Source organism: Garra rufa, chromosome 12 (genome assembly GCF_049309525.1).
Source record: "Garra rufa chromosome 12, GarRuf1.0, whole genome shotgun sequence".
Classification (NCBI taxonomy): domain Eukaryota; kingdom Metazoa; phylum Chordata; class Actinopteri; order Cypriniformes; family Cyprinidae; genus Garra; species Garra rufa.
In genome coordinates this window covers 11,956,488-12,087,277 of record NC_133372.1, presented here as the reverse complement: position 1 = coordinate 12,087,277, position 130,790 = coordinate 11,956,488, and the positions used below count along the sequence as shown (strand labels likewise).

General features: G+C 35.7%; 3 protein-coding genes across 17 annotated transcripts in view; 1 reads left to right on the top strand and 2 right to left on the bottom strand.

The window, feature by feature from the left end:
• Positions 1-11,424: 11,424 nt before the first annotated feature.
• On the top strand, positions 11,425-103,178 carry tanc1a (tetratricopeptide repeat, ankyrin repeat and coiled-coil containing 1a). 3 transcript variants are annotated; one of them, XM_073851815.1, is made up of 26 exons: positions 11,425-11,488; positions 25,192-25,410; positions 31,109-31,201; positions 49,109-49,230; positions 54,490-54,700; positions 57,449-57,721; positions 63,609-63,734; positions 66,267-66,551; positions 66,852-66,982; positions 71,531-71,762; positions 73,499-73,665; positions 78,384-78,991; positions 85,931-86,039; positions 86,135-86,257; positions 89,366-89,602; positions 90,836-91,000; positions 91,318-91,399; positions 91,678-91,811; positions 91,924-92,047; positions 93,952-94,127; positions 94,209-94,341; positions 96,609-96,638; positions 96,723-96,814; positions 97,497-97,643; positions 98,346-98,446; positions 101,242-103,178. In XM_073851815.1, exons 1-26 carry the CDS (start codon positions 11,425-11,427, stop codon positions 102,425-102,427), a joined length of 5,370 nt encoding a protein of 1,789 aa, XP_073707916.1. In that variant the 3' UTR covers positions 102,428-103,178. The 3 variants fall into 3 exon arrangements, with proteins under 3 accessions (XP_073707916.1, XP_073707917.1, XP_073707918.1); XM_073851816.1 differs by lacking the exon at positions 96,609-96,638; XM_073851817.1 differs by lacking the exons at positions 11,425-11,488; positions 25,192-25,410; positions 31,109-31,201 and adding an exon at positions 48,812-48,915.
• An 8,571-nt stretch (positions 103,179-111,749) lies between these two features.
• On the bottom strand, positions 111,750-124,233 carry wdsub1 (WD repeat, sterile alpha motif and U-box domain containing 1). The gene is made up of 12 exons (XM_073852322.1): positions 123,682-124,233; positions 121,992-122,179; positions 120,459-120,548; positions 120,277-120,370; positions 119,637-119,670; positions 119,475-119,515; positions 119,284-119,390; positions 117,653-117,667; positions 117,308-117,337; positions 115,270-115,449; positions 112,746-112,880; positions 111,750-112,662 (listed from the first exon to the last, which is right to left on the bottom strand). The coding sequence occupies exons 1-12, from the start codon at positions 124,077-124,079 to the stop codon at positions 112,511-112,513; spliced, it is 1,464 nt and encodes a 487-aa protein (XP_073708423.1). The 5' UTR covers positions 124,080-124,233; the 3' UTR covers positions 111,750-112,510.
• Positions 124,234-127,186: 2,953 nt separating this feature from the next.
• baz2ba (bromodomain adjacent to zinc finger domain, 2Ba) overlaps positions 127,187-130,790 on the bottom strand; it is a 109,087-nt gene continuing 105,483 nt past the window's right edge. For all 13 annotated transcript variants that reach the window (XM_073852433.1, XM_073852439.1, XM_073852434.1 and 10 more), the window contains 3 exons: positions 130,238-130,527; positions 130,004-130,147; positions 127,187-128,702 (listed from right to left, as the gene is read on the bottom strand). In XM_073852433.1, coding sequence (XP_073708534.1) covers positions 128,546-128,702; positions 130,004-130,147; positions 130,238-130,527 — 591 coding nt within the window. In that variant the 3' untranslated portion in view covers positions 127,187-128,545. The remainder of the gene's footprint in view (positions 128,703-130,003; positions 130,148-130,237; positions 130,528-130,790) is intronic.

Genomic DNA, 130,790 nt, shown 5'->3' with positions numbered 1-130,790 from the left:
GCATCAATTGCTTCAGAAGGCCTTTATTAACCTCCGGAGCAATGTGGAGTACTTTTTATAATGGATGGATGCACTTTATTGGACCTCAAAATATCAACACCCATTCACTGCCATTATAAAGCTTGAAAGAGCCAGGACATTTTTTGAATATAACTCTGATTCTATTTGTCTGAAAGATGAAAGTCATATACACCTAGAATGGCTTGAGGGTGAGTAAATCATGGGTTAATTTTTTTGTTTTTATTATTATTATTTTTAATTAAAATTAGTTAAAATAATTATTCTGGAACCAACGCTATACTGGAAAAAGTGATCAGACACTAATGCACTGATGCACTAATGCATATAATGTTAAAAGATACAAAAAAGTCCTATAATCAAAAATAGCTTGATTTGCCCTTTGTATATTTTGTATAATCTTCATTATTCTTGTTTATTATGTTTAAAATTGTGAAATAAGAGCATTATTGCTGAACTGTGGTTAACATGCATCACTGGATGTCTCCTTAGAAGCCTATGACTTGCAAAGTCAAAGTAAAACAAAAAGGGATGCTGTTTTTGTAGAGCGAGAGAATTCTGGCAGCTGAAGAGAGAGTGCCACAGAAGTAGTTCTGACTGGAAAAATCCTAATTTAATCAGCGTAATTATTCCCTCTGTGAGTTCCAGAAGTAATGCAGTGAGTGATACACACTCTCTGTGATATAGTATTTGTTTGGACGTCGTGAACACTAGCTTTCCATCTCCCTGTCAACACCTCTAGAGCATTTCCCATGTTTACTCATTAATGAAAGTACAGGCTTGCACGGTCCTGCTGTTCCTTGAGTCACTCTAGTGTTTTTATGGCAGACTAATGGTTTAATTGGCTGTGTTTAGCTCAGTGGGAGAGAATGAGCTAATGTTTGACCTGAAAAGAGCTGGAGTGAAAGGGTGGGCTGGTTAATGTCCACAGGGTGTCTATAGGTTAGTGAAATGAAGTGTGGATTGTTACACTCACTGCCATCAAGAAAGATTCAAAGAGACACTTTTGCACGTTCTTCCCTTTTTCATCAGCACACAGTACGTTGGTGGGAAGATTTAACTTTGGTTTGTGGCTGTATAGATGTGGGATCTGAAAAAGGAAAAAATGCCTCACAGTGTTTAATGCACTTCAGATGTCGAAATTACCAGAGAATCAGCTACAGATCATCAGATCTACAGTATAAGTTTAGGGTAGTCATTGGTCTCAGCATTTCATCAGGGTGATGCACCATGATGTCATGTTTGCTAAAGTGGAAAAAACAGATGTCATGGTGGTTCAGGAATAGTTTCTCTCATCATATGTGTTATGTACACACCTCTCCAGTCACTTCAGCCTTGATATCATGGCCACTTCTTCTCATTCTTTTGAAAGTTTCCAGGGGAATTTGGCCCAAATTTGACCCCAAACCTAAATAAAAAAATAAGAAATCATATTTCTCATAAAGAGATTGTATAAAATTGTTTATTAAGACCATTTGAATGATTTACCTTTTTTTTTCTTTAGGACAATTAAACACATTTCCTTGCAATTACAGTAATACCTCTGGTATTGTCTTTGCGATTATTTAGTAATAAAATGGTTTCAGGTGAAAAATAACAAATTTTTCATCAATAGATTTAAAGGGGCTATATGTAACTTTCTGAAATTTGAACTCGCGACTGGCACCTGTGGCCAAAAACGGAACTGCTCTTCCTTTCTGCTCGCTTTGCATCGCACACTCCGCTGCTAAGAAGTCAACATTATGTGTACAAAGGTAAGAACAGTCAAATACATATAATGTAGGCTAATTGCGGACTAGCGGTGATGGCAAGAGCGATCTAAAACGATTAACATGAACGCGCTTGACGTCACATCCGCAGACAGCGCGCGAAAAATCTGACCCGACAGAAAATAGGAAAAATAGGATACAGGCTTATAGGTGCACCCATTGTGAGCTGACAAGGTGTCAGTATGCTCATCAGGAGATGTTTGAGTCATAAATGGTCAAATAAAAAGGCTATTGTTACGTTTATTTTTGGGAAAAAGTTACATATAGCCCCTTTAAGGCAGTACAAGAAAATCTACCATAAAATATACAAAATATAGATTTTTTTTTTTAAATATTTTTTTCATGTCCAATTTGGGATAAATGGCCTAAATTGTAATTCTATGAAAAAAATACAAATCACTAATGAAAACTAATGTATTTGATGTTGACTTTTAAAGGAAAAGCATTCTTAAAGTGTTAAATATTTGCCATAAGGTAGTGCTATATCTTTAAATTGGTGAAATATCTAATATTAGCTGATATTTATCCAATAATAGCTTATTTAATGTGATAATAAAATAATATTAAAACATGCAGGTATCATTTGATATGATTAAACTTCATTATATATATTTCAAACTACATTATGTATACAAGCAATATGCACTGAGAAGCATACTCTACTTAATACAGTGAGCTTTTAATACAGTAATACAATAACTTTTAAATTGAACAACTCAATGTAGTTTTTTCTTATGTATTTCACATAGTATTTTCATATGTATTTACACAGTCATGCTGCTGAACTGTTGAAATGCAATATCACATGTATAACAGTTTGACAACATTAATGTGTGTAAATTGCTGATAAACAACAATGAAGTGTCTTTAAAAACGCTCACTATATTATGTGAAGTATTATGAGAGAGAGATAGACTGAGCAAGTGTGGTTACCTGTATCTGATACAGCATTCATTCTTCAGATCAATCTCATATTCACAATAAAACATTACCCATTGAGGAAAGTGTTATTTTTGTCATAACACTACTATCCTTTCATTTTTTTTATGGTGATTTTTTTTATGACAGCGCTGCTCAGTGAATTTGTTAGCTGTGTCAAGCTGTTGTTGAAAGTAAAAATAACTTGGGTTTATAATAGCGTTTATTTTTCAAGGCTGTACTGCTGACACGTAAAAACAATCTTTTATCAGCATTTAATGGCGGAACAATGTAACGCACCATTTCTCTATGCTAAACATTTTTAAATAGTACTATTATTTGTATAAAATATTATTTACTTAATAATTTGTTTATTAAACGACAACAGCTGTCATCATAAAAGTTGCTAGGGAATTCAGTCAAACGTACAAAGACAGCGCTCTGATATACAGCATTGATCTTGCATAAACTGGATGAGAATTGCCAAAACTCTACATTCTCGCCTGAAAACGTGACACAAAAACAGTATTTTTAAAAATGACTGTGGATTTGGGGTTCCACCAGGGATTGAAATTAACTTTTTTGTCCACCGGCCAGTGTGGCTGGTGGATTTCAAAATCTACCAGCCACTTTATGTTTTTAACTGACAATGTGTAGCTGCATGTGAAAATTAATACTACAAGATCTACTATACTTGAGCAGTTTATTTAATCTCAAGTCTCAATAAAATACTGACATTTTCACCAAATTTTTCTATCATGATACAGAGCTATCTTCACAACTACACAACTTATAGCCCACATACTATAACAGCCTAGATATTTTATGTAGCCTAATTTGCGCGCATTGGGGAGTCGCTCTCTAAGCGCAGGGTATTTAAGTTGCTTTTTAAAGCGCGTGCGCGTTTTACTTTTGGTTTCGTTTTTACTATAGCGCGAAACTCTCGGCAGCGTAGAGCGTGCATTCTAAAATACAAAACTTAACAATACTTAACAAAAACCATTTGGGTGGACTCCAACGGGATTTTGAAAAGTGTGTCCCCAGTGGAAATTACGCCCCTGTGTGAGTGGAACTCTGCCGCCGAGTTATCATCTGATGTGAATGAATGGCACGTTGTACAGTATATTGAGAAAGACGCGCCTTGAATTGCATCTGACAGAATGTGCGCTGTAGCATGAAATACAATATATTTCTTCAAAAGCAGATTGTAAAGATATTTTAACAGACCTCTTAACGCCTGTGATGTATCGCCACATTTTTTTGAAGGTGTGCCTCCGCTAAGTGTCCGCCGTCGTCTTCTTCTTCTTCGTGTATTTTAACGGCAGTTTGCAACCAACTTTAAGGTGCATTACCGCCTCACGCCGTCCGGTTGAAGTATGTTATTTTTATTTACCCGCCACGGTGGCCGGTGGGTGAAGCGAGTTTACCCGCCACAACACAAAATCACCCGCATTTGGCTGGTGGCGGGTGCTAATTTCCATTCCTGGGTTCCACCATTTCACTTTCTGTGAGAAGTACTGCAAGTAAAGTTGATACAGTAGCAAACAATGAAACAGGTGTTGGAGTTCAGTTGGACTTTAATGGACTTTAATGTCGCACACTTGTAACCTGAAGGTTGTTGGTTCGAATCTCAGGTCCGGCAGGGATTGTCTTAGGGGGAGTGAATAACCAGATCTCTCTTCCACCTTCAGTGTCACGACTGATGTGATATTGAGCAAAGCACTGAAACCTCGCAACTGCGCCCCAGTAAAGTTGATACAATTGCAAACGATGAAACAGGTGTTGGAGTCCACTGTTCCGGGTGTGTGTTCATTGTGTGTGTTTTCACTACTGTGTGTGCTCTTGGATGGGTTAAATGTAGAGCACAAATTCAGAGAATGGGTCACCATATTTGCCCACATGTCACGTCCTTTCCTTCAGATTCGAGGACCAAAAAGATCTGTTATGTTTGAATTTGATTATGACCTGGACACCTCTTAGTGAATGAATAATTAATGAATCTGACAAGTGTGTGCTAGAACTCTTTTTGTGGAGGATAACGGAAACTAGTTCTTGCATAACTCCTTACAAAACCAGTAACCTTATGTCTAAAAATCTGCTCTTGTTAGGCCTAAAAAGCTTGTCAGCTTTTGATGTGAGGGCTGCACATTTGTATAAGACCCCCATGTGTCATATGTCTTATTCAAATGGTAAAGTGGGGATGAGATTTAGGCCAGATTGTCCATAAAAGGAAACAAGGCCATTTTCCCTTAGGTTTCAGCCATAAAACCTATTTAGAAAAAGATGTCCTCATTTCCCGCTCACTGAACGAGCACCGCCAATTCTGAACCCCCTAAGACGAGTCGTTCATTTGAGCTACGAATGTATTTCTGAATGTGTCGGTTGAATGGGAAAAAGTCCCATTCAGCTATTTTATATTATTTCATATACCGTAGCACTACAGCAGTATGAGACTGTGCCTTGCAGTGTTTTCTGTTTTCTATACTTTTTTTAGTCATGTTTTGCTTTCATCCCTCAGTATCCACCCTAGTCGCCACCTTATTTCTTGTCATTCTCTATTTTTCCCTCCACCCTCTGATAAATCTCAGCTTTCATCCAATTAAACTCACATTTAGGCTGCAGTCGTGGCCCACAGAAACCTGCTATTACTAGAAAGTACAACTTAAAACGTTATTCACGGTGGAGGGCCAGCGGTGGTCAAACCAGAGCTTTCCAGTTGCTTGGTTCCAACTCTGGCAAACACACCACGGTAAAGCTCTAATGCACTTTTCTGGAGTCTGTAATTTGATTTTCAGTCACGCGCACAGACGATTTGCTCTGGTCTTTTTTAGCTTCTCATGAAAATCAGTGACTTTAAAAGTAGAACGACAATTATTGATATCACTTGTGATGGTGAATGGGTAGCCAATATGTAAGATCTATGCAAAAGCTATCATTAGTACAAAATTAAAGGGCTTTTGTAATACATGTAATCATATTAAGTATTGAAAAAAATAGACTTTTTTGATGAGTTTACAGTGCCTTGCTAAAGTATTCATTTTTGTCACATTTTTTGTTGCAGCATTATGTTAAACTGCTTTAAATTAGTTTTTCCCCACATCAATTTACACTCCATACACCATAATAATGACAAAGCAAAAAACAGATTTGCAAATTTTACATATTTATTAAAAATAAAACACTGAAATAAGTACATTGCATAAGTATTCATACCCTTAACTCAGTACATAGTTGAAGCACCTTTACAGCCTCAAGTCTTTTTGGGTCTGATGTGACAAGCTTTGCACATCTGCATTTGGCAATTATCTGCCATTCTTTGCCTCAACTTTTCACCTCTTAAGCTCTGTCAGCTTGGATGGGGGCTGGCAGACATTTTCTAGAGTCCTAGTTGTTCCAATCGTCTTCCATTCTGGATAATAACCTTCAGTGCAGCAGATTGTTTTCTGAACTCTTCCCTAGATCATTGCCTTAACGCGAGTCTGTCACTGAGCTCTTCAGGCAGTTATCTTGACCTCACAACTTGTTTTTGCTCTGATATGCATTTTCAGCTGTTAGACCTTTCTGAGAGGTGTGTGCCTTTCTAAATCATACTCATTTAAATGAATTTGCCACAGTTTAACTCCACTCGAAGTGTAGTAACATCTAGAAGCAATATGAATGCTCCTGAGCTAAATTTCGAGTGTCCCAGAAAAGGGTATGAATACTTATGCAACGGGATCTTTTCAGTTTTTTATTTTTAATAAATTTGCACAAATGTTAAAAACCTATTTTTTGCTTTGCCATTATGGAGTAGGAAGTGTAGATTGATGTGGGGAAAAAAAGTATTTTAGTACTTTAATTTAAGTAGTTTAACATAAGGCAGCAACATAACAAAATGAAGGGGTATGATTAATTTCGCAAAGCACTGTAACTCTATTTTTTAGTGTTCTGCTTGTATGTGCTTTGTCTTGGTGAGGCATAAGGCACATTTTCCCTGTATCCAGCACTATCCAGATGGAGTTGGTTATGTGACATCACTTCTGTGACATCAGTGTGTCTGCAAATCTGTACAGTATGTGGCTTGACAAGCCAGGCGTTGTAAACTCCATTTTGCATGTGTGACCTTGCTTCTTGTGCATGTGTATAGTAGAAGGAAATGATGGCTGATGAGAAAATGAGATGGTCTTTGGATGGGCACAATGTCTGTGATGTGTTTTTCATGATGTCATTTAGGCTTGTGTTTCAAAACCCACGTCTCTGAGCGACAGGATGTGGCTCCTTTTAAATCCAGGCAATTAGTATCGAATCCATTGAACCAGTTCCTTAGAGTGCTGCTTTTTAGGCTTGGTGACAATTAATTTTAACATTTAACAGAACACAAACTAATCAATCCCAGAGTTTGTCTTTAAAACAGTAACAAATTATAGTAAGCACCCAACTGTGATGCATTATTTATAGGACGTAATGTGCTTCTTTAATAATTTCATGATTTACCCTTATATGGTTTAATTTCCTCTCATTTGTTGTTCTTTTTTATTTGATGGCTTCTGGTTGGTTGTGGCCAGGAGTCCTGTGGCTAAGGGGAAAGAATCAGCAAAGTTGGTTGCGCTGTATAAAAGAGCTGATGGTGACAGTTTTTAAGCCCAAACCAACAGTCAGACCCATTTCTTAATAAATCCCAAGTCATTTTTACCACAAAATATATTGCATGCTGCCTACAGCTACTTCCCTTTTCTTCCAGTCCTCTTCTTGGAACATCACAGAAAACAAAGCATTATTGAGTCCATCACTCATTTGGGCTCTTGAACATGGTTCAAAAGCTTTAAAATGACCCTAGGTTAATGTCTCATTCTGTTCATACTTTTCCCTGGGTTATTATATATATTATATATTATGAGGTAATAGTTATTTATTAATAACAGCTTCTAAATTTCACACTGTATATGTTTGAAAATAAGTGTATCATTTGCATATTTATGAGGTTACGACCCTGTACACACACCTTAGCAATAGAATCACCATTAACTTTTTTTTTTCCTCATCCAATATATTGGATGAATATAGGGCTGTGTAATTAATCGAAATTCAGTTTCGATTTCGATTTCGGCTTCAAATGATCAGGAAAATACAGTAATCGAGATGAAACAGTTATTGCGCCCCATTCCGCCCCCTTTCCAGTGGTGCGCTTTTGCTCCTCCATAAAAGCCTAATTTCACATGCAAATTAGCAAAATCATGTAACGTGACTTTCATAAAACGGGACGTGCTTGATTTATTAATTTCTTCTAGTTTCTTTGATGTTGTGTTTTTAAAAGAGAATTTGCGCTTTTCTGTGTATGCGCTCAGAGAAGGAGCAGAACACGGACATGTAAAGTTATGTTTATCTCAAGGTGCGTGCCTAAACGGTCAAATACACGCAAAAATATTTCAAAATGAGGCCCTTGGTGATTATTCATGTAAACCCTTGTCAGTTATGTCTTAAATGATCATAATAGTTGAATGAATACATGTGTAACAGCATATTGGATCTGTGTGGCTCTTAAAGCGCCAACAAATAATATTCCTTCTGCCGTCTCTGTGCTTAATATTAATAAAATGTAAAAATACAAAGAAAAAAATCACTCAATCGCTCTTGAATAAAGGACTTTTGTAGTTTTAATAAGATACAAATCATGTTAATTTTTTAAGTAAAGACACTGTTTTATGTTACATTCAAATCATTACATTTATGTAGTAGGTTGTTAGACTACTGTAGACTTGCATAAAAGTATTTAGTAAGAGTTTTTTTTTTTGACTTTTTTTCTCTATTGTATTAGTATCTTTAAATTAATCAATATAAAGTTTTGGACCCAGTTATAATCGTGTTAAATAATCGTGATTACAATATCATCCAAAATAATTGTGATTATGATTTTTGCCATAATCGAGCAGCCCTAGATGAATATATGCCAATATTACAAAATATAACATTAAAAATGCAGAAATCACTCTAAAAGAAATGTAAAAGAAACACGCTTTTAGATAGCCCATTAAGTTTTAACAGACCCCCTAAAGCATGCAATGATTTTGTGGGGGGTAATTGAAAATGAATCAGTCTGAATAAACAATATAAGGGCATTAAGACTAATTAAAAAAAAACACGGCATAAACAACTCACACACTTAGTTATAACCACTTTGTAACATCAAAATAAGACTTAAAATGGCATGTGAACATGATCTTTGGGAGTTTTTAGTGAGTAATTAGCTTGGTGAAACTTAAAGTAAATCTCTAGTAAATGTCTGGTGGTTTCACACTAAAGTTTACAGTATGTCACATACACTACGCATCCATTGATACCAGACTATCAAGTCCTTAGTCAGAGTCTTCAAGTTGAAAGTGAGTGTAAATATATCCGTGCTAAATTTATTTTCTAGCTTTTAACTCACACATCTTAAAATTAATTTGCCAATGGTTAATGATATACATTTAGTCACCTAGCATAAAAATATAGTCACATGTGAGTGATTGTACTGTCATTGTAGAGGGTTGGGTTAAAAGCACTGACTGGACAAATACAGTTAATAGATGCCAGTTATTGCGTTTAGAGTTTGACACTTTAATGATTTATTAAATTCATCTGTTTTGATCCGTTTTAATTTAGGAACGTTTCAAGGAAAGGATCGTCCATATATGGGCGGTTCTACAGAAAAATGCAAAATGTTGTCCCACAACCAAAAACACATTTAAAAAGCATTTAGGTATTCAAATCTTAGATACTTACTAAGGTTGTGTTTACACTAGTGTGTTTTTGTTTTAAAACGCATAACTTAATATAATATTTAAAATATCAGTAAGCCTAATATATAATATTATCATTTACTGGGTACTTTTAATTGGGAGGTGGCTGTCCTGAACCCTAACCCCTAATTTTTGTGTGTGTGTGTGTGTGTGTGTGTGTCATTGTTGTTTTTAAAAGTATCTACACTGTAAAAAGTTTTCAACAGATTCAACTTAAAAACTTAAGTTCAGCAGCTGCCTTAAGTTTTTAAGTTAAATCAGCTTAAAACTACAAGTCATTTTAACTTATTACAATAAAAATGAGTTCATATAACTTGTACATTTAAATGGCTTGAAAGTTGATTTAACTTAAAATCTTAAGGCAGCTGCTAAACTTAAGTTTTTAAGTTGAAACTGGTTACAACTTTTTACGGTGTATTTGATTCTTTTAAAAAGTCTAGTTAAAAATATATATTTCTTATTTTCTTTGTAAATGATGAAACTTTATGTAAAAAATGTGTCCCGCATTTTTCATGTCACTACCAAAACAGTGTATGTTTTAGTCCATGTTTTAATCCTTGCCTTTTACAAAGAAAAAATGGATTCAAGGAAAGAATTGATTCAAAATACAACAAATCTCATAAATTACACTTAAAATATTGTTAAAATGTAATTGATTTACCTCTGAAAGAATTTTGTTAAAAAAGCAAAAAATTATATTAACAATGTAGATGTGAGCAAAATCTCAAAAGGTCAATATAACCCTTCTAATAAAATTATTATTACTGTGTTTCGGTAGTGAAAAATTTGGGGAGAGGACATATTCCAAAACCTTCTGAAAATACACTATAAGAATTAAATGCACAATTGCTAGAAATGTGTACCTTGGATATTGTACCTTGGAAAATTAAAAAAAAAAATCCAAATAACTGGGCATTCTGGTAAAAATCACAGACTACATGGTAACGTATGCAGATCTTCTCCAAACATTTAGTCCACTTAAACCTCGCTCTGCAAGCTCACATTCATCCGCTTCTAATTTAAGTACAACGCCCATATCTGAAAATCCTATGAACAACCAATGCACAGAACCAAGTCTCCATCCTATATTTTTTCGATAGTCTATTTCACTTGGATGTGCATCACAATATGGTAAAGATCTGTCTTCCATTTCGATGCTACTTTTGGACGTTCAGTGTAATGTGAAATGCCTTGAATGCAGTTGTAGTAATGGGACAGTTAAACGTGTACAGCTGGATTCCAGGAGAACCCAGGAAAGGACGCTCTTCTTGTGTCTCCTAATTACCAGATTTCCACCTCTGACCTGCCTGTCACTGTGAGACCGGCCTGCAGGCCTGGATACTCAGATAAGCAGACAAATCCATTCTGCTATTTTAGAACGAAGTGGAGGTTTGGTAGACGGGCTGGTATTTCCTGCTATTGTCTGAAAGACGTGTCAGTGTGGACAGCTGCCGTGTGGACACATGGAATGAACTCATGAAGGACAGTGGCACACTAGTTTCCGTCTTATTTTGAGTGGTTTATAGCAACTGGCCTTTTCTTGCCTACTAAGGTTTTTCAGTTTTTCTTCAGTTTGAGCTGTAAAATTTATTTTTATTTCACTTTGGATTATGTGAGTGGCGTGCAACAGTTTACAGTGTGTGGGTACCGCTGGCACTCACTGTTTCTTTATTTATTTGTTTATATGCCTAAGACCAGGCAGCGGAGCGTTAATTAGATGTGGAATGTGGGAATTTCATCAACCAATTCCTCCTGTCACGAGGTGGCAACACACGCATACATAAAATGAATAGGGTGTTTTGTTTTCTATTGTGTTGTCAAGTTGTTGGAAGTTACTCGTCCAAAGCATTGAGGTATTATTGATCAGATCACTACTGCTCACAGTATTTATCTTACATTGTGTTTCTAAATGTGCTCTTCTTTGATTCATTTGTGTCTCTGCAGGAACAAAGGACTGTACCATGTTTAAGGGAGTGCTGAAGAAAGGGCGCGAGGGAGGAGGAAGAACTGGCAAAAGAGATGCAGGTAAGCTTCTTTATGCCCAGAAGGAAGGAAAATGATATTAATAAAGTGTTGCTAAAACCTACTGAACTGTACTTTGCTGTTGGCTGTTGTGTGTACGCTTAATTTAATTGCATAATTGGCTTATGGCCTCCAAAGAGATTTACAGTGCTGTGGCTGGGATTGGCCAAAAAAAAATATTATTGTAAAATATTATTACAGTTTAAAATAATAGTGTTCTATATTAATATATTTTAAAATATCATTTATACCTGTGATGCAAAGCTGAATTTTTATCAGCCATTACTTCAGTGTCAGCCAGTTTTCAGTGTCACATGATTCTTCAAAAATCATTCTAATATGCTGATTAATTACAGTTATTAGCAATATTAAAGACAGTTGTGCTGCCTTATTTTTGCTTTGGAACCTGTGATTCTGTGAAAAGGAACATCATTTATTAAAAATATAAATCTTTTTTAACAATATAAGTCTTTGCTATCACGTTTTATCAATTTAACACATCCTTGGTGAAAACAAAAGATTTCTTTTCAACTTTTTATTTGTTAAAGAATCCTGGAACAAAAATCACAGATTCCAACAAAAGATTAAGCAGCACCACTCTTTTCAGCATTGATAATAAATCAACATATGAAAATAATTTCTGAAGGATCATGTGACACTAAACACTGGAGTAATGATGCTGAAATGTATATTCACATAGAAAACAGTTATTTTAAATTGAAATAATATTTTACAATATTAGTTTTCCTGTATTTTTGATCAAATAAATGCTTGATGAGCATAAGGAACGTCTTTAAAAACCAATAAAAAACTTAGTAATCCTAAACTTTTGAGCGGCACTGTATGTGCTTATTGAAAAAAAAAAACTTATTTTATAAATACATTGTCTTTCAATAATTCAAGCACTTTTCAAGTACCTCTTTAGGAATATTGCTATTTTCAAGGGTTTTCCATGCCTTCAATTTAAAAAAGTCAAATGCAAATACTTCAGGCACTTTAAGCACCTTGTACGAACCCTGACAAAATAAAGAATTTTGAAAGATGAATGGAGATTGGATATTGGAGCTCACAAAAAGCATGCAAAATCATCATAAAAATACATGCATGTAGTCCATATGACTAGCATGCTATATTCCATGTCTTCAGAAGTCAGATGATATCTGTGTAACAAACAGACAAGAATCTTCACTGAAAATCTTGTTTTTCAGTGTGCCGTTGTGAAGAAGACTTGTCATAAATAAATCATTTATGATTGATTTTATGAACTGGATCAAGCCATTCACTGAATAGAATTCTCTCATGAAGGTTACTCTTTCCAAAATCAGATTTCAGGAATCACAAATTTAACTTTTTAATAATAATGCAGCCAGAAAAGAGAAGGGAAGAGCTCAAATTTGTATGAAATAATGACATACATTTTGGTTTGGTCATGACATAAAATCATCACATAACCTCAGAACACTCAAATTATAAGTCTTTTGGCACTTTTATAGTACTTTTTGCCATTTTGCAGCTTTATCAACTTAGTCCTGCAGTCAGTTTTATTATATTAAAATGAGGGGATGCAAATTAAATGTGTGTTCTACGAAACTCATATGAGTTATGAGATGACATGAGGGTGAGTAAATAACAGAATTTTTAATTTATGTGTGAATATTCCTTTGAGTGTCTCTGTGCTCTCAGACTTCACAGACGTCACTCTCTTGAAACGTCAACTACAGTGACAAGTAAGAGTCGTTACTTAATTAATGATGTCACGTTACCATGACACCCAGTACCACAAGATCGCCCTTGTATCCGCTCGGGCTTCTTGCTGAATTCAGCACCATAGCTGGCCCGATACCTCTCTCCCAGCGGAGCCTCTCAATGGAGCCGTGTTCCAATTAACCTCATTCATCTCTGCTCCACTCACTCACTTAAGTATGTCAAGACAAGTTTGAGAGCAGCCAAACAAACACTACCTGACCCACATACAAGAAACTTTTCATCTACTAATCTAACTCTGTGTTTTGTTTTGTTTCGTTTTTAAATCAGGAGACTGCAAATAAATAATTTCCCTTGTATATCCTCCTCTCTTGAATGTAGTTGATTGTCACTTTGTTCATTCTCTGATGTGCAAATCTGCTCTACTAACATCGGTGAACTCCCTCTGGTTTTCTTACTGACAGTCGATGAAGTCTCTGTCGGTTAGAGACAACACTTGTGTGTCCTCTAAAGAGACATATTGCTCATGAAGTATTTACGACACCTTATTGTAGCTGCAGGGGAATGGAGAGAGTTATCCAGCACACATGACAGATCAGACGCCACTCTTACGCTCTACAGTGCCACTTTCTGTGGCGGATCATCTGCCTGGAAGCTCTGTTCTCAGTTGCAAAAGTAATAAAGAACAGCAGATACACAAGTAGTGAGGTCATGAGAAACCTTTCTGGTGCCAAATATGACCATTTTTATTCAGTCAAAGTTTTTCTCAAAAGACAAATTTCCTACTAGCTACTGTTTAATATATTTTTCCCCCCAAAATATATTCATTTGTACAGACTTTTAAGACAAAATTAAACTAATTTATCTTTAATCTAAATTCATCTTTGCCTTCAAATGACTTGTTGCATATTATGGAAGCCTGTTTCTGCCACTGAATTAAAAAAAATAATTGTGACTTTTTGTCTCGCTTTTTTGACTCTTTTTTTTTTTTTTTTTCTCAGAACTGTAAAATATAAACTCACAATTTCAAGCTAAAAAGTTGCAATTCATATATATGTATAATTTTTTTTTTTCTTGGAATTGCATGATACAAACTTGCAACTCAGACTATTTCCCTCAGGATTGTGAGATATTTCGCAAATCTGAATTTTTAAAAGAACTTTATAACATGTGATTGCAAGTTATTAAATCAGAATTGTGAATATAATATAAACTCGCAATTGTAAGAAAATATCAGACATTTCACCTCCTCAGAAATGGACATTATAACTTGCATTTGCAAAAAAGGCAGAATTGCAAGATAAAAACATCAAAAACGTTTGTTTGTTGCAATTGTGAGTTATAATTGCAATTTTTCATGTTTCTATCTTTTTTTCTGATAATTTCTTATAATTATAACTTGCAATTGCGAGTATATATCATGCTATTTTTAAACTAACTTAATAACATGCGATTGCAATTTATTAAGTCAGAATTGTGAAAATAATATAAACTCGCAATTTTGAGAAAATATCAGACATTTTCCCTCAGGCAGAATTGCGAGAGGAAAAACATCAAAAAAGTTTGTTTCTTGAAACTGTGAGTTATAATTTCAAACTTTTTCATGTTAGTAACTTTTTTTTTTGTTAATTTCTTATAGTTATAACTTGCAATTGCGAGTTTATATCATGCTATTATTAGAAAAAAAAATCTGAATTCCAAGTTTATATTTCGCAATTCTGACTTTTATAACTCACAATTGCACAAAGAAAAGTCAGAATTGTGAGAGAAAGTGTCACAATTACCTTTTTTTTTATTCTTTATTCAGTGGGGGAAACAGGCTTCCATAGCATATTGCCATATGTACAGTATCAAAAACAATATAATCATGCCCTCTTCCAGCACATAATGATGTTTCAAAGCAACTGGTATATATTGCAACATACTACTGTGATCAATACTAGCATGCAAAAGTTTGTGGATGTAAATTTTTTTTTTTAGTTTTTTTTTTTTTAGTTTTTTAACATTTTTGAAAGTTAGTAAGAAAGTCACTTATTAAGACTGCATTTATTTGATCAAAAATACTTATTTGATAAAGCAGCTGAATTTTCAGCAGCCAATATAAATCTTTCTAATATGGTGATGTAGTGCTTATGAAGTATTAAAAAAGCCACATTACTGCCTGTAATGTTCTCAAAAACAATATACCATGGCAAGGGACATTTTTCTGGCCATATTGATGTCTGTCATATACCTTTAAGACATGGTCAACTACAGTAGGACAGATTCCTTCAGAAACAAACAATCTCATTTGTCCCTCTCCTTTTCCTCCGTGTTTTTGTCCTTGTACCCTTCCACTAATTTAAGCACTTTTTTTGCATTGTTTGGATTCCAAGCTGGTGAATTTGTCCTAAGATTCTGACTAACATGAGAACAATTTTGCACTTTGAGCGCATGTTGTAAAATATGTGGAGTTTTGAGGAAATAAAAGCAAATGAAAAACTTTTAAAAGGTTTGAAGCTTGTGCGAAACAGGAGAAAAGATTTAGACAAAAAAGGTTCTATGGCATCGTGCAGCACCTTTATTTTTAAGAGTGTAGGATATTTAAGTTATAGCTTTCAGAGCAATTAAAAAGAATTGTAAAATGTAGGGAGAGATAAGAGATATGCATGGCTAGAAAATAGCTGTAGGCTAACAGTATACTGAGCTTTTAACAAAATGTGTGGATAAATATATTATTGTCCTATTCAAAAACTTATTGAGCTGTCTTGCTGTCTATTCACTTCATAAACCGCTTCATTTTAATGCAGCAGCCTAAATGATTTGGAAGCTCATAAATGACTGATTTGGAATGCTGTACATGTGCAGCTACAGAAATGGCACACAGAAGAATCGACTCACAATTGATTACAATAGAGTTTGACATTTGCATGTTGCTAAGCAATTGACACAAAGCATGAAAATATGTAGCACACATGAATATTAAATAAAAGAGTCAATTTTTAATTAGACTGAAATTTGATCCTTTTTTGATACTCTGTTGTTGAATGACATTTAGAATTGACATTTCCCTTGACTCCATATGGAATCAGAATTTTTATTGAAAACGTACTCTTCTTTTTGCATTGCATTCTAGGATTGCCTTTTCCGTGAAGATATTTGACCCTGACCGCAAAACCAAGTAGCATGGGTATATTTGTAGTAGTAGCCAAAAATACATTGTCTGGGTCAAAATTATTGATTTTTCTTTTATGCCAAAAATCATTAGGATATTAAATAAAAATCATGTTCAATGAAGATTTTTTGTAAATTTCGTACCTTAAGTATATCAAAACTTAATTTTTGATTAGTAATATGCATGGCTAAGAACTTCATTTGGACAACTTTAAAGGCAATTTCTCTCTCTCTCTCTCTCTCTCTCTCTCTCTCTCTCTCTCTCTCTCTCTCTCTCTCTCTCTCTCTCTCTCTCTCTCTCTCTCTCTCTCTCTCTATATATATATATATATATATATATATATATATATATATATATATATATATATATATATAAACTTAGATGTATATCTCTCTCTCTCTCTAGAGAGATATATATATAGAGAGAGAGAGAGAGATATACATCTAAGTTTATATATATATATATATATATATATATATATATATAAACTTAGATGTATATATCTCTCTCTCTCTCTCTCTCTATATATATATATATATATATATATATAAATATAAATATATATATATATATATATATATATATATATATATATAGAGAGAGAGAGATATACATCTAAGTTTAAAAAAAATTGACCCTTATGACTGGTTTTGTGGTCCAGGGTCACATATAGTACCTGCAGTTCTACATTAGAATTTTTTATCTTGAAGATAGATCTTAAAACCCTAAACTTCTCTCTTGGAAGTGCAGAACTATTGTGTCACAGACTTTTGCTAAGTACTCATTTAACAAACATGTTTTTCAAAAACATATTACATAGACAGACCCCTTAGCAAACTTGTCTTGCTCAGTGGCACAATGAAGATGGCTAATGGATCTTTGTGGGATTCAAACCTACAAACAGCTCAGATGTAGTTTGTAGTTTGATTGTCTGCTACAAGTAAGCATGAAATCTGAGGCTGTATCACATCTTAATTTTTGACTTGAGATTTGAATGAAAGTTATATTTCTTAAGTAAAATTACCATAGTTAGTTGCTAAAAGATGGAATACACTACACAACTTTTGCCCAGATGTTTGCTAAATGTCAGAGCCAGGCTGCAGATCTGACTTGACATAGTCTAAGGTTTTTGTTTATTTATTTAGCTGATTTTAGAACACATTGTTTTCATTTGTCATGTGTCTTCTAGCAACGAGGCATGTGTTTCTGCTTGAGTTTGTTGTGTTCAAAAGATCTTCAAAGTCTGTTAGTGTGTAATCCTGAGTTATTGAGTGTGTAATTCCCAGTTTTTTCTGTGTAATTGTTAAAAAGTCTGCAAGTGTATGATGCCTTGTGTTTTAAAATCTGTTTATATTTTAAAAGTCATGTAGTTTATTTCATTCTTAAAGGGGTCATCAGATGCCCATTTTCCACAAGTTGATATGATTCTTTAGGGTCTTAATGAGTCCCCAGCCCTTTTTAGAGTGAGCTATTCTGTTGCATGTTCCCTTAAATACTAATGTTCTGCTTGCGCTGCCCCTCTCTGCCATGGGATGATGAGCCGTATTGTTTAGCCGCATTTTGCGAAACTTGCTAACCAACACATTATTAAGAAAGGCCATTTGCAAAGATGCATAAAAAAACCTTATACTCACTTCTGCTGTGGGTGAAGCTGCATCACGAATGATTTGCACGAACATAGACGCATATGTAGATCGGGATTGGCGCTTTCCTTTCAAAAACGAAAGTAACGTTAATCCTATGTGGCTCAGATGTTGGGAGTAAATGACGACTGCTCTGTTCATTATTACATCCAAAAACAGAACACCTCAATCACTTTGTCTTCCCTGCACCTGAGTCAACACAATGGCGATCGGAGGTGGACTGTTTCAGCTCAGTGAGGGCGGTAAAGCACTCATGTCAATCAACTATCGTGGGAACGGCCTTTGACGGTGTGTCATCAATGACCTGATTTAAAAAAGGGGATATTACTTTTAAAGATTAAACAAATACCACTGGGTGGATTTTTTTTTTTATGGCTCTAGGGTGGTTGTGTACACAAACTGCCAACACACACTAATGTTCAAACAACATGCAAAAGTGAGTTTTGCATCCGTTGACCCCTTTAAGCAGATAGAACAAGTTTCTAAGTGAGGATGTTACTGTAATACAGCCCCAGCAACTCTTTATCTCATCTAGTAGAACTGACGCCAATGATGGGCCAAAACATTCTAAAATAAGTTAACCAATAAGCACTTTCTACTGATTTTGTCTATTTCTGTTCGTCACTTTTTAATCTTTTCTCTCTCACTCCTTTTTTTGTAGATTTGAACTCTTTAATCCTTAAGAAACATACTTTGTTGGGATTTCTGCTTTCATGGATTGACCCTTTTTCGTATGGAATGTCAGATTGAAGTATTCTCCTGCCTTTGAACTGAGGCCTTGTAAAGGTCGGATCACAAAGGATTTAGCTTTAAAAACAGGGGCCGGTTTAATGCTGGGTTACAGTGCAGAGTGATACAGCATGACTATGGCATGAGATGTTGAGTTTACAACGTGTGTGTGTGAGTCTTTACTGTCCTCAGGTATAAATCTCTAGGAATAGAGTGACGTTCAGAAAGTTGATCCATCTGCATTGTGTGTGTCAGGGTAAGGTTTATGTTTTGAGGCCAGTTGTGTGTGTGTGTGTGTGCACATGCTCCTGAAGGGTTCTCTGTGTTATCTCAGCTGCTTTGGTGTCCAGTTTCTCCTTACTCAGCAGGGGCTCCTCTTGTAATTTAGCAGAGTCAGATTGTTTATGTAGACACTAGATTATTGTCTATCCACCTAATAAAACTCCCTTGCAACCAAAATTCTGAACTGTGAATTTAAATTAAGTAGTTTTGGCTCTCAAATGTAATGCAAGAGTTAATGTTTTTTTCAATTAATGCAAACCCAAAAATGAAAATTGTTATTTACTCTCCTTTATTCCAAACATGAATGACTTTAAAACCCTTTGGTCATCTTCCCAAATCTGTTGATTGTTGGGAAATGTTAGCTAATTAAAAACTGCTGTTTTCTAAACTGTTTGATTAGCTTGTACCAAAGATGCAGTGTATTGCTATGATGATGATCTTCTCTGAGATTGTAGGTTTGAATTCCAGTAACACAAAGGCTAATCTCATTACCAGAAACGCAGCTGGCCACATTTACAGATGAGTGAGCTAATCATGGAAAACATTCTTTGAAACGCTTAAGAAGTTCCAGTGGTGATCAGTCAACATGTGCGTTTTAGGCTAATCTGACAGATGCACCATGGCTTGCATGTCAGGTAAACACGACAGGCACAGGCTACACTGACTGATTTTTGGAGTCCTCCTGGAGAGCTGCTGGAATTTTGCCATCAGGAAGAGAATTAGGATATAGGAAATGTTGAAAATTTGGGAGCCAAGATAAAAGTGAGGCTAAATTACAAAAGGATGCTGATGCTGAGTCATGTAAGAGTTAAAGTTGCTGTAGGTTAGGGATGATTGATTTTATCTGGCTAATAATTCCAAGATGTTGTCGTCCATCTGTGCTTTTGCATGTTTTGATTTAGGGACAAATACAATTGTCAACCATTTCCTTCTTTTTAGGAGTCTGCATTATATTAGTCATCGCCCAATCTGTTCTTGGTTTGTATACTGTATACAGTACTGTTTAAAAGTTGTGTTTGTTAAATATAATTTTTATTATGTAATGTTTTGACTCCTGTAAATTATGCATGATCATTTAAGTGAAATGTTTATTATAGGAATGCACCGAAATGAAAATTCTTGGCTGAAGCCATACAAAATTAAACACTGGGCGAAGGCCAATTGCCGAACATGGTTTTTCGTGTTTTTTTCATGTATTTTCATGTATTTTGCCAATTTTTTCACCATTGCATAAATTAAATAGCCAAAATGTGCTTTTTACAGTTTTGTCTTGCTTTTCAAAAATGTTAAAAACGTTGTTAAAATGTTAAAAAACATTTTTAACATTCTAGTAGACATTATTGCCTACCAACAAAGCACAACACCGAACACTGACATAGCTTTTTTTTATTTTGCTATTTTCAGTTCATCCCTAGTTTATTATTTTAATTAGTGACTTAGAAATCTTACATATTTCTTTTTGTCATTTTTGCTTCATTTTTCCCTGCCAAAAAAGTAAAATTGTTTATCCTCAGATTCAAATTAAATTTTTAAATCCATCATTTTTGAAACTGAAGACTTTTTTTAGTGTCTTATGCTCAACAAGGCAATTATTTGATAAAAAATGAAGTAAAAACAGCATAAAACATCACTACAGTTTAAAATAAATTTCTATTTAACTATACTTAAATTCAACAGCCATTATTCTAGTCTTTAGTGTCTATCAAAGAAATTATCCTAATATGTGACTCGGACCACAAAACCAGTCTTAAGTAGCATGGGTTTATATGTGGCAATAGCCAAAAATACATTGTATGGGACAAAATAATAGATTTTTCTTTTTATGCCAAAAATTATTAGGATATAAGTTGTTCACTTCCAGTACAAAAATGTACAGATAATATACTCACCCCTTCATCCAAGATGTTCATGTCTTTCTTTGTTTTTTGAGGAAAACATTTTACGATTTTTCTCCATATAATGGACTTCTATGGTGCCCCGGGTTTGAACTTCCAAAATGCAGTTTAAATGCGGCTTCAAAGGGCTCTCAACGATCCCAGCAGAGAAATAGAATCTTATCTAAACGATAAGACATTATTTTAGCGAAACAATCAATTTTCAATCAAAATTTAGCTACAATTTATAACAATTTATAACTAAATTATACTTTTTAACCTCAAATGCTTGTTTTGCTCTACCTGAACACTGTTTTTTTCGGGAGAAAACAAAACAAAACTGATCGCTTCACTAGATAAGAACCTTATTCCTCGGCTGGGATTGTTTAGAGCCCTTTAAAGCTGCATTTAAACAGCATTTTGGAAGTTCAAACTCGGGGCACCATAGAAGTCCATTATATGGAGAAAAATCCTGAACTGTTTTCTTCAAAAAACATAATTTCTTTACGACTGAAGAAAAAGACATGAACATCTTGGATGACAAGGGGGTGAGTAAATTATCTGTACATTTTTGTTCTCAAAGTGAACTTCTCTAGATCATGTTCTATAAAGATAATTTTGATTGGTAATATGCATTGCTAAGAACTTTTCCCCACCCTTAGACCCTTAGATTTTCAAATAGTTGTGTCTTGGCCAAATATTGCCCTAACAAACCACAGATAAATGGAAAGCTTATTTATTCATCTTTCAGATTATTAAAAATCTCAATAAAAAAAAAAAATTACCCTTATTACTGGTTTTGTGGTCCATGGTCACATATGCTGATTTTGTGCTCAAAAAACATTTCTTATTATTATCAATGTTGAAAACAACTGCCTAATATGTTTGTGGAAACCATGATTAATGAATGAAAAGTTCATAGATCGGCATTTATGTGAAATGAGTTTGTTTCCCTTCCTTCCTCATTGCTGTCATCTGTCTGTCCTTGCCTGTGGCGTTTTTTTTACTTCCTGTTTGTGTGAAGAAGAGTTGGTACCATCTGGGGTTAAGGATTATTGTCTTTGTTTTCCTCTACTGTATGTTTCTATTTCTGTCTAGGTGTTCTTTTTACGGCTGGACGATATGGGCAAAATTTATATCACGATACATTTCTTAATTTCGATTGATACGAAATAATTCCGATATCGATATGAACATTTTTTTAAAAAGCCTACAAAGTCTACAAACTTCTGAAAAATGAATTTGCCAAGTCCATGAAACCTCCTTCTATAAAACTATATAATATAAATTGTTCACCTTTTATTTGTATTTTTCCCTCATACAAACAAGAAATGTAAAATTACTGTCAAATAAACTTAAGACTCTCAGACTCACCTTATTAATATTAATATCTTTAACTTTAAACTATAATGTAGGCAGATTATTCTTATAGGTTGAAACAAAAGTGCTTCAGACAGGACAAAAAACTATGAAAATTGCTGCAGAAAACAGAAAAGAAGTGAGCAACAAGCTGCTTATTGAAAATGCAAATGCATTCTCTCCCAGCAGGAGTCGCTTTTGGAACAGTAAAAAAGTGGTTTCCCCGGTATCAGCTGTACACAAAGCAGAGCTGCGCTCATGAATGCTACTTTATCAGATAAAATGAAAATGGCATCAAAACTTTTCTGAAAACAGTTGGTTTCCTTCAAAGATGCACACTGCATTTTAATTTTAAAATGTGTAGTGCTCTTGTTTTTTCAATCGCCACAAATTAAAAAGAATGTATGGGAAACAATGTATATCGAAATATCGGAAATGTGTTTACAAAACATACATTCTTTTATTTAATTTTCTCCAGAAGTTGAACATTTGTCAGCGTTTGCTGTTTCTTATAGTGATTCTGAACTCCAGCGTACCTGATTTACGCCACATTCCTGTGATGATGCCAAAACGCCAGCATACCTGATTTATGCCCACATGCTCATGAAGAGTCCATTTACAGCAGCTTGAATGTTTTTTTTTCTGTCTGGTTCGGTCTGTCCACATTTGACTAAATATAGGATTCAGCAAGGCCTCCGTCCAGCTCCAAACCCTCATTTCGACTGAATTTATATTCTGATAAATATTTGATGTCTGATGAATGGAGTCTCTGGTTGGTATTTTGGTCAGGCCTCCGTGTTATGAATGCAGGGCTGTAATTATTTCAGAGCTCTCTGGAGTAGACTGTCATTAGTCAGACTTGATTTGCTGGGCTGTGTTAAAAGGCGACCGACCACAAATCTGCAATAAAAGGGATGAAGAAAGCCATGCCGGCACATTTTCCACCCTATGGCCAATGTTACGTATAGTCTCCGTACTGGAGTGAAACCTTAAACTCAGTTCAAGTATCATTTCCTTTTAAAACAAAAATGCAAACAAAATTGATACAATTGAATAATCTTTTTCTATAGTAGAATTTATTAACAAAGCACTTTTGAAATATACTGTAAAAAATATTTTTAGTCTTTCTGCTTCAAAATTTATTTAATTCAATTTGTTACTTTTTTTAGCCACAACATGGAAATAGTTATCGATATTGCCTAGAATTTTACATTCTAAAAAAATGCATCATGAAAAACAAATGTTTTAGACATTCTTAGACAACCAACCCATATCCGCAGTCTTTAAGAACGGTGCAGTCCACGAGAAAATAACAGAAGAATTTATATAAATAACCCAGTTCGAATATTTTACATACACCTGATTCTTAATACTATGTTTTTACCAGAATGATCCACAGCTGTGTTTTTGTTTAGTGATAGTTGTTCATGAGTCCCTTGTTTGTCTTGATCAGGTAAACTGCCTGCTGTTCTTCAGAAAAATCATTCAGGTCCCACAAATCTTTTGGTTTTCTACTATTTTTGTGTATTTGAACCCTTTTCAACAATGTATGATTTTCAGATCCATCTTTTCACACTGAGGACAACTGAGGGACTCATATGCAACTATTACAGAAGTTTCAAACCCTCACTGATGCTCCAGAAGAAAAACAAAAGCATGCATTAAGAGCAGGGGGTGAAAACATTTTGAATTTGAAGATTAGGGCAAAACAAGAGAAAAAAGTTCAAAAGGCTCTTAATGCATGTTTTTTCCCCTTCTTGAGCATCAGTGAGGGTTTAAACCTTCTGTAATAGTTACATGAGATTCCCTCAGTTGTCCTCAGCATGAAAAGATCGATCTCAAAGTCATACAGTCATTGTTGGAAAGGGTTCAAATACACAAAAATGCTGAAAAACCAAAGAATTTGTGAGACCTGAAGGATTTTTCTGAAGAACAGCTTTAAAAAAAAAAAAAAAGGTGTGGATCATTCAGGTAACAACGCGGTGTTAAGAATCAAGGGGATGTAAACTTTTGAATGGGGTCATTTTTATAAATTCAACTATTTTCTCTTGTGGACTATATGTAAGCATCTTTTATGTGAAATATCTTTTTCAGATTAGCACTAAATAAACAATAACATGCATCTTATTTTGATAAAATTAACATTTTGCAGATTCCGAAAGGGGGATGTAAACTTTTGTCCTAAACTAAGCAATTTTATTATTGTGGAAACTGACAAGTTGAACAGGAGTAGCATATTGATTTTATTTTGTATTTCCTTTCATGTACACAGAGTAGTTTTACAGTTTTGTCCCTTTCATCAGTCTTCCTCCAAAATGACCGCAGGGATGTCCTCCTCATAATACGGCGGGTTGTCCTGTGAAATCTGCATTTCTGTTGGCTTTGTGTTTAAAACCAGCTTCGTTTTGGCAGTAAAGATCACCAGCAAACCCTGTTGTGGTGAGAGAAACTTTAGGCCTTGTATGTTTGCTTTGGAATGTTAAAAGAGCTTAAATTACTCTCAGCTTTCTTTGAAAGGGCTTATTATAGGAGGAGAAAGATGTATAATATTACTGTTGGTCATGAGACAGCCTTAGTAGTTTTTCCGTATGTTTTTATAGTGGTTTTGAAGTCTTGGATGCAAAAAGCCATTGGTAATGATACCTAGCTAATTGGATTTCTGTCATCTAACTGGAAAGCATACATAGATTTTTTTCTTTTCTTTTTCTTCTCACTTCTAATAGAATAAATTAATCTAATGCAAGAGTTTGAGACTCAAACTGTTCTAAATTATCAGTGTTTGTTATTGTGGTTGAATAAGTGACTCGTGCTTAATGGATCACTCATACAGGATTTCATTTTCGGCTTTGTTTAAAAAAAGTGATAAAACTATTTGCATGCAGATAACATTTATAATCAAGTGTTCAATAGAGAGGAGAAAACATCTATTAATTGTTTCCTTGTCTTTCTTATTTTGCTTAGGTGGTCAATCCCTCAGCCCCAGTTTCCATCACAGAGTTCAGGAGGAGGGGATTGTGGGTGTTCAGAATCATGGCAGTGGGCCACTGCCAGTACAGCCATACCCTTCAGAGGAGATGCTGAGGCCGAGTTTAACCAGAGGAGTGTCTGTCTCCCTCCCTTCCTCCCCCCTACTTCCTCCCCGCCAACCCTATCTTTCTCCAGTTCGGTCCAACAAGTCAGGTACGTAAAAGTCATTTTTTTGAAAGCACTAGGAGTCTGCGGTATTGACAGTTGAATTTCATGTATCATATTACATACATTACGCATCCATTCAGAGCTAATGAACAATGCATTTTTACAGTGTAAGATAACATGGATAGATAAAAGAGTACATTTCCACTACCAGTCAAAAGTTTTTGAACAGTAACATTTTTCATGTTTTTAAAAAAGTCTCTTCTGTTTACCAAGCCTGCATTTATTTGATCCCCAGTACAGCAGAAACAGTAAAATTTTGAAATATTTGTACTATTTAAAATAACTGTTGTCTATTTTAATATATTTTAAAATGTAATTTTTTCCTGTGCGTTCAAAGCTGATTTTTTTGCATCATTACTCAAGTCACATAATCCTTCAGAAATCATTCTAATATTCGAATTGCTGCTCCAAAACATTTATAATTTATATCTTAAAAACAGCTAAGTAGAATTTTTTTTTTCAGGTTTCTTTGATGAATCGAAAGTTCAGAAGAACAGCATTTTTCTGAAATAGAAATCTTTTGTAACATTGTACATATGTCTTTATCATCAATTTAAAGCATCCTTGCTAAATAAAAGTATTAATTTCAGAAATGTATAATCTCAGATGAATGTTAATCTTTGGATCTTGCTATTCATTAAAGAATTCCAGGGAAAAATGTTTATTGAACAGCAAATCAGCATATTAGAAAGATTTCTGAAGGATCGTGTAAAACACTAAGACTGGAGTAAGGATGCAGAAAAGGTAGCTTTGATCACAGGAATAAATTACATTTTAAAATATATTCCAATAGAAAACAGTTATTTTAAATAGTAAAGATGTTTCAAAATTGAAAAAATTTAAATTTAATCCTAGTGAATTGGAATGGTCAGTTAATATCTATCCTAATGGGTATGTCTGGATGTTTGATGTTCTAAATAGTACGTCTGCTTCAAGTAGTATGCTGTAAATTATATACAATAGACACATCAGTCAAGTTTACACTGCTAGGGCTTGTCATCTTTAAGAAGTTTTGCAGCTGTGATCTATGTAATGCACAAACTGTGCCATCTATTGGTGCTGACTTCTCAGTGTAGACCAATGGTTCTTAACCTACTTGACTCAAAAATCCTTCATTGTCTAACATTCAAAGGCTCCCATATAAGATACTTCCTCCTGTAATTCTGCCTCTCGTCTATTAACACAAACTGAGTGTCACTATATTAAATACATTTAATAATATTTGTTTTGTGATTTCATGTTGTTTTATGTTCTTCAATAAAGAAAACAAGTTTGAGGAAGAATAGAAAATGAACTTGTGAACTTCTATAACAATCTTGTTTTATATATATATATATATATATATATATATATATATATATATATATATATATATACACATACATACATATATTTGGGAGAAGAAAGCACCCCTACAACAACTTCTGAAAGTGTACAGTAGTGTTTTACCCTGGCTAGCATTACTTAATGTCATTTTAACATTAGTGTAATCATTTTAACATCCGTTTAGGAACTGAATAATACAACATAAACATAAAACACTGCTTAGTCTTCATTCTATGGATTTAATATGAACTCATTCTTATTTAATCTACAAAAGTTATTTATGCAGGAGCAGTTAGTGGTTTTCTTTATTGTCTTTTTGTTCATGGCTCTGAATATTGCAAGCTGCAGTGATATGCATATTGCGTTATGTACATTTGCAATATTTCGATAATTACGATATATTGCACAGCCCTAGTATTAAGATTAAACACAAAAGTTATCCTGTGGCCCACTTGCCCATTAAGTCTATTAAGAGCAACTTAAACAGACTACCTCACAGTCTATGCCAGTAATTCTCAACTGATAGCTTGCAGGCCTGTTCTTTTTTTAACTTTTGAAAGACAAGAAAAAATTAAAGGATGTGTAATCAGTCTACATTATTTTAGAGCAAATTAGTCAATTTAAATGTATTGTGCAGTGAATTATTGGCTGCCCAGATTCTTTTTTTTATTTACACATGAATATTAATAGATTTTATGTTTGATTTAAGGGCACATTTGGTATATCTGTGCACATTTTGGTATCTCTGTGATGCTCAGTATCAAATGGGAGTCCTGCAGCTACCATTTGAAAACCACTGGCCTGTGCAACCACCAGCATCACTAATGTTTGTACTCAAGGACAGCAAGGGCTGAGGGCAACATTTGGGACAGTCATGGTGTCATTTACCTGCTTTGTATAAACTGCTTAGAATAGTCTTCTAATTTTAATTTAAATAGTAAGTCATCAAATTTTTTCTTTAGAGCTGATCACTGGTAACTCTATTTGGCAACAGATTGGAAACTGGCCCATACGAAGGAATCCCTTTATTAAAAGACCCAGGACTGTTGTGAGGTCAAAAGTCAAGGCTCAAAGTGTAGTTTTTTTTTTGATTGTCAGACTTTGGAGTCAGTGTAGATCAGGGTGAACTTGAGTGGTTTCTTATAATGGATCTTTTAAAATTCAGTCTTTCCCAAATGTGTGATTGGATAAATTGTACACATTTAGCTCGTTGCTATAGATTACTTGAGAACTGATGAATGAAGCAGTATCATATATACTGTGTTACATGCATTACGTTATCGTTGTGGTATTGGTAGCTCTGTGCTGATTCACACTGAGCTGAGAGCTGCCAATCACATGGCAAGAGAAACACTTGGCAGGAACTCGCTCAGTATTCTGGCAACGTTTGGCGATTGTTCTTCCCACAGTCTTGCACCTCAGGTTGTGTGTTCATACCCACGTCAGCCCTATGTGCTGCTGAAATAATACCGCTCTTAATTAGAATGCTTTTCAGAACAAATTTTGTGTTTAAAAAAAGGGAAATGTAACACATTACAAATAATCTGCTTGATTTGTTACTAAGTGTTTAGATTATTATAACATTAAAGTAGCAATTCACATTCACAACAGCACTCACATTCTTGTTTCATAATAAATAATTAGTTTTCCTAAAAGTGTCCATTTCTCTCCTGCTGTAAGCTTTTCCTATATTAAAAAATGCTAAAGAAAGCATTCCTGCGCCTGCAATGCTATATCTGTTCCTGCAGGTGGCAATATACACCATTTTTCATCGTCAACGTTTGCTTTCCTATCACGTGATCCTGGTTTTGCTCTACACAATTCATTCGCATTATTCCAAAGGGAAAAAATAATGAATAGTTTTCAGTTATGTCAGTCAGATTTAAGTCAGAAACTACTATTCAAATGCTGTTTTAGGTTGATTTTAAAACTGAAAAGGCCTTTTATAGACCAAACCTTTTAGTAACTTGCCTTGTAGCAAACACTTTTCATCCAAAGGGTTGTGTTGAGGCTGCATATAATTACATGACAGTCCCCATCAGGAAACCTGTTGTTAACTGCCTGACTTCAGGATGTGGTAGTGATAGAGTTGTGATGGCGCTAATAGTTCAGTTCCTGAGTCAAACCTACACTGGTTTAATCCTACAGCCCTTCTCTATTGTTTCCCTTCAAACAATCATTAACTGTGTAATGTAATATTACCAGAGGTGCAAGAAGAGTCTGCAAAGTCGATGTGACATTGACCAAACAAACTCCAAACTATTTTTCAGAGGTGCATCTACTTTATTTCACAATGGCTGCCTGCACTCTTAAAAATAAAGTTGCTTTAAAAGGTACTTCACAGCAATGCCATAGAAGACCCATTTTAGTTCCACAGAGAACCATTCAGTCAAAGGTTCTTTAAGAACAATCTCTTTCTTAACTTTTTATAATCTGAAGAACCTTTTTTTCACCACAACGAACCCTTTTGTGAAACAGAAAGGTTCTTTAGGTGTTAAAGGTTCTTTATGGAACCATTTAAACAAAAAAGGTTCTAATTTCTGAAAGTGGGAAAGTTGCCACAGCCCTTGAATATTACTTTCAAATCTGTGTGCCAGTGGAGATGTCTGCCTTTATTCTCATTTCAGGCTTCTCTCTGATGTTTGAGGCTTTGTATGAGGAACCGCTGTGAAGTTAAATGGAACAAATGTTCTTGCAGACAATTCAGGGCTGAGAATGAGCTGATTCAGCTAGTGGTTTGTGTGCTGAAGTAACCCAGAGACCATGTTTTCAGTTTTATTATATTTTATGTGTTATTTGGTCTAGTATTATAGACCAAATAATAAACTATTATAGATTGGGCTTTTGAAAGAAACTAATACTTTTTTCAGTATGGATGCATTAAATTGATCAAAAGTACAATTTTAAATAAATGCTGTTGTTTAAAATTTTATATACATAGTAAGAATCTTGTATAAGGTACATCAAAGTTTCCACAAAAATTAATGAAGTTTTTTTTAACACAGAGTAAAAAATGTTTCTTAAACACCAAATCAGCATATTAGACTGATTTTTGAAGCATCATGTGAAACTGGAGTAATTACTGCTGAAAATTTTCATCACAGTAATAATAACACTTTAAGGTGAGACACTGCAGGTGAATAGTGTTAAAAAAAGTTTTGACATTACTTACCCATTTGATTACATAGATAATTGCAAACATTTTTTGTATTACAAGTTTTCTAAAATGTTAGGTCTACATATGCAAATGAGGCATTATTTAATGAAATATGCGCTAATTTGCATACATTTCTAGAACAAAAATCTAAATATTAGATAAAGTCAGTTTCAAAATTCTTTTTTAATTGTTTTGACATATTAGATCAAATGTTTTTACAGAGGGGATTTTGGGTATCTCATTTTGTCACGCCATAATTCAGAAAAAAAACTGACCATTTTGGGGGAAATAAAATGTTGTGTAAAATCGAGCAAATTATATATGAACAAATCCCTCTGTAAAAACCTTCAGAATATAGACAGCAATAAAAATGTAAAGTTTGGTGTGTGTAAGTGCTACTGAAGTGTATATTTATGGTTCAGTCTAGGAGAAAAAAATCATTTTAAGAAAACAGCCTTTAAAAATTTGTATTGTAATTGAAATTATTGACACAAATAGAAAAAATGCTATAAAAGAAACACTTAAGTGTTATTTGGGTGTTTTCTTTCCACTAGTCTGAAAAAACACTTTATAAAACACCAAAAAGCCTAAAATCTCAAACTTGACAGGTGCATGAAAAAACTGTGTTTTGCCTGCAGTGTCTCCCCTTAAAATATAAAACAAATTGCAATATTAATTTACAATATTACAAGTTTTACTGAATTTTTGATCAAATAAATGCAGACTTGGTGAGCATAAGAGACTTATTTCAAAAATGTCTTTTCAAAAAAAAAAAATCTTACCAACCTTAAAAATTTTGTTATTTATTGTCTATTTCTCTACTCTAAGTGTTTTATGCTTTGGAAAAATTGTATATGTCAAATCATGCCAATACAGTTTGACTCTGACTCAGCTGATACAGGAGGAACTGCTGAGGGAGATTAAAATCATTACAGACGACTCATTTATACTGGAATCTGTCTGAGAGTACAGGACAGCCGATCACAATGTCACACACTCTCACACACACAAGCAGATCCACACGCAGCTCTGCCCAGAGATTCAGATCGCCAGTTTCAAAATCCCATCTGGAAAGACTTAACTGTCTCTGTGTGTGTATGTGTGTGTCTCTCACTCTCTTTCTCCTCCCTCTCTCTCTCTCTCTCTTTCTCTCCCTCTCTCTCTGCTCCGGTCTTTCTCTCATTTTTGTTCTGTCTGCAGGTTCAATCAGGACACCCAAATATGTGGAGAATCCTCGTGTTTCTGGAGATCCTGTCACCTGTGCTCTGAAGAACAGGAAGAAGAACAATACTGGTGAGTACTTCTTTCTGTGTGTGTGTATAAGTGGGTTTGTTAAGAAATTTATGCACATTAGTACGAATGTTTGCATTTGTAGTTATATTGATTTTTGTGTGTGGGTCAGGTTTTGTTACATTGTGGGGACCAGATGTCCCCTCAAGGATAGTAAAGCAATAATCGGACCTAACCTAGATTTTCTGAATAAATAAATATGAAATGCTTTCTTAATGAAAATGCTTGTGTGAGGGTTAAGTTAAGTTGATATAAAATGTCATTACCTCAATATAAAAGCCATAGAAGTCAACGGAAAGTCCCCACAGTCTTTGACTGAGATTTGCCCTTGTCGTAAGCTGAGGGATGGTGTTTTTAAGATGTGGGGAGTTACATGAATTTACAGCTGAGAGTTCAGTAAATCCAGCAGTCCATTAAACCGCATTCTTCCCTCCCTCTTACTTGGTATACTTGTGTCTTCTAGCGCCAATCTTTTCTCCTGTTTGCAGTTCTTTTTCTCTGTAGAATGCTGACCTGTGCTTGTATGTGTTGGTGTGCTTAGTGAATGACTCAGTCTGTCATTTTTGACAGTGATGCTGTAAAAGCCAGTTTTTCAGCAGATTTCAGCTCTGCGTTGTAAAAGCTAATTGGAATGTGCATGGAATTTGGAGAGTTACAGGTGGGCACGTAAAGAAAGGTCACAGAATGGTTGCGTTAGATGTTTTCACACATAAAATTGAAGTTTAAATATTTATACCACTAGTGAACATGTTTTTATACATTTTGTATTTTTTTTTTCGTTTTTCATTTATTTTATCAAAAATGCAAAAACGCTAATACATTACATTTTAAAATAACTGTTTTATGTTTAAATCAGTGCTGGGTAACGATTAATCACGATTAATCACATCCGAAAGAAAAGTACCAGTAGGTCCGTTAAGAAATGTATTCTTTTATACGAATGTTTGCATTTATGGTTTCATTGATTTTTGTGTGTGGGTCAGGTTTTCATACTTGATGGTCCCACAAGGATTGTAAAGCAATAACGAGACCTAACCTACATGAAATATGAAATGCTTTCTTAATGAAATGTTTGTGTGAAGGTTAAGTTAAGGGGATATAAAATATCATTACCTCAATATAAAAACTATAGAAGTCAATGGAAAGTCCCCACAGTCTTTGACTGAGATTTGCATAAAAGTAAGAAATAAAAGTTTTTGTTTATAATATATGTGTATATTACTGTGTATATTTATTATGTGTGTATGTATATATATTATAAAGACACAAACATACAGTATATATAGAAAATTATTTACATGTACATATTTATATTTATATGAACATAATTTATAATAAATATATTAAATATATACACATTTTTCTTAAATACCCGTATATACATGCATAAGTGTATTTTATATATACATAATAAATATACACAGCGCACACACACATATTATGACACAAAAACTTTTATTTTGAATGCGATTAATCGCAATTAATCGTTGCCGAATACTAGTTATTATATTTTACAATTGAAAATTTATATTTTATTCCTGTGGTGGCAAAGCTGAATTTTCAGCATCATTTGTGCCACTTGATACTTCAGAAATCATTCTAATATCCTGATTTGGTGCTCAACAAAACATTTTTATTGTTAAAAAATTTGAAAACCGTTGTGCTGCTTTCCTGAGGATTATTTGATTAATAGCACTTCAGAAGAATTTGAAATAGACTTAAAAGAGTAGTTCACTTTCAGAACAAAAATATACAGATAATGTACTCGCCCCCTTGTCATCCAAGATGTTCATGTCTTTCTTTCTTCAGTCATAAAGAAATTATGTTTTTTGGGGTAAACATTTCAGGATTTCTCTCCATATAATGGACTTCTATGGTGCCCCCGAATTTGAACTTCCAAAATGCAATTAAAAAGTATATAATATAAATTGTAATTTTTTTTTTTTTTAGAAAATAACCGATTGTTTTGCTAGATAAGACCCTTCTTTCCTCGGCTGGGATCATTTAGAGCCCTTTGAAGCTGCATTTTGGAAGTTCAAACTCGGGGGCATCATAGAAGTCCATTATATGGAGAGAAATCCTGAAATGTTTTCCTTAAAAAACATAATTTCCTTATGACTGAAGAAAGAAAGACATGAACATCTTGGATGACAAGGGGCTAAATACATTATCTGTAATTTTTTGTTCTGAAAGTGAACTACTCCTTTAACTTTTTACTCACTTTTGATAAATTTAATGACTGCTTTCAGAGTAAAAGTATTCATTTGAATTGCATAACTGCATAACTTTTACAACCCCCCCCCCCCCCCCAAAAAAAAAATCCTAGATTCTGTGTAGTCTTAAATATTTGCTCCCCACTGTAAACGCAAACACTCATACAAATATTGCCATCTAGACAGCAGTTGTTTTCACATTTATGGACACATGCAGGATTACACATATGACACATTCACAAATGTCCCCTAATTAAAAGTCATTTGTTATTTTTGGACCCTCTCCCTAGACACCTCTGCTCTTTTTCAGTCAGTCATTATGGTTGCTTTGGCTTTTTACTAATTTTCTACATCTAGAATATTGATGCATCTACAAAATATTAATTATGAAGCAGTCACACCTCCACCGTTTGATGATCTCCAGTGTAGATCATGAGACTGCACCAGATGCGGTGGCCCACTCCAGATAAACCTGATGTAGATGCAAATAAATGATCTTCATGTCAATGTCAGCCTAGATGACTTTGACTTTCAGCTTGAGGTTCATTGTCCTCACAGCTGTTCTATAAATGCTTTCCTCCTCTCCCTCCATACCTGTGTGGACTACAGACTGAGCTCAAAATGGACTCGGGGTCACACTGATTTTCTTTGCAGATCAAAGAACCTAGAATCATGGGAGGCTGAGTAAAGCAGACTTTAGAAATACATGCCACACACCCACTGCTTGCCTCCAAAGCAGATGACTATGAAGTGCATTAGAGTCTGACTCTTCCTGTGTAAAAGGCAATTATCATCTCTGTGTGCTCACTTACTGTTTCCTGAAAGGGCGGAAAAAATCCTTTGTGATGTCATTACAGCTGCCAGCACATCCACCTGTGATTGGGCAAAGTGCTGTGTAGATTTAATGATTTCATCCTGTGATGTAATTACCTCTGGTGGATTGGAGTGTTTCACACAAATGCTGGGCGTTTTTTTCTCTTGATCTCTGTTTTCTATAAATAGAGGGTGAGTGTACGGTGACTTGGGTAGATTTGAAATCAGCTGGGTTGCTGGTATTAGTCAACTTTCTTTGTGAAGTCTTAGGCCAGAAACATGCTCTATGCAAGTATGCCGACGTAAATGCTGTAAATCAATTCCAAGTGTAGCATAGTTCACCCAAAAATGACAATTCTGTCATTAATTACTCGCTCTAATGTTGTTCCAAACCCCTAACATTCATCTTAGGAGCACAATTTAAGATATTTTTGATGAAAAACGAGAGCATTCTAAACCGATATAGACAGCAACGCAACTGAAACGTTCCTAGGCCCAGAAACATAGTAAGGACATTGTTAAATTAGTCCATGTGACATCAGTGGTTTACCGTAATTTGTGCACAAAGGAAACAAAAATAAAGACTTTATTCAACAATTGTTTCATACCACGGTCCACTGCCGTTCACAAGAGTACCACAACACTCTTGTGAATGGCAGTGGATGGACTATTTTAACAATGTCCTTACTGTCTCTCTGGACCAGGAAATGTTCAGTTGCATTGCTGTCTATGCAGGGTCAGAAAGCTCTTGGATTTCATCAAAAATATTTTAATTTGTGTTCTGAAGATGAACGAAGGTCTTATTGGTTTGGAATGATGTGAGGGTGAGTAATTAATGACCAAATTTAATTTTGGGGTGAACGATCCCTTTAACGTGCATTCTTGCATCACTGTGGCAGTAACGCAAGCTGGCAGTTGTGGCCTACAAAAATACATCACCCCTGCATCACTCTATATGTGTTTAATCTAGATTAAAATGGCTAATTTGAATTCTGCTGAAGGCATTCAGAATATGTGTGCTACCCAAATTTTGGTTTCTGTGTACACAGTATGATTTGATGCGAGTTTTCTCAAATGAAACGGTAAAAGTGACACTCACAGCAGTTTTGGAGATTGAGTTTATCTGTTCATGTGAGATGCAAATGCCAAAAATTACCGGGAGCTTCACGTGTGTTTCAGTATGCGTGTACTAAAAGCGCGTCTCCACCATTCCTACATACAGCTAGGCAAACGGAACATACCGGATTCATATAACGGTCTTGTTGCATTTCAGTTTTCACAGACACTAGTCCATATCGCGATTTGAATTAAGTGACAGACCAACATTTGATTTATGAATCCAAAAAACGACGAATTTATGTGGCATTTCGCGCTATAGTAGATTCGGTTTTTATGAATGGAGGACGACGCAATCCCGTCTGTGTTTTGGCGGAGGAGACGTAAACGCGCGACCATATTCTATAGTCTTTGGTATACATCCGCGTTAAACTATCAAGGTGAAAGTCATCATATCTTGCGTAGTTTAGACCCAGCTCCCAACCCAAATTTGAGAATAGATTAACGCCGATATTTTTTTTATCGCCCGATAAGAGTCTCACGTTAACGCAGCACGTTAACGCCGATAACGGCCCACCACTAGTATTAACTTATATAACATATATGTTAGATTATTGTTTAAGTATCATTTTCATATTAGCCAACATTGGGTATTTAAGTCTTTACATTTAAACCTTTAAAAACATAAATAATGTAATGACACTGATAAATGTAATGTATGGCAAATAAAACTTTTTCATGCTGTGAATTTTGTCATGATGCCTAAATGTACTTGTAACATTTACAACAATTCTAGTTTAGTTTTGATCAACTAGTAGTCGTTCATTTTAAAGGGTTGCTCCACCCCAAAATGAAAATTGTCATTAATCACTTACCCCCATGTTGTTCCAAACTCATAAAAGCTTTGTTCGTCTTCGGAACACAATTTAAGATATTTTGGATGAAAAGCGGAAGCTTTGTGGCTGTCTCGTTGACAGCCAAGTAAATAACACTGTCAAGGCCCACAAAAGTAGGAAAAGACATTGTCAAAATAGTCCATCTGCCATCAGTGGTTCAACCATAATTTTACAAAGCTACGAGAATACATTTGTACGCAAAGAAAACATAAATCTAAATTAACAAAATCTGAAAAACAAAAAACACAGTTTGAGTCGAACGAAAACAGCGTAGCCACGTGACGCAGCTGACAGTCAACAATTAGTCACATGTTTAGTAATAAACCAAATAAATCATAATGAGCTTTTAATTGTCTACATAGCATTATAAGCACTCAAGCGAACACAAAAAAAGCTTGCCACAGCACAAGGTGTAATAATTATGAATGTGTCAGGGAAAAACAGCAAGGAGACTGCATTAATGTTTTAATAATTTATTGATAAACTAGTGCTTTCTTTGTTTTCAGTTAAAGAGATGAAGTCGGCGACACTGACCTGTCATCCCTGCAGTAGTAATGCGCCTGTATGCATGTTTCATACTGATTACTTAATCTGAGGATATTTGTTTTCTATTTGAATTAGTTCATTTGAAAGTAGACATTTCACTCTCTAGAGATATATTTTTCATGTCTGTATGGCAAGTATACACAGAGTTTTAAAGTTTGGCGCTTAGAAAACGCATCATGTTTGCTTTCATTATTTTACAAAAGCGCAATGTTTCGTTATTATTGTAAGTGCACCCAAATAAACGTAGAGTCTTTACAGATTCGAAGGATGTATTACTTTTATTTGCATTACCAAAAATTTAGTATTTTAAAAGCAAGTGACCGCACCGATGCCTCCATCTGTCATGCAGTAACCCTGCTACTATTCAGCTTCCACACTACACACAGACACTTAAATAGCATACATTTTTCTAGGTTAACATTAGATAAGGATGCCATGTAAAGTTGCTACTACATGCATCTTTCAGATGAAAAGCCATATTTGAGGTCAATGAATGAGCGTTTGGATGTCCTGCCCAATGTACTGTATTGCCACACTTCACTTCCTGTGTAATATTTTATTTTTATTTTTTTTTTTTTTTGCGACTAATAACATTTTGGTCGACCATCCTTTTCTCGTCGACTAATGGTTAGTCGACTATTAGGGGGCAGCCCTAGAAAATACTTATTGGCAAATGGTCAGAATTGTATTGGTACATCAATAACCCTAATAATTACCCCTAATAACAGTTTTAATTTGGACATATAGTCCAAGTCAGTTAAAATAAACTGGTCAAATTTGATAGAAATTTTATTCAGCTGGTGTAAACCTTATATAGGAATATTTACAAAATTCTGTCAGTAAACTCTAGATGGTGCAGGCTGATGGGTCGTTAACGCAAACTGATGATATTCCCAGCATTAAACTACTTGGCACAAGCTGATTGGTTCACGTTGCATACACAGCCAATGAGCTTGCTGCTTTACATTTAAATGGCTGGTTCACATTTACTAGAGCATTTCACAGCATGCTTTTAGAGTTCCTCTGAAACCCTCCACATCCCCAGCTCCACCTGTATAAATCTGCTATAGGTTATTATATGCTGCTTGTGCAGCAGTAGTATGTCTTAAATACTCACAGCACCGTATCAGCATATGTATTGGCAGTAGCAAGTTCCTGTACTTGCTTTGCAGCAGTAACAGCAATAACCAACAGCCAAATACAATAACATTGTCTTATCCATTACCATGCTAAAATCTTCAGAGAGTTGTCATGATAGAACTTAGCTTATAGTTTCCTATTCCTAGTTGCCTAGGAAATTGCAGTTTTAAAAGAACAAAAGGTAGCACAGCTACAAGGTAGACAGGCAGAGACAAGTGAAAAGTGCAATGCCATGTACAGTCTGTTGTAATATAGTAGTTACAGTACAGTCAGCATCCACATTTTGAACAAGAAACCAAGCAATACTCAAATTTGCCTTGGTCTTAGACCCATAGTGTGGACTAAAGCTGTGCTCTCGAATATTAGAGTAGCAGCCTTTGGTTTTGATTGAGCTGACAAATCTCTATGGCAACATTGTGTCTGTTCTCTTCGAGCCATGACCAGCGTTTTCCACTGATCTCTTCAGAGCATAATTTCCATGATTAAATTCTAATGAGCACTAATGATTTACCCAGCACAGATCTCTCATCACCGGCCGATAATACCGCACCGCATCCCGCCGTTTGCGCCATACCGCTGCTCGTTGCCTTCCCGATCCGTGCTTTCTCCCCTGTTACATGTGTTTCAGCCATTAGCTGCAAAAATAAACCTTGGATCGACAGGGCTGTAATTTAGATGTCATTTTGCAGGAAAAACTTTAACTCGTTTGACCGAAAAAAAATCGCCGGGCTCGGCCAGTTTGACTCATGCCAGTTGCTATGGTTGTCTGAAATAGATGCTTGGATAAAGCGAATGTAATAAACTTTAATGGGCCCTTCTTTTAATGACAAGTGTGCATTGGCTCAAACAATTGCTAGCATGGAGGCGTGCATGCTGTATATAAATAAAACTAACAAATAAGATTAATGTCACCGATGATTTATTGAATGAATCACTTGTTTTAGCTACTTCATCTCAGGACATCACGCATTCTGTCAACGTAACAAATTTACAATTACAACAAAACCTTGTTGTAAGGATTCGTGGGTGCAGTTGCTGTCAGTTTTTGTAGGAAAATGTTTAATTTGAACTTTTCAATGGTGGCACTGGGATAACATCAAAGTTAGAGCAACAAGATATAGCCTGTTATTACCCATGTGTGGGATTGCTTTGAAAACCCCGTAATCAAAGTTTGATGACAGTTTTATTAATAAGTGCTATCGCCGGAGATAAAAAGGCTACTCTTTGTCTAAACTGATCTGAAAGGATCTTAAATTTGCGTGGCGTATAAACATTTATTTTTGACAAATAACGATTATGACTAAGCACTGGCTGCCAGAGACTGTGAGGACAGAGTGAACGTTCAGCACATGTTCAGTTAATTTTAGCATTGTAGTTAGTACATAGCTGCTGATGTACATAAGAGTACCAGTGTTAAATTTGAAGGTGTAAATGTTTTATGATCCTCTTATGTTGTGTTTTACCATTTTTTAACTAGGTGGTTTGTCTTATTCATTGTCATATAAGCACTAAAGATCACTCTGGAAGAGTTTGTACCTCTGGTCTTATGATAAAATTCAGCAGATCTCAGTTCTTTAAGCTCTTAAGATCATTAAAAAACCTACCGTTAATTGTATTTGCTGGCCAGTGAAACATGTCATGCAAATTAGAGACATTGAAGAGGCACAGGATTGTGTTTTAAAACATCTTATTTGAGCGCATCATAGTTTTCTTCTATCTATCTGTCTATCTATCTTCTTTGAATTAATTAATTTAATTAACTAAGCTGAACTAAGCTGACTATTACCCTTAGTTTACGCATCAGGCTCTATATCTTCAAGTGGAAGGAAGACATTTATAAATTTACTTAAGACAAGGATGTTATTTTGAAAGTTTGTTATGATCTGCATTGTAATAGCCTATAATTAAATAAATAAATAACTAAAAATAATATACATTGTAAAAACAAATAAATAAATCAAAACAATAAATAAATAACAATTATACAAAATTGTATACAAAATAAATAAAAAAATAAACAAATGCCAAAACAAACTATTATATTAAATCAAATAAATGCATACATAAAACAATGCATATAAAAACATAAATAAGCAAAAAGAATAAAAAAAACAAATGCAAATAAAACAAGCAATAATTAACTTAAGAAAAAAAGAAAAATAAATACAAATACCTTGAATAAAATAAATATAATAAATAAAATATTTTATTTATTTATTTATTTATGGTTTGTCTTATATGTGCTTCATTTATTTATTTATTTATTTTATCTCCACCAAACTCAGACCACTTATGTAAGAGCTCAATCTGAGGTCGCAGGAGAGATCGTGGAGTTTAGCCACTTGGTGGTGCTAAATGCAACCGTCTGTCCTATCTACACGGAAATCGCTGTGCACAGACTTGGACCAAAGCTCCACAAGTCTATAAGGAAATTCGCGTATTTAAAAAAAAAAAAGAAAAAAAGACTGCCATTAGCCGATGAAGTTTGAGCATCTATTAGACATTGTTAACAGAGGCTGGTTGGAATGAAACTCAGTGGGCTTGTTTGACCCACAATTTGAAAGAAATCAGCCACTGGGGGGCAATATCACGTTTTTCAAGGGTGTAAACGATTGTGCATTGCACGGTTTTCCGCACATATTATGATATTTGTATTATATGACAAAACCTATTCTGCTAATACTTTGCCTCTCTGCTGTCAATCAAATCGTTTGTTAAATGATTGAGAAGATGTAAAAAAACTACTTTTGCGAACTAATCCTAGGGTTTTCGCTCGATCTAGAAAAAAACCCACTGTAGTACAATTCTCTTGGCTCTCTAGGTCAATAATTATCAAAAAATTTAGAAATTTACCCTTTGGGAAGCTATAACGGGGTCGTCTAGAAAAGGGACCTGTCCAGATTTACTCAAAATCCTATAAAACCTAAAGGAAAGCTCAAAACTTCACAAAACCCGGCAGAGCAGATGCGACAGGTGATTCTAAACAAGCATACAAAGTATTAAGGAGATTTTACCACAGCTAGCACTACAACAGTCATAAACATTACAAAACATAATATTTCAATGGTAAATTACCTGTATTTGCAAAAAAAGCCTTGCTACATAATGTTCAATTTCATATGTGCTCAAAAGCCTTAAAGCGTTTGAACCCGGTAATCGCTGTTTATAATATATTTATTATATTATTATTACTTTTTTTTTTTAGTTTTTGAGGTAATGTGTGGTGTAATCTGAAAATAGATTTCGTACAATTGGTATAGAATAAAGCATTGTTCAGAAACCAGTTTTGAAGTCAAGGTATCGATATCAATATTTAATTTTTTTTTAACAATACCTAGCCCTGTATGACAGTATAAATGGATGTGACAATGCAGATTATAACAACAGACTTTCAAAAAAACCCATTCTTTTTTAAGTAGATTTTTGAATGCCATCCTTCCACTTGAAGATATAGAGCCTGATAAGGTTAATAGTCAGCTTACTTTGTTACTGGATTGTGTATTTGCAAATGCTGGACCCCTCTGAACCCCAGACCTCCACCCTGTCTGTCTGTCTCTCTCTGAGTGACGCGCGCTGTCCTCTCCGTGGCTACTGTTCACTCACATACTCTCTCTCTTCCTCTGTGTCTGTCGTCCTCCTCTCCACCTCCCCCTCTTTTTTCACACTCCTCCATACATAGATACATTCAGACCTCTCCCTCTCTCATATCTCTCACTATCTGTCTTTTGAGGATCTTGTGTCTGTCTCTCGCGCACATGTGTGCACATGCTACCAATGAAAAGAATTGTGGGGGAAACGTGAGTTTGTGTACTCTGCAGCTATTTCCTTTATTTCATAAACTATATGTGGAAGTACAAGGCCATCTGATGAAAAGGGACGGAGTGGAGATAGAAGTGTGGACAGGGGGAGGGGAATGGTGTTCCCGAGCTTTTTAGCATGCAAATAGATTTCAGCGTCTAGAAAATGAAAACGACAGGGGCCGAATGAGACAGCTGATTCATAGTCTGAGAGACAGGAGAGAAATGTAGAGGAATTGTCTGAATTATCCCAGTATCTGATTCTTCGCCTGGTTCTCAAACCATATACCCATGGCTACAATGCATTTGGAATGAATAAATGAATATAGTTTCATTAAATAGTGAATTCATTTTTAAGAGACATTTTATTTACTGTAGAAAGGACCTGTAGGATACTGGTTAGAACGACCTTGAAAATCTAGAGAAAAAAGCTGAGAGTTATACACTGTACATTTAATAAGGCTGTTGTGCTTTTTTCCAAGAAATGTCCTTGACTCTCTTTAATGAACAAATGCACAGCAACTCACTTGGACATATTTTTAAAGGGAAAGCACTTTTAAAGCTTTAAGACACTGGAACACAGGATCTGAAAAGATTTCCAGGAGCACCCGTGAGCAGTTTTAAGGGGAGTGTGCAAGACAGACTGGGTGTTTAAAGGAAATAAATATGTACAGAAGTTAAATGGGTTCTGTATATAGTAAAAAAAAACTAGAATTTATTGTAATGCTTTGAACTATTTGAAATAATTTTTTTTTTTTAATCTGCACACATTCACTCTTAATCACATGCCTATTATGTTGAGAATGGCTCATTGTTTGATTTACAAGAATCCTGCAAAAAAAAAATTAACCAGTGTTATATACACTCATATTCAATGCATGGCTGGAAGGGGAAAAAAAAAATACTGAAAATGGCCGATTGTTTTTTTTGCTAATTACAATTTACATGAATCACAGAAATTATATTTTACATAAAAAAAAAAATTTAAACATATTTTTACCAGTGTTATATACACTCTTATATCCAGTGCCAAAGCTCATTCTTTGCATTGCTGGAAGGGCAAAATAAAATAAAATAATCATTGTTTGTTTTCTCGCAAATTACAATTTACATCACACAAATTATATTTTACATCCAAAAAGGCAAAATTTGACAAAATATTTTAACCAGTGTTATATACACTCTTATATCCAATGACAAATCTCATTCTTTGCATGGCCGGAAGGGCATAAAATAAAACATAACAAAACAAAATAAAATACAAAATACAAAATAAAATATATGTGTATATATATATAAAATAATAAAATAAAAATAAAAATAAAATAAAATAATCATTGTCAATGTTATTACTGTTACAATATATACAATATATGTATGTTCTTTGTGTGTAAGGTCCTTCCACAGATCTGCAAAATGCAATCAACAGATGCGGATGATGGTCTTGCATGATTTGTCTACAGGAATACTGATATTAATCAACATATATGGTGCATGTTGCAAGCATAGACCTTAAACACCGTCCAAAGAGTTCAGTATTATGATCTCAGTTTAATCAGTGCTGAAAACATAATTCTTTATGCTACTTGGATGTTCTGATTTGATGGTAATTGGCACTGAATTGCCTTATAAACAGTGCTTTTTTTAATGAAGAACATCTTATGCTATAAATGGTGTTGCTGTTTGTCTTTCTATGACATCAAATTCATTACACAAGTTTATTCCAGTTCTTTGCCATGCATCACACATTTTGAGTTTAGATTTAAACTCGGGAGGGAATCTGGCAACAGTTCTTAAGTGATTCACACACACACACACGCGCACGCACGCACGCACGCACACGCACAAGTGTTACTAGACTTCTAGACTTCTGGCCTGCCAAAATGGGAAGGCACCACTAGACTACTGCTTGAGTGCTCTGCAAAAACAAGCCATGTGTAACTCTGTGTGTGCGCGTGTGTAGCGGAAATGGTTTGCTGTACATAGTCTTCATAAGCAAAAGCGGAGAGAAATGTGTGAACTCTTTGGGAGGTCTGTGTCCTTTTGCAAACATAGATCAAGTGGAGACCAGCTGAGAAAAGCTGCAGACTTGTGGACCACCGTAAACGTGCTTCATTTCACTCTCTTCTGTAAAAATATAGAAACAGAATATATTTTTTATGGATTGACATGCTTTTATATGCCTTTGAATATAGACCCAGAAGACGAGCATGCAAATTGCGCATTTCATTACATGTTAATAAATGTTTTATGAACGGTGGATTAAATATGGATTCTGCCTGAGGTTTGTCTGTGAAATCTGCTGTTAGTCGAAAGCAAACAACACAACCTGACCAGCAGCGTCAATCGATCGCGAAGTGATTTGTGTAAAGCTGGATTGATGGCAGGAGATGTTAACAAGGGAGGGAGGGAGGATGGGAGGGAGCAGGACAGAGTGTTGCTGACAGAGTGCAGTATGCTAATGAACTGTGGCCTGTTGCCCTGTCACCCCCTCAGGGATGCTACACACGACTGCCCTGCTCATTTACATATCGTAAATGGTGTAAATATGGCTGACCACATATTTGTTCAATTGTGCTTTTGTGTTTTGGTATTTATTTGGTAAATGTGAGATCATCATGAGTTTTGTGCCATTTAGTTTATGTGTGTTAGTTTGAGTATGTATGTATATATATATATATATATATATATATATACATATATATATACATATACATACATATACATACATATACATATACATATATATATATATATATATATATATATATATATATATATATATATATACTGTATGTTGAATTAAGAGTGTGATTAGGGGTGTGCAATATATATCATCATCTACAGTATCTTGTATTATATGCTTTAAGTACAATTCTCTCATACTGACCACTGGATGTTCAACATGGCATCTCATGGCAAAGAACTTTCTGAGGATTTGAGAATTAGAATTGTTGCTCTCCACAAAGATGGCCAAAGCTACTAGAGGTTCAGTAACACCCTGAAACTGAGTTACACTACAGTGGTCAGGGTCATACAGAGGTTTCCCAAGATGGGTTCCATTTGGAACAGGGCTTGCAAGGGTCAATCAACGAGGTTCAGCACTAATTCTGTGCATCAGGTACGAACCTGGCTTCAAAAAACAGATGCATGAGTGCTGCCAGCATTGCTTTAAAGGTTGCAGAAGTAGAAGGTCAGCTTGTCAGTGCTCAGACCATACGCTGCACACTGCAGCAAGTCAGTTTGCATGGACGTCATCCCAGAAGGAAGCCTCATCTGAAGCTGGCTCACAAGAAAGCCCGCAAACAGTTTGCTGAAGACAACCAGTCCATGAGCATGAATTACTGGAACCATGTCCTAAGGTCTGATAAGACTATAAGATAAACTTGTTTGGCTCAGATGGTGTCCAGCATGTGTGGCGATGCCCTGGTGAGGAGTACCAATAAAATTGTGTCTTGCCTACAGTCAAGCATGGTGTCAAACAAAACACACTAAGAGAGTGCACGTATACACTGAGATTGAGGTTGGCAGGAGCACATTTACAGTTCAAGCTTTGACTGCGTGATTTAGTCTATTAAAATACATTTAGAATTCCTCCAATATTTAAAATAAGGCGGCTTTTATATGTGATCCTGGACCAAAAAAAACAGTCTTAAGTAACATGGGTATATTTTTCTTTTATGCCAAAAATTATTAGGATGTTATGTAAAGATCATGTTCCATGAAGATTTTTTGTATATTTCCTACCATAAATATATCTAAACTTAATTTTTTAATTGGTAATATGATTGCTAAGAACTTTAATTTTGACAACTTTAAAGGCGAATTTCTTAGGATTTAGATTTTTTTGCACTCTCAGATTCCAGATTTTCAAATAGTTGTATCCCAGCCAAATATTGTCCTATGCTAACAAACCATACATCAATGGAAAACTAATTTATTCAAGTTCAGATGATGCATAAATGTCAATTCAAAAAATTGACCCTTATGACTGGTTTTGTGGTCCATGTGTCTTTTATATTTATATCATCTGATATAGTTATTATCACATAAAGAGTACAGTTTTTCTTCTTCGAATATCAGTGCAATTGCAAATGTGGTATATGTGAGTTACTGTTTTTGCTCTATTTTGTCAATGAAAATAGTTCCAAACAACGAGCAATGAGCAACTCTGAGCAAGACACAATGGTGTTTCATTACTGAATCAATCAGCAGTTTGACGAATCGTTTGAATGAATGACTCAATGACTCACTCATGCAGTGATTTGCCCGCCTACTGGCAATTTTAGGAGTATAATTAAAAGATATTCTTATTTTTTCCCCAAAATAAGTATTGAACAATCGGTAAATATCAGGATTTTTTTTAAACATCAAAACAATATCTATGCAATTGTAACTGCAGGTTAAATGCATTAAAACGTCTAAATGCCACTTTAGATGCAGATTCAGTGCCACTTCTGCATTGCAAACACAAATTTTGTTGATACTGATTTCATTTGAGTGGTAACAGCCCTATAGTGTCTTACTAATTAAATTAATTGATTAAATGTAAGAATTTGGCACAAAAGATGATGCATGCAAGTAGGTTATAAAAAATTGTCCTTCTAAATATAAAAATGGCCATAAAAGGTAAAAACCAATTTAACTTCTTAAACTTCTTTAACTTCTGTTACTCCTGTAAACAAATCACTGCACAGAATATGAAGAATATCAAAAGGTTTGGGAGTCAGCTGGCCACAGCAGTCCTAAACCTGCCAAAATACCAGCACAATAACACGCTCTGCAAAATATCATCAAATTTCCAGAAATATTTTTTTGTCGTTATTGCAAAATCAGTATCAGCAGAATCCATTTTTGCATTGCAGAGGTGGCTCAAAAACTAACCCTGCATTGAGATTTATTTACACTTGCATCAATAATCTTTTGAATATTTAAATACTAAATTATTTTTTAAAACTAAATGCATTTAGTGAGTCAGTGAATTATTTATTAATCTCATTATTTATTCAACCCCGATTCTTTCAGGAATATCTTTAAACCCTTTGAAATGTCCTACATTAACTTCTTGTTTCAGTAGAAAATATGTCAACAACAAAAAATGCAACCATCACTACTGTGGCTTGTATTGACTTGTCAAACCCTTACCTCTAAGTATTAAACTTGGGCAATTTATTGCACACAGATTATGCTACAGACATAAATAATACCTCAAATGGTGTTGCATGTGAAAGAGAGTGGTGCTATTACTCTAAGCGATCAGATTTTCACCTAGTGGACAACACAATGGTTGAAGAAAAGTTACAAAGACTGGCATTGAAATGAAGACCTAAAAACGGCATGTGAACGAGACCTACTGTAAAAGTGGGTTCTCTTTGCACTTGTATGTAACCCTCTAGAAACTGTAAAGTAATGTGCTACCAATAATAATACACATGAAACTTGACATGAAATTCTGTTCTTTGGAACTTTGTATTCATCAAAAAATGTGAAATGGTTTCCATACAAATATTAAGCAGAACAACTGTTTTCAATATTGATAATAATAAGAAATCTTTCTTGAGCACCAAATCAGCATATTAGAGTGATTTCTAGAATAATTATATATAGACTGCCATTTAAAAGTTTAGGATCAGTTAGATTTTTAATGTTTTTTTGTTTTTGTTTTATATATAAAGAAGTAAATGCTCATCAAGGCTGCATTTATTTGATCAAAAAAAAATAAAAAATAAAAAATAATGCAAAATATTAATTCATTGTACAATATATAATTTTCAGGATTCTATAATAAATAAAAAGTTAAATTTATTTAAATTTAAATTTATTTATTTAAAATGAAAATCCTTTGTAGCAATATAAAGTACCCTTTAAACGTTTGTGGTCAGTACATTTGTATTCTTTCTTCTTTTTAAAGAAATTAGTACTTTTATTTACCAAAGATGTGTTAAATTAAAAAAGTCATAGCAATGATTTATATTGTTAGAAAAGATTTCTATTTTGAATAAAAACTGTTCTTTTTAGCTTTTTATTCATCCTAAAAAAAAAAAAATCACAGGTTTCAAAAAAATATTAAGCAGCACAAGTGTTTCCAGCATTGATAATAAAAGTAATAAATCAGCATATTATAATGATTTCTAAAGGGACATGTCACACTGAAGACAAGAGTAATGGCTGATAAAAATTCTACTTTGCATCGCAGAAATAAATTATACTTTAAAATATATTAAAATAGAAAAACATTATTTTAAACTAATATTAAACAATATTAGGTTTATTTCTGTATTTTTGATCAAGTCAATGCAGCCTTGATGAGCATAAGAAAATTCTTTAACAAAAAAAATTTGAATGGCAGTGTGTGTATATAAATGTATGTATGATTATTTGGAGTTTGTTTTAAAGAAAAAATGCAAGTACATTGGCATTGTATTTAATGCCCATAATGTCAAGTATTTCTGAACGAAACGATATTCTGCTGGAAATCGGTTAATCTATAATATGATTGGTTAATATTTTCGTACATGGCCCTGGTTACATTTGTAAAACATCTTTTTTCTATTCATTAGAAAACCATGCAGTGATGAATTATGTGCTGCAAAACCAGGGAGTTTTATTAAACAAGTAATTCTGATTTCATCATGTCTTTAATGTTTAGCCAATTGGTCTTTTTTTCCAAACCGAACCAATATTCAATGAGCATCACTGAATTAAATCCGTAAAATGATGCATCTATCATTAAATCACTGTAAAATGATTTCTTTTTTAACTCTGGCAATGCAGAATTGCAGGATGCTGTCGGTGCACGTGAGAAGGGGAGAATGAGTGAGTGAGTGTGTGTGTGTGTGTGTGTGTGTGTGTGTGTGTGTGTGTGTGTCTAGTCAGTTGTACTAGCCCAGTGATTGCAGCGAGCACGATCTCTGCTCATTCACATTCACACCCTGTCCTCTCTGTCTCACACACACACAGCATCTGAATGGATGGAAACTTGGTTGTCATAATAACTGCATCTCAAACCTAGGCTTTCTGAAGCTGTGCAGAGCACTGTAAAGACCGTGTGTTGTACTACAGAGCGAGAGATACAGGGCAACAGAGAGGAGGGAGATAGAGGGAGAGAGAGAGAGAGAGAGGGAGGGATTGAGACCGAAAGAGAGAGAGAGATGTGAGAGGGAGGGACGGAGATTGCGAGAGAGCAGAGGAGACTGTGAAAGGCAGCGAGAGGAGAGGAGAGCACAGGAAGTGCCACACCAGACCTTTGGATCTTGGTGAGTTGGGACAGATTCGCCATACGTCCTGGAGGAATAGCATTGAATATGTGATTAGACTGAATGTAGGGTTTGAATGTTAATGTGGTGAGATGTATTGCTTTGTGTGTTTGGGTACCTGTAGACATGTTGCTTTTGGGTGTGGACTTTTTGTGTGCATCCTCCCCTAACCTTTACATATGTGTGTGTGCAGAGCTGCTCTCGCCGGCTGAGTCTGGCTCCTCCCCGGCTGTCCAGGAGCTCATGACACGGTTGGGCTTCCTGCTGGGAGACGCCATCCCCACCTCATCACAAACAAACATGGAGGAGAAACAGGTAAACACAAACCCTACAGGTCTAAACACCTAAACTCTGACAGACATGCAATCTGATACACAAACAACCTGCCTGCTGCATCATGTCACCCAAGATTGCAAGATTAGGACGATAACATCTTTAGAAAAAGGAAACGGCTTCTGAATGTTCTTTTCAGCTGAGTTACACCCAATCAGCCTTGGATACCAGAGGTCATTTATCAGAGAGATCGATTACACAGCTGGAGCTGTTATGCCCTCTGAATCACACTTTTACTCTAGAGACAGTACTGGAAGAGCTTTGTTTTAGAGTCCATTTAAAAAAAAAAAAAAGTTTTTTTTGTACTCTTCACTGTTGGCAAGATTGGCTTTTATTAAAAGTTAAATTGGTGCTACATGACTAGAGAAAGAGGGCTGTGGCATTCGCTTTAGCATTCGTACTTCAACACCCATAATGCATGAACTACACTAACTAAATATGTGAAAGTACAATCTGTAGTTTTCACATTTTCACAGAAGTTCACATTTATTTATTTGAATTTTATTAATTTATATATTTATTCACTTATGTGCTTAGATTTGTGCTTTATTTTGCCAGCTATAATATGTGGCCCTGGACCACAAAACCATAAGGGTCAGTTTTTTTTAGAAATTATAACAACTGGAAGCTGAATAAATAATTTTCATTGATGTATGGTTTGTTAGGATAGGACAATATTTGGTTGAGATACAACTATTTGAAAATCTGGAATCTGACGGTGCAAAAAAAATCTAAATATTGAGAAAATCGCTTTTAAAGTTGTCCAAATGAAGTTCTTTGCAATGCGGATTACTAATCAAAAGTTAAGTTTTGATATTTACGCTAGGAAATTTACAAAATATCTTCATGGAACATGATCATTACTTAATATCCTAATGATTTTTGGCATAAAAGAAAATAATTTTGACCCACACAATGTATTTTTGGGTATAACCGTGACTGGTTTTGTGGTCCGGGGTCGCATATACTAGTTCCTGATGACTAAACTCTGGCGTTTATCTTCATTTAGTGTCTTTTTCTATTTATTTCTAATGTTTAAAGATATTTGTGTTGGTGTGTCCACATCATCATAGATCATACAGCAGTTTTGAGGCGTTTATCTGGGATCTAAGTCGCTCTTAAGAGGCTTATGTGGAGTTTTATATGGATTGCTCCACACAAAGCAACTAGTTGCTGAATTCACCCGCAAACATGCTTCATCAGTCATGTATTATCACAAATGAGAAGCTGCTTTCTGATTGGCCGGTTTCTGATTTTCCCTTCTGGCTTTTCAAACGCAACGCATTAAGTATGAATGCTGTGGTTTCTGCCTATTTGCTGCCTCGTACGTGCGCTGCTGCTTTATAAGGGTAGAAATGGTCTTGATGTGGAGAAGCACCCTGGAGATGTTGCTGCCGGTGAGTAATGCAGTTTCTCCGCGGGAAAACGAATGGTGCGGGTGGAGCAACAGTGTCCCTCTTACGCACGCTATTGCAGCACTGAGGAAATTATTGAACAGGTGCATGAAGCTCTACCTGAAAGCTTGAGCTCAGCCTTGATGTGTGTTTGTGTGTGTGGAGAGATGAGGATCTTTCATTGGTGAGCGGCTGGCAGGCAACAGTTCTCTGGGGACCAGGGCTCCGGTACACTGATTCCCCTTATACACACACACACACACACACACACACACACACACACACACACACACACACACACACACACGCACACCATCACTCTCCCTGACCTATATAGAGTGCAGAGAGAGGTAAGAGGAGAGGACAGAGTAGTATCTAGGATTTGATGTACTCTGTATGGTATTAAAATAGAGTCAAGCAGAAATCTTCAGTCTGTTGGTTTATGCTCTGTAAGCACTTCTTTCAGATATGCAGCAGGTAGATTACCCATAATTTCTCACCACCAACATTTGTTGTTTTAGTTCTTTGGGCTAATCTGCATTCAGCTCTTCTGGTACTTTTTAAAGGAACACTCCACTTTTTTTGGAAATAGGCTCATTCTCCAACTCCCCCCGAGTTAATAAGTTGAGTTTTACCGTTTTGAAATCCATTCAGCCGTTCTCCTGTTCTGGCGATATCACTTTTAGCATAGCTTAGCATAGATCATTGAATCCTATTAGACCAATAGCATCACGTTAAAAAATGACCAACGAGTTTCGATATTTGTCCTATTTAAAACTTGACTCTTCTGTAGTTATATCGTGTACTAAGACCGGTGGAAATGCAAAGCTGCGAGTTTCTAGGCTGATAAGATTAGGAACTACACTCCCATTCCGGCGTAATAGTCAAGGAAGTTTGCTGCCGTAATAAGGCTGAAGCAGGAGCAGTAATATCACGCAGCATATGTGCAGTTGCTAAACTAGCTGGGAACTCATTTCTGATAATACTCCGCCTGCTTCGGCCATATTACGGCAGCAAACTTCCTTGACTATTACGCCGGAATGGAAGTGTAGTTCCTAATCTTATCAGCCTAGAAACTCGCAGCTTTGCATTTCCACCGGTCTTAGTACACGATATAACTACAGAAGAGTCAAGTTTTAAATACAACAAATATGGAAACTCGTTGGTCATTTTTGAACGCGATGCTATTGGTCTAATAGAATTCAATGATCTATGCTAAGCTATGCTAAAAGTGATATCGCCAGAACAGGAGAACGGCTGAATGGATTTCAAAACGGTAAAAATCAACTTATTAACTCGGGGGGGAGTTGGAGAATGAGCCTATTTCCAAAAAAGTGGAGTGTTCATTTAAAACATTGGTTCTCAACCCAGCAAACTTTCAAGAGTCACAAGATGACTCCAGTTTCAAGTTAATAGATTACTGCTGATATAAAAAATAATTAAACTCTGACCTGAATTAAAATACTAAAACAAAAACAAAACATAAATATGTAATGACTAATGTTTTATTAAAGAGAATACAGTACTTGAAACTTATGAACTCACAAGGTAAAGGGATAGATCACCCAAAAATAAAAATTCTGTCATTGATTACTCACCATCATGTCATTCCAAACCTGCAAGACCTTTGTTCATCTTTGGAACACAAATTAAGATATTTTTGATGAAGTCTGAGAGCTTTCTGACCCTGCATAGATGGCAACGCAATTATCACATTCAAGGCCCAGAAAGGAATTAAGGACATCAATCAGAGTTGTGAACGTGTCGTAGACTGAGACGGAAGAGAAGAAATTGTTGTATAAAGTCATTAGGGGTTGAAGCACGTAGCACTCAAAACGTATTGTAATTATTAGAATAGCAAAGGATCCATAACCATAAGTCATAGAGACTTGAAACTTGGAGGGATGGTAGTACTCTTACCATCTACAATTTGACCAAGGCTCGCCTCAATCGGCCTGATGGGGGTGCTACAGCGATCAAAAGTACGAAATCGCTCATAACTCCTAAACCGTTCGTCGCCGGCTCAAGTGTTATATGTCATTGGGAGTTTTTGAAAACACTACTTTTGCAAACTAGTCCTAGGTTTTTCACCCAATTGGACCCAAACCAGTGCAGTAAGATTCTCTGGACAGTGAATATCAATAATTATCCAAAAAAAAAACTTTTGAATCTCAGTTGCAAAGGGATGCCAAAACGTTTGAAAGGGGCAGGCCTGCCTATACTAAAAGGGCTGTAACTTTTGAACAGAATGGGATATCTTTGCCAAACTCACAACGTGTATGTAAGAGCTGAGTCTAAGGTCACATGAGAAAGCTGTGGAGCTTGGCCACTTTGTTAGTGCTGTTAGTCAAATTGTTCATTAAATCCTTGAAAAGATGTGAAAAACCTACTTTTGCAAACTAGCCCTAGGTTTTTTACTCAATCTGAAAAAGAAAAAAAAAACACTGCAGTACATTTCTCTGAACTCTCTAGGTAAATAATTATAAAAAAAAAAAGTTTAAATTTACCCTTTGGGAAGCTATAACGGGGTCTTTTGGAAAAGGGGCCTGTCCAAATATACCCAAAAGCCTATGAAGCCTAAACGAAAACTCAACTCAGCTGTTTCTAAACGAGCATGCAAAGTTTTAGGGAGATTGGATCACAGCTGCTGCTATAACAGTCATAAACGTTAAAAAAACACCTGTGTTTGCCAAAAATGCTTTTGGAAAACATTGCTTTAGTTGCTTACAGGCTTGCTAAATAATATTTAATGTCTTTTTTCATATGTTTTAAAATGCCTTAAATCGATTGAACCCTGGTAATCACTGCTTGCAGCTATATTTTGTTTTGTTTCTGCACAAACAGTGTTCTCATAGCTTCATAAAATTACAGCTGAACTACTGATGTCATGTGGACTATTTTAACAATGTTCTTACTTCATTTCTGAGCCTTGAGCATGTCAGGTGTATTGCTGTCTATGCAGGGTTAGAATGCTCTTGGATTCCATAAAAAATATCTTAATTTGTGTTCTGTAAATGAACAAAGGTATTACGGGTTTGGAACGACATGGGGGTGAGTAATGACAGATTTTTCATTTTTTCACTATCCCTTTAACCATGGTTAATTAATTTGATATATAAATAGCAGCTTTGTCATAATTACAGCAGAAATGCTAAAAATATCTTGGCTTGAATTAGCTTTAAATGTTAGAGAATGGGGGGCCTTTGAGTCAAAAAAGGTTGAGAACCACTGAACCACCAAGTCAACATAAAACTCTTCGCAACAATTTGATTTCCGTACTGTAATGGGAAGAACATCTAGAAATTGATTTAATTTTTTCCATCTTGACTTGATTCAATTGTGGAAAGTTGTCATCACAGATTAATTTTTTTACCGTAAGACCAGGATTAAGAAACATTTAGATCTCAAAACCTTTAATCCAACAGAGCTTGTTTTCTTTCTTTTTTTTTCTCTTTATCTTTGCTTGTTAGCTTGTTTTACCAGATTTGCTGATTCACTCTTTATCCGTAACTAAAGTATTGTCAGTGTAAACACTGGTAAAATGCGGATGTATGTTTGTCTGTGTGTTGGTTACTGTCGCCATTGCAGGGCTGAATCTGGTTCTAAAAGCATCTTATTGGTTGCTTATATTGGAACAAAAGCAGACTGGAGGGCTTGGAGTATTTTTGGCCTTGCCCTTGTATGGACATAAGAGCTGAGTTTAACAGTTTCCATCTATCACTTTATCTCCTCGCTCCCTTTTTGCTTTTCCTCCCGTCTCTTCTTTTTTTCCTTCATGGAATGTTTATTTATTTATTTCTTCTGTTTGCTTCTTTTGCTTCATTCTTCTCTCTCTCTCTCTCTGTAGTGTATAGTGTCCAGTCAAGGCGTGAGTCCCTGCTCCACTCTGACCAGCAGTACGGCGTCTCCCAGCGCTGAGAGCCCCTGTTCCACTTTACCCGAGACCACCTCCAGCAGCAGGGCTCCTGTCATCTGCTCCAGCACCTGCTCCACTGCCACCTCCACCATCATCACCACACCCAGCTCCACATTGGAGAGCAAGGACAGTGGAATTATAGGTAACATCTACCGCCTTACTTATCAAAGTCCACCTTTAGAGTCCACCTTTATTTTTCATGGTATTCAAACAGTTGCTTACAGCATATAGGCTCCATACAAACTTTGTTTTGTCGATAATTTCAGAGTTAAGGCTCTGTCAGATTGAACACAAAACAAAAAGAGAAACAACTCACTGATGAATGGTCTATTCAAGCCATGCGTGAAAGCATATCTGTCGGGCTGAATTAAAAGCTGATTCGCCATCCAGCTGTCAGAAGCACAAGAGAAAATGTTCAATACATTGTTTCATTTTTCGTTTTTTATTGTTGAAATTACAGAAATGACATTTAACAAATTTCAAGTCATTTGCGTTTTTTGTTTGGTAGAATTTAATCACAGAAGCTGTAGGAAAAATGCTGATATATAAAGGAAGTGTTGTTGTATTTTTCATCTTTAGACAGAACTTAGTTTCTTATATATAAAAAGTGTTTGATGCAAAAACGTGCTTGTTTGTGGAACATTATTTGCAAACAGCTCGTTAATCATGTCTTATGATTTATTTAAAAGGTTTGTGAGTTACAAACATCTATTTAGAGTAGTTTTCAGGCTTTTTGAGTGCAAAGACAGCAGTACACTTCAGTCTTCAATGGCTGTTTTAAACCTGGTGAATAAGTGGATACTTCACTCAAAAATGCAAATTCTTTCATCATTTACTCACCCTCATGCTATCCCAAATATTTATGACTTTCTACAAATAATCACAAAGATTTTTAGACAAATAATCAGCTTCACTTCATAATGGAAGTGTATAAGACCTCCAAAGTTGATACTTCAAAAACCACACAAAATGAACATGACAGTAATCCATACAACCCCGATTGATTATTTTTCTAAAACTCTTTGTATACATTTGTATACTTTCTACACATATACAGCTGGGATAGCCTGAGGGTTAGTAAATGGTAAGAGAATTTTCATTTGTGGGTGGAGTTTCCCTTTAATGCCAGCTGGTGAAACAACTTTGAATGCATTAGCATCACCAAATGCTCTTATACAGTGCTTTGGAAAAGTATTAATATTTTTGCACATTTTATGTTTCAGCTTTATGTTAAACTGCTTTAAATTACTTTTTCCCCACATCAATTTACACCCCATACACCATAATGACAAAGCAAAAACAAATTTGTGAAAAATAAAACGCTGAAATAAGTACATTGCATAAGTATTTATACCCTTAACTCAGTATTTAGTTGAATCATCTTTACAGCCTCATATCTTTTTGGGTATGATGCAACAAGCTTTGCTTTGTGGCATGGTAATCTGTAGGTGATGAGCAGTGCTTGGTTCCTGTCAAACATGCTTGGAATTGAGGTTCATCAGACCAGAGAATCTTGTTTCTCGCAGTCTGAGGTTCCTTTAGGTGCTTTTTTTTTTAAAATTCCTAATGGGTTTTCATGTGTCTTCACTAAGGAGAGGATTGAGTTTAGCCACACTGCTAAAAAAGACCGAATTGGTGGAGTGTTGCAGTGATGTTTGTTCTTCTGTAAGTTTCTTCCATTTGCATATATGATCAAAAACCAACTAGAGTGACCATCAGCTTCTTGGTCACCAGTCTAACCAAGAACCTTCTCCATCAATTGCTCAGTTTTGCCAGGAGTGCTCCTGAGCTAAATTTAAGTGTCCAAGAATACTTATGCAATGGAATTTTTTCAGTTTTTTATTTCTAATAAATGTGAAAAATTGTTACAAACCTGTGGTGCACTTTGCCTTTATAGTGCATGGAGTGTAGATTGATGTGGAAAAAAAGTAGTTTAAAGCAGAACAAAAAAAATTAATACTTTTGCAAGGCACTGTATGTATAGTTGCAGCAGCTCCAAAATCTCAAATGTTATTGTTTGGTATGTTTTCATTGCCAGATGTCATAATTGTCAACAAGTAAATGTTCGTCTGCAGTGTACAGTAAATGACTCCATAAAACTGCTGAATCTATATTCAGATTACAGTTTAATGTGTAGAGTACTTAAAGAGTTAATTCTATTTATTAATAGTCAATGTCAGAGTTCTTTACTTCCTTTATAAGAGGTCAGTTTCACTCCCCCAATCTTGTTTTTCTATGTCTCTCTGTGCTGTTTATGAGTATTCGGCATCTCTAACATAGTACAGCACATTTGACGATACTGACAGAGGTTTGTTTATGATGTTTATGCACGACTAACTTTTCCATACCACCGAAAAACAGCACCAGGACCGTGAGGAAGGGGGGAAGTGAGCGCTAGACTTCCTGAGATGACTTATCAAAGCTGTTTATTGTTTGTTAACTTTCTTGAAGTGTTTTTGTTGGCCTGTGCTGATAATGCTTATGAGTCTGAGATGCGCTCTATCAAAACTGGGACAGCGTTGTGTCTTTATTTCAGGTCTGCCGGAGGTTTCTTGAAGTAGGACATCAGTATTTTTTTTTTTAAAGCCCAAAATAGTGTTTTTCTATTTGGTTGCGGCAAAGAAAGGTCAAAGACAGCTGCATTAAAGTAAAACGTCTGACAGCAATTACTTGAAGGAGCTCTATTTGATGTTCTCACACTTCAAGATCATTGTTTGTTGACCATCTCTCCAAAGCCACCTTTGATGGTTAATTCCTGTTTTCTTTTCCGTGATGTTCTGCTTTGACCTTCTGTTTCGTTCTCTCCTCTTGTGTCCTTCCCATTAATATCTGGCCCCTCCCCCCATACCTCATTCACCTTCATCTCTCTCTCTTTCTCTCCATCCTGCAGCAACAGTCACCAGCTCCAGTGAGAATGAAGAGCGCTGTGGTTCTAGTCTGGAATGGGCGAAAGATGGCGGTGCGGGTCTAAGGGGCGAGAGCGGGCGTAGCGTTCATCCGCCCTGCAATCCCATCACCCCAGAAGAGCCGGCAGCGTCTGGTGAAGCCCAGCTGAGGACAGGCACCACGGGAGGGGTGGCACCCATCGTGACATCACCTGTGGATGGACCAATCACATACCACAGCACTTCTTTGGTTATGCCACGGCCAAATTCTGTGGCAGGTGAGTAATGAATCATCACATTCACATTATTTATCTTTGTGTTATAAAATTTGGATGAGGGGTTTGGTACCTCAGTGTTTTCTGCACTACTATTCATCATTCCACCTCTGCTGAGTCTGTAGCACAATGCTAAAAGAAGTTGTGTTTTAGCCAAGATGTGAGCTTGGGATCTGAGTTGAATGTGATTAGATAAAAATGCTGTGTATAGCAAAATAATGTGAAGACAGTATGTCTTTCTGTTGCTTTGTCTTTGCTGGCTAAATACTAATTTAGTCTGATTCACAAACAAATGACTTTTAGAATTATTCAAAAGCACTCTTAAAGGGATATTTCACCCTTAAAGGTAATTTAGTCATTAATTACTCACCCTCATGTTGTTCCAAACCTGTAAGACCTTTGTTTATCTTCAGAACACAAATTAAGATATTTTTGATGAAATCTGAGCTTTCTGACCCTCAATAGACAGCAAGGGTCCTACTAACTCATGTCACATAGACTATTTTAACTGTGTTCTTGGTACCTTTCTTGACCTTGACTGTGGTAGGTACCTTGCTGTCTATGGAGGTTCAGAGAGCTCTCAGATTTCATCCAAAATATATCAGTTTGTGTTCTGAAGATGAATGAAGGTCTTGCAGATTTGGAACAGCATGATGGTGAGTAATTAATAACAGAATTAAATTTTTTGGGTGACTAACCCTTTAAACTCAAATATTTCTGTTTGAATAAACTCACTGAATTAGTCACTAACTGAACCACTAAAATGTTACCACATTAAAATATAAAAACATTCTTTAATGACCAGAAACTGTTTAAAAGTGTGGGCATGGGTACTTTTTTAATGTTTTAAAGTCTTATGATTACCAAGGCTGCATTCATTTAGTCAAAAACACAGTGAAAACTGCAATATTGTGCAAACTATAATTTAAAGTAACCGTTTACTATTTAAATTTATATATATTTTAAATGTAATTTATTCTTCTACAAATCTGAATTTTTAGTCTTCAGTGTCACTTGTTTTTTTTATTCTAATATGTGACCCTAGACCACAAAACCAGTCATAAGTAGCACAGGTATATTTGTATTATTTATAGCAATAGCCAATAATACATTGTATAAGTCAAAACTATCGATTTTTCTTTTATGTCGAAAATCATTATATTTTGATTCAAGATATTTTGCAAATTTCCTACTCTAAATATATCAACTTAATTTTTTCTTGGTAATATGCATTGCTAAGAACTTCATGTGGACAACTTTAAAGGTGATTTTCTCAATATTTCAATTTTTTTGCAAACTCAGATTCCAGATTTTTTTAAATAGTTGTGTCTCGCCAAATATTGTCATATCCTAACAAACCATACATCAGTGGAAAGCTTATTTATTCAGCTTTTGTTGATAAATTATTTAAAAAAATGTACCTGTATGAATGGTTTTGTGGTCCAGGGTCACATATGCTGATTTGTTGCTCAAGAAACATTTCTCATTATCAGTGTTGAAAACAATTGCGCCGCTTAATATTTTTCTCTGAACTGTGATACAGTTTTGGTAACACTTTACAATAAGGTTGTATTGGTGTATTAACATGAATTAACAAGTAACTGTTCAGCATTAATTAATCTTTGTTACCATTAACTTGTACATATATTACATATACTAATTGTTGTTCACTGTTAGTTCATGATAACCAATGCATTAACTAACACTTTAGTATGTGAATAAGTTAACATTAACAAACATTTATTTCTGAACTTATGTGTTCATTGTTAGTTCATGTTAACTAATACATTATCTAAAATTAACTAATACAACCTTATTGTAAAGTGTTAGTCTTTTTTTTTCTTTGATTAAATGCAAAGATCAATCAAAGGGTTAGTTCACCCAAAAATGAAAATTGGCCCATTATTTACTCATCCTCAAGGCATCCCTAGGTGTATATGACTTCCTTCTTTCAGTCGAATGCATTCAGAGTTATATTAAAAATAGTTCTGGCTCCTCCAAGCTTTATAATGTCAATGGCGTGTACTTCTCTTCAGCCGTCCAAAACAAGTCCAATAAAGCGCATCCATCCACTCCATCCATCCAAGGCCTCCTGTAGCAAATCAATGCATTTTTGTAATAAAAATGTCCATATTTAAAACATAATAACCTCTTTAATCTAGCTTGCGCTAATAGTTATACATGGAAGCTGCTCCGGGCGGATGAAACATAGCTCATGGGCCTGTGAGTCTAGCGAAAACCTTTGTTTTGACTTTTGACTTTGTTTTGTTTTGAACTCTCCACTGCCCATCCACATTCGTCACTTTTAAGCTGCACATGCGCAACACTGACATCTTGCGTCATCCATCCAGAGTGGCTTCTGTGTACAGCTATTAGTGCAAGCTAGAGAAAAGTGATTAAGTTTTAAATATGGATATTTTTCTTACAAAAACGCACTACTTTATTCACCCCCCGGAGCCATGTGAGGCAGTTTTTATAATGGATGTATGCACTTTATTGGACTTGCTTTGGACTGATGATGAGAAACAATCCACACAGCCATTATAAAGCTTGGAGGAGCCAGAACAATTTTTATATAACTCGTCTGAAAGAAGGAAGTCATATACACCTAGGATGAGTGAACCTACCCTTTAACAGCATTTTTGGGGGATATTTTTTGTGTGACAATGTAAACATTTTTACTATTACTTCTGATCAGTTTAATGCATTCTTGCAGAGGAAAGTGTTCATTTTTGGCGGGGGAAAAACCTTACTGAACTCATATTTTTGAATGGTATGTTTGTGTCTTCAAGCTAGCAAGTATAAAGGTTTGCAGCTGGTTGTCTGTGTTTGTGTCTGTGTTTGAATTGAGTTTGTACTCTTTGACACAGTAGCATGTCCTAGAAGTAAAAGCTCAGTGCACTATATAGCCTGGCTGCCTTTCCTCCTGCGGCTTGTGGAAAGCTCTGCAAGCGGGTGGCTTTGATTTCCTCTTGCTGTAAAGCTAAATAGGGAAATTGCTGTCAGATATACAGAATGACTCCAACAAAGCAAAATGTCTCGCCAAGTGCCTGTCTGTGGTGATCTTTGTCCTACAGAGCGGTGAAACAGGAAGCTAATGTATTTATATCTGCGCAGCTTGTAAGGGCTGGATCATGATTTCACATTTGAGACCCTTCACCAACGAATGCAACGTGACAAATGACAATCATCATCCCTGTGTGTATGCTCATCTGCAGGGATTATGGGTTTCAAGCAGATTAGATTATAGGACAGGATGGGAGATTGTACTGGGATGAGCGAAAGGGGAGGGTTATAGTGTGGTAGGGAATGAAAAAGATGAATGAAATGAGTCATTGATGGATTGAATGAACAAATGGATGAATTAAGATTGAGTAATACACTCTCAGAATAAAAAAGGTACAACTGGGGTGGTAACCTTTAAAAAAGTACATATATTGGTACTTTAGAGGTCCATGTTAGTAGTCAAAGTAGGGCTGTGCAATATGGACAAAATAATCATATTGCGATTTTTTGAAAGAATATTGCGATTGCGATTTTATTTGCGATTTTGGCAACTGTTTTTGCTTTTTCAAACAAGCTACATACATATATTCTAAATGTATTCAGTGCACAAGAAGTGCATAACAAAACATTTCACAATGAAATAACATAGTATTAAGTTTAATAAACAAAACAAAATTGTCTTTAAAACAGACAATATAAAATAAATTAGCCATGTTACTTTTTTTCCCGGTACTTTAGCCTACTTTGTGTAATAACGAAAACATTAATTTCAGTGGAAAAATAAGTCCAAAACTCTCTATTTTAACATTTTGAGGGCTCTACAATCTTTTGCTTTTTTTTTTTTTTTTTTTAATAGAAATTCTTATGTGCTTGAATTTTTCTGATAATCAAAAATAATCAAATGAAAAATAAACCCTTTTAATTTTTGGCAAACAAACAGAAGTTTACTGTTAAAATCAATACATGGAAGAAAAATTATATTCAGTTTAAAACGTTTAAATAATAATTGTAGTGTTTTTTTTCTACAATTAAGTGGTTAATCTTGTTGTAATATTTATTTTTTTATCATATATATTGTTTTATGTATGTTTTGTACATTATACTGTACAAAAGTAATACAAGACTAATATTGATCTGTTTCATGTTAAACCGTACTTTTATTTTGACAGGTTGCCGTGAAGTTTCTGTGTACACTGTACAGTATGATATGATGCTAGTTTTCTCAAATGAAATGGTAGAAGTGACACTCACAGCAGCTTTGGAGATTGAGTTTATCTGTTCTTGTTAGATGCAAATGTCAAAAATTAGAGGGAGCTTCACGAGTGCTTCAGTATGCATGTAGTAGTAAAAAAAAAAAAAACGCGTCTCTGCCATTCATACATACAGAGGCAAACGGAACATGCAGGATTCATATTGAAACGGTCTTTTTGCATTTCAGTTTTCACAGACACTAGTCCATATCGCGATTTGAATTAAGTGACAGACCAACTTTTGATTTATTCATCCAAAAATCAACGAATTCCGTGGCATTCCGCGCTATAGTAAATTCCGTTTTTATGAATGGAGTCCGCGATCCCGTCCGTGTTTTCGCGGAGGACACATTGTAAACGCGCGACCATAGAGACAGAAATTACATGCCTAAGTGTAAATAAGATAAATAACATGAGGCAATTTAGTTTGTTTAATAAAAAACAATGTATAGACCTGTTCTATAGGAAAGATCACCTTAAATGACTTCTATTGTGATCTGGCGCTATATCGAAATTAAAATGAACTTGACGTTCAAGGGGGGCGGCGGGGTGGATAAAATCGCAGCCTTATGCGGTTTAGAAATCGCATGTGCTTAAAACGCGATTTTTTTGCGATTGCGATTAATTGCACAGCCCTAAGTCAAAGTGTACATACTGCCACAGTGGCAACTTTGTACCTATATTTTCTGACAGTGTACAAGCCAAAGAAAATTCTCAAAAAATTGTAGCTGTTGAGTAAATTGTTCAAGATGCTATAAAGTGAACTTTGCAAGTGGCTTGACAAATAGTGCTAGTACCATACTGCAGATGCAGTTACAAAAAGTTGAAAATTGATTTTCTGAATCTGAATATTCTAAATAATAAACCTTTTCCTGTCTGGTTGTCATTGGACTGCTATAAGTCTTGTTTTCATGTAATTGATGCTTTCTTATAAATGCAGTGTGTACCACACATCCTGAACCATATTTAAGACTATTAATTTTAATTTTTTTCTTGCCTAGAGGAAGTAATAAGTAGAACAGCTTCCCTCACTCTTCCCTTATACTTATTTTGTGCATTTTTCCATCTCTAAACACTGCGTGTGTGCGTGTGTGTGTGTGTGTGTGTGTGTGTGTGTGTGTGTGTGTGTACCTGGTATTCATCACGTTGTGGGGACCAAATGTCCCCACAAGGATAGGAATACCAGTAGATTTTGACCTTGTGGGGACATTTCTCAGGTCCCCATGAGGAAACAGGCTTATAAATCATGCACAATGAGTTTTTTTGAGGAAGTAAAAGTGTGCACAATCTCCTGTGAGGGCTAGGTTTAGGTGTAGGGTAGGGTTAGGGCGATAGAAAATACGGTTTGTACAGTATAAAAACCATTACGCCTATGGAATGTCCCCATAAAACATGTAAACCCAACGTGTGTGTGTGTGTGTGTGTGTGTGTGTGTGTGTGTGTGTGTGTTTGTGTGTGTGGATGAATTGGGGTGGGTGGGGGTGTTGGGTACACGTGTTCCTCCACACACAGCAGCAGATTGTGTTTGTTCTTCACAGAGATCACAGAGGTGGCATGTAATCTCTCTGCTGTCTGTGAGCCAAACACAACCCTAAATGACTCTCTTTCCCCTCATTCTGTCTCTCTCCCTGCAGCCACTAGCAGTACAAAACTGGAGGAGCTGCGGTATCTGGATGAACAGAGGAACGCTCCCCAGCGCTCCTCTATGCGTTTACAGTGGCATGGAGCTCATACAGGAGGCCGCAGTCAAGAAACTAAAGGTGCTGACTAAACCGTACGACCAAAATTTAAACCGTACCAAATTTAAAGCAAATGCTATAATAACTTTCATTAGTACATTTATTGAACTAATTTATATAATTCTATAATATAATTTTGGTTCATTTCATTTGATTAAGTAACAAACATCATTAAAGGGATAGTTCACCCAAAAATGAAAATTCTGTCATTAATTCTGCCACAACGTTGTGGTACTCTTGTGAACGTGCATCGAAGACTGGCACGGAAGAGAATAATTTATTGAATAAAGTAATTTTTTTTTTATTTGCGCACAAAAGGTATTGTCGTAGCCTCATATTAAGGTTGAACCACTAATGTCACATGGACTATTTTACCCATTATATGTCTTTACTACCTTTCTGGGCCTTAAAAAGTTTCATTGCTGTCTATGCAGGGTCAGAAAGCTCTTGGATTTCATCAAAAATATCTTAATTTGTCTTCCAAAGATGAAAGGTCTTACGGGTTTGAAACAACATGAGGGGGATTTTTTATTTGTATTTTTCTAGACTCTGTTTTAATTGTTAACTTAAAAAAAAAAAAATTAACAAAAAGCATTTCCAATTAATTGAAATCATGAAACTTTTAATTTACCACAATTTAACAGCATCTTATTAGAAGTTTAATAAAAATGACATTTTTAAGGCCCTATCAAATACTTTTGTTGTTTTTCTTACATTCAATTTAATTTTTACCAAGTTCTGTTTTCCATTCATTTTCTGGATTTCATTTGAATGGTTTATTTAATTTTTAATAATCAAAAGCCACTCTAATTTATTGATTTTATTTAAAAAAAAAAATATTTATTGTTATTTTATTTTTTTTCATAATGCGTAGTAATTAATGTAGGGCACTATAAAATCCATTTATTTTTTCCCAAATTCAGTTTTATTTTTTATTTAATTTATTTTTACACCAAATTCTGTTTTTCCTGTTTTAATTTTTCTGGATTCCGTTTTTTTCTGTTTTAATTTTTCTAGACTGTTTTAATCGTTAACTTAAAAAAAATGAACAAAAAAGCATGTCTAATTAACTGAAATCATGAAACTTTTAATTTACAACAAAAATGACATTTTTAAGGCCCTATGAAATACTTTTCAATTTTATTTTTACCAAATTCTGTTTTCCGTTAATTTTCTGGATTCCATTTTTATAATTTCATCAAATTTTAATAATCAAAAGCCACTCTAATTTATTGATTTTATTAAAAATATATATTGTTATTTTATTTATTTCATAAGGTGGAGTAATTAATGTAGGGCGCTATGAAATCCATTTTATTTTTTCCCAAATTCTGTTTTATTTTTATTATTATTATTATTATTATTTTATTATTATTATTATTATTATTATTATTATTATTATTATTATTTTACCAAATTCTGGTTTTTCTGTTTTAATTTTTCAGTTTTTTTTCTAGACTCTGTTTTAATGGTTAAAATTAAACATTAAACAAAAAGCATGTGCAATTAATTGAAATCATGACATTTTAAATTTAACACAATTTAACAGCAACTTATTAGAAGTTTAACAAAAATGTAATTTTTAAGGCCCTATGAAATACTTGTTTTTTGTTTAGTTTTTTTTTTTTATTATTATTATTATTTTTTTTACCAAATTCTGTGTTTTCCCGTTTAAATTTTTCTGCACTCTGTTTTTTCCTGTTTTAATTTTTCTAGACTCTGTTTTAATGGTTAACTTCAATAAAATAAATTTTTTAAATCATTTAATTTAATCTTTTAAATCTTTTAATTTAACACAATTTAACAGCAACTTATTAGAAGTTGAACAAAATAGTAAATATTCCTTAAAAAAATAATGTTTTAATAATAAGTTTATTATTAATAGTACTATCATTACATTAAGTAATGTTTTTTATCTGTCAACGGTTCTTAAAGTTAAACCAAACTTTTATTTTGATGGGTTTATTTTGTGAAGACCTTTAAGTTTCTGTTTGTATATGATATGACAATATTTTTCTCAAAAAAAAAGTAAAATGCTCATGAAGTAACTCAGCAGTTCTAGAGATTGTTTGTCAGTGAAAACACTGCGTCACACGCACTTCAGTGTGTGTGTGTAGTAAACTAAACCACACGTGACATTTATCTGAGATATGCAGTTACTGTTTTGTTTATAATTTATTAATATATTTATATTTTATAGATTTACAATTGTATTAATTTATTTTATTTTTAATATACACTAATTACATGTTTTTTTTTCTGCCTAATTCAATTCAAATGCAGAGGAAGTTTTTAGATTTTGAGAAGATTATAAAAAAATAACCATTTTTTCCTCTACAGAGTAATGAGTTTTGAGGAATCATGCATAATATAACAAGGGACATTTATTAAGAAAATAAATGAGGTGTTTGTGCTCCATTTTATGTTTAATGTGTGCATTTCAAGGCCTTATGATTCATTCTCATTTAATTAAAAAAATATGTCCTGCATTGATTTGCCTGTGTGTTTGTGTGTGTGGTTTATTTTAACACCTGTGTTGTTTGGATCCTGCAGCTCGTCTCACGCCCTACAAACCAGTGGACATCATGCTCAAACCCCTACTGTTTGAGGTGCCCAGCGTGTCTATGGATGCAGTGTTTGTGGGACGTGAATGGCTGTTTCAGAGGCTGGAGGAGGTGCTTACAGGGGGTGGAGATGCTGGTGAGGGTAAAGGGGCTGTCATCATTGGTAACGTCGGTTTCGGGAAGACAGCGGTGATCTCACGGCTGGTGGCTCTCAGCTGTCATGGTGGACGAATGAGACAGATTGCCTCCAACAGCCCTGAAGCTACACCTCAGAGTAAGATGACCCTTTACGAATAGTGAAACGTTTTGTATTTACTCAACATCATATCATTCCAATACAATATGAAGAAAATTAAACTCTCAAGTAGAAATTCTGAAGGTGTGCTGGGTTTTGATCTTCTGTACTTTTTAACTTCTAAATCACATGGACTCAAGGCTTTAGTTGAATATGTAAACTTTTTCAGTTTTTCAGATCAGCAATGACAACAAGTGACTGTTTATTGTATGCAACGTGTGCAATAACACCTTGAATTTTTGTGAAATAATAGGGGAATTATATGTGTTTGTGTTGTAGATCGAGGAGCCGATGCTCATCAAAATCAGTTGAACCCCCCCTCACAAAGTCCACTCCATAGCAACAGCTGCCCACCGACCCCAGACACACAGCGGCACAGAGAGGGCGCAGTCAAACGCTTGGCAAGCAAGGTAAACACTTTAGCCCTATTCAGACAGGACTAGTTTTTACTACGGAGGTCAGGTAAATCTGTGTTTTGCAGACATACTTCTCCGTATCAAAGCGTGTATGTCTCATACAACCTCTGTAAATATTATAGAGCGCACAATTGTTTTTTCTGACTAACTTAGGTTCTTTTAAGAAATCTGATCTTGTCTGCATAGGAGGAATATCTGTAATTTGCAGTATATACAGTCAAACCAAAATGTATTCAGACACCTTCAACATTTCTCACATTATCAGTTTATTTGCTATGGTTTAGAAGATGGTGATAAAATATGACAAGAATTCCGTTAATGTGTCAAAACAAATTCATCTTGATAATCACAAATTAATTACAGTCAAACCAAAATTTATTCAGGCACCTTTGAAATTTCTCTCATTATCACGGTTTGTTAGCAAGTTTAGAAAATGGTAATTAAATGACAAGAACTCAAGTTAAACTGTGTCAGAACAAATTCAAACTTTGATAGAAAGGTATGTAACAAAACATGGTCAGGTCAAAGTGTCAAATCAAAATTTTGGTCCCAAATTTTTATCGTAGTCCACTCTATGAAGAATTTTTGGGTATAAAATGTCACAGTTTACTTTATTTTGCTGTTCTCACTTACATAAATAAACTATAGTGTCCTCTACCTACTGGTAAAAAAATATCAAAAACTATATCTGGTGTTTTAAGTAATTTATTGGTTTGATTGTATATTGTTCAAATTTTTCTAATTTATTTTGACCTTCTCTGAATACAATTGCTAAAGATAAATTACTTCCTATGATGCCTGGAGCACATACAATACTGTTACAAAAATTGGGCTCAGTACAATGTTTTTTTTTTATTTAGTATGCATTAAATTTATTAAAAGTGACAGTATAAAGAGATTTAGAATGTTACAAAAGATTTCTAGTTTGAATAAATTTTCTATTATTCTATTCATCAAAGTGTTTTCAACATTTAAAAAAATAAAACCAGTCAAAAGTTTTTGAACAGTAAGATTTTTTAATGATTTTTAAAGAAGTCTCTTCTGCTTACCAAGCCTGCATTTATTTGATCCAGAGTACAGCAAAAACTTTACAATTTTGAAATATTTTTACTATTTAAACTAACTATTTTCTATTTGAATATATTTTAGAATTTAATTTATTCCTGTGATCAAAGCTGCAATTTTAGCCTCATTACTCCAGTCTTCCGTGTCACATGATCCTTCAGAATTGATTCTAATATTCCGATTTGCTGTTCAAGAATTTTTTATTATTATTATTATTATCAATTTTTAAAACAGTTAAACAGGATTCTTTGATCTAAAGATCAGCATTTATCTCAAATAAAAAGCATTTGTAAAGTTATACACTATAACATTCAAAAGCTTGGAGTCAGTATTATTTTTATAATTTTATTTTTATTTAGCAAGGATGCTTTAAATTGATCAAAAGTGACATTGATGAATGATTTCTATTTCAGATAAATGCTGATAAATGCTTTCTATTTATCAAAGTAACCTGATACATAATAATACTGCAGTGGCAATAATTATCACAATAATACTGTTTTACTGTATTTGTAATAAAAATGCAGCCTTGGTAAGAGCATAAGAGAATTATTTTAAAAACCTTCAGGCTTGAAGCTTTTGAATGCAAGTGAACTATTTATTATTTGTTTCATTCAGTGAAAAAAGAAAATGAAATCAAACAGATTTCAATCTCTGAAACAGCTTGGAATGGCCACTGTAGTCCACTGATCTGCACTTTAATTATTTTCTTCCCTTAATTATGTGAATAATGTTCTAATTATATTACATACATAATTCTTGTTTATTTCAATGGCTTTATGACAAACGCTTCCAAAATGCATGAACTTTCATAACGCCCACTTCCAGACAAAATGTTTTGATTGAGGGGTTTAAAAAATGGAAGCTCTTTAAAATTGTTTACAGCAAAATAAAGAGATTCCAGCGAGCAGCTCTCATGTTTATTTATAAACACACATGATGTTTTGTGCGATGTTTTAGATGTGTCATTCTGTGACAGAGGCAAACTGCATGCCACATGCATTTTCAACACTTTGCTCTGTGTGCCAGTGTGTGCGCGTGTTTTCCGTTTACATCTGGACCTGAACCTTCTCTGTTGAGTCTTCTAGTCACGTCTTTTTAATCAGCCATCTGTCTGCAGAAAGTCGTTTCAGGCCACGATTTCATTCTCACTTCTGTTCAGAAGCTTGGATTCTCCGGTATTTCAGAACGATTTGGGATCATGATATTCAAACAAACCTTAAAGGGGTTATATCACGAGGAATCAAATTTTGCTTGATCTTTGAGATAAAAGAGCTCCATGTGCTTTGAAAACCTACAGTACGGTAACTTTCAGAACTTAAAACCTCCTCCCCAGTGGAAGAGCATTTAAACTAAGCTCCAAAATAAACTCTTGTGCTTTCTGCAAAAATAATGGTTTTAACACATGACTGCCCACATTGACGCATTAATGACGTTTATTTGGTCATCAGAAACTTGGTGCGGAAATAAGGAGAGAGTGAGAGAAATTGATCCTCTAACAGTGGAACGCATGATTTACAAAGAGCAAAGAATAAAATGTGGAAAGAAACAAAAATGTATTGTCCTTTTAAAGCATGCACTTAAAGCAATTGTTCACCCAAAATTGAAAATGATAATTTACTCATGTATGACATGTTCTGTGGAACAAAAGAGGGATCATTTTTAAATCTAAAATTATTAGAAAAGTATTCCCATGGAAGCCTATTTCCACCACAAAATAAAAAAGAGATATTTTTTCAGATTTCTGACTTTCCAAACTTTTGACTGGTAGTGTACACGCACAGTTGTGAGCGAAGAAAGAATTAAGAGATACAAACTCACATTTGCGAGGAATTTATTTCTGGCAATTGAAAGTTTATATCCTGCAATTCTAACTTTATAACTTGCAGGTGTGAGTTTGTTATGGAATTCTGTGGAAAGAAAGTCAGAATTGTGAGTTTATGTAACGGAATTCTAAGAAAAAAGTCAGAATTGTGAGTTTATATCACAGAATTCTTAGAAAAAAGTCAAAATTGTGAGTTTGCATACATAAAATTCTAGGAATAAAAGTCAGAATTTATAGAAGTTTATATCACAGAATTGTTAGAAAAATGTCACAATTGCGAGTTTATATCGCAGAATTCTGAGAAAAAAGTCACAATTGCGAGTTTATGTCACGGAATTCTGAGAAAAAAGTCACAATTTCAAGTTTATATTGCAGAATTCTGAGGAATAAGTCACAATTGCAAGTTTACATCACAGATTTCTAAGTCAGAATTGCGAGTTTATATCATAATTTTGAGAAAAAAGTCAGAATTGCAAGTTTATATCATGAAATTCTGAGAAAAAAAAATCTGAATTATGAGTTTATATCAAGGAAATTCTTAGAAGAAAATCAGAATTGCGAGTCCATATCAGAACATATCATATATCAGAACTCGTGGAATTGCGAGTTTACATACACAGAATTCTAAGAAAAAAGTCAGAATTGTGAGTTTCTATCATAATTCTGAGAAAAAAAAGTCAGATTTGCTGATTTATATCATGGAATTATGAGGAAAAGATTCAGAATTGTGAGTTTATTTTACGGAATTCTGAGAAGAAAGTCAGAAATGCGAGCTTATATCAAGAAATTCTGAGGAAAAAAGAATTACGAGTTTATGTCACAGAATTTTAAGAGAAAATTAGCATTGTGAGTTTATATAATGGAATTCTTAGAAAAAAAAGTCAGAAGTGTGAGTTTACATACACGGAATTCTAAGAAAAAAGTCAGAATTGCGAGTTTATATCACAGAATTCTGAGAAAAAAAGTATTAATTGCGTTTTTTTTTTTACTTTTATCATGTGGCAGAAACTGGCTTTCAAACTTTCCATATTCCAAGTCTTCTGAGGTCATATTAGCATTGTGAAAACAGACTGAAATTCTAAGGACTAAATTCATTATTCACTGATAGTCTTTGCCTCCATTGCAACTGGATCGCTCTGATTCATTAATAAATCATACAAATTTGACAAACAGCCATTTCTACTTCCCTGAATGTGACATAGAATCAAGATCTAGATTTTCAGTGAATATCAATTTCAATCGGTTTCTCACCAAAACCGTCATATGTAGCAACGACCAATTTTATGGTACTTTTATAGTGCTTTCTTGTGCCTTGACCACACCAGTTGAGAGCTGAGTTTCCCATAGCATCATAAGCAAAAGTAGATCATAAAGACCATTGTTGCCAATTGTGTCTATTTACTTAGGTTTACAATGCTTTTAGGAAACACAGACCAGAGCTACCAGGATATTCTTCCGGCTTTTAAATCACCTGTTAGGTTTCATTAAAAGAAAGAAAATATGAATAGCAAATAATGACAGAAATTACTTTTTTTGGTAAACAATCCCAACTTTTTCCTTTTTGTTTAGAACCTATCCAAAACACCCACATTCAGTGTTTTCCCATCTGTTTTCTGTTTTTACCTCCTTCACCCTCGTTTCTTCTGTTGTAGGTGGTGGCGTATCACTATTGTCAGGCTGATAACACATATACCTGCCTGGTCCCAGAGTTTGTGCACAGTGTGTCCGCTTTACTGTGTAGAGCTCCTCGCCTCAATGCTTATCGAGAACTCTTGCTCAGAGAGACGCACCTGCAGAGCCTGCTCAGCTTACGCTCCTGCGTCCAGGACCCTGCTGCCGCCTTCCGTAAGGGAGTCCTGGAGCCCCTCACACTTCTACGGAAAGGTGAGAAGCGTCACATGCTACCGTCATTAATCACACCATCACATAAAAACTAAATATGTTTGCTCAGGGGTAATGGGGGGAGAAGAGCGCTCTTGCCTCATTTAATTTGGCCCAGTACGGATGTGAACAGATGGTCCTCAGAAACGGCTTGGATCACAAGGAACGACAGATGAAGGACTTAACAGGAATTTTAGAGAATCAGGCTAGAGCAAATTTCGAGTATGGAAATGAAGACAGAGAACTGTCACTCTGAACTCTTGATAGAAAATCAGTGTTCCTGGTTTGTAACATCAGATTAGAAGGAGAATAGGGAAATGTAGAGAAAACAGCCTCAATATTAACATTGAGTAAAGTCAACATGACTAATTAAAATGGTTACTTTCCAGCAGGGTGCAAATATTTCTGGTCACAATACTTTTTTTTGCATTATTTTCTATTAAATCTAATAAAGATGAGACTGTTTATGACCCAGTTTCGATGTCTCATGAAACTGCATCTTTCACATGCTTTTTTTTTGTCAAGTTTTTGGTATGGTAACCTAATGTGGTGAATATTCCATGTGTGAAAATTAGAGGAAAACTTCATAGAAGATAAGATAATGTCGCTTGTTGGGTGAAGTTTATTTATTCTTTTGTCAAAATGTGGCTTTGTGGCTGTTGTCAAACTAGGCTGCGCCGGCTATTATTTAATAGATTTTAATATTAATTTAACAATATAATATAATACAACAATATAATAATAATATAACAAATTATAATATAGGTAATAAGGCATCGTTTTAAGCTACTGTTGTAGCTAATGCAGCATTACTTTAATTATACCAGTAGTTAATGTAGTAATTTATTTCTGATTAATGGGATAAGTGTAATGGATTATTTTTTATTGTGGCAACATTAACAATTAATGATAGATTTAAAAGGAAATGTTATTTTAGTGCACGTGGACATGGACTTCAGCATCCATGTTTTAGTAAAAAGCTTCTCAAAAAGTTGGTATTGGCTGTTTAAGTCCTCTACATTGATGGCTAAATTCAACTGCATTCAGGTTTTCTTTTATTCTGGCATTGAATGCCCTCATTTTATGATCCAGTCAATTGGTGATCGATAAAATCAGGTCCTATCCTACATTTATTTTTTCTGGTTGAATGTCTTATTTCACTTTGAAACTCACCACACTATGGAAGTAATTACGCTTTGCGACTTCAAAGGAATAATTCACCCCAAAATTAATATTGTGCCATCATTTATTCAGCCTCATGCTGTTCCAAACTTGATTTACTTTCTTCTGTGGAGCTCAAAAGCAGGTGTTAGCCAGAAAGTGTAATTTACTCAATACAATGAAAGCGAATGAGGATAGGTGCTGCTGAGCTCCAAATATGAGGGAAATGTCATTTTTATGTGAATTATTCCTTTAACAAATTGTGTTCTAAAGGGTGCAGCTATTTGTCAAGTGGCAAGTACTCAAAAACTGTGAGAGTGAGAGTTTCACTATACAGACTGCAGGCACTTTTTCCTACTCAACATATGGTGAAAGAAAGCAGCATGCAGGGTTTTTATTGTGCTGGGTGTTCTGAAATCATCTAGTACATTAAACCAGCAGTACACATTGTTCCTGTTAACTTATCAAAAGAAAAACTTGAACACACCCACGTAATGCCAAGATGCAAAATCTTAAACTCAGGGCCTGCGTTTGACTTATAGTTTGTCTAAGCGTGTCGTTTCTGTTGTTTTGTGCAGAGCGGAAGATTCCAGAAGAAGATTACATCATCCTGGTTGATGGTCTTAATGAAGCAGAGTTCCACAAACCAGACTATGGAGAGACCATTGCGTCTTTCATCAGCAAAATCATCTCCAAATTCCCTATTTGGCTGAAACTGATTGCGACCGTAAGGGTAAACCTAGTGGTAAGTTTGCACAGACTGCACCTTTACTTGAACTAGACTGGTTGTAATGCAAAGCAAGACCATCGAGAAGCTTCATAATGCTCAGTGTCCTGATGTGATCTGAGCTTTCAGAATGATTGCGGTGGTGAGTTTTGGTCAGTGGCTAGTGTTGTAGGGTGGGTGTGTGTAATCCATGTCTGATCAGAGCTGGACTCCGGCCTGCAGGAACCAAGCTTATATAAGAGGGGATAAGGGCTGTGATGCAACACCGCAGATGCTACGCATATCCCTATACACTTTTCACACACGTACACCGTCTCTTTCTCTCCTCACTCACTACTTCTCGGAGCAGTGACCTAAAAGTGCCAGACAACCCACACAACCAGGCTGCCGGTGTTTATTCTACAACATTAATCCTGCAGTTGTTTTGATTGGAAAACATTTGTCGTGTTTCGCATACAGATGATGATGAGGACGTGCAGTAAGATAAAAATGAACAGACTTTTAAGGTCCTTGTAGTATTCATTAATTTTCCCTCTTGCAGTCGTCAAGGGTACCCTGTTGTCAGTGGTTGCAGCACCAAACTGTAATCTGAAAGGAACTATAATTATTCAAGAAATAGGAGTTCTTTGTGAAAGCTGGTGGTCGTTACTCTTGTGCTGTGGTGCAGAACAGCCGTTTTAAGTGAAAGTTCATCCCTTAGAATCCCAGCCTTTTTTTCATATTTAATTGCATGTCTTTCTATTGCTGCAGGCAGAAAGCTGTATTACCAGTATCTGAATTATGCAGGCATTGTCAAAATGGCCTTTTTGAGTAGTTTTGATGTTTTATACCTTATTGATCAAAGTCATGTGGTGCAACCAACTTGATGTCATAGAGAGCACTCCTGCAGTCCCTGAGACCTACATCCAAAACTGTATAGACCACAGTACTGATATGCTCAGCAACATTGCCATCAATGGCAAAGCCAACCAGGCAAACATCTCTAAACTCAGCACCCACGTGGTCGCCTGCAGCCATGTCATGTGGTGCAACCAACTTGATGTCATAGAGGGGACCCCTGCAGACCTCCATGACTGTGTGTCAAGCCTCTTTATATATATATATCAGATAATTTGACCTTTTTATGACCTTATTTGACCTGGTGTGACCTCCCATAAAGATATTTATCAGTTAATAATTTATGGTATTTATAAAATACGTTTACCTTAAAAATACACTACCAGTCAAAAAAGTTGAGATTTTAAATGTTTTAAATGATTTTGGCTGGTGCTGCATTTGTTTGATTAAAAACACAGCAAAAATAGTAATATTGTGAAATATTTTTACAATTTAGAATAACCTTTTTTTTTTTTTTTTTTCAACAATTTTAATTTTGTTTTTAGCTGCCATTACTTCAGACTTGTCACATAATTCTTCAGAAATCTTCTTAATATGCTGATTTGGTCCTCAGTTATTATCAATCATTATTATTGATGCTTAGTTATTAACAATTTTATAATTTTCAATGTAAGAAACAGTTTTAGCTGCTTAAAGCCTTTGTGGAAATTGTGATACCTGAAACATTGATAAAAATGATATTTTTTCTTGATTTCTGAATATTGTGTGTAGGGCTGCACGATATATCGGAAAAATATTTTTTATCGCGATAACAGTATACGTGATATTGGTATCGCAGAGAGTTGTGATAAATGACATTTAATTGGTTTCATTTCTTTACAAAACTTTTCACAGACTGCTGTGAGCTGATCTCTCCAACATTACAACCATTTAATGTTTATAATATTACCTTTAAAGAAGATTTGAGATATTAGCCGTCAATCACTCTGTCACTGACACTGCGTTCCGTTGAACTAGGAACCGGCCTTTTTTTTTCTCTCAACTAATTTCTGTTCCGGATCTGCACAAACTGCATTGCAATTAGGGGTGTGTGACATGACGATTTTTTATTGTGGACAGTTAAAAGGTCTCCACAATCAGCTTTTGAAGAAATATACTATATTTCATGTTACAACGCGCACATTCTGTTTATTCTGGCGCCTCAATCTCAATATAGGCTACTGTACAATGCGGCATACATTCACATCAAATGATAACTCGGCGGCAAAGTCCCCACTCACGCAGGGGTGTAATTTCCACTGGGGACACGCTTTTCAAAATCCCGTTTGTGTTCTCCCACTTTCAAATGGTTTTGTTGAAGTAATCTCTTGTGTTGTAGAATGCACGCACAGCGCTGCTGAAAGTTTCGCGCGGCCGTAACAACAAAACCAAAAGTAAAACGCGCTCACGCATTCAAATTTTAATACCCCGTGTTTACAGAGCGACTCCACAATACGCGTGAATTAGGCTACATAAAATATCTAGGCAGTTATTAATATGTGGGCTATATTATGTTTTGTAGTTGTCTTTAACTCTATCATGCTTGAAAAATTCGGTCTCTATTTGCACTTTGAATTTTGAAAGAGTAGCCCACTTTGATTATGGCTGCATTTATTGTCTACACTAATAAGAAAGAACTGTGTCCTTCATTTTTTGTTATTTATACTGTAGATTCTTTAAAAATGCAGTGGTTGTCAATAATGTAAATGGCTGTACCTATAATAGAGAAAATAAACTTCTTGTTTATGTACTCATATTTTCATTCATTCTTGTCTCTTGCTTAGGCAGTAAAATAAATATATAAAAAATGCTTTCAGAATCAGCCCATTTTCTTGTAAAACATAGGCAATCAGAATCGGCCATGAAGAATCAAGATCGGTGCATTACTAAAAAGAAATTGTGTGCTCCTCTTATTTATTTATTTATTTATTTATTTTTTTTGATGCTCCTAACATTTTGAAGTTTAATAATAAACTTTTTGTTTCATAGTATTTTTTTTTATAATTTAATTAGTTTATTTATATGTATTTTCATAAAAAAAAAACAGGCAGGGAAATATTTTGTTTAAAAGATGCTCTTGAGTGTATGTTACTTGTAAATTAAAAGTAATGTTTGAAAGCAATTCATTTTGTGTTTGTAGGTCTATGGTAACTGCAAACTAAAAATCGGAATATCTGCCGAGGTTTTAAGTCATTCATAGTGTTTTAAAGTCTAAGTGTTTGCAACTTACTTGACATAGTTTTTTTTTTAGCCTGAATTAGATTTAATTCAGATGACAGACAAATTTCTATTACCTGTTTATTTTAGTATGATCATTACATATATAAATGATTTTAAAACATAGATTAATAATAATAATAACAATAATAATAATAATAATAATATTAATAATAATAATTTTTAAAAAAGCATTTCTCTAGGGAAATGTTATATCGAAAGAAATATCGGTATCGCAATATTCAACAACAATATCGCATATCGCAGATTTTCCCCAATATCGTGCAGCCCTAATTGTTTGACACTGAGGATTAAACTTAAAAATATAGAAATAGAATAGAAAACAGTTATTTTAAAATGTAATAAAAAATGACAATATTACTTATGGTCTTTTAATCTGAAAAAAGCAGCTTTTGTGAATATCAGAGATTTTCAATGTACACTAAGATGTAATTAAGATGTAAGGAAAATAAGTTATTACATTTTACTGGTTGGTTAGACCACATGACATTTTTAGAGTCATTAATTATTATTATTTTTTTATTTCATAAGGTTTCTTAAAATCAAATGAGCACATGAACATAAATGCAAAGAAATGCACTTTAAGGGGGTCATGTGACATGATTATTTAGTTTATTTGGTGCAATGCAATGTGTTTACACAGTTTAAGATTAAAAAACACATTATTTTCTACATATTGTACATTATTGTTACTCCTCTTTACCCCACCTTTCTGGAATGCATCGATATTTACAAAGCTCATCGTTCTGAAAAGCGCAGTTGTGCTCTGATTGGTCAGCTATCCAGTGTGTTGTGATTGGTTGAATACCTCAAGCGTTTGACGGAAATGTTATGCCCCTTACCATATTTTAACACTGTGATGAGACAAAGACAATACAATCTATTATAAATGAGGTATTTTGTGCATCCAGTGGGGACATAATTACTGATTATAATGACTTATACTGTCTTTTTACACACCAGGGACGATACTACATAAACATAAACCCATGTCTGCAATTGTGATCGTAGAAATGACAAACAACAAGCATTACACTACACTGCTCAAAACTTGCATTTGAATAGTCAGTAGCAAATTCTTTAAATACTTACAGACTGTGAGTCAGAACAGAAGTGCCAGACTGTCCTTGCAAAGTTGGAAGGACAGAAAACTCTCACAGGTTCAGGAAACAGTCCTCCATAAAATGTGCTGCACACACTTGAATATTTGGGTTGTACCATCTGGAACAGTGTTTAACCACTGATTGTCCAACAAACACACACTGTGTTCATGACATTGTGGAGGCTGCAACAGAATTACAGCAAAAATAAATGTTGTGCCTTCTTTCTTTGCATATACATTTTGGCGATGTTATGCAAATATTTCCACACAGTAACGTAGATTTGTGGGGGGGTGTTTGAATGAGGTGTTTTAGGAAGGTGTGGCTAAGAATATCTCTTTGGGTTTAAGACTTTAATCTTTGCGACTTTACGGATATTATTTATGCATAAACAGATTGTAACACTCCAAAGACAAAGAAAAAAAAACATAAAATTGCTTAACTTGACCCCTTAAAAGAAATGGTCATGTTATTTTTGTAACTTACTTCTCTTTGCATTGGCTTTTGTCTTGATCATCACAGGAAGTCACCAGTCTCCTCCCCTTTCCCATCATCTCTCTGGATGATTCCCATGACAACAAGGATATAACCTCTGACCTCAGCTCCTACATCCAACACCGTATAGACCACAGTCCTGATATGCTCAGCAACATTGCCATCAACGGCAAAGCCGACCAGGCAAACATCTCTAAACTCAGCGCCCACCTGGTCGCCCGCAGCCAAGGCTCATATCTTTATTTAAAATTAACCCTCGACCTGTTTGAGAAGGGTCACCTGGTCATTAAAAGCTCCAGCTATAAGGTTATTCCTGTATCTCTGTCTGAGCTCTACCTGCTGCAGTGCAACATGAAATTCCCATCGGCCTCAGCGTTTGAGCGAGTATTGCCACTGTTAAATGTGGCTCTGTCATCTTTGCACCCTTTGACGGATGAGCAGCTCTTCCGGGCACTGAACGCCGGGTCCATAAGAGGAGAACTGGAGTGGGAGGACTTCCAGCAGCGCATGGACTCTCTTTCCTGCTTTCTGATTGGCCGCCGTGATAGAACACGCATGTTTTGCCACCCTTCCTTTAGGGAGTGGCTTGTATGGAGGGCGGATGGCGACAGCACTGACTTCCTGTGTGACCCAAGGTAAGCAATGATGACATTTTATCTGATACAGATAAGAATAGTTCAGTTTGGTGTTGTTGGTGCTTGTTGGGGCAAGGAGGAAGTTGCTAAGGTGTTCACAGTAGTTGTAGCGTATTGTCATAAAGTTTTCAGAAAGTTCATAGAAATGCGGTAGATCTCCAATTTTGTGGAAATCTGGATGATGATGAAATTTTGTGGTTTTCCTGAACTAGCTTGGCACATGTTAAAGGCATAGTTCACCCAAAAATTTTAATTCTGTCATCATTTCCATAGTATTCTTCCATAGTAGACATTCTATAGTCTTTTTTCATTCCGTACTATGGATGTCAATGGGGACCAGTAACTATTGGGTTACCCACATTCTTCAAAATATTATCTTTTGTATTCACCAGAAGTCAAGAAATTAGGGGCTTTCGCACCAGGTAGTTATAGGAACTCAGTTACAGGAACTAGCAACCAAGGTGGTCCTCGAGAACTATATTTTCCCCTAGGGCAGTTTTCCTTAGGGGCGTTCACACCAGAGGAACCTTTTCATAGTTCCTAGAACAACCCACTTTTTCAAGTGTTTGCACCACAGGAATCAGGAACGTATTTAGTTCTAGGAACTCTGGGAGAACAAAATGAGCTCCTACTTCAGAGTAGGGTCTAAAACAGTTCTATATGAACTACCTGCAGTGACGAAAGCATATGCTGATTGACCAAACGCATACAAAACACCGGCTACCCGGCATTTTTAAAAAGCTATGTAAAAATATTTATTTATTTTTAGGTACCTGCTGTCTGCAGCATTGTGCTTTTTTCTCAGCCTCGATGATATAGAACACTGCAGGTGGTCATAGGAGATTTAGTCAAATTTTCATGCTCTTTCAATTGTGTAAATTGCGCATTTACATTCTATCTCTATTATCACAAAACCCCTGATACGCATCAAAAACAGCTCCATTCACGACATCCTCCATCCAACCGGTCGTTGACGTTTGTAAATGCCTTGAATAAAGCCATCGCTGCTGGACATTTCAGAGTTCCTGCTGCCGGTGCGAATGCAACCAGGAAAACAGCCCGAGGGTGAAATTGGTTCTCCAGGAGCAACCATGCTGGCTATTTCTTAGAACTCCTAGAATTCCTAGAACTATGCGGTGCATTTTCACAGCCAGGAACGCTGAAGTGACTTTATTCAGCTTTATTTTTTTTCTGTGTTTCGCACCGTTGGCTCTAGTCAGACTCTTTCAGCTTTTTTTTCATCCAATACTGTTTGTCAAATAGGCGGCTAATCTTGTGGCGAGAAAAAAGGTTAGTTCAGGTTGTACAAAAGCAGACCAAAGACGGATTAAAGATAGTCATTCTTGTCACTTGTTTATGGATTATTTTAATAATACTATAGCTTGGTGGAATCAAGGCATCAAAGACCAGCTAGTCACCATGATCCAGCTCACAGCCAACTAACTTGTACATTCAGCGTAGTTCTTTGGCGCCGGTTTGGTGTGTCCATACCTGAAGTGTAAAATTCAACAAAAACTGGAGGATGGAGGACTAAGAAGTGCTTGGACTTTGTTGTCAGTTCATCTGTCACTGTGTTCTATGCTCATGAAATTAGTTTGTGTGTATTTAAACTGTGTGTTAAAAATGGCAGGTGTTTGTGTTTCATATGGCAAGCCTTTGGTCAATCAACGTACACTTACGTCACTGGTAGTTCCTATTGTGCTGGGTTAGACCCTACTCTGAAGTACATGCTAATTTAGGGTGTGTTCACTCTTGTCATGTTTGGTTCGATTAAAACGAACTTGATTGTGCGATTTCTCTGTTAGTGCAGTTAATTTGAGTAAGTGTGAATGCTGCCATCCGAACCCTGGTGCGCACCAAACAAGAGACCCGAGACAGCTATAAAGATGGGTCTCGGTCTTCTTCCAAACTAACTCTGGTGCAGTTTGAATGAAACTGCAACAAATACCAAATACTTGTAAACGAACCGAAAACAGGACGTAATGTCAAGATGCGACATGCGACATGATTTCACGAAGGGAACAACCGGCGTGTTCAAAACAAAATGAGCAGAGGGCAAACGTAGAGCAAGGAGGGGGTTGCGCCATTTATGAGTTCTTTGTAAGTTCACAAGTGGTGAAAATAAAATCATATACACATAACAATGAGCGTGCTTAGTCCAGCAGACGGCATTAGGTGTATTCGACTTAAAGCGGCACTGAGCAGACTGGTCGAACGCACCTTTTCCTTTTGTTTAGAGTGTTGAGTTCCGTCATAAAATATACGTCATTCAACCCGCCCAATCAGGTTGTGAACGTCTAACTATGCCTTTAGGTTTAGTATCTGGCAGTGTGAACTCTACGCGGACCAGGACTAAATGTATAATTTTTCTTTTTGGTCCGGATCAAATAAACCAAACGAACCGAACTACAAGTGTGAACACACCCTTAGTCAAAAGGTGTTCCTATAACTAAAATCAGTCCTAGTTCCTGCGTTGCAAACCTGCCAAAAAGAGGGTATTTCTGCCAATAGTTATAGGAAGTTATATAAAAATGTTCCACCAGTGTGAAAGGGTGAGTAAATATAATTTTTATTTTGGGTTGAACTTACTCTTTAACCGAGTTGCAACTAATTGGAACACCCTAGCAACCAAATATCAATGTGATATAAATTCTCAGAAACCCAGGCAAGTGAGTTCCAATGCAGTAAAATTACTAAAAACACCTTAGAAACTTAATGGCAATGTGTTAAAACTACTTGCGATGTTCTAAAACTAGCAAACTAGCAATGCAATCTTTAAAATCACTGTCTTTGGTGTGCACTGTGGAGCACAGAACACTATTTAGAGTCCCTGCCTCAGAAGAGACAAAAAAGCAGCAGATTTAATGATTATTTACTTTATATAATGCTGCTGCCACACAGATCTAATATAAACATGCAATTTCTATCCCAGCTGTTTACCTTCACAGACGTAGCTGTTTTTGTAACTCATGTGTGTTTTAAAATGAACTTTTTAAGCGCAATAAGACACAAAAGATTTTAGTACTCTCGTGCTGTGTGACAGCCGCTTTTTTGTTTTAACATTAATTTATATTTAATTTAGTGATTCCTCTGCGTACCACCAGAGGGAGCCTGCGTACCATTAGTGGTACTCGTACAACACTTTGAAAACCACTGCTAAAGACTGTTATAGAAAACCTAGGACTGTCACATTTTTATGTTGCATTGCAACCTGTTCACTAGGGCTGGGCCGATAAACGATATCATATCGAATCGCGATAAAATTTATGTTAATAACGATGATAAGCTCTAGACATTTTTTGCTCGATATGGATTAATCTAAGAGCCAATCACACAGCAGAAATATGCGACAACAGCCAATCAGCGTGCAGTGTGCATGTGCACGTCAAAGTACAAAGTTCATTTCCTACCGCACTTTGCGAAGCAAAGGGCGAATTCCAAACGGCTATTTTGCGCCCTTCAAGGGCACTTCTAGAAGGGGACGCCATTTGTAGGGACGTTCCAAACGAAAGTGAGCAACTTAATCCCTTCACGAAGGGCCCTTCCAGAAGGCCGTTAGCGAAGGGAACATTCCATGGTCACTTCACGGAAGTGATTTCCGTTAGTGATCACGTTTGCACAGCGTTGTCAAGGTAACATTTCGTCAGTCATTCCCTTCGCCAAGGGAGTTCCAAACGGTTAAAAGAGACAGAAATGCCCTACTCCCTTAAAAGAACTCACTTCAAAGGGATCTGCCCTTCGGAGGGAGTAGGGCGTAGGGATGCGCACTTCCATTTGGAATTTGCCCAAACTTAACACCAGGAAGCAGCGACGAAAGTGAAACTAACCTCGAGTTATTATCCAAAGATGTTGAAATTGTCGAAAAAAAAGGCAGCATGAATTCCATTATATAAGTGGTTTGGCTATCTGAAAAGTGACTCTCAGCTCAGCTGAGAGTTTGGCGTGATTGTTAAAACTGAAACCGAAAGCAAAAAACGCACGCGCATTCAAAAGCAATTTTCATCCCCCTTGTTTAGAGAGTGACTCTCCAATGCACGCAAATTAGGCTACATGACATATCTAGGCTGTTATTAGTATGTAGGCTATGATAAGTTGTGTATGTCTATAGCTCTGTATCATGCTTGAAATATTCGGTCTCTATTTGCACTTTGAATAATGAGGGAGTAGTCTACTTTGATTATGGCTGAATTGTCTGCACTTAATACGATTAAGAAAGAACTGTGTCGTAATTTTTTTATTTATACTGTAGATTGTTTCAAAATGCAGTGGTTGCCTCTAATTTAAATAGCTCAACCTATAATAGAGAAAATAAACAATTGTGTTGTTAATAATAATAATAATAATAAATAAATAATTGTTACAAATTATGTTTTATCATTTTATGTTTACATTTTGTACATTTACTCTCATTTAACATACTCTGTCACAACTTTTATTTTTTTAATTTATTTTAGTAAGGTGTTTTAAGTTTTAAGGCCTAATCTGTAATCTCTTTTTGTTAATAAACTATACTTTAAAATGTAGTTTAATGAACCCTTTAATTTTTGTGGCTTTAGTCATTGTTGGGATACTATTTTAAAGCTGGCAACATCAACAGCTTATATCGAAATATATATCGTTATCGTTCAATATGGGAAAAAAATTATCGAGATTACATTTTTGCCATATCGCCCAGCCCTACTGTTCACACATTGGCTATATAAAAAGCGATTAAATACAGAAAAATTCTTACATATTTGTACCTTTAACTGGGGGGGGGGGGGGGGGTGTCTAAGATGTTTAAAATCTTAAACATCTTAGAAACATCATAGCAGTGTGCTACAACTGATCAGAACACCTTAGCAACCACACAGCAAAGCATGTGAAGTACCTGTACAGGTCAGCCATCTATTACGTGTGATTCTTTGGTTTGTTAATTGAGTTCTGAAAGGGAGTAACTAAAATGCATTTGAGTGTGCGTAGCCTTTGAACATGAAATTACTCTTGTGTAGTTCTCTTTCATTTTGTAGACACTTCAATTATCTATCCACCTAAACATGCACACATTACTCAGTGTTCTCATTTAGAAAGGCCTCATCACTGTTATAAACTGAAGAGTGACCCACTTAACACAGATCAAACATGGACTCATAAAAATAAAAGTTCATGGACTGATTCAGAGAGGGAAGAGAAGTTTGCCATCTAAAAGGACGACATTAAGCATCTGTAGGGCCAATTAGACCAGGGCTGTAACCATTATAGATATTGAGGGGGAGAATTGTTTGATATTTTTGATGCTGCTTTGTTCGTTGTTTGAATGACCAAGTTTCTGGTCCGCCTCAGCGACAAATTAGTCGAACAATGCTTCATGTCAAAATGTTTAAGATGGCCAATCAAATCAAAGATGGCATGTTTAGTCTTTTTTTTATGCATTAATCTTCTTTAGTTTTGAAATATAGGCTGTGTCATTTACACACTTCATAAATTTAAAGTGACAAGACAAGAAACATTTTGATGTTTTGAATTTTTACTTATTTAGCATATACAGTGATGGCCAACATTATTAGAACATTAGTATTTTCACCAGCTAAAAAATGGTTTTAAGTCAGTTATTTCTATGTTTTGCTGTAGCGTGTCAGTAGGAAATTTTAGTTTACATCTCCAATCTTGCCATTAATTGTAATTATCCAGTAAGATGTTTGTTTGCACAAGGAGTCTGACAACAGCCAGTGCTCCAAATAGAGATCTGATCTCATCATCATCCAGTCTGTCTGAAATAACATGAAGGAACAGAACAAACTAAGACAGACTAAATCCAGAACAACTGTGGCAACGTCTCCAAGATGCTTCAAGAGACCTACCTGCAAAGCTACCCAAAAAACTACACACCTAGGGCAAAAACAAAGGATGGTCACACCAAATGTTGAAGTGCCTAAAACTTTTTACAGTACTGTAGCTTTCCAGGTAGGTCTCTTGTAGCATCTTGGAGACATTCCCACAGATCTGTCTTAGTTTGTTCTGTTTCTTTATGTCAGTCCAGACAGACTGGATATTGATAAGATCAGATCTCTGTGTGGAGCACTGGCTGTTGTCAGACTCCTTGTGTAAACGAAAATCTCACTGGATTATTACAATTAATAGCTAAATGAATGTTTGGAAATGTAAACTGATATTTTCTACTGACACACTACAGCAGAAGATAGAAATAACTGACTTAAAACCATTTTTAGCTGGTGAAATTACTAGTGTTCTAATAATTTTGGCCACAACCGTAGATAAGAGTGAATAAGTTAAAGGTTGTATCAGCAATTTCTAGCCTGAAACATAAAGTGTCAAATTCAGCTGACCTTTCTTCACGATCCGCTCGCTGCTTGCCCCATAAATTGTCTGTGAAAAAACCACGTCTCTCTGGTCAGCCTAGGGTCCGAGATATGCCAAAAAAACAATCGGCACTACCAACCTTTCCACACATAAACAAACAGTGTTCCAACCAATCAGCGTCAGGGGTTTGGTGTTGTGGACTTTCCTACTGGTGCAGGGATGTGAGGGAGGCGGAGCGAAAGTCCACAACACCAAACCCCTGACGCTGATTGGTTGGAACACTGTTTGTTTATCTGTGGAAAGGTTGGTAGTGCCGATTGTTTTTTTGGCAAATCTCGGACCCTAGGCTGACCAGAGAGACGTGGTTTTTTCACAGACAATTTATGGGGCAGGCAGCGAGCGGATCGTGATGAAAGGTCAGCTGAATTTGACACTTTATGTTTCAGGCTAGAAATCGCTGATACAACCTTTAAGTGAAAATTTTATAATACAGACACAAAAAAAACCTGTGTTAATCAGAATGGAAAAAGGAAATGTGTTCACCTTTTAAAAAGAACCATTCTCTATTTAAGAGGCACTTTTATGGCGAATCATGATGATGATGATTCCTGATGAATTGTTATTGATGTTGATGAACAGAAGTGGCCACGCTCTGATGGCCTTCATGCTTTCACGTCAAGAGGGAAAACTCAATCGCCAGCAAACTATGGAGCTGGGCCACCACATTCTCAAAGCTCACATATTCAAGGTAGGAAATGTAGATGCTCAAAATCCTTCTCCATGTTTGTTTGAGTGAAGTGACCTGCATTTCAATTCTTCCCGCCTCTCCTTCTCTGTCCTCAGGGTCACGGTAAGAGAACTGGTGTTTCGTCAAGTATTCTGCAACCACTGTGGATCAGCTACAGCACAGACAGCCTCTCTGCGGCTCTTTCCTCCCTCAGAAACCTCTACACACCCAACGTCAAGGTTTGAGAATATGCACTCACAAAAAAACACATACTTGTCCTCAATGTGCCAATGAGACCATCACTTATAAAAAGCAACATCAATCTTGAGTAAAGAATAAAAATGAACAACTGCGTTGCGCTCCTGAATTGTAGAACACAGCTCCAACAATTACCGCGGCTGACGCATTCAACCACACAAGAAGAGCTATAGGCTTACAGAGTTCTGAGTCATGCACAATGAACGGGATTTCATAAGTCACATCGAACATAGTAATTAGCGCTGAGGCTTACTGAAAAATGCCTTACGTAATGACTACATTTATTTATTAAATCTATTATTTGTTAATTGCAGTCTAGACTCCGCTCTCCCTGTAATTTCCTCTCCTACGGGGTTTTAATGCAACGCGCGTCACTCTGAGTCCATGTGTGCACGCCAGCGTCCTTGACAGCCATTTGGCTGGAGAGCTGCACATTAATTCCTGCTGTGTTTGTATAAATAAATGTGGTTCTGCTTGCTTTGCTTTTAATGTGTTCTTGTTTCATCCAAAATCTTAATCAAGCTTCCATTACCACACTCCTCATGTCCACATGAAAAAAAAAGAAATAAAGCCAGGTTGCGTTCATTTAGCCTCGATTAGTGAGTATGACTTCATGCAGGAGTGTCATGCACTTAGTATTTTTAAGATGGCGTCCGCCAGCCAAAAAAATAAATAAATAAATTGATTCCCAAATAAAAATAACTGCAGTATCTTGATATCCATTTATTGACTTTTAAATTACTGAACATATACAGTTGAGGTCAAAAGTTTACATCCCCCTTTCAGAATCTGAAAAATGTTCATTATTTTCCTAAATAAGAGGGGTCATACAAAATTATATTAAAATAAATGTTATTGTTTATTTATTTCTGACATGAAAAAGTATATTTACAAATAGAACACAAGAGAAAATAATAGTTGAATTTATAAAAATGACCCAGTTCAAAAGTTTACATACACTTGATTGCCAATACTGTGTTCTTACCACAACTGTGTTTTTTTTTTTTTTAGTAATAATTGTTCATGAGTCCCTTGTTTGTCCTGAACAGTTGCCTGCCTGCCTGCTGTTCTTTATAAAAATCCTTTAGGTTCCACAGATTCTTTGGTTTTCCAGCCGTTTTGTTTATTTAAACCATTTCAAACAATGACTGTATGCTTTTTAGATCCATCTTTTCACACTGAGGACAACTGAGGGACTCAAGTGCAACTATTACAGAAGGTTCCATTTATCCCTGATGCTCCAGATAGAAAAAAACATGCATTAAGAGCCAGGGAGTGAAAACTTTTTTAATTTGAAGATCAGGGTAAATTTAACTTATTTTGTCTTCTGGGAAACATGTAACTATGGTTTGTAGCAGTACTAAATGAAGTAAATATGGTATTTAAGCAAAATAAGAAAAATGTACACATCTCCATTCTGTTCAGAAGTTTTCACCCCCGGCTTTTAATGTATTGTTTTTCCTTCTGGAGCATCAGTGAGCATTTGAACCTTCTGTAATAGTTGCATATGAGTCCCTTAGTTGTCCTCAGTGTGGAAAAGATGGATCTCAAAATCATAGTCATTGTTGGAAAGGGTTCAAATACACAAAAATGCTGCCAAACCAAAGAGTTTGTGGGACCTAAAGGATTTTTCTAAAAAACAGCAGGCAGTTTAACTGTTCAGGACAAATAAGAGACTAAAGAACAGCTATCACAAAAAAAAAAAAACCCACAGCTGTGGATCATTCAAGTAACAACACAGTATTAAGAATCAAGTGTATGTAAACTTTTGAACTGGGTCATTTTTATAAATTCAACTATTATTTTCTCTTGTGGACTATATTTAAACATCTTTTATGTGAAATATCTTATTCAGGTCAGTACTAAATAAACAATAACATGCATTTTGTACAATCCCTCTCATTTTGGTAAAATAATTAACAGATGCAGATTCTGAAAGGGGAATGTAAACTCTTGACCTCAACTGTACTATTAACACATTTACTGTCACTATTTCAGAATAATAAAAATATTAGGGCTTTAACTGATAGGCCACATTGGTGAAGGCTGTTCTTAGAAGCCTTTCAAACCTAGTGTCCTTCATTACCTAGCATACGCCAAGTTCAGTTGATTGGTGAAAGTAATTTTCACAGAAGGCTAAAAGTTTATATTGTGGAAAATTTTGGACTTATTTGCCCAGGTTCTTCACAAATTGCCTAGGCTATCTGACACATTTTAGCTTCAAAAGAAATTCATCAAAAGGCAACAACTATTTATCAAATATTACTTTGTCTTTTTGAAAGCTGCTTTCAAATCCATTTGGCTGTAAATAAATCTATTTAAATAGGCAAGGCACCTCTGATGATACGCATTCCACCCTTAAATGGATGTGAAATAAGAAATTAGAATGTTCAAATTGATAAAATATGTGTATATATACCTATTTTTCAGAGTTTTGTGGTTTGGTTTTGTGAGTAGACATGAGTCGTGACAGAGTCTTACTGAGAAAGTTAAAATGAATATTTAAGAGCTAGACTGTGGTAGAGGGATTGATAGAAGAAGACATTTTGTATTCAGTTTGTAGATTGAAGACGTAGCCTGTAAATTGAGACTGAAAATAGATTGAGACTATAGATTAAATAAGTAAATTGAGATAGATCAGGGATCCTCAAATCTGTCTTACGAGATCCACCTTCCTGCAGAGTTTAGCTATAACCCTGATCAAACTCACCTACCTGTGATTTTCTAATGATCTTGAAAACATTGATTGTCATGCTCATATGTTTGATTAGGATTATAGCTAAACTCTGCAGGAAAGTGGATCTTGTGAGCTAGATTTGTGGATCCCTGATATAGATGGTAGATATAGATTGTTCTGTAGTCTGAAGCTATAGATTGTAATCTGAGGTTTGAGCACACAGAATTAAATAATTTATTGTAAATCTGCGAGAGAATAACTGAACTGTAACTGATACACTGTGACATGATGATATATAAGTACAACTGTGTGTTGAAACAAGCAGAACTATACTGTGAGGCCCTCAAACACTTCATAATCGAACCAGTTACTTCATTTCTTGTGTTAAAACCAATCTTGCCTTTGTCCCCAGGTGTCCCGGTTGCTGATTCTGGGAGGGGCGAGTGTGTGTTACCGTACTGAGGTGTTGAACAGTGCACCAGTGCTGTGTGTGCAGTCTCACCTGGGCCACCTGGAGATGGCTGCTCTGCTCCTGGAGTGTGGGGCCCCGGTGGATGGGCAGTCAGAGAACGGCATGACCTCTCTTTGTTACGCCTCAGCTGCCGGACATCTGCCACTTGTCACTTTACTCTGCAAAAAAGGGGCAAAGGTCAGTTGATCCTATGGGTGGGCAATATGCCTGTAGACACAATTAACTGGTGGAAATTTTTGGCTATTGTTTCTATTGCAGTTACACACTCACTATGACATTGTTGTGCTACATTGTCACAAAAACGTATTGTTTGTGCACGTTTTTAAGCATTGCGGTTTAGAGAACTTATTTCACTACATGCATGCACTGCCTGAGAGACTGTTTCTGAGTGCTGTCAGAGATGCGTGCACATGAAGATGGTGATCATGGAATGCAGGAGTATTGAACCAAATGATTTTTTCCACTTTATAGGTCTTGAACAGTTACGTACACACACTTGTATGTGTCAAAATGCCTGTCTTTGCAAGTATCCTTGTAAACAGTAATTTAGATCTTAAGTGAAAGCAAACAGCTGTGAAAGAAAACACATGTGTAACGGTATATTGAATCTGGGCAGCTTTTAAAATGACAGCAGTCTAATATTCAAGCTGACTGTCATTTATGTTAATTATAAAACAAAAGAGAGAAAATCTCTCACAGATCTTAACTAAATCACTTTCTTAGTAAGAAGAAAGATATATTTAATTCACACAGTGAAGAATATTCAGTGTTTTTACACATTTGATTACTTTATACAATGTATGTAGCATTTGTTATTTATTTCATCTGCTGTGGGCCTGTTGCTTGTAATTAGTTTTTTATTATTTTTAATCAAATGCAACTGGGTGCGCATCAAAAATGATACAGTGAAAGCCCCCATATAGTAATAAGAAATGCATCATTATGAAAAAAAAGATTTTATTCTGTTGTTTTGTTATAATGAGTGAAAATGTTCTAACAGTAAGACAGTCCTGAGTAAGTAAATGTCAGTCAAATTGAACTCAAAAGAGAGTGCAGTTATTTTGGGGTTTGGTAACTTTCTAAACTAAAAAGTTTATATTGTTACATTTTTAAATCATTTTTGCACACAGTGTACTGTATAGTGTACAAGGTGTTCCATATTGTTCCTCCTCAGTTTTACCTTCTGCAAGTATTACAGATGAACTGCAGGAACCTTACTGCTCAATTATTAACAGCACCTTGTCAATAATAAGACAGCTTTAACAATACAGTACGACAAACTTAATAATTACTGCTCAAAAGGCTGAAAGTAATTAGGAAAAACATTTATTTTATTATTATTAATGTGTTCTGTTTCAGTGCAGGTTTGTAAGTAAAACTGTATAAATAAGCATTTGTTATGTGCGTTAGGTGGATCATGCTGATAAGAGTGGTCAGTGTGCACTGGTTCATGCCGCTCTGCGGGGTCATGCTGAGATTGTGCAGTATCTTCTGGAGCAGGAGTGGAGTTCAGACCTCAAAAACAAGGCACTGCAGCAGGCACTGATAGCTGCTTCCAGCATGGGACACACACAGGTACTAAATACAAGCTTACTACACACAAAATACCCCATACACACAACACACTGCTACCAAACACATTCCCACATTTAGCTATCAAAATAGGCACATACCATAGACTGTTGTTTTCATATGAAGTTTTTCAGAATTAGTCCGCTATAGATTAAACATGAATAGATAAAAAATACGACATATTTATTTTTTGTGGAGTTTTTGTTCGATTTAGAGGTTTTCTCATTATTCTGCATTTTTCCTGAAGTAAAGCTAGGTTAGAAACTAAATATTGAATACATACTACCTTGTATCATTATCTTAATAATGTGTATTTACAGGTGGTAAAAAGGATGCTTACATTGAACAATGATGAATTTTCAGTGCAGATTGATGGTCATGATACATTGTGGGGTGAAACAGGTTTGTAAATACACCATATTACACTGCATTTATTATCATACTTTTATTTTGTACTCAAAGTGCAGTCTTTTGAATTAATGTCTTAGTGTAAAACCATTATAAGTCATTATGCAATTACTTGGATAACTGACATGTAAACATTACAGCAGAAGCAGTAGGTCATACTTTTTGCCTGCTGTTTTTTAAATACTCTGATTTTTGGCATACTGTGTAGTATAGTAGGCATATTCGCATTGCTTAGATCATCATTTTGAGCATGCATAATGTATCTTCTCTAGCTCTAACCTCTGCTGCTGGCCGGGGCAAACTAGAGGGGTGTGCTTTTCTGCTGGATCAAGGTGCCAGTGTAACACAAGTTAACCGCAGAGGGGTGGCACCCATCTTTAATGCAGTGCGACATGGACACACACAGGTAAGACCCTTTATTACGTTGAAAACAAACATTTTATTTATAAAAAAAAAAAAAAAGACATTTTACATTGACATCTCTTTGACTTTCTTTCCTTCTCTCTTCCCTCTTCTAGATAGCAGAGTTGTTTCTGCAGCGGGGTGCAGATGTGAATTGCGGTGATAAACATGGTCGCTCCCTACTGATGGTAGCTGCAAGCGAGGGACACCTGGAGACCGTGGACTTCTTGCTTGCACAGGGTCAGCAATCGTTACTCATGTCCTTATCTAGCTTAGCCCTAAAAAGTTTACTGTATCATATTTGATATTTAATTTCCTTTTAGTAAGAATGTAAAATGTCCAACTTTGAGGGGTTAGTTCACCCTAAAAATGAAAATTCTGTCATTAATTACTCATCTTTTTTGTCGTTCCAAATGCGTAAGACCTTTGTTCATCTTCTGAACACAAATTAAGATATTTCTGATTAAATCTGAGAGCTTTCTGACCCTGCATAGATGGCAGTGCAACTGAGGTAGGCAACTTCAAGGTCCAGAAAGGTAGTAAAGACATTGTTAAAATAGTCCATGTGACATCAGTAGTTCAACCATAATTTTATGAAACTACGATAATACTTTTTGTGGGCAAAGAAAACTCAAATAGTGACTTTATTCAACAATTTCTTCTTCTCTGTGTCAGTCTTTGCCGTGTGTTCACCTGGTGGTAGAACCTGGATGCACTGCGCACACTGTACATAAAACTGTCTTTGTAAACATGAGGATTTTGACAGAGTGGACAAATTTTTTCCCTATCCTTGAGAAGTTTACTTCCAGAACAAAAATGTACAGATAATGTTTTCACCCCCTTGTCATCCAAGATGTTCATGTCTTTCTTTCTTCAGTCATGAAAAAAAATAATGTTTGAGGAAAATATTTCAGGAATTTTTTCCACATAGTGGACTTCTATTGTGCCCCGAGTTTGAACTTTCAAAATGCAGTTTAAATGCAGCTCCAAAAAAAACTGAAATGTGATTGTAAACAATCCCAGCTGAGGAAGAAGGATCTTATCTAGCAAAAAAAAAAAAATTCCAGTTCAAGGCAGTTAGGGAAAAACTCCCATCTTATTTTCACCCTCAACTTCAAAAATAATTTAAAAATCATCCTACATCACTGCAGAAGTACCAACCCAGTGTTTGCAAAGTGAACATGCAAAGATTATCAAACACCCTTAACAAAAAAGCTAAAACCGTGATGTAGGACGATTTTGAAGTTGAGGGAGAAAATGAGTTGGGAGTTTTGCGACCTACCTGTTTTATTGTCTTGAACCAGGAAAAAAGTTCAGGCAGAGCAAGACAAGACGAGCATTTGAGGTTAAAAAGTATATAAATTGTAATAAAAAACAAAACAAAAAAACAATCGTCTCGCTAGATAAAACTCTTCTTCCTCGGCTGGGATCGTTTACAAACGCGTTTGGAATCATTTGAAGTCGCATTTAAACAGCATTTGGGAAGTTCAAACTCGGGGCACCATAGAAGTCCACTATATCCCTGAAATGTTTTCCTCAAAAAACATAATTTCTTTATGAATGAAGAATGAAGATCTTGGATGACAAGGGGGTGAGTACATTATCTGTAAATTTTTGTTTTGTGAGATAGACGTTTTATGTCAGAACACCGGCTGCTTTGTAAGCAGCACCACACATATGCATCATGAAACTCCCATGGACACGCATTGAAGACTGACACAGAAGAGAAGAAATTGTTGAATAAAGTTGTTTTCTTTGCACACAATGTATTTTCATAGCTTTATAACATTACATTTAAACCACTGATGTCACATGGACTATATTAACCATGTCCTCAATACCTTTCTGGGTCTTGAACATGTCAGTTGCATTGCTGTCTATGTAGGGTCATAAAGCTCTCGGATTCCATTAATAATATCTTAATTTGTGTTCAGAAGATGATCGAAGTCTGGTTTGGAATGACATAAGGGTGAATAATTATTCAGAGAATTTTCATTTTAGGGTGAACACACGTGTTTTTGCTGTGAAATCTTTAATGATTTTTTGTAAATGTAAGGGCTGCTTAAGGTCATGTGATGTTTCCACTGTTCCACTGTCTGTTTTTCTATCAAATAAAGTCCACATGGATTGTGTTTTTATTGTAGGAGCAAATATGACAGCAGTGGATAAAGAAGGTCTGACCCCGCTTGGGTGGGCATGTTTGAAAGGCCAGAAGAAAGTGGTGGAGTTTCTGGTGGAGAGGGGAGCTCAGATTGACCACACGGATAAGCATGGGCGCACTCCGCTGGACCTGGCTGCTTTCTATGGGGATGCAGACATAGTAAGCTGAGATAACCTTTCTCTGTGTGCACACTTTTATCTTAGTATTATGCCAAGTCCATATCTGAGAAATCTGTTTCAGGTACATTACCTGGTTGAGTGCGGAGCGGCGATTGAACACATGGACTACAGTGGCATGAGACCACTGGACCGGGCCATCGGTAGCAGAAACACCTCGGTCGTGGTCACTCTGCTGAAGAAAGGGGCTAAACTGGGTGAGTCTCACCTCAGAACATCATGACACACATTCTTTTATATCTCTCCTGGGTTCATGTGCCGTCCTCTAGAATCTAGATCGCCACAGTCAGGTTCTCAGGAGGGGCTTGTCCATTCTAAATCTAGAATGTAGCGAGTTCCATTTGTTCTCCCCTTTTCTTGGAGAGAGTAAAAGCACAGCGTTCCTTTGCTGAGTCCTAAATGCAATTGAAACTAGGCCATATTCACGGAAGAGCCGTGCAGGACTGTTAGCCCGCAGTTAAGTAGGACGCTGGTGATGTATGGGACTGTCGTTCACACTCTGCGTCAGGGCAAAGACTTTTATAGCGAAGTCCACTCGGCTTTCTACTCAAAGTCACAGAGTGCAGACCTTAGGAGAACATATTCCCCCTCCAGTTTAAAAACGTCTAATTACATCTGAAACGGCCAATGTCTCTGCCAGTCTGAGGCTGATGATGGCAATGACTTTGCCAGATGCATTTTAATGACATTGTGGCGCGATTTGTCTTGTCTACATACTAGACATGGTTCAGAAAAACTACTGTGTGGATTGGAGAAAAGAAAAACCTCCCACTTTTGTGAGCAAGCTCCATAACCACTGAAAAATAACCCGTTTTAAATTAGCATTAACTGATATTTCCAGTTAGCCACTAGAAAGGAGCAATATAGAGGTCTGCAGTTTTTTGCTAGCTCATTTCCCTTTGCTATACAAATAATACTGCTGAACAAGCAAAAAAAAATCTAGTTTCCATTTTTTTAGATGTCAAACTCTCATCCAAACCATCTCAAGAGGTTTTCTGTTTTAGAAAATCTGCCAATAAATTATTTTATCCTATTGTGTAGTTCTCCTAAAGTAAGCCTAAAGTCGCATTTCTGACATTTATTTCACTATCATAAAACAGACAGTTATAGTCCTGGATGCTGATTGGTTGATACAACATTTCAGCGGTTCTGAAATTAAAGCACCAGTTTGCCTAGTAGCTGTAACTATTAGCCATAGATTACATGTTATGAAATATATGGTTTAGTAGAAGGATGACACATGATAGATATGTTTTATGAAACTTGTTTGCATAGTGTTTTGAAGCTGATTTTATGTAGCAATTATTTTATAACTGCACTCAAGGCTATGCTGCTACACTACCTACCAATCAAAGGTTTTTGGACAGTAAGGTTTTTAACATATATATCTTTTTTTAAAGCCTCTTCTGCTCACCAAGTCTGTATTTATTTATAAACATTATACACTATGCCATTTTAAAGCTTATGTTCAGTATATATATTTTTTTATTTTTGGGAAAGAAACTCTAGAAATTAATACTTTTATTTATTAAGTATTGTTAAAGACATTTAAAATGTTACAAAATATTTCTATTTCAGGTAAATGCTGTTCTTCTGAACTTTTTATTCATCAAAGAAACCTGAAAAAATTCTACTCAGCTGTTGAACATAATAATAATAAATGTTTTTTTTTAGCAGCAAATTAGAATGATTTCTGAAGGATCATGTGACTGGAGTAATGATGCTAAAAAATAAATTACACTTTAAAATATATTCAAATAGTAAACAGTTATTTTAAATAGTAAAAATATTGTACTGTTTTAGCTGTGCTTAGGATCAAATAAATGCAGGCTTGGTGAGCAGAAGAGACTTCTTTAAAAAACATTAAAAATCTTACTGTTCAAAAACTTCTAACTGGTGGGGTATATTGTGAATTTAGTCACAGTTTCTCATACCTTATCACTTAACTTAATTCCTTCAGTATATATACTACCAAAAGGTTTGGGGTTAGTAAAATATAAATAAATATAAATATAGATAAATGTTTTAAATTGTCTTTAAAAAAAGAGTCTCTAAAAAAACACTTTATCCACCAATCTATTAAGCAGCACAACTCTTTTAATAGTGATAATAATATGTAATGTTTTCTGAAAACCAATTCAGCATAAGAATAGGTTTCTAAAGGATCATGTGACACTGAAGACTGGAGAATTGTCTGCTGAAAATCCAGATTTACCATCACAGGAATAAATATATTTTAAGTAATATTAAAAAACAAGACCGTGTGCAAAAACATTTTAGAATATTACTGTTTTTACTGTATTTTTTTGTACCAACCCCAAATTTTGAATGGTAGTTTATATTTCTTTCAAATTCCAATGCACATCTGTTCTTCTTCAGTTTCCCTTGCATTTGTTCTTTATGCTTTATTTCTCTTTTTTTCTTTTTCTTTCTTTCTGTTCTGCTGTCACTATCACTGCTAAAGGCTACAGAACATCTCCTTATGAACGATCAGGTACAAGCATTAGGAAAGTCATACTCTGAGTCGCTCTGTGTGTTATTGACTGTCAGGACTGATGTCTCTCTTTCTCTCTTGAAGGTAACGCTGCCTGGGCTATGGCCACCTCCAAACCCGACATCCTCATCATACTTCTGCAGAGACTCATGGAAGAGGGAAACCTGCTTTATAAGGTCTGTTGATCTAAAAAGGGAAAAGTATAATTTTCAGGAAATGTACAGTTTCCTGACCCTGGACCACAAAACCAGTCATAACGGTCAATTTTTTTAATTGAGATTTTTACTTTATCTGAAAGCTGAATAAATAAGCTTTACATTGATGTTAGGACAATATTTGAAAATCAGGAATCCGAGGATGCAAAAAAAATCTAAATATTGAAAAAAATCGCCTTTAAAGTTGTCCAAATGAAGTTCATAGAAATGCATATTACAAACCAAAAATTATGTTTTGATTTATTTATGGTAGGAAACTTACAAAATGATCTTTACTTAATATCCTAATGATTTTTGGCATAAAAAACTATAATTTTGACCCATACAATGTATTTTTGGCTATTGCTACAAATATACGCGTGCTACTTAAGACTGGTTTTGTGGTCCAGAGTCACATACTGTATATATTATTTTTAAAATGACTGTGAAGTGTGTTTAGGCTACTATTTGTAGTAACAAATGCTAGGTTTGCTTTACATAAACCACAACTGCATTGATCTAACCATGGTATTGAAGAGCCATTACTGTGTTCTTACAACAAATACCACATTTAATCTATAATCAGTAAATTTCAAAGAAGATGTTTTGAGGCTGTCTGAAATTCTGAAATGCGTTTCTTTTCCATGTATTCCTTCTTTCTCAGAAAGGGAAGATGAAGGAAGCCGCTCAGAGATATCAGTATGCTCTGAGGAAGTTTCCGAGGGAAGGTTTCGGGGAAGACCTGAAGGCATTTAGGGAGCTCCGGGTTTCCCTGTATCTCAACCTGTCCCGCTGCCGCCGCAAAACCAATGTATGTCACACAAGTATAAGCATAACTACAGTGGCTAGAGGTTAAAGGCTTTAATAACATCCCTAACAACTGTATGATGACACTACATCTCTATATGCCTTAACAAACAGAATTAAGTATATTAAATGGCTATAGGCATTTTATATTGATCACATGCACATCTCATTTTCTCCTCTAGGATAATTGTAATGGTTTGTCTAGGTTCAGGAGATGATCCTCACAGGCTGTTCGTAGAAGTGTTTTGAGTGCAATTAGGCAGCAGATTGTGTGAATGTGAGAGAGAGATAAAGAGAGAGTCGCTATGTGTCCTGCTACGTGTTTCCTAATTACACAGGCATCCTGAAGTTCTAATGGTTATTTTAATAGGATCTGCCACTATTAAACATTTAAAGTGCATCATTAGGGCTGACAGTTATGGCTCCTCATCGAAACTCTGACCTTAGACTCAAGGACAGAATTTCAACGAGAGTCTCCCCATTACAGTTTCATGCACCAGAGCAGAATTAAGGACTGAGGTAGAGTGTGAGAAAGTAAATTCAGCCCCTTGGTATGCACACATCACTAACTGTGCTGTCGTGGTAGCACTGACCACTCTCATGGGTCTAGTTAGGAGAAAGCGCTAAACTTGCATGATGATAAATGGTCCTCACTTCCTGTCACTCAAATTCTCTCTTTTTTATCTTTCACAATTGTTCTTGACAGGATTTTGGCATGGCTGAGGAGTTTGCCACCAAGGCTCTCGAGCTCAAGCCTAAGTCCTATGAGGCATTTTATGCACGTGCCAGAGCCAAAAGGAGTAGCAGGTAAAGAATCTTCATGCTGGTTTGAAACCTTCATGCTGTTCTGAATGTGAATTGATTCTGATAAGAGAGAATTACTTTGGTTGCTCTTGCTGTTTGCACGCAAAACCAAACATACAGCACAAAATGAGTTTTAATAATTTAGTTTGTACTAACTGGGAAATTGGACAAAATGCAATACAGGAGTCACTGTTCTGATTCATGCACTGAATTTAGACTAAGTAATTAAATTAGTCACGGACTGCTCATGTTTATGTGTGCTTTTTGAATAAAATGTTTAATAAAGCAATTTTGTAGGTTATTGTAACTTTAAGGTTAGCCTTAAATTATTCATTGTAAAAAGATTGGGCCTGATTCATGAAACTTGCGCATATTTTAGTGCTGTCAAAATTAATTTTCCCAGTTTAAATGCGATAATAATATTTATTGCAGGAAACACACAACTGCTGTTTGTCTTTTTTTTTTTTCTTGACAAGAAGTGTGTTTATTTAGTTGCACAGCGTCTTTACGACCACATTAAACAAGACTCTTCAGAAGTGCACTCCAACTTCACTTCAGCACCAGATGCTACTCAAACAAGCGTAGGAAAGGTACAGGTGATGAGGGAGCTTCAGGAGAACAACCGTGAACTGCGATCAGATGAGATGTTGTCACGGCATATGTCAGCCATTATATTATCCTTGTAGCATGCACACTTCAATTGCACGCACAAATGTAGCCTATATCATTTCATATCAAAGTGCGAATGAAACTACGAACATGCGTGTCAGATCCGCACTTCATTTAGAAGTGGAAGCTCTTAAAGTAGTAGCAGTCAAATAACCTAATAACTCTGCTGCAGTGCTGTCTATTAAAGAACAAAAATAGATGTAATTAATAACTTTGTAGCTTTAAGGATTCATTTATATTTAATTTAGTATTTAGTGTTTGATAAGTTTATTCAATTTCTGTAAATTTCCTACTTGCTGAAGGGCACTGTTAAATAATTGGTTTAGGTGAAGATTGTTTGAGGTTCACTTAAATTAGAAGGTATTTATTATATAAAGTAATGAATTTTAAAATTGATAGCTCTCAATTATACTGTAATGCTGAATGGTTATAGTCAATGGTTTAATATTAGGGAAAAAAAATCTCCAAGTAGTTTCCTAGAGACATCAGTAATATTGATCAGCTGTTCCCCCATCTTGGCTGAGCTTTCAATGTTGTTACGGGAAAGGATGAAGCTGATTGGTTGATTCTTGTCACATGACCTGTGGTGTGTGTGCAGTTTCCTGAGAAGTTGAGATGTTTTTATCTTGATGCAACGCGCCTGGAAAAAACGAGCCGCGTTGCTCCATTATGAGCATGCATGCCACGCGTTTACATTTGAAATACTTGAGCGCACAAAAGACGTGACATATTAGCAGCTCCTAAAAATAGGTAAAACGTTTAATTAATTGAGTGAATTAATTAATTAATTAAATGAACTTGTAAAGTTTTGTTAAAGGTAAGCATCAAAAGTTTGCCTGTACATTCCGTTCGTACCAACTAATGGTTTGAAATATTTATGACGTTATGAACGATTTACGCACAAATTTGTTCTGCTCGTGTTTAATGAACGAGGCCCTTTTATTTTTAAATAGTACTGGCGCCCTACTGCAATAGCGAAATCCAACAGAAAACCTTCTCTACCTTCTCTTCTCTAAATGATTTTCCCTTCTAATTTGAACTCCCATTTTAACCTCAAAAAACACATTACGACAATCTTTGTGAAAGCAATGTTTGTTTGTTTTTTACTCCTATAACAACATTCCAAATTATTTATTACTTTCTTCCACAAAGTCTACTTTCTAAACAGTACAAAGTAAATTAATAAAGACGTCTCTGTCTGAGCTTGCATTAAATTCCTCTTTTAATCCTGGGTTAGGGTTTGGAAAAACAAGTGCTGACCTTTTAAAAAGATACTTAATGCGTGTTAACAGACCATTAAACTATTGCTCACATGCTAGTAATTACTTCTCTGCTTGCCAATGTTGGCTGTTATAATATACTGTATAATTGTTAAAGGGATAGTTCACCTAAAAGAATTGTCATTAATTACTCACGCTCATGTTGTTCCAAACCTGTAAGACCTTAGTTCATCTTCGGAACACAAATTAGGATATTTCTGATGAAATCCAAGAGCTCTCTGACCCTCCATGGACAGCAAAGCTCCTTCCATGTTCAAGGCCCTGAAAGGAACTAAAAAAATCGACAAAATAGTCTGTGACATCAGTGGTTCAATCATAGTTTTATGAAGCTACAAGAAATTATTGTGCGAAAAAAATAAAAGAACTTTATTCAACAATTCTTCTCCTCTGCATCAGCCTAAAGTCATTTTGGAGAGTATCACGACGCATACACGTTTGCTCTAAAGGTAAACAAAGCACAGCTCACGCGTGCTCTACATCAGCAGCATGCATTGTTTACATGCAAGGAAAGATACTCATGCGACATGATACTCTCCAAAGTGGCACTAGGGTAATGCAGAGGAGAAGAATTGAGTAAAGTATTCTTGCAGCTTCATAAAATTATGATTAAACCACTGATGTCAGACCAGTTGCTTCAAAGCTGCTGCCTGTGAAGAGTCTTAAATTAGTCATTATTAAAGTTCCATTGTGGTTCAAGATCCTGTTTACGTAGGCTGCTTCCTGTGTAGGAAGCAGACAGTGAGGCTTACTAGGTTCAAAGAGAGAGAGCATATTTCTATACCACTTTCTGCTAATAGTTTATAATAATGATTTAATGCTTACCAGTTTCCATGCTTTCCACTCTCTCAGGCAGTTTGCAGCTGCGCTGGCTGATCTTTATGAAGCGGCACGTCTGTGCCCTAGTAACAGAGAGATCAGACGTCTACTGGCACGTGTGGAGGAAGAATGCCAACACCTGCAGCGACAGGGTTCCAAACACCCAACCTCTCATGGCAACCCCTCACACCATGAAGAAGACAACGATGAGGAAGAAGCAGATGACGACGACGACGATGATGACCAGGACATTGAGAGTTTGGAAAAAAGCCCAGACAGCCTCAGCATAAACATGTTGCAGGCAGATGAGGAGGAGGAGCGGCGAGAGCAAGAATCCTCCAGGCAGGAGAAGAGGAAGGAGAGCTGGCATCAAAGCCGCACCTTGCCTGATTCTCTAGGCCTGGCGATATCCGAAGCCCAGTCCGCCGTCTCCTCGGCTGCCTCCGGACGGGCCGCCCACAGGCGTCTTCCATCCAGACAAGCTCAAAGCATGAAAAACCGAGAATACAGCAGCTCGCTTCACACTGAGGGCAGGACGCCCCAGAGTGCCGGGTCCAGCCCCATGCCGAGCCGCCACCGGCCGACCTCGCTTCGAGCAGGGCCCTGCATTGACATTGGCAGCGTTGAGAGGGGTCCGCTTGGTGGGACCAGAGAGGGCAGTGCTCAGTTTGGTCATGCAGAGAAGGCCGAAGGCAGCATCGAGCCAAGGGGGGAATTCTGCAGGAGCAGCAGTGTAAGAGTATCCAGCTCCTCCAGCGCAAACCTTGCGGATACCAGCCGCATGCGCAATTCTGTGGCAAGTGCCGACGCTAGGCAATCTGACCATAAGCCACGCCCCTTTATGGGCGTCATTGACAAGACTGCACGTTTCCAGCAGCAGCAAAGTCAACATGGCAATCTGGTGGCCGGTTATGGCTGGCAAGGACTTGTACCAGAAGGGCTCGTAGGTCACAATGTAGGGGTTGTCATGAACACACACTCATCCGGTGACCTCCAATACGCTAAAACAAGCGCTTATCATGAGCCCATCCATAACAGCACACATATGCCTGAGTTTCACCCAGACAAGTTTCATCCTGGTCCCGGATACAAGGACAGTAACCCCCTCCAGCAGCACTACAACGACACTAAGCACAAGCAGGCCAGCCTGGCCCGGGACAACCCCATCCTGATCAGTTCCATTAAACCGAAACGCTCCTTTATTGAGTCCAATGTGTAGCTACAAACTTTATTTTACATTAAGCACAAATTATTAATATAGGAGCCTTGATTTTCAACTTTGAGTCTGTTTTGAAGACTAAATTCATAGCATTTTGTGTGAGTGCTCCAGTGAACATGAGTAAAAGATTGCCTTGCATTTCTGTTTACAACTACAGCTTCCGAGGTATTTAAGCACATTTTAAATGCGCAACGCTGCATCTGCACATTAAAAGAGCTGAGATATGATACAGATGATTTATTAATAATCTATTAAGATACCTGACCTGACTTTAGACTTCAGTAAGGGCATAGGACGTCTACCGAGATGAAACACTGTCTCTTACAGTAGGATTGTGGACCGGTCCTGTGTGTATTCAAAAGCATTTCCTGTTTGAGTGATGTTTATTTGTTTGTGTGCGTGTGTGTGTTTGAGGAAAAGCGTGTTGTATTTCTTCATGAACTACTCACTGTTTGGACTAATTTATTTATGGCTTGGTTGTCTGATTAAAACAATATTATATTTTATATATTAGTTATTTTTGCACAGCTATATATTATGAAATACCACTATGATTGTGAGATTGACCTGAACTGTATAAAGGAGACCAGGTTTACATGCATGTTATGGTGAATCATATTTCAGGTATCTATGAGGACATAGATGTTATTTCGTATGTACATTATTTGCAATTAATTTCATGTATAGGGCTGTTGCGTATTGTATTTGAATATTTCAGCAACATATACAATAAACCCCAGTTTAAGACTTATTTAGTTATTAAATTTCTCTTATTTTTAAGTCATAAAGTGACTGTTACTGCACAATTATAAGAAAAAAATGACTATAATGAGAGCCAATCCTTACTGTTTAAATGTAGCATTTATCATACAGATGCATTCAGTAGATTGCTGCTATTTTTAAAACGTTTTACATAGTAAGAAATAATAATATGAAGGCTGTACTCTTAATAGTCTTATAAAAAATGTTTTTAATTATGTATGGTGCGGGTTGCCCACCTTAATGTACCTACGTGTTGAAATGAGGTATCCCGCATCGTTTGTACTAGTGTTTAAGAATCCTCACGCTCATTGGTTGCCGCGTCTATAGGTAAGCTAGCTAGTAGCATAGTTTTGTTTGTTTGAAAATTAGACGATGTAACACGGAAAACGCTTTTATCGTTCTTTACCAGCGGAGACAACGGGAGAACCAGTACCTGACTGTATAGCCGAAAAAGCAGAAAAGGCCAGAAGACAAAAAAAAAAAAAACGCGGCAAAACATCAGCATATTTGATGACAGAAAATCCTGAGTAGTGACGCCCAAGTTGTTGCTGCTTCTTGAAAAGGTAATTAAAAATATATATATATAGTGCACTCTCTAAAACTTACTACTTTCAGTGTAATTTACATATAACTAGACGATAATACAGATTCATGTCAATGGCAATGCAGTGTTTAAACCTTTTGTGATATTGGTAGGCTACTTAAAGCCGCAGTCTAGAAGTTTTGCATCTCTGTCTGTTTGAAAGCTGCTATTGCAGTTATTTGCCGAATTATTTGTGGATATTGTACTTAGGAATTACAGATGCTAAGTCTTACAATTATGTCCAAAAGAATTGTTTCACCCTAGCCTGGCTAACGCCAGACCAAAGAAAAGCGGAAGGCAGCATGGGGACACCCAGGCTAGTTTCACCCGATAATGTCATCCAAACAAGTAAGTAACATGTTCACGAGTTCTGACCAACTGAAAGAAACATTTTACAGTGTTTTCAGGACACGTTATCAATCTGCCATATTGGCGGCACTAATTGTAAATGGTGCCACTGAACTGAACAAAACTTAAATACTTTGCTGATTGTTGCCGCTGAAAATGATCAATTATTGTCATGTTTTGGACTACTAATCGATCGGACTGGGAAAAACATTTGGAGTAGGGGAGAGTGGGGTGAGTTGTGCCAGTTTTTACTCAAAGTGACTTTATAGTGAAGGCATGACAGTAATCCCTCCAATTTAAGTATGTACATATATTTCAGGATGTGGTGCATCCCTGGGAACAATAACTTTGGATCTGAAATAAACTGATTCAGAATTATAGCTTTCAGAAAAAAAGTGGTCTCGTGACACAGCTTGCCCCTGGTGCGGGGTAAGTTGTGCCTTTGGGGAGAATACATCGGGGTAAATTGTGCCAGTGATTATTTAAGTAAAAAAGAACATTTTAATGTCATGAACTGTAATTCTATATAAAATCAAGACAAATTCAATACAAAATGACTAATTTAAGGTTTATTTAGATATCACCCTATTAAACTATTGGCATGTCATAGGCTATTTTCTACTTTTTCGGAAAACACAAAAAAACTCAAATACACAATATGATATTTTTGAATAATTAGAACGCTGTCTGTCAACGAAACACTGTCTGTCAATCATGTAACATAAGAAAAAAGTGACTTATTTCTGAACATTTCTGAACATCCCATTGTGACTTAGGCCACTTAAAAAACTGACAAACGGCAGGTAAATCAAACACTGATGAGGCACGCTCATCTCCTCACATAGATTATCCCCTGTGGGTATGTGGGTCTAGATCAGGGGTGCCCAACCCTGTTCCTGGAGATCTACCATCCTACAAAGTTCAGCTCCAACCCTAATCAAACACCCCTGAACCAGCTAATTCATCTCTTAGGTAGCATGTGATAATTACAGACAGCTGTGTTGGAGCAGGACTGGAACTAAAGTCTGCAGGTAGGTAGATCTCCAGGAACAGGGTTGGGCAGATGGTCTAGATCCGGACTATTACTTAGCATCCCACTGGCACAACTTAACCCTGCCCCTTTGGCACAAATCACCCCAGCCTGACAATTGTGAAAGACTAGCATGATCCAGCAGTTTAGAGCTAACTGTATAGACTCACTGTGTAGCCTACTAAAGCACTAAAACATGTGAAATATTTTTAAACATGTCTACAATTGTTCAGATACAACAATCAAAAAACCTTGATCATATAAATTTTACTTTTTAGCTCAAAAAACATTTTTTTGCCTTTCAATGTGCTTAGCTCTCATGCCATGTGTCTCTCCTCTTTGGGGAATAGGTAAATTGGATGGCTCTTCAAAAGTATGTGGTCACATGACCAATTTCTTCTATGGTTTTCTAGAAACAAGGGGTGGAACTATTTCCCCCCTGGCACAAATCACCCCACTCTCCCCTACTATAGACTGCCAAAGTTATAACAAATCAAGGAGAAGAGTGCAAAAAACTGGGGAACAAAAGGCGTTTGTGGTTGGCCAAACTCGACTAGGATTTTCATGGCAACAATCTTGACAACATTTGTGTTTGTTCTGTTTGTTATTTCCGGTCAGGTCGGTGAAATATTAGGCTAGTATCTTAATTAATACTGCTTGTACATATATTTACCACCTATTCATTTTCGTTTGTCAAAATATTGCGCCCTTTCCTGCTACTAAATCCTTCTCTATATAATTTAGCAGCTTTCCATGGTTTAGATAGCAAGATAGCAGAACAAAGTATTCAGTAGTACATTAACAGTGCAATCCATGTTGTTGTTAACATCCCAGTATCGCCAATATGGCCGTGCATCCGGGTAACCAACCAAAACATGATGTAAATGCAAACCTTGCAAAAATTGGGCAGTGGAACAAGGAACACGCTTATTATCGTGCTTCACCGGTGATGACAATGAAAGAAGCAGTACCTGACTGTACAACTGAAGAAACAGAAAAGGCTAGAAGACAGAAAAACCGACAAAGATTAAAAAAAAAAAATGTTTGGGTAAATCCAATGTTTTGAGGCTGTCAGTCAACACACCTGTGTGGATACTGTACTTCAGAATTACAGATACTACGTCTTAGATGTACAGTATCTCACAAAAGTAATTAAACCCCTCACATCTCAGCAACCATTTTAGTATATCTTCTCAAGGGACAATACTATAGAAATGAAACTTGGATATATTTTAGAGTAGTCAATGTGCAGCTTATACAGGTGCTGGAAATATAATTAGAATATCTTCGAAAAGTTGATTTATTTCACTAATTCCATTCAAGAAGTTAAACTTGTATAATGTATACATTCATTCCACACAGACTCATAAATTTCAAGTGTTTATTTCTTTTAATTTTGATGATTATAACTGACAACTAATGAAAACGTGAAAAGGTTCAGTATTGAAGACACCTGGTGCCACACTCTAATCAGCTAATTAACTCAAAACACCTGCAAAGGCCTTTAAATGGTCTCTCAGTCTAGTTCTGTATGCTACACAATCATGGGGAAGACTGCTGATTTGACAGTTGTCCAAATGACGACCATTGACACCTTGCACAAGGAGGGCAAGACACAAAAGGTCATTGCAAAAGAGGCTGGCTGTTCACAGAGCTCTGTGTCCAAGCACATTAATAGAGAGACGAAGGGAAGGAAAAGATGTGGTAGAAAAAAAGTGTACAAGCAATAGGGATAACCGCAACCTGGAGAGAATTGTGAAACAAAACCCATTCAAAAATGCGAGGGAGATTCACAAAGAGTGGACTGCAGCTGGAGTCAGTGCTTCAAGAACCACTATGCACAGACGTATGCAAGACATGGGTTTCAGCTGTCGCATTCCTTGTGTCAAGCCACTCTTGAACAACAGACAGCGTCAGAAGCATCTCAAAGACAAAAAGGACTGGACTGCTGCTGAGTGGTCCAAAGTTATGTTCTCTGATGAAAGTAAATTTTTGCATTTCTTTTGGAAATCAGGGTCCAAATGTATGGAGGAAGAGAGGAGAGGCACAGAATACACGTTGCTTGAGGTCCAGTGTAAAGTTTCCACAGTCAGCGATGGTTTGGGGTGCCGTGTCATCTGCTGGTGTTGGTCCACTGTGTTTTCTGAGGACGTTTTAGAGCACTTCATTCTTCCTGCTGCTGACCAACTTTATGGAGATGCAGATTTCATTTTCCAACAGGACTTGGCACCTGCACACAGTGCCAAAGCTACCAGTACCTGGTTTAAGGACCATGGTATTCCAGTTCTTAATTGGCCAGCAAACTCGCTTGACCTTAACCCATAGAAAGTCTATGGGGTACTGTGAAGAGGAAGATGCGATATGCCAGACCCAACAATGCAGAAGAGCTAAGTATTGAGTGCTGTACATGCTCATACTTTTCATGTTCATACTTTTCAGTTGGCCAAGATTTCTAAAAATCCTTTCTTTGTATTGGTCTTAAGTAATATTCTAATTTTCTGAGATACTGAATTGGGGTTTTCATTCGTTTCATTTATAAGCATCAAAATCCAAAGAAATAAACATATGAAATGTATCAGTCTGTGTGGAATGAACGTAGACATTATACAAGTTTCCCTTCTTGAATGGAATTAGTGAAATAAATCAACTTTTTGAAGATATTCTAATTATATCACCAGCACCTGTACAGCAGTATAGATTTACTGTCCCCTGAAAATTGCTCAACATAGTCATTATTGTCAAAACAAAAGTGAGTACACCCTAAGTGAACTTGGCCAAAGTGTCAATATTTTGTGTTAGCACCTTGTTATCTGGCACTGCCTTAATCATACTGGGCATGGAATCGACCAGAGCTACACAGGTTGTTGCTGGGATCCTCTTCCACTCCTCACGGAGCTGCTGGATGTTAGCCACATGGTGCTTCTCCACCTTCCACTTGAGGATGCCCCACATGTGCTTAATAGGGTTCAGGTCTGGAGACATACTTGGCCACCCCATCATCTTCAACTTCAGCTTCCTCAGCAAGGCAGTTGTCATCTTGGTGGTGTGTTTGGTGTCGTTATCATGTTGGAAAACTGCCATTTCTGAAGGGAAGGCATCATGTTCTGCTTCAGAATGTACAGTACATAATGGAATCCATGTTTCCCTCAATGAACAGCTTCCCAGTACCAGCAGCACTCATGCAGCCCCAGACCATGATGCTACCACCACCATGCTTGACTGTAGGCAAGACACAGTTTTCTTGGTACTGCTCACCAGGGCATCGCCACACATACTAGACACCATCTGAGCCAAACAAGTTTATCTTATAGTCTCATCTGACCACAGGACATGGTTCCAGTAATTCATGCTCTTGGACAGGTAGTCTTCAGCAAACTGTTTGGGGGCTTTCTTTTGAGCCAGCTTCAGATGAGGCTACCTCCTGGGAAGATGCCTTTGCAAACAGTGGGTGCGCCTATGCATTGTTGCAGTGTGCAGCGTATGGTCTAAACCCGGGGTCGTCAACTGGCGGACCGCGGTTCGGATCCGGACCACAAGATGCGTCCATGCGGACCATGATAGCTTTTGAGATATTTAAATAAAAAAATGCCAAACGCTAAATTCTAATAAATAAATTTATATCAAGCACACCAGGGTTTGGGTGCAATCTTCCGTGCAGTCATGAGAGCAGAGATCGGCGCATTGCGTACAGACAGATGTAGCTTTCACTGTTATTCAATTGCGCAATATGTTAAAATGAAAGTAAAAACAGCGCTTTCAGTAACTGACGTGCACATTCTCTCAGAGACAATGATAGACAAATATACTTAATATGCTGATATTAATTTACTTCCTTAATATTTCTCTTGTGCGCCGAACACAGTGGGGATAAAATAAAAAGAACGTATTTTGTGTAGGCTAAGGGTTGTTTTTGAAAGTCTGTGTTTAAAATAATTAATTCTCATTGATGACTGCAGTATTATTAGAGGTTAAGAAAGTCTTAATTATGATTTCAGGTTGTCTTAAATGTGGGGACTAAAAGGCAAGAATTGCGATGAAACTTTATAAGGCAGAAAAATATGTATATGTTAATTAATATAATACTTGATTGACAATAATTGTTTAAAATAATATACGAATTGATACTTTTGACTCTTGAAGGCTGGAATGTGAAGTTTATAATTTAAGAAATCTTTTTTGTTTTGTAAAACCTGCATCTGAATTGTAAATCATGCTTTTTACAGTCATTTTAATTATTTATTTATTTTTATTATTATTATTATTTTTTTGTTCAGGTCTTTAAAAAGGTATTTAAATGTCTAGAATTTAAGCTAAAATATACTGCAGAAACTCTGGTCTCGCAAAAAACATAAATAGTTTTTTTATATATAATTGTCTGGACCTCGGCTGTTGAGCAGGGTTCATTACTGGACCTCGAGACGTTTTAGTTGAAGACCCCTGGTCTAAACACTGACAAGCTGACCTTCTACTTCTGCAACCTTTAAAGCACTCATGTTACTAAACCTCTAATAGCCATGGCCATCTTTGTGGAGGGCAACAATTCTAATTCTCAAACCCTTAGAGAGTTCTTTGCCATGAGATGCCATGTTGAACATCTAGTGGTCAGTATGAGAGATTGTACTTAAAGCACCAAATTTTAACTGCTCTAATACAAGATACACAACCTTGTATGGCCCTGTCAAGCAGACAAAAACATAAACATGATGAATAGGACATTTGGCTCTGCATGGTTAAACAACATACTGCTGTTATCACTTAGGGTGTACTCACTTTTGTTGCCAGCTATTTTGACAATAATGGCTGTATGTTGAGTTATTTTCAGAGGACAGTTAATCTATGCTGCTATTCAAGCTGCACATTGACTACTCTAAAATATATCCAAGTTTAATTTCTATAGTATATCGTCCCTTGAAAACTATACTAAAATGGTTGCTGAAATGTGAGGGGTGTACTCACTTTTGTGAGATACTGTATGTCGAAAATTAGAATAATATTTTATCTGAACTAGTAAGTAACATGACTTCCATTTCTGACCAACTGAAAACATTTTACAAAAGAGGTTTTTTTTTTTCAAACGGCCATATTGGCGGCACTGAACATAAACAGTGCCACTGAACTGAAGTAAACTCGGATATTTTGCTGATTATTGCTGCTGAAAATGATACATTTTTGTCATGTTTTGGGCTGTACTAATTGGTCGTGCCGGGAAAAACATTTTGAGTATTATAGACTGCCAAATGTTATAACAAATCAAGGAGAACAGTGCAAAAAAACTGAGCCATGCTGAACCAGGATTTCCAGGGCAAGAATCTTTGACAACATTTGTGTTTGCACTTATTTCCAGTCAGGTAGGTGAAATATTTGGCTAATATCTTATTTAATACTGCTCATACGTATCTTTACCACCTAAAATATTGCCCTTGATTAAAACCATGCTGTCGATAGGCGACTTAAAGCCACAGTCCGTAAGATTTGCCTCTTTGTCAGCATCTCTGTAATTGCAGTTATTTGCAGGATTATCTTCTTTAAAGCAGGTTGGCCATCAGCACGGCTCAGCGCAGATGAATCTAATGTTTTGAGGTGTATGTGTGGGCTGTCAGTCAACGCTCCAGTGTGGAGATTCACTGTACTTATTACTAATTAGATACTATGTCTTGGAAGTGTGTCCAAATAAGAAGTTTCAACCGAAAATGTCATCTGAAGAAGTAACATGTCTGCCAGTTTTGTTCTGACCAACTAAAAAAAGATATACAATATTGCGCCACAATATGGTGATTAAATCTAATGCTTGCAAAGTTAGCTCAGATCACGTCAAACCATGCAAATGATCGTTATTGTCACATTGTTGACATAACCATGTGTCTTGCTTCTGGTCTCATCTGCTTCCAGCTGTTTTTAGCTGTATAAATCAGCTCGTTATTGTCTTATCATATTATTTTAATGTATTATCTTAATTATGAACACAATAGTTTGTAGTGCAAACAGTTTACTGTTTACTGCACTTCGTTATTCTTCTCGTTACTTCCCTGTGACGACTTATGAACCAGAAGTCTAATGGCGGCAAATTCAGAAACCGACCCTATCCACTTAAATTAGAAAACATTACAAGCTTACCGTTGTGAATCAGCCTAAGGTAAGGACTTTTGAATACTAATTGTTTATGCACTTATTCAGTAATTAATTTTGGAACATTTTTAACCTGAAAAAGTTATTACAATCATTTTTTAACAGTAACAAGTTATGGAATGCAGCTTTAAAGTACACTAACTAAAGAACTATGAAGGTAGCTTTACTTTTTATATTTTCTGTAGAAAACTTAGCTCTTAATGGATTATGTGGTTGCTTAGATATTGGGTGTAGTTTTTACTGCAGATGGTTACTTAGTGGCTTGCCAAATGCCTATCCCAAAGTCTCTTAAGAGATTTTCTCAGACTTCCTTATTTATTTCTAAATCTGATTATTTAAAATAACACTATAGTTGCACAAATGTGTGGGACAAGTTGTATGTCATACAACTTATGAACAACAGTGATGTATTGCTCAGCAATCACCATCAGTTAATGTTAAAATGAATCACAAGTCAAAAGCCAACTGTTCAACAGGTTGATTTTATTTCTGCATGGCTTTCAGTCTCACAGCAGGTTTATCAAAGTATGAACCACCCACCAGCGTATGTAGGTGAAGGTCCAAATTGTCTACAGATCATCACAGTGCTCCTATGTACATACATTACATAGTAAAGCTTGAAATTCAGTCACTGAACTGGCTACAGACGTGTGTACCTGGTTTTAAGTATGTAAGCTATTTCATATGACCATCATATGACACACATGAATTTAAATGATTAATAGCGTGTCCTAAAAATCATTTAATAAGACTAAATCAGTTGAAGAGATTCACCTATATTCAGACCTGTGAGTCACGATAGAAGATAGAGAACAGCTGCGGGAGGAATCATAATTATGTGCTAGAAACAGTATAATTACGCCAACAAACTGTCCGCTATAGAGCAAAAAGGGGATGATAAACATTTATTATGATGTTTAAGGCCACTCAACACTCTGCTGTGTTATGATGGAGAAGCATTTAGTAGTTTTAGCCTGATTATGGACCACTTACTCATCAATCTGCATGAGACATAACTACCGTCACTTTGCAGATGGAGGTCCCATCATATCGAATGGAACACCTCTCTCGCTCTCAGGATTAAGGCTGAACTTGAGCTCGAGTCAAGAGCTGAGACATCACTTAGTCTGTTAAGAGCTAAAGCGCTAAAATGTACAGCAAGATAATGTCTAAAGCCAGTCTGATCTCAAATCAGAATTCTCAGAATTCTGTTCTAGGCTCATTATATCTGAAATCACTGACAAGTGGTCCATCGTAAAATGGCCATTTTGAGCGTACGGTTTGGTGTCAGAAGTGTAGTCTGCAGGGGCAGGTTGGTCATAGGGCTGGTGCGGCTCTTCAAGTTGATCCAGCTCTCAATAGCCTCCCGTTCATACGAGTAGCCGTCTGCAGGCGGAAAATGAGAACAAAATGTTTTAGCTCAAAACAAAATCTCCAGTCAGGCAGGTAAACATCGCTCAGAAACTCACCGGCAGCGATCACTGGGTCCTTCATGACCTCACGTGTGATTGGACAGAGGTACTCGTCGGGAGTGCCGTTAGATGCAGGTGCCATTTTCAACTCCTCAATCTTCTTCATGACTTTGCTCCGCAGGCCCAAGGACTCTGAGAGAGCACAAGAACACTTTAGCATCCCACAAACACAGCCAATCACAGAAAAGTGGGACCTCAAGTAGATATCAATACATCGGTGTTAACAGAGCAGAGGTGGTTTGGTCTTCAATTTCAGTAGAGTGTCCCACTCTTTCTGTAAATGCTACGGAGAAACTGGAATTAATGTAGACATAATGTACAGAACAGAGAGTAATTCTTTAGATAATATGTGACCACGGACCACATATTTGTAGCAATAGCCAAAAATACATTGTATAGGTCAAAATGATCATTTATCTTTTATGCCAAAAAAATCATTAGGATATTAAGTAAAGATCATGTTCCATGAAGATATTTTGTAAATTTCCTACCCTAAATATATCAAAACTTAATTTTTTATTAAAAATATGCATTGCTAAGAACTTCATTTGCACAATTTTAAAGGTGATTTTCTTATTATGTAGATTTTTTTGCACCCTCAGATTCCATATTTTTAAATATGGTATGGTTGTATCTCAGCCAAATGTTGTCCTATCATTACAAACAATATGTTATGGAAAGCGTATTCATTCAGCTTTCAGATCTTTTATAAATCTCAATTTTGTGGTCCAGGGTCACATATTATTGTAAGCAGGCAAGGGATTCATTAGTCCCCCACTACTGCTTGCATGAATTATTTACATTGTATATTACAATGTTTTACTCGTTGGTGATAGTTTAAATCCATCATACAGATATTCAGAATTACTTTACTTTTGTCAGACATCTCATTTGAGTTTGATTTAATGTTTATAAAGTGCTAATTACCCAATAATTACACCACAAACCACTGCTTAAAACAATCTGCATCTGATTGTACTGAGAAAAGCAGACACAATGGCCTGACTTCACAATGGGCAGCAGAAATCAAATGAAGTGGAGTCTGTTCAAATGTCATGCTTAATGAAATAGGGTGATTTTACGGTCATGGTGAATTGGGCAGTGATTTCTTTCACTTTATTTTTCAGAAATGCACATTAGGATAGGATTTCTTATGTAAATAGCTGCCGGTTTTAGGACTGAAGCGGAAATAATCAGCTTTAATGCACACAAACTCTTCTCTGGACATCACACAGGAAAGTGCTTTATATAACTCTACAAATCCCATGTTTACATTCTCTACAATCTCTAGGATTAGGTCTGATGTTGGCCACTTTTTCCATGATTTTTACAACAACAACAAAAAAAAAACTTAACTCAATCAAGATTTCCTGTTAGGTAATGTATAAGAGACGTGAAAATCTGTGTTACTTTTATATAACTCCTTATGACATGCCATGCTAGAAGCTGAGGTGACATTTAGAGGTCAAGGTCATTTAAGTATTCAAATCTTATATTTTTACTAAGATCCTTTTATTATTTATTGAAAGCCACAACAGTATTTAAATATCAGTAAGCTTATTATACTGTATATAAAATCATCATTTAGTGGGTACTTTCAGTTGAGAGGTAGCCGTCCCAAACCCTAACCCCAAAAGTTTAGCACTTTATTCATTTAATTTAAAAAATATATATATTTATTTATTAAAAAGTGAAGTTAAATATATGTGTGTGTGTGTGTGTGTGTGTGTGTGTGTGTGTGTGTGTATATATTCATTTTCTACAAAAGGGAACACATAATCCTTTATTTGGGGGAAATAAACACAATTTTAGTACAATTATGCAGCTTTTTAGTATTTTTTATGTTTAAGTGTTTTCGTATGAGTTAAATTTGAGTCACAACCAAAACATGGGATGTTTTGTCAGATATAAAGTACATTGAATTATCAGCTAAGATGTTATGATAGTGTTTGGTTTAATGCATATTCAAACTAATGAATCATTTAAAATAAAATAAAATAATACTTTAAAATCAGTACGACCTACGACCAACTTTGGTCCTTGTCTTTTACAAAGAAAGACTGGATTCAAAGTAAAAAAAATGTCATAAATCACACTTGAAATGTTGTTGTTATTAATTTACCTCAGAAAACTTTTTAATAAAATAGACAAAAAGTATATTTACAATGTAGATGTAAGCAAAATCTCAATAGGTCAATATAGCCCTTCTTATTAAAGTCCATATTACTATGTTTTGGTAGTGAGGAAAAATATTCCAAAACAACTTTCTGAAAATACAGTACGATATCAGAATTAACTGCACAATTACTAGAAATGTGTACCTTAGATATTATACACTTTGCATACATACTAAATTTGTGGAAAATAAATATTTTTCAAGATGTTTCCAACTCTAAACCAATTCTGAAGATATAGAGAGAAGAGAAAAAGAGAGACATTTGATATGTAGAGTACATCAAGTGTCTACAGCAATGTGCGAGAGATGAATATAGATGTGGAGGAATGTGTGCTGTCATTTTACCAATGTGCAGCTCAGAGCAGAGGGTTTCCTTGGTGAGAGACAGCAGCTCCTCTCCATCGATGTTATTGGATTTGAACACGTCAATCACAGCCTCTAGCCCCTCCTCACGTAACCATGCCAACACATCCTCCTCAGACCATTCGCTCACCATCAGTCTGGAGTGTCCACTCGACTTCCTGCCTGACGGACAGCAACAGGACGTATATGTTATTATAGTTATATATTTGTGACCTTGGAGCACAAAACCAGTCATAAGTAGCATGTGTATATTTGTAGCAATAGCCAAAAATACATTGTATGGGTCAAAATTATTGATTTTTCTTTTATGCCAAAAACCATTAACTTAATTTTTGATTAATAATATGCATTGCTAAGAACTTCATTTGGACAATTTTCAAGGTGATTTTCTCAATATTTCGATTTTTTGCATTCAGCTTCCAGATTTTCAAATAGTTGTCTCTCGGCCAAATATTGTCCATCAGCTTTCAGATGATGCATAAATCTCAATTTCTAAAAACTGGCCCTATTTATTAAATGTGACCCTGGACCACAAAACTAGTCGTAAGTGTCATTTTTTTCGAAATTGAGATTTATGCATCATCTGAAAGCTGAATAAAGCTTTCCATTGATGTATGGTTTGTTAGGATAGGACAATATTAGTCTGAGATACAACTATTTGGAAATCTGGAATCTGAGGGTGCAAATAAATCAAAATATTGAGAAAATTGCCTTTAAAGTTGTCCAAGTTCTTAGCAATGCATATTACTAATAAAAAAATTAAGAAATTTACAAAATATCTTAATAGAACATGATCTGTCCTTAATATACTAATGATTTTTGGCATTAAAAAAAAATCAATAATTTTGACCAATTCAATGTATTTTTGACTATTGCTACAAATATACCTGTGCTACTTAAGACTGGTTTTGTGGTTCAGGGTCACATTATTTTTCACATTTTCCATCAAAACCAAAACAAAGTCATGTGATCTCACCAAAAAAAAAAAAAGGAAAACAAATGACATAAGACAGAGGGACCCCTCATTATTGTGTACAAATATCTTAAAATATCAGATATTACTTTTTTATGACATACTAACTGAACTAACCTTGCCATAAAATCATGTTTTCACACTCACAATAAATCTTTAAATTTTATTAATTAATAATTCATGACATTAAAAAAAAAAATACTGATTACTTAAAAATTTCTGTATTGAAAAATGTACTACATTTCACTTGATGGTTTCGCCACATGACAAAAACAAAAACAAAAAGACCACTTTGAAAAACAAACAGAAAGTGAATTTTTTCATCATGGACAATCTAATATCTCATGTGAAATGTATCAGCAAAACTAATATGAATTAACCAGAAGACGGAGAGTGAATTCTTAATGAGACTGCAGGTCAACACTTCTCACACTGCAACTAATGCATAAATCATGAGGTGGAATGTTCTACACCATGTATCCGCTCAGGATGCAGTCAGATCATTTGCAGTACTTTGACTTCCTGGTGTGTGTGTGTGAGCTGTTATTTTGGTATTCATAATGCAGATCTCATCAGATTTCCTCCACACACATGCCGTTAAACCAGTCAGAGTATGTAAAGCCCACTAGAGCTCATGGAGTGCACTGTGTGTTTGGACTGAAGGCTGCAGCTGTGATCCATCACCCCAGAGAAACTTCTGAAGGCCGTGAGAAGAATACATCTCATTCTTCTTCTCGTTTGTGTATTCGGTTAGACACTACACCTCTCCAGTGTCTTTGAATAACGGTGAGGAATTACTGAACGTGGTCAGCAGTATTACATGCAGATAACAATAGCGCGTGATTTACTTAACAAACGGCAAGTTTGATTTATTCATTTTGCAGACACTTTTATCCACAGCTACTTGCAGTGCATTGAAGGTATACATTTTTTATCAGTGTATATGTTCCATGCAGAACAAATCCATGACCTTGGTGTTTTATCCACTTGAGCTTGCAGGTGTATAATAATTCATAAATAAAAATGTATGGTCTGGATTTCTCTTACCTCCACAGCTTGAAACCGAAGCAGCTTCATCTGAAAAGACGAACACAGGAACAAGCATGACTAAACATGTATTCATGGACAGTATTTTGGTTACAAGCAGACGTCATAGTTAGATTATGACTCTTTGACTCAGTTTATTTCTAATATATTATACTGCTTGAATCTCTTGAGCTGCATAACAGCAGTAAAGACAAGCTTTAGCAGTGTAACAGAACAATGCAAACACTGCTCAGTTTGTATTTTCGTTGTCAAGTGTTTATTTTTTGTGCCCTGAGCGCCGGTTTTTGCATACTGTTTGTTAGTTACAGCCAAAACAAACAATAAAAACTAGTAACGCACACTCACCAGGAAGAGATTTGCCTTCAGTTTCAGGAGAAAATGACATAAGAAGAAAAACAAACAATCATTCTGTTGAACAAACAATCATTTTTATCGTTCAGAACAAATAAAAAAGAAAATCAAAATAGTTTGGAATTTGCACTTTCTGTGTATGAGTCATTCCTTCTCTCATTCCCCAATCATATATGATTTAATATACTCTATAAAATATTACACATTATCACATTTTTTAAAGATCATTAAAGGGATAGTCCACCCCAAAATGATTTTAACATTTATGAGCTTCCAAACCTGCATCATTTTTTTTTGTGGAAAATTGAAGATACAGTTAAGGGCAAAAGTTTATATAAACCTTGCAGAATCTGCAAAATGGTAATAATTTGACCAAAATAAGAGAGACAATGCTGTACAAAATGCGTGTTGTTTTTTATTTAGTACTGACCTGAATAAGATATTTCACATAAAAGATGTTTACATATAGTCCACAAGAGAAAATAATAGCTAAATTTATAAAACAATGACCCTGTTCAAAAGTTTACATACACTTGATTCTTAATACTATGTTGTTACCTGAATGATCCACAGCTTTGATCCAGTGTTTTTTTGTTTAGCGACAGTTGTTCATGAGTCCCTTGTTTGTCCTGAACAGTTAAACTGCCCGCTGTTATTTAGAAAAGTCCTTCAGGTCCCACAAATTCTTTGTTTTTTCAGCATTTTTGTGTATTTAAACCATTTCCAACAATGACTGTATCCATATTTTCACACTGAGGAATAATGGGGGACTCATATGTAACTAATACAGAAGGTTCAAACGCTTACTGATGCTTCAGAAGGAAACACTTTATGCATTAAGAGCCGGGGTGGGGTAAAAACTTTTGAACAGAATGATTGCCTAAATATCAGAAGATACAGAAGATACTTGCATGTTTCCCAGAAGACTAAATAAGTTCTTCTGATCTTCAAATGCATCGTGTTTCCTTCTTGAGAATCAGTGACATTTTGCACTTTCTGTAATAGTTGCATTTGAGAAAAAATCTACAAATTAGTGGGACCTGAAAGATTTTTCTGAAAAAAATGCAGGCAGTTTAACTAATCAAGACAAACAAGGGACTCATGAACAACTATCAATAAACAAACAAACAAAAACACAGCTGTGGATCATTCAGGTAACAACACAGTATTAAGAATCAAGTGTATGTAAACTTTTGAACAAGGCCATTTTTATAAATTCAACTATTATTTTCTCTTGTGGACTATATGGAAACATCTTTTATGTGAAATATCTTTTTCAGGTCAGTACTAAATAAAAAAACAACACACATTTTGTATGATCCCTCTTATTATTTTGGTCAAATAATTAACATTTAGCAGATTCTGACCTCAACTGTAATTTTAAAATCTGGACAAAAATGTTGTAAACTATGACATCAAACTGGCACCCTTATATTTCTGAGCTTGGCCAGAGCATATTTTTAAAATATGACCTACCTTTTTATAGAAATACTAAAATCTACAAGCATTTGTGTTACAGGGGTTACAGAGTCTAAACGATACTATACAACAGGAATGACCTGTATTCATTGTAAATGTCACTTTGAAATGTAGTTTAAATAGGTTTTTAAATCTCAGAAACCCACCTTGAGCACCGCCGCCGTCCTCTACCCTCCAGATATTGACAGTCTTGTCCATGGAGCCGGTGGCGATGATAGGGGCCGTGGGGGAAAAGGCACAGGCCGTCACATACCTGCCCAACAGGAAGAGACGATCGACAGGGTTCAACGACTTGCACTCCGAGTTCAGACCTTGGAAATCATGACTCACAACTCACCTGTCATGCTGGTTAAGTGTGTAGAGTAAGATGCCTTCGTTCTGGAAAGAACAACTAGTTATTAGAAATGCAAACGTCATGCTAATGATATCCAAGCTGTCAATCATCTTATATTTTTTATTGGTTAGACAGAAATATATGATGAATATGAATGAGACTCACAGCTTGATACACAGTCACGGTCTTATCCACCGATCTGTGTGAAAAAAAAAAGAGAGAGTGACATTTAAAAGGCATGAGTCAGACAAGCCCTCTTTGGCCTTTATGTGCAGTAAAACTGAGCCTGTCTGTCTGCTGACACACAGAGGATGAAGAATCAGATTCAGCAGAGATTATTAGCAAACAGACTTCAGAACCAGCGCTCATCGATCATGGCGTTCTTCACACTGCTGGTGTCTGTGATTACACAGCACCACCCAGTGGACAACAATCAAACTACAATGAGAAATAGAAGAAGCTTGAATAAAGACATTATTTTTGTTTTCTTTGCGTACAAAAAGAATTCTTGTAGCTATAGTACACTAGGGTTGAACCACTGATGTCACATGGACTATTTTAATGATGTCCTTACTATCTTTCTGGGCCTTGAACATTGTAGTTGCACTGCTGTCAAAGCTTTTGGATTTCATCAAAAACATCTTAATTTGTGTTCTGAAGATGAATAAAGGTCTTACAGGTTTGGAATGACATGAGGATAAGTAATGAACAGAATCTGCATTTTTGTGTGAACTAAACCTTTAAAGGCTGTTGTTTTTCGATCTCTAAAGAAGTGGAAGTGCAGGTATGTGTGTACGTTACTGACCCCGACACCAACATCTGTCCATCAGCAGAGTAAGCACAGGACAGAACTGGAGCTGACTGACCCATCAGAGTGTGAGCGAGCTGCATCTTAATGCCTGTGGATCAACAAACGTCATTAATCACAACCACACTAGACTCAGAAACCCCAGAAGACACAGGTGGGCAGGTATCAGATGGCGCTACCTGCAGCAGACAAAAGAGAAACAATCCATATCTTCAGCAGACTGTCCTGTCCACATGAGGCCAGCCGAAACTGAACACAGCCATCTGTGCCTGTGAAAGAGAGACAGAGAGAGTTAATAGTTTACTTTTGTTCACTTCACAAGTGATTCATCCTAAGACATTACAAGAACTTTTGCAGGCTGGCGAAGCTACAAGATCACAATTTTAAGTGGTCAAACTACAGTAAAGTTACACTATAGCTTAAGTTACAAATAGCTACTACAATTCAAAGGTTTGCGGTTAGTAAGGTTAGTAAGAAGTTTCTTATGCTCTCCAAGGCTGTATTTATTAGATCAGAAACATTATTACAATTTAAAACTGTTTTCTATTTTAAAATGTAATTTATTCACGTAATGGCAAAACTCAGCAGTTGTGCTGCTTACTAATTTTATGGAAAACTACCAACTACCAAAAAAAGGTTTTTGGACAGTGAGATTTTTAATGTTTTTTTAAGAAGTATCTTTCGCTCACTAAGCCTGCATTGATTTGATTCAAAGTGCAGCAAAAACGGTAACATTTTGAAATATTTTTACTATTTGAAATAGCTGTTTTCTTTTTGACTATATTTTAAAATGTAATTTATTCCTGTGATTTCAAAGCTGAATTTTTAGCATCAATTAGTCCAGTCACATGATCTTTCAGAAATTATTCTAATATTCTGATTTGCTGTTCAAAAAACATTTCCGGTTATTATTATTATGTTGAAAAAATGTACTCAACTTTTTTAAATATTGATGATAATAATAATAATAATAAAAAATACTTCTTGAACAGCAAATCAGCATCTTTTAATGTTTTCTGATGAATCATGTGACACTGAAGACTGGAGTAATCATGCTGAAAATTTAGCTATGATCACAGGAATAAATTACAATTTAAAATATATTCAAATAGAAAGCAATTCTTTTAAACAGTAAAAATGTTTCACAATATTACTGCTTTTGTTATATTTTGGAACAAATAAATGCAGGCTTGGTGAGCAGAAGAGACTGCTTTAAAAAACATTAAAAATCTTACTCATCAAAAACGTTTGACTGGTAGTGTACAAGTTACAAAACACTACCTTGCTATAACTCCTTACTTACTTACTTAGGCCCATAGCTCCCAAGGGAGCATAGGCCATCGACAACACTTCGCCATCTATCGCGGCTCTGGGCTATCCTTTCTGCCTCCGTCCAGTTGGTCCCAATCTGCTTCAGCTCTAAGTCTGCATCCCGCCTCCAACTATTCCTAGGCCGGCCCCTCTTCCGCTTTCCCTGTGGATTCCACTTTAAGGCCTGGCGGGTGATGCTGGAGGCTGGTTTCCTCAGTGTATGTCCTATCCAGCCCCACTTTCTTCTTAGAATCTGGCTTGTTATTGATTCTTGTCCCGCTCTCTGCCATAGTTCTTCAGCTATAACTCCTAGAGTGTGTCTAAATATTACTTAAGCTCACTCAGCTACAGCAAGGTAGTGTTTGTAACTTGTCGGAATAATTGAAATCCAACAATCGTACCCTTCATTATCTGGGGAGCAAATTGACAGCAGGAGACCCCGAGGTCATGGGCGTTCTTCTCCGCGTGGAGGTGGTTCATATTCAGGTCCCACAGTCGCAGGTCACCATATGTGGAGCCAGTGATGAACAGCTGCCCGCATGGAGTGAAAGAGCAGGCCACTATACTGGTGTCAGTCACTGCCCCCGTCCTAAACAACACCACACACAGGTGTCAATCAAACAGTTTGATTTGGTGCAGTGCGAAAAGAATATAATTTGAATCTGACCAAAATGATCTAGATTTAAAAAATAAATCTAATACTATCATATTCTCTTCTGTCTCTTCTGCTCACCAAGCCTGCATTTTTTTTTATCCAAAATACAGCAAAAGCAGTAATATTGTGAAATATTCTTTGTATTTAAAATAACTGTTTTCTATTTGAATACATTTTAAAATGTAATTTATTCCTGTGATCAAAGCTTCATTTTTAGCATCATTACTCCACTCAGTGTTACATGATCCTTCTGAAATCATTCTAATATGCTGATTTGCTATTTAAGAAACATTTTTAATATTATTATTATTATTATTATCAATATTTAAAACTGTTGAGTACATTTTTTTCAGGATTCGTTTTATGAATAGAAAGAGTCAAAGATATTCATTTCAAAAGAAATTATAGAAATTAATACTTTTATTTAGCAAGGATGCTTTTAGGATGATAAAGACATTTATAAAGATAAATAGAACTTTCCATTCATCAAAGAAACCTGAAAAAATCTACTTAGATGTTTTCAACATAATAATAATAATAATAATAATAATAATAATAATAAATGTTTTTTGAGCAGAAAGATAGAAAGATTTCTGAAGTATTGTGTGACTGGATTAATGATGCTAAAAATTCAGCTTTGAAATCAAAGAAATAAATTATATTTTAAAATATATTCAAACAGAAAGCAGTTATTTTAAATAGTAAAAATATTTCAGAATTTTACTGTTTACTTTGGATCAAATAAATGCAGGCTTGGTGAGCAGAAGAGACCTGTTTAAAAAAACATTACAAATGTACTGTCCAAAAACTTTTGACTGGCAGTGTATTACTTGATAAAACACAACAATTTTAACATGTTAATTAAAAATTTATTTTAATTAAATGTCATCATTTTAGATAATTTTCTCCTTTATTTATTTAGATTTCTTTAAGTTTTTATTTGACGTTATTTATCTGCACATGCATTTTTTTCACTGTTGAACTGACAAATATCAATTTGACTGCTCTGACACTATTGGAAAAAACTAAATTTGAACTGAATTGAGCTGGATAATGACACTGATGATGAACAGTGTTGTGCAAGTTACTTCCAAAATGTAATACATTAATATCACTAGTGGGTGTAATTTGATGTAATTAGTTACATTACAGTATTACTGTCTCCGAATTGTAATACATTACACTATTAGTTACTTTTACCAAAATATCCTCAACAAGAACTGACTTGAGTTGAATAATGACACTATTGTCTTTCTTTAAAGAGCTGTTTCAGAAATTGAATGTCACATTTGCATCATTGATTTTATTTTCCTGTCTAATTATTATGAAGCTGCTATTAAACAATATGTATTACTGTATGAAAAACTGTAAATGACTTACATTTTTATTTATAGATAGATAGATAGATATATAGATAGATACAGTTGCTGGTGTACCTGCGCAGGGTCCTGGAGGTAAAGTCCCACAGTGCAATGGTCCCATCTGACCCCCCAGACACCAGGTAAGATGAGTCTGGAGAAAAGGCGCACACCCTCACCGGACTCCGGCCCGGATGCTCCAGGACGGCCTCGATCTCCCCAGTGTCCATCGACCACACCACGGTGGTGGCATCGGTGGAGCAGGAGGCCAGGTACTGACCGCAGGTGCTGAAGCAGCAGCAGTGAACCCCGTAGCCGTGTCCGGACAGCGGGGAGAAGGGCAGCTCGCTAAAGTCTCGTGTGGAGTAAACGCAGATGCTCTTATCAGCGGAGCAGGTTGCCAACAGAGAGCCGGAGAACGCGCAGCAGTTCACATCATCTCGATGACTTTGTAAGGTGCAGATCAAAGACACCATGTTTGTTTATGTCTTGCTGTCTGACAGGTCCCTTTAAATACACAGGAAGAGGAAGTGTCTTACTTAACATACAAAACAACAGAATTCACAATTAATACTAAAAGCCCTTGACAGTACACTTCGCAAGTTGTTTATAGGCGACTGACGGAAAAAAACGTGCTGTAATACCTCTAGTAACTCCTAGACAACATTATGAAATTATTCTGTATCATGTTTAAAAATGTAGTATTACATTTCGATATATTTTATGCATTTTCATAGTTTATGTCAAATGTAAGCGGTGTTCGAAGACATGACGTACCTTTCACCAACACTTCCTGTTCGGTCACGTGACTTTCGTCGTTTTTGTTTACTGAGCTGTATTTGGTACTTTATCAGACTGCAGTAAATGTGCGTATTTGCTTATTTTATGTGCAGCCATATTCAATTTTATGCACTTACTTGTACACATTAATAACAATGTAACTCTAAATTATTTAGCCGTTCAAGTTTAAAATCAGTAAGATTTTAATGTTTTTTTTTTTTAAAGACGTCTTTTCTCCTGGGCTTATTTGTTTAAAATTACAGAAAAAAAAATTATATTGTCAAATATTATTGTAATTTAAAATAGTGGTTTTCTATTTAAATATACTTTAAAACAAAAAGTATTCCTGTGCTGAGTTTTCAGCATGATTACTCCAGTGTTCAGTGTCACATGATCTTTTAGAAACCATTCTGATATGCTGATTTATTATCATTGTTAAAAACAGTTGTGCTGCTTTTTTTTTCTTTTGGGAAAATGTGATTCTTTTTTCAGGATTCTTTAATGAATAAAACGCTAAAAAAAGAACAGCACTTATTTAAAAAAATAAACCTTTTGTAACAATATACACTACCATTCAAAGTTTGGGGTCAGTAAATTTTTTCTTTCTGTCTACAAGAAATTATTACTTTTATTCAGCAAGATTGTGTTAAATTAATAAAAAGTTACAGTAAAGACTTTGATACAAAAGATTTTAAAAAAGATATTTTAAATAAATGATGTTCTTTTTAACTTTTTATTCATCAAAGAATCCCGAAAAATTATTACAGGTTTTAAAAAAATATTAGCAGCACAACTGTTTCCAAAATTGATAATAAATTAGCATATTAGAATGATTTCTGAAAGACCGTTTGACACTGAAGACTGGAGTAATGCATCACAGAAATAAATTATATTTTAAAGTATAAATTGCAATAATATATTATTACTTTTGTCTGTATTTTTTATTAAAAAAAAATCAACTTTGATGAGAATAAGAGACTTTACATTAATTTTACTGATCCCAAACTTTTGAAGGGCAGTGTAAATATATATATATATATATATATATATATATATATATATATATATATATATATATATATATATATATATATATATATATATATATATTATTAATTTATTTTATTATTATTGTTAATTTATTACTATTTTATTATAACCTTTTTTTTCAGTGGGAAAAAATAGACAAAATTTTGAGAGGATCAGAACAAAGTACTGAAAAGAAGTCTTACAAAATACCAGGGTCGAGTAATCTGGTATTAAATACTCACCATTTCGCATCAAATTACTTTCTTTATTTGAAAGTAACATGGCAGCTTTTGAATAGTTTCCTGACCTTTAAATAAATCTGATGTCTGGCCAGGAAAAAAAAAAACTGAAAAAGACAGGAGTATAGGAGTAATATTGGAAATGCTTTAAAAAATTCACCCGGTGGCTGTTTGTGGAATAACGCCCTAAATAAAATCTCACAGGATACTAATTTTTTTAATATCAACTTCAAATTTTTTAGAATAGAATGAAAAAATATTATGCAAAATATTTATTTTACATAAAATAAAAAATATCACAGTGCATTTTCTTTAGGGCTGGGTAAAAAATATCGATTCTCCGATTTTAATCGATCTTCAGTTGAACGCAACGATATCGATTCGGGAAATCCCCGAATCGATTCTTAATGCACGTGCTTCACGTAAGAGGATATGAATATTCACCTCTCGTCCTGAAGGTGTCACTAGTGTTCCTGTGAGAGAGTTTTCTCAACTGCTGGTGATCTAATCACAGCGCAAAGGAGCTGCCTTAGATCAGATCAGAACATGTTGATCAGCTGCTTTTTTTTTTGCAGAAAAATGATTAGGCTGTAGTTAAGAACTGTTAGTTTTATGGACAGTTAGAATGTTTTGTATACGCAGACAAGGGCTTTATGATGGGCCTGTTTTGAACGTTTTGAATTTAGAAAAATGTTTTATTTCTTAAACATGTTTGAAGTTCTTAATAGATTTCACTGTTGCACATTTACAGTCTTTTTATTTTTTACAGTAATGTGCATTTTGCAGTTTGTTTACATGGTGTACAATGGATGCACATATTTATGACTTCTTGTTACAGTGTTCATTTAAAATAAAAGTTGTTTAAAATAAACAACTGTGTGCACCCTATTATTAATGTAGATGTGTATTTCAGTAATAAACTTAAGTGCAGAGTTTCATTTACCAGCATTTATATCAAAATATGGATCACATGTCTGCAAAACTAACATTTTAAATGAAATATTGATAGAGAATCGATATCGAATCGAATCGAAACCATAAAAATAAGAATCGAATCGAATTGCCAAATTGGTCACCCAGCCCTAATTTTCTTTACAGCAAATTTAAACTATAACTTTTTGATAATTTAATATTTTGACATAATTCCACTTCTACAACAATCAACATTATTAAAATGTTTCTTCTTTAAAAGCAGTCCAACCTTATGTCTGTATTCCAAAGCGTTCATGAATTATAACAATTTAATTAGCTATTCATTTTCAGTAGGCTATCTGTTTGTTTATTTTTGTTGCAAATTAAGGGTTAAACACTAAAAGGTATTGCATTAAAAATGAACTGATCCAATATTTTTGTTAATCCAGTCCATTTAAGGGTTAACCACTTGAATAAAAATGGTGAATACAAGCATTTCATTAAACTGTTAAAATCTTAATTTAAAAAGCGCATTTTTCACTAATAACATGACCCGTAAAAATGAAAGAAAATTGGACCGCTGCCCATGGGAGAAGGAATAAAATGACACATTAGACGCTGTCTGGATTTAAAAACATCCTTTTAATAAGTCCGTGCCAAACATCCACACACTCGCACAAACACACGCTCGCACTCTCACATACACACACACACACGCGCGCGCACACACTAGTGAAAAATAATGCTCCTACAAAAAGAACGCTACCATTTGTTTCCCACAATATCTTTAAATAAAATAACTTCAAGTACTCTGACGCAGGTACAAAAAAACTCTGTTCTAGCTGCCTCCAGTGGGCCACGACGCACACGCGGGAGACTCGGACACATGTGGTTACAGAACGCCTTGCTGTCCATCTCGGAGCGCCTCTGGGGTCAGGGATACTGAAGAATACTCCGACAGTTTCCATATGGGTTCAGATATGAGTTTCGTACAGTATGCCTTTGAGTGGAGGCCTTGATGTGTTTATAGAAGAAAACAATACCGTTACAAAAATGGGAAGAAACAAAACGAAAAACCAAAACAGAACAAATTCTTTTCCCTATACCCTGTTCTGAAGGGCAGGCACTACTAAGATTAAGGAGACCACAGTGTTTTGTAGAGGATATGTATATACTGTACAAACAATAAATGTATATTATTAATCACTTTAAGACTAAAATTAATTGCTACAAACGTTCTAAGGCATAAACAATATCCAATGTCTGAAACAATATGTACACATCATTCCAAACAAGATTCAATATATTGACATTAATAGACAGTATGTACACATGGGTGCCTCCTGCTTGTCTGCGTGTGTGTGTATGCATATGTGTGTGTGTGTGTGTGTGTGTGTGTGTGTGTGTGTGTGTGTGTGTGTGTGTACAGTGATGCCGTTAGTTCACGTTCAGAGGGTTGAATACTCTGATGCCACATGGCACAGAACAGTGTAAACAGTTTCTTTTTTTTCTTGGCTTTGTTTCATATTTGGAGAGGAAAAACACAAACAAATAAACATTCCATTCGATTTAAAGCAGTTTTGCTGTTTCTTCCTTTTCATAGAAAATGAAGAGTGGACCTTTCTTTTTATTTAGTCATAAATAATCATTTAAAAAATTAAATACATTCACTATAATATTAACGATAAAGTAAAAATACAAAACCGAAATAAAAAGATATTTACAAGTAGTGGAAAGGGATTTTTTTTTTTTTTTTTACTCCTTAGTACAGCTCTGATGGTTGAAATTTCAGTGCGATTTCTCTTTTTTAGAGGAAAATGGTATTGCACAAAGACACCCGCTGTCTTGTGTCTCTTTGGGTGTTGATGTGGGATTGGTCGGTCCTGAAGGCTCCGTGACGCAGAAAAGAGCTGTGACTCCTCTGCTTTTTGAGCCCAGGTCGCAGGTTTGAAATGACAGCCCGTGGTGGTCCCGAGACCACCTCAGTTAGTCTGCTTCAGCAGCTCAGTCCACCTCTTCTCAAAGAACTTCCTCATGTTGTGCCCGGCCCGGCCGATATCCGAGTTGTCCTCGTTGAACTTCTCGCAGTTGTCGAACACTAGGTTCACATCGATGATGAACGTTTCTAAATTCTGATACCTGAAGAACAGAGAACAAATTCAGTTACTGCATCTGCATCTACTTATTAAAGAATCATTTTAGTGTTAAGGATATATGTGTTACACATAATGGAAGACAGTGCTATCTATATTTTAATATTTGTAATGTTAAGAGGAAAACAGTTTTTTATAAATGGATTTTTTTTGTGTGTGTGTGTGTATATATTTATTGTATGTTATTATTCTTGTTAATATTTAATGTATATTTTATTTCATTTATTTTGGTGGAAAGGGTTAGAAGTGTACATATGGAAGCCCGTTTCTGCCACTAAATAAAAAAAAAGGTAATTGAAAAAGAAAAAAAAGTCAGAATTGTGAGATATAGCATTTCATATTTATAGCATCTCAGAATTGCATGATATAATCTCTCAGTTGCAAGATATAAAGTCAGAACTGTGAAATATAAACTCGCAATTAAGATTTTTTTTCTCACAATTGTTTATATTCCACAATTCTGTAAAAAAGTCAGAATTGCGAGTTTATATTATGTTATATAAATAGATTTTTTTTATATTTTAGAAGTATTTTATTTAAGGATACATAGAAATAATCTTTATTTCCTGTTATTTTCTTGATATGGATACATGTTTATTTAAGTGCATATATTTGTGTGTTTATTTATTTGTGCATGTATTTATTTATACATTCATATTTATGCTATTAATATTAATATTTACACTACCAGTCAAAAGTTTTTGAACAGTAAGATTTTTAAATCACAAAGCCTGCCTTTATTTGATCCAAAGTACAGCAAAACAGCACAATTTAGAAATAGTTTTACTATTTAAAATAACTGTTTTGAATATATTTTAAAATGTAATTTATTCTTGTGATTTCAAAGCTGAATTTTTAACATCAATTCTCCAGTCACATGGTCCTTCAGAAATCATTCTAATATTTTGATCTGCTGCTCAAAAAACATTTATTATAATTATTATGTTGAAAACAGTTGATCAGATTTTTTCAGGTTTCTTTGATGAATAGAAAGTTCAGAAAAACAGCATTTATTTGAAATAAAAATCTTTCATAACAGTATACATTTCTTTATAATCACTTTTGATCAATTTAATAAAATTATTCATTTCTATATTTTTATTTTGTTTTAAAAATAAATGTTTTTAGCTATACATGTTTACTTTATACAATTTATAAAAGTATTTATTTATTTAAAAAAAGTTAAATAATTATAAAAATTTAATTTTGGTTAATTTTGATCTTTCATTATTTCATCCCCCCTTCCCAACTTTCCACATTTTTCAAAACCAAGTGAGAAACACTTACTGGCTGCTGACGAGTTTCTCACGGATAGTGGAGAAGTCCATGGGTTTTTTAATGACTTTGCGGTACCCTGGGACAGATTTGAGGTTAACTGGTGTGAGGAAGGGCCAGGCGTCCTGATGACGTTCCAGTTCAGCCAACAGAATCCTGAGAAATACAAACATACATGAGAGCTGCATTTAAAAACATTCCATGTCCAGAAATACACACAAAAAAATAACAGAGTGCAGGCAGTACCTGCAGAGGCCCAGGTCCCGGTTGTTGTCTCTGGCTGTTTTGGCTCTTTTTACGCAGGCAGGGCTGTCTGGTTTGGGTGCTGGGGGAGTGGAGGCGTTCTTCTTGGCCTGGGCGGCGGTGGTGGCTGCTTTCTTTGGGGTGCTGTTGGTGCTGCTGGTGGTGGCTTCTTCTTCTTCACACGTCTCGGTCTGCTTCTTGGTTTTCTTGGCTGCTTCTGTCACCTTTTTTCCTCCACTGGCTGGTGGTGTACGACTCAGAGTCTTCTTAGATTTAGGTGACTGACCGCTTGCCTGAAAGGGTGTACAGGACTAGTTCAGATTTACAGGTTCATAAAATAGAGTTTGGGGTGTTTTTTAATGGTTATGACAGTTATAGCGCCAGCTATGGTCCAATCTCTTTAAACCTTTGCATGTATGTTTAGAATCACCTATCGCATGTGCTCAGCAGGTTTCGTGAAGTTTTGAGCTTTCCTTTAGGCTTTATAGGATTTGGGGTAAATTTGGACAGGCACTTTTCTAAGTGACCCTGTTATGGCTTCCCAATGAGTAAATGT

Coding starts and splice junctions, on each gene's coding strand:
- wdsub1 (XM_073852322.1), bottom strand. CDS start 124,079: ATGGTGTCTTTGATCTGCACCTTACAAAGTCATCGAGATGATGTGAAC. Junction 120,371..120,458: donor TTCTCTTTTGTCTGCTGCAG/GTAGCGCCATCT, acceptor GTTGATCCACAG/GCATTAAGATGCAGCTCGCT. Junction 119,671..120,276: donor GGACAGATGTTGGTGTCGGG/GTCAGTAACGTA, acceptor TTTTTCACACAG/ATCGGTGGATAAGACCGTGA.
- tanc1a (XM_073851815.1), top strand. CDS start 11,425: ATGTTTAAGGGAGTGCTGAAGAAAGGGCGCGAGGGAGGAGGAAGAACT. Junction 31,202..49,108: donor CAGGAAGAAGAACAATACTG/GTGAGTACTTCT, acceptor GTGTGTGTGCAG/AGCTGCTCTCGCCGGCTGAG. Junction 92,048..93,951: donor GGACTTCTTGCTTGCACAGG/GTCAGCAATCGT, acceptor TTTTTATTGTAG/GAGCAAATATGACAGCAGTG.